Genomic DNA, 136731 nt, shown 5'->3' with positions numbered 1-136731 from the left:
ATTCTTCTGCACCTAGTGGGGAGCAGGTGGAGCTGCACCTTGCTCCGCCCATTTGGACACTAGTTCTGCACATATGAGTGTGCCGTGCAGCGATCCTGCAATCCTTCGTGACTAACAAGGACTTTCTGTGAAAACAGATTTATCTTTTCTTCTCTGCCTTTAAGGTTTCTTGCTGTTGAGAAGTTAAGTGACGAGGAATTCTTATTGCCCCCATTTTACAGGCAAAGAAACTAATGCTGACCCCAACCTTACCGACCACTTGGAGGTCCCTAAAAACACATGACCTTTGTGTTTCTCGGCTGTTAGTGGAATCCTTTCTGTCTGCTCATGAACTCATCTTCAAACGCATTCTAGGCCTTCAGAACTCTTCCGTGAGCGCAAGTCACTGGTATGGGCCACTGTTACTGCCGCTTATCACCTAGATTTTCTTAACTATGCTTTGCTCCCTGAGGCCGTGAGCTCCTGAATCTTCACCTTAGTCTGTAGGAGGAAAAGTTGTTTGAGATGATATTTGAATCCTTCAATTTAGGCCAAATTCAGAACATAGCAGAAGGTTCTGGCTAACATGCAGAACAATATGTCTGGACTCCCACTACTGTTGGTCTGCAAAGTTGAAGGCTACTCTAGGCAAATGTGTCACCTTTAATGTATCTCCTTAGGAGGAGTCTTTCACCTTGTTCATGCTCCTCAGCACCCACACCAAAAGATTCATGAAGCAAATATTAGCTAGTCTCTGCTTTACCTCATTACCCCCGGCCTGAGGACCTTTGAACCATTTTAAATGCTCTACCTGCCAGCCTGGCCATCTATGCACTGCTTGCTCCATCTACCCTTCTGACTCAGCTGAAATACCACCTTCTCAAAGAAGTGTAAGTGACAACCTCATCTAAATTGGGTTTCCTACCCACCCCTCCTCTATCACTTTGCGCATGGTTGTATTTCTATCACAGAACTTCCGTCCATCGTTCGTTTCCTTCGTCTTGTACTTGTTTATCATAGATCCTCTGTAGAAAAGAACATTCTGAGAAGACGGACTTTGGTGTCTTTCTAAAAATCCTCCATTCCTAAAACTGCCTGACCTGTAGATGGTCCTCAACAAATATCTAAAACATTTTAAATAACAAATAGATGTCATGCTTTAACCCTACACTCCACCTTCAGCCATACAGAATTTTAGTCCCTGTGTCCATGCTCTTACTTCGTGTTTTTGTACACTCTGTACCCTTCTAACTCTCAGATATTCTTCAAGACTTCATTCTGTTACTTGTTACTCTGCAACTCTAAACCCCACTCTTAGTTGAGTTGGCTGCTCTTCAGTGCTCCCAATCACCTGTAACCTCTCTGTCGTAATCATCTCGCTCTATTCATTTGACTGTCTCACTCAAAAGACATGTCCCTTGATGGCAGAGACTGTTGCTCATAACATGGACAGTACCTTGTTCAGTTACTGTTTGGGGGTGACAAGGTCTGTCTGTGCCTCTTTGTGTTCTCTTTCCTTCTCTCTTTTCTCCATGTTGTACTCGTCTTTCCATTTCTGCACCCCTTTTAATCCTTTCCTGAGGTTGTTATCCATGCCTAGTGATTCTCATGGACTTCTGAAATCCCAGTTCATAGGACTGAAGATTGTGCCAATCTTTGAAATAATATGAGTATTGCATTCTGATGACACTTCATTTGCATAATTATTGATAATAGTGCCAGGTACAATGCTAAGTGTTTTGCAGACTTTATCACATTTAATCCTGACTTCAAGAAGTGGATACCATTAACTCCTGGCCGGGCACAGTGGCTCTCACCTGTAATCTTAGCACTTTTGGAGGCCAAGGCACGTGGATCACCTGAGGTCAAGAGTTGGAGACTAGCCTGGCCAACATGGTGAAACCCCATCTCTTCTAAAAATATAAAATTAGCCGGGTGTGGTGGCACACACCTGTAGTCCCAGCTACTCAGGAGGCTGAGACAGGAGAATCACTTGAACCTGGGAGGTAGAGGCTGCAGTGAACTGAGATGGCACCACTGTCAGCCTGGGCAAGACATAGTGAGACTCTATCTCCAAAAAAAAAAAAAAAAAAAAAAAAGAAGTGGATACTGTTATCCTCATTGGCATAAAAGAAGTCCTGACTTTGGGAGTCCAAGGCAGGTGGATCACGCGGCCAGGAGTTCAAGGCCAGCCTGGCCAACATGGTGAAACCCCTGTCTCTACTAAAAATACAAAAACTAGCTGGGCATGGTGGCAGGTGCCTGTAATCCCAGCTACTTGAGAGGCTGAGGCAGGAGAATCAGTTGAACCCAGGAGACAGGGGTTGCAGTGAGCCTTGATCACACCGTTGCACTCCAACCTGGGTGACAAAGTGAGACTCCATCTTAAAAAAAAAAGTCCTCACTTACTCAAGGCCACACTGCTTGTAAGCGAAGCTGGGATACGAACCTTCAGTGATTCTAGGACCAAACCCTGACCCAATAGAATCACCTAGGTGGGGATTTATTAATTGCCCCACCCCACCCCCAATATAGCCATGAACTTTGTATAAACCACACAGGTAATGCCTTTTCTCTTTAAAGCCACAAGTAATAGCAGTAAATCTTAAGACAAAATGGTTAAGAGGGGAAAAAAAACTATAAATGAGGAAGTACTAAATGAAGGGAAGTGCACAGGTTTTGGATGATGGACCAGATTCAGGGTCTGATAAAAGTAAGATCAATCTACTTTATCTACTTTATAACTTAATAACCCACTAAAAAGCCTTTTTTTAATTACAAGGGCCATACTAATCTCTGTATCTTGCCAGTTTTAGTATATGTGCTGCCAAAGCGAGCACTAAAAAGTGTTTGTTTTTTTTTAACTAGATTGCACTAGAAAGAACCACATGGGGTTTATTCTTCCCTCTTTCAAGAAACCTAATGAAATTGGGCTGAGATTCCAAGGAACTCCTAGAAAAGAGTTATCAGTGCCAGAATGAAGGATCCTAGAGGGCAGAGCCCACTGTTCTACTCTATTTATAGTGGTAAGAGGTAAGGCCTGCGCCTGCATGGGCTTTAAGTATTCACTCCCATGATAGTCCCAGCGTGGTCCAGTCTGAGAGGAAACAGAGGCAATGGGCACCATGACACTTCACTTAATACTGGTGTATTAGTCCGTTTTCATGCTGCTGATAAAGACATACCTGAGATTGGGCAATTTACAAAAGAAAGAGCTTTAATGGACTTACAGTTCCACATGGCTAGGGAAGCCTCACAATCATGGCAGAAGACAAGGAGAAGCAAGTCACATCTTACATGAATGGCAGCAGGCAAAGAGAGAGAGCTTGTGCAGGGAAACTCCCATTTTTAAAGCCATCAGATCTCGTGAGACTTACTATCACAAGGACAGCACAGGAAATACCCACCCCCATAATTCAATTATCTCCCACCAGGTCCCTCCCACAATATGTGGGAATTATGGGAGCTACAAGATGAGATTTGGGTGGGGACAGAGAGCAAACCATATCAGCTGGGATGTAGGCACCACCAGGAAGATACATAGCCATCATTGTTTGCCTGCCCAGGCTTCAGTGAAGCAGGTAAAACTCTTGCTTTCCACTTCCTCATTTCCATTTCCTCTCCTTTCTCACTCTTATTTTCTTCAAAGTTTGTACATTTTGAAGATGATTTCCCCTGGAAGACTGTACAGAACTACAAACTAGATGTTGGAATGGATTTGAGGATCCTGCCAGAGACTGAAGATGCTGGCTCAGATGTATCTCAGAATAGAGTTTGGCTCACCCTACTTTCATTCAACAGCTTCACTCATTTAGACATAGCAACCCAACTTCACACCCTCCTCTCTCACACCATTAGGATGACCCTGCCTTGCTCCATCCCCTTTTCACAAGGGCAGGTTTATCGTCTACTAGCAATCTTGACTAAGGCCTTGGAAGAGGATTGGACCTTATTCACAGTGGTCTAGTGATCAAAACAAGTCATTGTTAATACATCAGTGTACCTTGCTATGCATGTAACACTGGAAAACAGCATAGTGCAGTCCATTTACCAAAACCAAATCTTACTGCTAGTTGACCAACACCATGTGGTCCTGAGAAAAATGTGTATAGAACAATCCCTTATTGCTGTATAAAACCATTCCTTGCTTAAGGATCACCTGCCTTTTGATATCTTTACACCAGTGATTGTCAACTTGGAGTGATTTTTGCCTCTCTCCTCATGGGGATATTTGACAATGTCTGGACACATTTTTTATTGTCACAATTGGGAGAATGCTACTGGCATCTAATAGGTCAGGGCCAAGGATACTGCTATACATCCTTCAGTGCACAGACAGCCACATACACAAAGAATTTTCCCAACCAAAGTGTCAATAGTGCTGACATTGAGAAACTGCCTTAAAGAATCTTCAGGTGGAATTACTTGGGAGGTTCTGTTAGCAGTAGCGAATCCATACAGGTCTGCAGCAACCTCACTTCTTGCCTCCTCAGAAGAAAGAATTCAACCAAGGAGGCATTAGGCAATAGGAAAGACAAATGCAAGTTTTAGAACAGGAATAAAAGTTTGTTTAAAAGGGAGAAAGAACAAATGGAAGGAAAGTCCACTTGGAAGAGGGCCAACCAGGTGACTTGAAAGACAAGTGAGTGGTTTGACCTTTTGACTTAGGGTTTTATATGTTGACAAACTTCCAGGGCTTGCATTTTTTTCTCCCCTAATTCTTCCTTTGGGGTGGGCTGTCTGCATGTGCAGTTGCCTGCTAGCACTTGCGAGGGGAGCATGCATGGTGTGTTTACTGGAGTTGTACACATGCTCACTTGAGGCGTTCTTCCCTTACCAGTTGAATGTCCCTAGGAGGCCATATACCAGTTCAGCTCTTCCATTTTGTCTCTTAATGCATGTGCTTGAGCCCACTCATGCAACTCCTGAGATCTTATTGGGAAGGTGTTGATTACCAGTTTCAGGTTTTGTTCTATCTGTTGGGAGACTGCCTTTCCCTGGCACTGGCGGCAACCAATTATTATTTTAGAGAGGCAGTTAACAGCTGCCTGACCACCACCTGTTGGTCACCTGACATTCCTTGTAGGGGTTTAGGCAAGCGCTCTCCTGCCCTGCCCATGACCAAGATTCCAAGACCCCAATTCTTTGGGAAAAATGGATGATCAGTCTTCCATAAATCCCTCCTGCTGATGGTGGGGCAGTGGTGGTTGTTCTGTGGGTCTTGGCCTGTTGCTAGCTGTCAGGGAAGGAGGGTGGCTCCGTGGGTTGATGAAAGCAGTATCCAGCCAGGTCCAAGGGAGGCAGGGGCAGAATTTTATCTCCATCATGTATCCTTGATGGACTTCTAGGGGTCCCCTGTAAGAGGGTGACTCTTGAATATTGAGAGGATGGTATCCCTCTCTGAGGATTATCTGGAGCTTGATGGCCTGAAGAATAAAATAGACAAATTGGGTTATTAGATTTAGTAGAATGTTAAAATGAAATAAGGAAGTGAAGACAGCTCCAAAAAATCCCAAGCCTGCCGGCATACTCATGTAACTGATAGCCATAGTCATCCTTGCCAGGACTTGGGTTTATTGGGTTGCTAGCCAATTCCAGTATGTGCCCAGAATTAGAATATTATCCAGATTTGTACATTACCTATCCCTTTTGTTTCTTCTGAGCTGCAGCCAGAGATCACTAGCTGGTTCACAGGAATGAGGGTTAGTCTAAATTGCAGCGAAAAACTCAAAAACAGCTGATGAGACTAGAATCTAAGATCAGGTATACCATAGTTCTTGAAACATAATTTTCCAGACATGGTGGCTCATGCCTGTAATCCCAGCACTTTGGGAGGCCAAGGTGGGCAGATCACTTGAGTTCAGGAGTTTGAGACCAGTCTGGCCAACATGGTGAAACCCTGTCTCTACTAAAAATACAAAAATTAGCTGAGTGTGGTGGTGGGAGCCTGTAATCTCAGCTACTCAGAAGGCCATGGCAGGAGAATCGCTTGAACCCAAGTGGTGGAGGTTGCAGTGAGTCGAGATCATGCTTCTGCACTCCAGCCTGGGCAATAGAGTGAGAGACTCCATCTCAAAAAAAAAAAGAAAAAAGAAAAGAAATAAGAAATAAATAGAATTTTTCTCTCCAGTCCTCATTTTTATTAAAAACAAATCATGACAGGACAGATTTGTTTGCAAAATAAACTTTAGTCTTATTATACTTGGCCTAATTATTTGCATAAAGCACAGCAAGAATAATTATTTCCCATATAGGCTCCTTTTTAAATTGGCTTTGATGGAACTTTGTTCCATAAGGAATCTCAGATAAGACGTTTTTAAAGCCTTAAGCCCAGCCATGGGTTGGTGCCATCAAATACCCGTATGAATTGAATAAATTCCTTTCCTCTTGAGGTCCCCAGATAACCTGGGGCTCCTGGGCCTGTCAGAAACTGGTATTCTTTACTTACCACAGGTCAGGAACCCTGTACAGGGACTGTGTAGATAAGGTGTGTTTTCCTAGGGGGGCTTTTATTGGCTCTGTAAGTCAAATTTGATTCCTTGAAGGAAAGCACACCATTACAGTTAAAGCCTTGGTAAAATAACCAGTGGCTTCAATTTTGTCCTTGCAAAAGAAAACAGGTTCTTATTGCACTTATACAAATTACTATCTTACCATAAGTTAAGAATACTCACAAATAGTTTCCAAATTCTGGGGAATCTGGAAGATAGAAATAGGCTGCAAATTTTGTTGACAAAATTTGTTTGCTCATTTGTTAAAAATTGTAAATAGCTCAAAAGAAAAGCTTTCTAGGCTTTGAAAAACAAAGGATTAGCCATGTTTTAAGCAAAAAGTAGTAAGAGGATTGTTTTATTCTTTTATTAGTTCAGTCCATGTAGTTAACTCCTATTCTGCTTGATATTCACGAACATTTTAGCTCTCCATGAGAGTCCTGAAAGTTTTTTCCTCTATTCTAATGTCACAATATCCAAAGTTATCAGAAACCTGCATTTAAGAGCACCTGTTAGATTCCCATAGCTGATTATAAACTGTCTTCTAAAACAATCCTTTAACCCTCTAGTAGGCAAAAAAAATCCATATTCCCATGAGTTCTTATAACTTTTTCCCAAAAGCACATTCTACCTTCCTTACACACCTTGCATGTAAAACTATTTTTCCAGTAGCCTCAAGTACATGTTACACTGTTAAGTCTTAGCAATTTTTACTTTTGGTGAAAAACCTGGTAAGTAAGTGATTTTAATTATGTACTAGGTTTGGAGCCTAGGACAACAGACAGAAGTCCAGAAAAGGTTTGACTGTTTTCAGCATAGCTAGGGGACATGGCTAACTCTGTATGTTCCCAGGCCTTACCTAGCTTTAAAGCAGGGAATTTGTACAGCTAAGAGCCATAGTGGCAGTTTGTGAAGCATTTAGAAGGCATAGTAACCTTTAAAATTGTATAGCATTTCTTTCATAAATTCCCTTTCACAAATCTTTTTTAACAACTTACGCAGACCACCTACAACATGCTTGGACTTTTTTACTTGTCCTGGACATCCCTCTTTTTAAACCACCAGTCATTTTACTTTAGGATGAGAATTTACCATACAAGATTTTTTTTTGTCCTACAAAATCTCTTCTTTATATCCTTCCTTACCAGAAATACCACTTTACCTTTATAACCTTTGAATTAGACAAAAATCATTTTCCTTCTGTTAGAAAGTTAAGGTTTGTACTGCATGTTGCTATGTGAGTCCTGTGGAGGGGGAGCAGATAAGGGGGTTATCTACATACTGCAGAAGTTATCCCCTGCTCAAGAGTTTGCTCAGTTAGATTTTCAGTAGAACTTCTCTGAATAAATGTGGGCTATTTCTAAACCCCTGAGGTAGGACTGTACAGGTTAAAGTTATTGGTTAAAGAATTAGGTAATTTTGCGGGGAGAGATAGGGTTATCAGAGAGAAAGATGAATTCAGAGGCTGGGTAAATATTGAGTGAGCACCCATTTTGGAAAGTATATTTTTGCCCCAAAGAGGTGAGAGGACATTGCCAGGGACTGGTGGGAGAATAGTAATTGGTCACTTAACTAATATAAAAGGGTGTGAATCTTTTCTTTTAGAGGGGGGTGCCATTTGCCCCCATTGCCTGACAGGATTTGGAAGAGAGTTTCTCAGAGAAAGATATTAGCACAGAGTAGGCAGCTCTTGAACCCAAAAGGGAAATTTATAATTTTACTTGCCACCTGCAGAGTTGCCCTCAGCTTTGTCCTGTTGACAATGATGTGTGATTTGGAAGGCAACTAGAGCAGAAAGCACCTTCAGCTCAAGGTTATCAGGGGTTGGGATTCTGTCCCAAGGGCCCTTTGGCCTGTCAGGGCAGTCTCATTTCCAGTAGCCAAGCTTGTGGCAGAGAAGCAAGCCATTAGAGGCTTTTTCCCATTTATCCCATTAGGGCACTTTGCCTTCCAGTGGCCTGGCTTCCCACACCAATGACAGTTACCTAGAGGAGTGCCCTTAGGGCAACCTGGAGGGGGTGGGTGGGCTTGCAGAGCAGCCCGTACTTGAGCCCACCTCCTTTCTCTGTGTTTCTCCTTTTTCTTAGCCTTGTCCTCCTTATTCTGCTCTCAGTTATAAAAGACTGAGGAGGCTAATCTGAGGACCTCCTACACAGGAGTACTGAGTTCTAAGGCTGACTTTTGCAATTTCCTCCTAGTTCATTCTTAAGCCAAATAGTATTACAAAGGAAAACTAGTTTTTTTGTTTTAAGGTTTGGGGGAATCAAACTTTTCCCAGTTTTAGGGGGTGCCTCCGAGGGGCATGATCTTTAATTTGGAGATGCTATTACCCACCTGCAAAGGGCAAACAGAGGAGAAAAAGGGGGGGGAAGTTTTTCCTTCACTTTCCTATTATTCTGAATGAGGCATCCCCCATTGTCCTTAGGGTTCCAGAATAAACCGGTCTTAGCATGTACCCTTGGTCCATCTCATCACAATTACCCACTTGAAAACAGAGGAGATACTGGAGTGAAGAGTGGGCCCTCTGTTCATCCCTGAGGTTATGGAATGAACTGGTCTTACTGTGTACCCCTAACCTTGCCTTCATCTCTGTTCTAATGGTAATCTGTTAGACTAGGGCCAAACTTCATCTCTGTCCAATGGGTCTCTTGCACCTGCCGCCTTGGGCCAGCCGGTATCCTTGTCTCCATGACCCTATAGTGACCTCACTTCAGCATTTTAGGCAACAAAATGATTATCTCTTTTCTTATATTCCCATTTCCATGTTCTTTAAGTAGATGAGAAGCCTGTTTTTCAGCTAACTGCCCCAAGGGGCTAGACTTCCCTCCCTGCAAATATGACCTTGAAGATCTTGATGTATGTTAAGAAGGGCATGGAAGTGATTAGAGAAATGGAAGCTACTAGAGAAAGTGGGAGGAAGCAAGAGGAATACTCATGGAAAGCCTTCATATCCTCACAAAAACAGCAGCCCTTGGATTCAAGAGGGCAACATTTATTTGCCCTCTTGACGTAAAGGAGTAAACTCCAGAGGACTTGGGGCTTGGGGTAAGAACTCACAAATGGCAAAGGAAGAATTTGTCCTCCTCCCAATGGGTACTTACTGAAAAAAAAAAAAAAAAAAAAAAAAGCAACTAGGTGGGATCCTTAAAGGGCCAGAGTGAGGTCCTATGCAGGCAGACAAAGTGCTTCAAAAGCCACTGGAAAACTTGGCCGTGGGGTGTAACACGAACAAAAAGCATATAGTAAGTTATAAGGAGCTGGCAGAGCTACAGTTCTAATTAGTGTCTGTCCCGACAATGTGCCAGCAGACAGGGGAAAGGCTGGAAGTCATCTGAGCTGGTAGGATAAAAACAAGTATAAATCTCAGGGGCTATCTGCAAGGGAGCCTGTGTCTTTTCTGCCATGAAAATTCAGCAAGAGCCATAGACACATGAATAACAGGGAGTGTGTGCTTAAGAAGTCATGTGGCATGTGAAGTGAAAGCAAAGAGCCAGACATGCCCCCAAGGCAGACATTCTGGCTGGGTGTTCAAGGCCATTTCAGAACACACAGAAAATAGGAGAATAGGCAGTGCAGGTTCTTGGGGAAAAGCTGATTTTAGTTGAAAAAGCGGAGGAAAACCCAGACATTGCAGTTTTAGACTTTAGCCCTACCACTTTCATGAGCCTCCTGCCCAGGAAGGCCATTAGTTCTACTCAGTGTGGACCCCAAGGTCCTTCCCACTCCCGTGAGCTACCCATCAGGGTGAGCTGAGAGATCAGCTGGGGGGAGTAGAGCCACTGTAGCTGAGAGGAATTGTTTGTGGGGTTGGTTAGTAAGCAGGAGAGCAAAGAGGAGGAGGAAACCATGTACAGGGGTTGAATGCCTCCAGCTGAAGCAGGCAAGGCTTATAGGTCTCTTACTACTAGGGAAATTATCTGAGTCATAGAGTACCAAAGTATGTTAGTGGTGGCGAATTCATACAGATCTGCAGCAACCTCAGTTCTTGCCTCCTCAGAAGGAAGAATTTGACTGAGGAGACGGAAGGCAGGAGAGATCAAGGCAAGTTTTGGAACAGGAATGAAAGTTTGTTTAAAAGCTTTAGAGAAGTTACAAAAGGAAGGAAAGTCCACTTGGAAGAGGGCCAAGTGGGTGACTTGAAATATCAGTGCGTGGTTTGACATTTTGACTTAGGGTTTTATATGTTTGCATGCTTCCAGGGTCTTGCGTTTGTTCTCCCCTGATTCTTCCCTTGGGGTGGGCTGTCTGCATGTATGGTGGCCTGCTAGCGCTTGGGAGGGGAGCATGCACAGTGTGTTTACTGGAGTTGTAGGCATGCTCACTTGAGTAATTCTTCCCTTACCAGTCAGATGTCCCTAGGAGGTCATATACCAGTTCAACTCCACCATTTTGCCTCAATGTGCATGCTTGAGCCCAGTCGCCCAACTCCTGATATCTTATCACGAAGCTGCTGATCACCAGTTTCAGGTTTTTTCTATCTGTTGGGAGACTGCCTTTCCCTGGCATGGGCTGCAACCAATTATTTTAGAGAAATAGCAACCACCTGACCATCACCTGATGAGCCCCTGACATTTTTGGTGGGGGTTGTGGGGAGCCCTCTCTTGCCCCGCTCATGCCTGACTAGCTACCCACTATAACACCTCATCTATCTTGTGCAGCTTGTTTCACCTGTTTCATCCATTCCCAGAACTCCCACCTGATCACCTTCTCCAGACCTATCTTACCCCCAAGGAACTCCTTAGCTCCCGGTACCCCCACCCACATTGGTTGTTCCTTGTTTGCCAAGGCACTCTCTGGAGCTCACCTCTTTGTCAGTGTTGTCATTTAGTTCCATCCATTTGTTTTCTCTGGAGGGAGCTGGGGGAAACTTCAGATCCTTATGGGCGGAAGAGAAAAAAGATGAAGGAAACCAAGCTTTGCCAGTTTGGTGAGGTAGGGGTGAGGAGAAGACATTCACAAAAAGATCATTCCTTTCCACACTGGCAGAGGAATCAGCTCTAGCCCTGATGCCTGCACTGTTGCCAAAGGGCCCTATCTCTGTTCAGTCTTGAGCATCAGCCTAACTTGCCAGTTACCAAGCCCTGAAAAGAGGGAATGGATGTGCATCCCACCTCAAGGAGGAGGTGAGAGGAAGAAAACAGACTATTCTGCCACTTGAGTATATACATTCTCTAGAAAAGTCAGAGGGGCACTTTCTAAGACTGGATCACACATCCATGGACCTTGATGAGTCTGAGAAAATGACACACCAAGATAAAGGTCGCAGAAGCAAAAGTTTTCTCTGACCTTCTCCTGCCCTCCAATCTCTGGCTGCGCATTCTCCCCCAGGATAGTCACAGAAACTAGAATCCCTCTTCCCCACGGCAGGTCATAGAAACTAGAACCCCTTTCCCCGAAAGCAAGCCATAACGCCTAAAAATATTACTCCAACTTTCCCCCACCTTTCTGTGTGAAAAATTGGCCATAAAGAAATTACCTGACCTACCATGTTGGGGATAACCATTCCAGAGAGGTTCCTGCCGCATACCCAGAAGGAAGGAATGCTCCACAGAGAGGCCAAGAGTCATCTAAGCAGACAGGCCTTGCTGGGTTTCCCCACTCAGTCTGTTAGCATTAGATCATAACCTTTATATACAATCATATTTCTACATGGCTATCCATAGTTCTTGAACCTAAGCGTAAAAATGGGCAGTTTTCTCTGTATTTTTGAGTCTTCATTCTGAAAGCTCCCATGTCGTGTAAAATGATAATCAAATACATTTGTACTCCTTTTCTCCCATTAATCTGCCTTGTGTCTGTTGATTTTCAGTGACCCTTCACAGGGTGAAAGGGAAGCTTTCTCTGGCCCCTTAAAACCTTCACAAGGCTGGCTCCCTTACCTCATTCAGGTTTAGCTGCAGAGGTCTTCCCTTTACTAATAAAGTACCACTGCCCCAATCCTCAGCCTTCCCATCTCCACCTCACTCCCATCAAATTATCCTATTGTGCTCTGTCATCATCTTGTTATCAAGAAAGAAAAATAGCTGAGAGCTGTCTGAGGAATGTGAGGTATGTAAAATGTATCAGGCCCAGAGAGTATGGGACTTCAGTCTTCCCATCTTCTGCTGCACCCATTCCCAGAGGCAATTGTTTAAAGGCATTTTGTTTTTTCTTTCCTTTCCTGTAGTTTCATAATGTAGCCCTCACCCATTATCTTCATATTCCTGGAATTTGTCATACAAAGAACAACATATAGGCAATCACCAATCAACATTATTTCTGTAAACCAATGAGAATCCTTGACAAACAACTTTGTATCAGTCCACCCCTTATCCCTCCTTTAGGTCTATAAAAACCTGCCTGTTAACAAAGGCCGGATGGAGCTCACATCCAAGGTTACTTGGGTCTGAGTCTTCTGGGCAGCTGTCCTCCTCATGGCTCAAGTAAGCTATTTAAAATGACATTTTGTGCCTCCCCTTCTTGCTTTAAATCAACATTATGTTTTTATTTATTTACTTATTTATTTATTTTTGACACATGGTCTCACTCTGTTGCCAAGGCTGGAGTGTAGTGGCACAATCATGGCTCATTGCAGCCTCTACCTCCCGGGCTCAAGTGATCTTCCACCTCAGCCTCCCTAGTAGTTGGCATTACAGGTGCATACCACCATGCCTGGCTAATTTTTGTATTTTCTTTGTAGAGATGGAGCTTTACCATGTTGCCCAGGCTGGCCTCAAACTTCTGAACTCAAGCGATCCACCCACCTCAGCCTCCCAAAATGCTGGGACTACAGGTGTGAGCCACCATGCTTGGCTGACATTATGTAATCTTTTGTTTGTTTGTTTATTGCCTATACTTCCCCATTCTAAAATATAAGCAGAAAACTCACCTTCCTCATTCACTGCTGGATCCCAGCATTTGCAGAATGAATGAACACGGGATACCAGCCCTTAACACCTCCTTTCTTTCATCATCCAACTCCCCACCTTCAGCCTCGTGCTACCTCAGTCAGCTTGGAATTCCTCACTCTTATTAGCTCACAAGCAGTTTCACATTTAATAGTCCTACCAAGAAACTATGATTTTTAAAAATGGACTGAGATAACTCCATCCAACATGTTTCTCCTTCTGCATTTCTGGAACAGTTTGCCATTTATAAAGCACACCATTGGCTCTACTGAGTGCTCTATATAGTGTTTCAACTGTTCTTGCTGTTCTTTTACAGCAACTGTTTTCTTGCTGGTCTCCCCAACATCATGCCCAGTGAGAGCTTATAGGGAAGGAGATGCTAAGGCCACTGGGCCTAGGGCAACATCACACAAAGGCAGGTTCAAGTTAGAGAGGAACAGACCTGAGGTCAGCCATCTTTGTTCTCTTCATTAGAAAAGCAGGGCAAGTCTTGATCGCCATTTAGGTATGGACTGACATAAAGTACTATTCATGGAAAAGGAAGATTCAGGAAATGAAAATTGTTTTTATTACTTCAGGGAGGATAAAAGCAAAACAAATTGCTAACTCTCTCAGGATGTTTTTCTTATGTTGTTTAGAAAGTTCAGGCTCTCTCAGCCTTCAATTTTTATGTCAACTTCCCACCATGACTTTGTACATGTTTTTAATGTCCAAACATTTGTTAGAGATAAGGCTAAGTGCCTAAGCATTTAATGCTGTTAAGGAAAAAAATTGCTCATGTCACTTGTGAAGAATGGTAAGGCAGACTTATTCAAGAGGAGCCATGGTGATAGGTATAGGGACCACTGCAAAGGGGTCTTGCAGTGGGAGAGGGAGATTGGACTCAATTCCAACTCCAAAAAGGACAAGCACGGATTTATAATCAAGGAGCAGGGCCCGAGCATAGTGGCTCATGCTTGTAATCCCAGCACTTTGGAAGGCCAAAACAGGAGGATCATTCCATTTAACCCATATTTACAGAGGATAAAGCATAGGATGAGATGTACCCCTAAGTCCCAACCCTGAGCTATAGGGGATCCTGCTTTCCCCAGTCAGAAGAATTCATCACTAACTCTTTCCCTGTGACATAATTCTGCAAATTCTGCAGGACTCCAGATGGGGTTCCCACAGCCCATTCTGCTGAATATTACCCAGGAATAAAAATGTATAAAGTAGACTTTAAAAAACTTAAAAGACTAATAGAAGTGTAACAATGACTATTCACTGCAAGAAAGAAAAAAACTCCTTGAACCCAGGAGTTCAAGACTAGCCTGGGCAACACAGTGAGATGCTGTCTCTACAAAAAAATAAAAAATTAGCCTGGCATGATGGTGCATACCTGTAGTCCCAGCTTCTCAGGGGGCTGAGGTGAGAGGATCACTTGAGCCCAGGAGGTTGAGGCTGCAGTGAGCTGTGATCAAGCCACTGCACTCCAGCCTAGGTGACAGTGAGACCTTGTCTCAAAAAAAAAAAAAAAAAAAAATAGCAGGGTGGGAGCCAGTGGATAGAAAATTACTAAGGGGAAACATCAAGGATAAGGGTTTCTGGCTAAATTGACTTGATAGGATTATTGCTGAAGGCAGTCTAGGGTGATAAGATATTGAGAGTGGTCAGATACCAAGGGTACATATTTTTGCTAAGCTGACTTGGAAAGTTTCTTGCTCAAGCTGGATTCTATAAGGACAGAGGAAAAAGCCCAAGGTCAAACCTAGTCAAAAAGGACTCCAGGAGCCTCAGTAAAGTTTTGGTCAAAGGATAGAGCCTTTGTAAATGCTATTGCCTCAGGAGAGTCTGTTTTTAACTTTTGGAAAATATCAGGGAGAATAAAGAAGCCAGGTGGTCGAGGAACTTTTTATTAACCATCTCAGTCAATTATTATAATATGTTTAGTTAGAGCACAGAACATGGTGGAGGTACTTCAGGGTGGTTTAGGTTGTTAAAGGAATAACAAACTAAGTCTGAGAAAGAGGGAGGACCCAGATGTTTTTATTTTCAGCACAGCTACTGACTGGCTTTGTGACCTTAGTGAAAGCCCTTCATCTCTCTAAACCTCACCTTCCTCCTATTAAATGAGAGTTGAACTCATATAAACATAGAGTTCAAGGGTGATGGGAAGTGGGGTACGGGGGAATGAGAGTTGAAGTAAATTATCTCTACGGTCTCTTCCAACATTAACATTTTACACAACCGTTTCTGATAGATCATTCCATTTAACCCATATTTGCAGAGGATAAAGCATAGGATGAGATGTAAAGGCAGAGTGTACCCCTAAGTCCCAACCCTGAGCTATAGGGGATCCTGCTTTCCCCAGTCAGAAGAATTCATCACTAACTCTTTCCCTGTGACATAATTCTGCAAATTCTGCAGGACTCCAGATGGGGTTCCCACCACCTATTCTGCTGAATATTACCCAGGAATAAAAACGTATAAAGTAGACTTTAAAAAACTTAAAAGACTAATACAAGTGTAACGATGACTATTCACTGCAAGAAAGAAAAAAAAATGAAATAGTATAGGAGATCCCACCATCATTCCTTTTAATGCTCTCAGCCAGCCTCAATTCCCATGAGACTCACTGTTTGAACACTTTCAGGCCCCAAATGTGAGTCTAGTGTTCAACCTGATCCCTAATGCATGAGCCAACAACTTCAGTTGGTGCTGGCAGTGTGTTAGTATCTGGAAGAAAAACTGGCTGCTGTGGACCTAAGGAGAGACTCAACAGGGCTCTCCAGCATGCTACTTTCAGGGGAATTTTCAATATTAATTTTCCTGATAGTTGAATTTCATTATCTGCACTGAAATTAGAACCTAAACTCTGGTTAAAATGAGGCTCTACTATTAGCCAGGCATGGTGGCATATGTCTGTAGTCCCAGCTACTCAAGAGGCTGAGGCAGGAGAATTGCTTGAACCCGAGAGGCAGAGGTTGCAGTGAGCTGAGATCTTGCCACTGCACTCCAGCCTGGGCAATAGAGCGAGACTCCAGCTCAAAAAAAAAAAAAGAGGCTGTACTATATGTCCTTTATTGCTCCTGCTGCCATCTTCAATAGCAGTTTGATTCCAGTTATTTTTTGCCACTGTAAAAGTTGTCAGAATCAAAATAGAGTCATTTGTGTTAAAAAAAAACCTGAGAAATGGAGCCAAGGAAGCCATGAAAGGAGGCTCTCACATACAAATGCCAGATGACAAGAACTCTCACAAAATAACTGAAAAAATCACAACCTTGCAAAAGGGCCATTGCAACCTTACACACAAAAAACTACTTCTGTGAGGACATTTGCCCAGCAATTGTCTGTCCCACCTCATTGTTGTTATTGATCCTTGTAGCCAAGGATAATTATCTCAAGACAATTCTGTAATCCTCATTTTTCTTCTAAAAACTATCTGTTCTTCTAAATATGCTCAACTGCATAGGCTGGCTCATGTGATATGCTCTAGAAAACAAATGATACAGCCACCAGCAGGGGAAGGGCCCCAGGTGTGCTGGCCCTTGGAAGCTGAACACAAGTTTCTGCCCATTATAAAGTCCATTGTTCCCTCTCCTTAAGGAAATCTCCCCTTCCTTGTTCCCATAGAGAACAACGTCTTCTCTCTCTCTCTCTTTTCCTCCTCAATCTACACAGCCTAAGCAGAAGGTTTTCATTCAGTTGCCTCATCTATTCATTCAACAAACACTTGTGGAGCACTTACTACATGCTGAGTGCAGCCCCAGCTTCCAGGAGTACAGCAGGGGCCCACAGAGACAAATGCAGCGATTTTAAAGCTCACATTCAGTCCCGTACCTCAGTTGCCATGGCCTGGGCACCTTCCAGTGGAAATGATTCTGTTCCCTCACTACCTCAATGGTGGATAATGCTGTTGAAAGAGAATTTCTTTAAGGAAAAATATGACTCTCATATAGATAAAAAGTAAACACATTAATACTTTATTGAACTCATTGATAAGGAATCTGGTGAGGTGTTTCAACTAGTTTAAAGAAGTTCTAAAAAATCACAAATTATATGGAGTAAAGAAATGTTGAAATGAATGTGCCAATGGGGGAAACAGAGCAAGCTTGCTCCCTGTATTAGTCTGTTTCCACACTGCTATGAAAATACTACCTGAGACTAGGCAACTTATAAAGAAAAGAGATTTAATTGACTCACTGTTCCACATGGCTGGGGAGGCCTCAGGAAATTTACATTCACATGGAAGGCAAAGGAGAAGCAAGTACCTTCATCACAAGGTGGCAGGAGAGAGAAAGACCAAGGAAGTGCCACACTTTAAAATCATCAGCTCTCTTGAGAACTCACTCACTATCACGAGAACAGCATGGGGGAAACCTCCCCCGTGATCCAATCACCTCCCATCAGGTCCCTCCCTTGACATGTGGAGATTACAAGTTGAGATGAGATTTGGGTGGGGACAGAGAGCCAAACCATATCACTCCACAATAAGACAAGGAATTCAACTGAACCTCTGCCATACAAAGCAGATTTTGCATGTCTTTAGATAAAAATTATTTCATATTGCTGCTATTTGTTCATAATTTATAAAACTGAAAAATAGCTTTCATGGAATCAGATAACCTGGAAGGCTGTCCGGCACAGTTCAGATAAGGCAAAGTTTTCCACTGAAGTACGAAATTTTCCCTACAATGCCAACTTCAAGATTCCCATGTACCTATCTCTCCAAAGCTGCGGGAAGCTATTAGAGGATTTCACAAACTCAGCAGTACAGACATTTTGAGCAAAATAATCCTTTTTTTAATTAAAAAGATTTTTTTTTTTGAGACAAGGTCTCACTGTGTTGCCCAGACTGGCCTCAAACTCCTGGGTGGAAGGGATCCTCCTGCCTCAGCTGGTATTTTACAGTAAAGAAATGAAAGCTGATTTACGATGTTGTTCTAGTTAAAGTCTATCCCAGACTACATCAATTCCTTGGAAATATCTGTATTTCTTTGAAGATGATAGATTTAGGTAACGAACAAGCAAAAACTGTTTGCAGTCAATGAATGTACAAATTCCAAGCCAGGGTTCTAGGAATAGTCCTCTCTTTCACTATATTCCATTAATCACGTTCTACCTACATGATCTACCTCCTTTATAACCCTCAGACCCAGCCCTTGTATTTATGTCCAACTCCAGCTGCTCAGTGCAAGCATTTATCAATTCGTTTTTCTTTTTTCTTTTCTTTTCCTTTTTCTTTTTTTTTGAGGTGAAGTCTCACTCTGTTGCCCAGGCTGGAGTGCAGTGGCACAATCTCGGCTCACTGCAACCTCTGCCTCCTGGGTTCAAGCGATTCTCCTGCCCCAGCCTCCCAAGTAGCTGGGATTACAGACACGCACCACCCCCACGCCTGGCTAATTTTTGTATTTTTAGTAGAGACAGGGTTTCACCATGTTGGCCAGGCTGGTCTTGAACTCATGACCTCAAGGGATCCACCCACCTCGGCCTCCCAAAGTGCTGGGATTACAGGCATGAGCCACTGCGCCCAGCCATCAATTCTAGATTATTACAACAGTTTCATAATTTTTCTCCTTTCCTCCAATTTCAATGCCCTTCTTCAGCCATCAGAGTGATTTTTTTAAAAAAAATCTGATCATGTTATCCTTGTTTAAATCTTACAATGCATCTCACTGTTTTAAGGTTAAAGTCCAAGCTTCTTAACAAGGCATGCAGGGGCTTTTCCATGAGCTGACCTCTTTTTCCCTCAGCATCATCCTCCTCCACCAGCCCCCTTTTACCACCTGAACTCCAATTATAGCCAGCCACTCAAAGTTTCTGTAGTGTACCATGTTTTATTATGTCTTCATGCCTTTGCAAGAACCAGTGCCTCCGCACAGAATGTCCTCACTATAACCCCTCATCCTCCCAGTCTTCATCTTCATCTGGCTAAGCCATCTTCTAAGACAGACAAATATTTATGTATGTATGTATGTATGCAATTGCTGCGCCAGGGTACGAGGTGGAAAAAGAAAAAATTGCTATGCCTAGTTTTGCCCACTAGAGGGCAAGCTCCTTGCGTGCAGAGCCTGCATCTATTATTTTTTAGGTCTGTATCCTCAGGGCTTTACACTGGCACCTGGATGGATGAATGCATGGATGGATAGATGATGAATAGATAAAATCATCATGTCAAAAATCCCAGTACAGCGTGGTGGCTCACGCCTGTAATCCCAGCACTTTGGGAGGCTAAGGCAGGCGGATCGCTTGAGACCGTAAGCTCAAGACCAGCCTGGCCAACATGGTGAAACCCCGTCTCCACTAAAAATTTTTAAATTAATACGAAAATTACCCAGCTGTGGTGGTACATACCTGTAATCCCAGCTGCTCAGGAGGCTGGGGCATGAGAATCGCTTGAACACAGGAGGCAAAGGTTGCAATGAGCCGAGATCATGCCAGTGCACTCCAGCCTGGGCAACAGATTGAGACTCCATCTCAAAAAATAATAATAAATAAATAAAATAAAATCCAAGTACAACCCAGAAATTGTATAATTGCTTACAGCTTATTAAGATACGATTTAATTGTTTTATAGTATAATGGTATAAAAGTGCATGGTATAATAGATAATGGAAAATAAGAATTGAGTTAGAAGAACCAATTTTTAGTCATCTGTTGGTCACAAACTGGTAGAGGTTGCCTACATTTCTTGGCTCATGGCTCTTTCTTTGCATCACTCCAGCATCTTGGTTCCATGGTCACATCTTCTACTCACTCTGATCTCCTGGTTCCCTCTCACAAGGGTCCTTATGATGACACCCAGCCCACATGGATAATCCAGGATCACTTCCCCATCTCAAGAACCTTAAAGTTAATCACACCAGCAAAGGCCCTTTTGCCATATAAGGTAACATTCCCGGGTTCCAGATATTAGGATGTAGACATTATTCAGCTTGCCATTGATAAGTATAGGCAAAACTAAACAAAACAAAAGGTTGGGTGAGGTAGCTCATGCCTATAATTCCAGTGCTTTGGGAAGCTGAGGTGGGCGGATCACTTGAGGTCAGGAGGTCAAGATTAAGGCTGCAGTGAGCAGTGACTGCACCACTGCACTCCAGCCTGGGCGACAGGGCGAAACTCTGTCGCAAAAGTAAATAAATAAATACAAATTTAAAAAAACCACTTAGACCTCACACTTTATACAAAAATTAACTCAAAATGGATCACAGATTTATTTATTTATGAGACAGGGTCTTGCTCTGTTGCCCAGGCTGGGGTGCAGTGGTGTAATCTTGGCTCATGGCAACCTCGACCTCCTGGGCTCAGGGGATCCTACCACCTCAGCCTTCCAGGTAGCTGGGACTACAGGCGCATAGTACAGGCACTAATTTTTGTATTTTTTGTCGAGAGGGGGTTTTGCCATGTTGCCCAGGGTGGTCTCTAACTCTTGAATTTAAGCGATCCACCCACCTCGGCTTCCTGAAGTGCTGAGATTACGGATGTAAGCCGCAGCTCCCAGCCCCAGTTCTGTATCTTGATCACAGTGATGGTTATGTGGATTTACCCGTGTGATAAAATACCATAGAATTATACATATATCCTGTGCCAATATCAATGTCAGGTTTTGGTATTACACTCTAGTTATATAAGATGTAACCATTTTTGCAACTTCCTGTGAATGTATAATTATCTCAACATAACAAGTTTAAAACATACAGGTATATTGCATGTAAACTATATTGCAATAAAATTATTTCTTATAAAGTGATCTGTTAAATATGTGACAAAATGCAGTATAACAGCCTGAGATCATACTTTGGGGCCAGAAAGAACTGAGGTCGAATCAACTGTGCCCTTTATTTTCTTGTTTAATCTCAGAGAAACACCTTAAGCTCTCTGAGTATCCATGTTGGCATCTGTAAAATTTATATAATATTATCCATGTTACAAGGTTGTGGGAGAAATCTATGTAGACGTCTAGTTCACATGAATATTTTGCAGATTTTAGTTCTCTTTTCCCTTTCCCTCACCCCATTGTGAGATTTCTCATGTACAATAATTCACGAACAATTTTAAAATATTATTTGTGAAGTTTATTTATTTTAGTGGTTAAAAATACAGTCAAAACCTAAGGCGCCTCCAGCTCTTATAATTCTATGCCCAATTAATTCACCCAACACAAGAATTGTGCTTTACCAGGGAGCAATGTTATGAGTTACCATCAGGTGGCAGACCATCCTCCCTATTGACCGATCAATTTGGTCAACAGAGGTAATGGTAACCACCTATACTTAGATTATGAAGTCTTTCTGTTTCCTGCTGTGAGGAATTTCTGGAACAGCCCAGTTTCTTCAGATTTTCTGGCCCTGAAGCTCTAAAAGTGATCTGATAATATACTCAGCTAAACTCGGCTCAACAGTTTATCAAATCTTTATCAAGCTCAGACAACAGGTGCTGTACAAAGGATTTGGAGTCAAAACCATATTAAATGTTCAGTATGTGTGGCATATTTGCTTTTAGGGTGTGTGTGTGTGTGTGTGTGTGTGTGTGTGTGTGTCTTGCAAGGTATTCTTCTATCAAATCCTCCTATATAATGTCATCCAAGGTATTGCAAAAAGTATTTGTTTTTCTTTGGTATCCAACTTCTATGACTTAGAGAAAGCTAAAGAGAATTAAATTGAATGGTCAAAGGTGATTCAATTGGATTTTTCACTGTTGAACTTCCTCAAGAGATCTCAGATCATAGGGTAACCAACTTGTCCTAGTTTTCCTGAGACTTTCCCAGTTTTTTATTTGAAAACCCCATATCCTATAAAACCCTGGGAATCTGGGGCAGTTGGTCACTCTACCGAAAGATAGCCTCTCTTTTTCTCCTAGTCCAAGGAGTATCAGAATGAGAAATGGGAGTGGATTTCAGAATGATCTTGTCCTGTCCTTTCACTAAGCCCGTCTTGTCATGGGGCCTGCCAATCAGGACACCATGTCTAACCATCAGGCAGACCTAACGCTGTCCTTTGAACCTTGGGACAGCATCCAGAGCAAATATGAGTCAGTAAAGCCTGGAAAACTCTGGTGATAAGGTGGAGAATACATTGGGGTGGGGGGGCTTTAGTCTGGGTGATCAGAAGGCTACTCTGAGGAAGTGACATTTGAGCTGAGCCCTGATAGAAGGGAAGGAGACAGATATCCAAAGTTCTGTAGGGGAAGGCATTGCAAACAGAAGAAGTAGCAAGTGCCAAGGCCATGCAATGGGAAGAAATGTAAGATGTGGTGGAACCAAAAAAATGCTTAGTGTGGCTAGAGCAGAGCAAGAAGGGGAAGAAGGGTAGAAGGTGAATTTGTCAGGGCAGGCAGCAACTGGTCCATGGAAGGTCTCGTGGGTCTTGGTAAGGAGTTTGGATTTTGTTCTTAGTAAAGAGAAGCCACTGGAGATCTTAAGAGGGGGAAGGACATGATCAAGCTTATGTTGTAAAAAGATCCCATAGGGCTAAGGTGGGGACAGGTAAACCATTCAAGAGGCACCCACTGTTGGAATCAAACTCATGGTATCAGACTGGTGAGAACCCCTGTGCCATCATCTGAGAGGACATGCTGCTGTAGGGGAGAGAAGGTAACAGCTTTTCCTCACCCATCACAAGGTTCATGACTGATCCTCCCATGACAAAAGACAGATTAACAAGAGAAAAGCATGCAAGTGTATTTCATGTAAGTTTTGTATGAGAGCCTTCAGAAATGAAGATGCAAAGAAATGAAGACAACTGTATTTTTATGAACAGCCATGCAGAAGTATGATTAGAGGACCAAAGTGTATGAGCTGATAGTCACAAACTGAGGGAAAACTTAGCAAGCTTGGTTTGTTCAGATTCTTCTTGGCTCTCCTGTGTAACATTCCTTTTCTCCGAGTGTAGGATGGGCACCTCTCACATGGGGATGTTAGGACCTGCTTCAGGAGAAGCTCAGCTTAGTTTCCTGATCTGCTTCAGAGGATAAGAGGTGAGGGGAAAGTAAGAGTGGCCTTCCTGCTTTTGCTGTTTTCTCAAATGCCAAGGTGCCACATTTTGTAGTAGCGTGTCCTGAACCTCATAAGTGTCAACAAGGAAAGAGGGCTGCCACTAAGAACAGCTCCCCAACCAGAATCTCACCCCAGTTTCCCACACCCTGCTTTAGAGCCAAGAAGCAGCTCAGTCACCCAGCATTAGGCCTCACCAAGAGCAAGGGATGACTCCCCAGAGACAGCCACGAAGCTCCTTGGACACTACTGTCTATATGTCTTTACCCTGAAAGCATGCAGAAAAGGGAGAGATGAGAGAGTGAGGAGATGTGGTCAAAAAATGAGAGAAACTGTAAAAGCATGAGCACTCTTTAGTGCTCTTCATCCTGAAATGGCCTGCAATACACACTCACTGCCTCATCCCACTAGTTTTCCTCTTCCATCCATCTGACGCTGGAGCTGAGTAGAAGACTATTGGAAGTGTCTTGCAGGATCTCAGAATTCATCTACTATCATTCTTGAAATGAATAGGAATGTGAATGTGAGATCAGCCAGCCTCCCCTAGCAGCAGCATGGGCACATCCTGACATGCCAGGCTATTGGGGTGTCAAGTTTTAAAGAAGAGTAAAAATGGTGACACTGCCTGCCCCAGGTAGGGGGCATTAGTGAGAATTCTGGTGGCAAAGGCAAAATCTCTGAGAGAGAGAGGTAGATAGATAAATAGAGAGAGATCTTCAGCGGGTCCTCAATAGATCATACCACCTGCTCTTCTGGGTACCCCATTTTACCCTTGGATTGGACATAGGCATTGATTCAGGAATGAAACTTGTGGATGAGAGGAAAGAGGAGATGAGCTGGTCAGCTCATATTAATAAAAACACTCAACTATACACATTGTTGGTCTTCAATACATCACCCCTCCAAGGCCAAGAAGTTTGTGAACCACACAGCTCTGCTTTCTGCTATGAAGAGTGCTGAGTTAAGCTAGGTTAAGAGCTGCCACCAAATAAATGATTAGAATGAGTTACAGCGATTGAGAAAAAGTGATTCACCTGCGCCAAGAGGCTCTCCTGGGTGATGTCTGGTAGGAGTGCTGGGAGTGTGGGAATTCAGGGACAGTGAGGCCGAGGAGGGAATGAGCCCTCAGCATGGGGTCCAGCGAGTGTTAAGGTACATAGCCTGAACCTTAACAATGGATTTGCTGCAGAGGCTGGGCCAAGGTTCCAAGGTAAGCAAGACTCATGGCCAACTGCATCTGTGGCTAGTATGTTTGATCTGGCAGGGACCAGGGTGGGAACAGACACAGGCATCCCATGAGCATGACTCATACCTCTGCTATTGACAGCACCTGAGAATGAGGGCCCCTGAGAGGAGCAGCAGCTGGGGAGGACAGGAGAGCTGCCACCCAACCGCCTTTGGAGAACCTAGATCTGGACTGGACTAATCACAAGGTATTGTTGGACAGAGTCATTCTTTCCTCCATCCTCACTGGGGTAAGGTTATCTTACCTGTGATACTTAGGTCTATGAAGATAAGACTTCAGGCCAGGCACCGTGGCTCATGCCTGTAATACCAGCACTTTGGGAGGCCGAGGTGGGCAGATCACTTGAGGCCAGGAGTTTGAGACCAGTCTGGCCAAAGTAGTGAACCCTGTCTCTACTAAAAATACAAAAATTAGCAGGGCATGGTGGCACACACCTGTAATCCCAGCTACTTGAGTAGCTGAGGCATGAGAATCATTTGAACCTGGGAAGTGGAGGTTATAAAGTTTGTATAAAAGATAGTGGATAAATTATTGAAACTTCCTTTTGATTTACAGGCCACTGTCACTTCCAACATGGTCCCAATTGATAACACCCCATCATGATATTTCTACCATTAAACTTTATCACCAATATATTTATATGTCTCCCTTCCCACTCTCCTGTGAGCTTTTTGAGGGCAAAAGGATGGTGTCAAACATCTCTGGAACCTAGCATTCTGCTTGGAACATAATAAATACCAAATGATTGTTGTATAAGTCAATGACTGTATCCTAGCCCAGGACTTTCTGTTTTTTTAACTTTATGCTGCTACCATGGACTGCTTCCAAGTGAGAATTTATTTTCTTCTCTCATAATCCTGAGTCAGAGACTCGATGGAGCCTTCTTAATAAAAACAAAACCCAAGTCCTCCAAAGTGGACACTAGACCAAGGATCTCCATGTGAGGTTGGGGCATGTGGGCCATGAGGTTGCACCTTTGCTCAGACCCTTTGGTCTGGTTCCTCTGCTTGCCCAGCTGTGAACAAGCTGTCCTTCCTACACCTTATAGCACAGCTGAAACATGCAAACCTAACTTCAAGAAGGACTGGACAATCATACCCAATACTTTGTTATGAGGACGCTTTATTCATTTACATAAAAAAAAAACTTATCAATATCTATTTGTTAGTAATTGGTTTGTTGTTGTTGTCGTTGTCTCACTCTGTCACCCAGGCTGGAGTGCACTGGCGTGATCTCGGCTCACTGCAACCTCCACCTCCTGGGTTCAAGCAATTCTCCTGCCTCAGCCTCCTGAGTAGCTGGGATTACAGGTATGCACCACCATGCTCAGCTAATTTTTGTATTTTTAGTAGACATGGGGTTTCACCATATTGGTCAGGCTGATCTCAGACTCCTGACCTCAAGTTATCCACCCACCTTGGCCTCCCAAAGTGCTGGGATTACAGGTGTGAGCCACTGCACCCGGCCTAGTAATTGTTCTTCTAGTATTTGTTGACTAATAAAACTCATAATGAAAAGTTAATAAATTCCCCAATGATTTAAAACATATTTGCATTTTATTAATCATGCTATTTCTATATTCATTAGATAGATTGTCATATGTATGTGTGAGATATACTGTTTATTTGGCCCAAAAGCTTGGTGATCCTGTGGGTTTTCCAAAGCCTTGTTCCTCTCCAAACCTTATATCCTGATAACTCTGTGGTCCCTTGAATCCCAACCTGAGGGACCACAGAGTTATAAAAAAGAAGGTAGCTTGCCTAAAAGATAAGGCTTGACTCCAAACTCAGGAGACACCATTTACATGAGATTCCAGGAAAATAAAACCACTCAGGAAGCTTCCCTTCTTCACCTCTCAACTCTTCCTTCCTCAGTATCAGCCCTGGGTCTCCCCACCCTTCCAGAAAGGTGTTCTTTCAGGATCCCCCAAAGACATATTTAATAACTTCAGTAGTTCTTAGGGGTTGGATGCCAGCCCCAAGGTCTTAGTAAAAGACTTATTTTGTCTAATATAAAGTAAAAGTAAGAAAAATAAAAGATGAGGACTTTCTCATATAGAGTTCCACACTCTTTAAAAAACTCTAGCCACAGTGGCTCACACCTGTAATCCCAGCACTTTGGGAGGCCAAGCCAGGCGGATCATCTGAGGTCAGGAGTTCGAGAACAGCCTGACCAACATAGAGAAACCCCATCTCTACTAAAAATACAAAATTAGCTGAGCATGGTGGTGCATGCCTGTAATCCTAGCTACTCAGGAGGCTGAGGCAGGAGAATCACTTGAACCCGGCAGGTGGTTTGCTGTGAGCTGAGATCATGCCATTGCACTCCAACCTGGGCAACAAGAGCGAAACTCCATCTCAAAACAAACAAACAAACAAAAAACCCCTAGGTATTATCATGCATGTCCATAAGAATTCCTCTACTTTTCTCCTTGTAAGCTACTTCTATTTTGACCTCAGTTTTACCTTTATTCCAGATGTTACTTTTGACTTATTCAATGTTACTGGTTTGCTATCTCTTATTATGACACCTGGTGTATTGGTCAAGAAGCTTCAGAAAACAGAATCCACTCTAACTAGCTGTATTAGTCCTGTATTAACTAGCTGTATAAATGAATATTTGAGACTGGGTAATTTATAAAGAAAAGAAGTTTATTTGGCTCACAGTGCTGCAGGCCATACGAGCATGGTGCCAGCATCTACTCAGCTTCTGCTGAGGCCTCAGGAAGCTTACAATCATGGTGGAAAACAAAAGGGGAGCCAGCACATCACGTGGCAAAAGGGAGCAAGAGAGTAGGGAGGTGCCAGGCTCTTTTAAACAACCAGCTCTCATGTGAACTAATAGAATGAGAACTCACTCATCACCGAAGGGATGAGGGATCCATCCACATGACCCAAACAACTCCCACTAGGCCCACCTCCAACACTGGGAGATTACATTTCAACATGAGATTTGGAGGAAACACACATCCAAACCATATCACTAGCTTATGCAGAAAGTATTTAATTCAGGGTATTTAAAAGCTTACAGCATTGTTGGAAGGTTTAAAGACATAGAGTCTAGATGGAGTATTCAGAAACAACTCCCAAATTTGAATTAATCAAATAGGGGGCCACGGGCTCTGCTCCATTGGGAAGCTGTCACACAGCCCTCTTCCCATTCCGGCCAGTGCTAGCACTTCTAATTTTGCCGCCTTTCCCACTTAACTCAGTTCTGAATTCAAATGTCACATACGTGCTTAGGATTCGTGGAATGAGAATGAGATTCAGAGCCCTACATGCGAGGGGAAATGTTTTTAGGCTTCTTGCCTCTACAATACAGGCAAGCACACAGGAAGAGGCCGAAACAGAAGTCGGGGAGCCAAAGCACAGAATCTCCTGCATGTAGACACCCTTCATCTTGATTTTACCCCCGATGGGAGGTCTTGGAATCCTACCCAGATTTTCTGGGACTTTGCTAATCCAGTGTGATCTGTGGACCGATAAGTTAAGCGCCTCCTGGGAGCTTTTAGAAATGCAGACACCCGGGCCCCATCCCTACTTCATTAGAATCTGCATTTTAGTGAGATCTTCAGGTGATTTTTATGATATTAAAGCTTGAGAAGTAACAGTTTGGTTTTCAAACTTGACTTCACATTGGAATCACTGGGGAAGTTTAAAAACTACCAATGCCTGTTTCCCATCTTCAGAGCATCTAATTGTATTGGTCTGGGGTAGTCTGAGCATCAGCTTTTTAAAATATGATATGCTCAAAGTTAAAGAACTACTAGCCTAAGAAAACAGAAACCCTTGCTTTGGGCTTTGCACGCTCACCACGGTGCTGAGTGTTCACTATGCTTGCACTTCACTGTCTCATGGAGTTGGAATGCCAGGACCCTGTCAGCCTGCTAAAGGTCTCAAGCAATCACAGAGTTATGTTACTCTTCGCAGAATTTTCTATTTAGTTTAAGAGACTATGGAAATCAGAAAGGTGCTGAAAACTGAAATTTCCAAATTACCATGAAAAATAAATTCCAAGACGAAGGAGTTGCAAACAGGACTACACCCTTTTCTTAAAGCCTCCTCCTTGGATATTTAACACAACACCTAGCACATTACCATTTAAATGCCACAAAAGACTGGGCACAGTGGCTCACGCCTATAATCCCAGCACTGTGGGAGGTCGAGACGGGAGGATCACTTGAGGCCAAGAGTTTGAGACCAGCCTGGCCGATATGGTGAAACCTCGTATTTCACTAAAAATACAAAAATTAGTTGGGTGTGGTGGCAGGCACCTGTAGTCCCACCTACTTGGGAAGCTGAGGTAGGAGAATCATTTGAACCCTGGAGGTGGAGGTTGCAGTGAGCTGGGATCGTGCCACTGCACTCCAGCCTGGGTGACAGAGCAAGACTCCATCTCAAAAAAATAAAATAGAATAAATGGCACAGAAGTGATTTTGGATACTGACAATGTACTATGTTTCTTAATTGGTACAAATGCTTCCACACTGGTCAGATTCATAAGAGTGTTTACTGTACAATTACAAGTTGGATTAGAACAAACTTTCATTGTGATGAGACTATTGGGCTCCATGTCATGGGGCACAGTAAATGTGTGGTCCATTGCATTCTACAGCAGTTCAACTCTTGGTTTAGTTCCAAGACAGACCCGTATTATAACAAAAATTTTTAACAAAATGACATCCAAGAAACATTCATTGAATTGAACATGTGGTGTTATGTGTTTTACAGGATCTTCATCTATACAATGTCTTTTCTAGTGTAGATGCTCAGAAATATTTGCTGGCTTTGGATATGACTGGTTTTTCATTCAAAGCTGGTAAGATTGCATCTACAAAACTGAAAGGTGCAGCTACATAGGTGACGAATATTATCCATTTCCCAAAGTGTACAGACATGTCCCCTCTGCCTCTCTGGCATTTACATCACCGTGGCCTCCCACAGTTCATAATGACGTCATTTTTGATCAGACAGTAGAATTAAGTGGCTCACTGCTCTAATCTTCTTTATACAGTGTTTAATAGGCAGAATTAGAAAGGTTAACATTTCACAATGGACTAAGATGCCTGAGCTAGTTTATCCTGTAAAGTGAACAAGTAGTATCAAAATTAGTTTGGGTGTCGGTCACCAAGCACCGTTTAGTGACAAGGGCCTGGAAAGTTTAGGATTTCAGAATGGGAAGAGGAGAAAGAAATAAAATTTGGAGACTATTTGGTAGATCAAATTATGAGATACCAAATGACAGTCTTTATGAACCTGAGGTTGAGAGCCTAAAGGTAGGTCTAACCAAATCACTATGGCTGAAAATATTCTCTGCCCCTATATGGACCCAGAGTTTGATACAAGTTTCCCCTCGCCTTTTGTCCCACCTGCCTTTCCCAGCATACATTAACACCCCCAAGTCTTCCATGAGTCCTTTCATTCACTCTTTAGAGTCTGGAGTGATTAGATGGTGTGGTTGCCTCTGTGCTATTGACTGGCAGCCAGTAACTTATTCTCCAGTTCCATGTTGGCTTTCTATTGAGATTTTAAGAATTAAAACTTGTATTGTGTCAAGCATGAAGAAACACTTTGGAAAAAAGGACTTTACAGACAAAACTACAAAATGTCATGACAACTAAGGTTGGTTTAATGGGTTCAAGAGAAGGGATCTGTCTACTTTACATATCACCTTGGCTGTGCCTGAGTTAAGTGTTTAGTTAGGGCCTTACCTCCATGGAAGTCAGATGACAGAGAAGGGCAAGCAGCCTGAGAAGAAAGTCACTCCGAGTGACCCAGAGCCTGGCAGATTCGGTCCAACTCTATAGTACATCTGAGGAGGTATGAGGGTTAATTTTATATGTCCACTCAGCTAGGCCACTGTACCCAGCTTTTTGTCAAGCACCAGTCTATGTGTTACTGTGAAGGTACATATATTTTAGATGAGATTAACATTAGAAGTTGAGTAAATGAGATTACCCTCCATTACGGGGTGGGCCTCATCCAATCCGTTGAAGGCCTTAAGGGAAAACACTGAGGCCCCCCTAGGAAGATGGAATTCTGCCCCCACACTGCCTTTGGACTTGACACTGCAACATCAACCCTTCCTTAAATTTCCAGCCTGCCCTCCAGATTTCAGTCTTACCAGCCCCAACAATTATGTGTGACAATCCCTTAAAACCTATCCCTCTCTCTGACACACACACTCTCCCCCACCTGCATACACACATACATGCACATTCTGTTCCATTTCTCTGGAGAACCTAATTCCAGAGGAGATCCTCCTCCAGGTCCATATCTCCTCCATCACTCACATCTGGCATGCTAATGTGTTGCTGTGCTTTAAAAGTTTCATTTCAGAGAGAAGATTCTCTCTTCTACTCTCCCAACCTCAAAGAGTCTTAGTTGGGATTTATGTCTATCCTCCTTGCTGAGCTGCTTATAGCTCCACAGCTCATTCAAGTTCATGATGTGTGTGGCCTTTTGACTTAAACAATTCTGGCCAGGTGTGGTGGCTCACACCTGTAATCCCAGCACTTTGGGAGGCCGAGCGGTGGATCACCTGAGGTCAGGAGTTCAAGACCAGCCTGACCAATATGATGAAACCCCATCTCTACTAAAAATACAAAAATTAGCCAGGCATGGTGGCATGCGCCTGTAATCCCAGCTACTCAGGAGGCTGAGACAGGAGAATCGCTTGAACCCAGGATGTGGAAGTCGCAGTGAGCCAAGATCATGCCATTGCACTCCAGCTTGGGCAATAAGAGCAAAACTCTACCTCAAAAAAAAAAAAAAAATCCTGAGGAATGTGAGAGGCCAGAACTGTGTATAGAAACTGCCCTTCTTTCTGCCCTCTTTTTGGAACAAAGAATTTTTCCTATCAAATGGCAGTTCTCCCTACCCCCAACCCCAAAGAGAGAGGTAGCAAGGGAAGAAGGTGGAGGAGGCTCCACTTCACAGCCTCTCTCTGACCTCACTTTTCCAGCTTCTGCCAGTTCTCCCGGAATAAACTGGTAAATAAAGTCATCTGATCCTCTGAACCCCACCCATGAGCAGCAGGCCACAGCCGCAGCTGCCTTAGGCATTTCAGAAACACACATCAGAGTCACTACTGGCCTCTCTCAAGGGTCAGGTGACTGTCACCCTACTGAAAACACAATTTCCAAGCCAATCAAGAAGAGCTTATTATAAGCACACGTTTCCTGCTTTTGGGATTCAGGAGCTGCAAGGAAGCTGCTTTCAAAGTGAAAGAAAGATTTCAGGAAGCTGCAGGTGGCTGGGAAAGGATAGAATAGAAACATCTTACCTCAAGTACAGCAGCAAGAGGGGAAGCCCTTGTTCCTGTAGATAGATGCGAGGGGCAAACTTAGCAAGCCAACCACCATCCACTGCAGCTGGGCCCTTTATTGATCATCTCACTCAGAATTTGGTTGGTAGAGGAAGGCATTAAAGCGTGGGATAGTACTGGCCTTTACTGAACTCCTTTTTTTCCTGGAAATCCTTTAGCTCAGCACTAGGAGAAGAGTGGAGGCCCCATATTCTCAATTGCAGAACAAGTCCAGGCAAAAACTCTTCATTCCAGTCATTCATTTCTCATTTGTCATTTATATTGTGAAATATTTAAGGAGTACCTACCATATGCCAGATGGTGCATAACGACTGAGGACACAGCAGCGACTCAGAGAGCCTGGAACTCCCAAGTCATCAAGTCTCTTACTTTCCTGAATGGAATGTGGGCCATACCCTGGCAGGGTGCAGCCCTGACTTACTGGGCTTTAGAACTGGCAATATTAACCAGTCACCATGCTGCCAACAAAGAATGGATATGCAGGTCTTAGGAATGCAAATAGTTGGAAATGTAGAGCCATGTGACCTTTGTGTCAGAAAGGACGGTCAAGATTATCTCTCAACTCCTCCATTTTCTGATTCCCAGTCCCATATTCCTTCTATTATACTCATGAACATGACGTGACTGGCTCATGAGCAATAACATATCCACTTTGAATGATTTTTCTAGCTCTATATCAGCACTGATTTAAACTATTTTTACCAACTGCATTACTTTTTGAGTCCACTAAATGGAAATTCTGTAACTGTAGACTAGTGAAGGGAGGTTAAACATTCCTATAAACATTCAAAGCTAAGGATTGAACACATGTTCTTGATAACATTAGTGCTCTGGCCTTATTAAAATAAATGTAGATGTCATAGGAAGAGAAGAGATAGGGAGGAAACGGATAAAGAAGTTGAGCTTTCTAAAAAAGCCAAGATCTTGCCACAGTGACTCAGGATGATTGCAAATAAAGCAAGATTGGAATTTTAAAATGCTGTCTCCTTGCCTTCGTATAACCACTCTGCCAAAGATTTTCGATCTTTCTGAAAACTGATGACTAATAATAACAGCCATCCATTCTCCAGATCTCGGCAACCAAGCTTTGGAATGCAAAAACAAGAAATTATGCAAAGTGCCCAAAGTGGCATCAAAATAACAATGAAAGGCACATTATATTTTCTATTTTTACATTTTGGCTCTTAAGAGAATAAAGGACCTTAGGAAAATATAAGTATATTTCATATAATATATATAAAATAAATAAAAATATAATAAAATATAAAATATTATATTTTCCTGTATATATTATAAAAATATACAGGAGGCACCCAGAAAAGTCATCTTGAAGTTGCTATTTAGCTAGAATTTATTTTATTGTGTATTTAAAGATATCCAAGAAGAATATTCTGTGGCTTTCTGGATAAATTACTCTAATATTTAGTAACTTCCTTAATGCTCACCTAATGTTTCTCTAATATATCTGGTTTTATGATCAGAAGTGGTACTATGCTATATTTTCACAATTCAGCACCACAATGCAATAATTACCAATAAGCAACATGAGCCTCTCAAATAGTGAGTTGGTGATGCAGGTGAATTGGGAAGGACAAAAAAACAAAACAAAGCAAAAAACACAGTCCTCTGTAACTAGGCCAAGGGATGGAATCTTCTTTGGCAGGAGCAGGTAGCAGAGCTCTTGCTTTGAGGTATTGTGAGTTACTGCACATCCTCCTGTCCAGAAACCTTTCATGTTGTTCTGTTTTATTAGTTTCAAGAATATTTTTTAATGTCTGAGGAGTTTTATCTCTGTTGAACAGAAAAGGCCGGCCAGTCAAATGTCCTCTATTTCTCTAACATAGCCTTTGCTTCTCAGGCTTCACCAAGCAAAAAAAGTCAAGGGCCCAGGTTACCCTCCAAGGCCCACCTAGTCTTTCTGGAACTCCAGCTGCATAGCTGCCCGTGCTAAGGCCCCGCCCCAGAGTTCTTCCTCTTCTCAGTAGTAAACATCTGTTGTTTCTGTCTGCCTAGCATCCACCTCCCTGTTTAGCTGATAACGGAACCCCAATTTCCCTTAGGAACACTCCCCTCCCTACCCACTCTGTGTAGTCATGAGGGGACTATTGACCAAGGGCCCTGCCCTCCCCTAGCTAGAAATAGACTCACAATCCAAGCTAGGTCAACAGTCCATCTCTCCAGGAAAGAAAATTGAGGTGATTCACTCTTGAGAGATTTATCTTCCTGTATTCCAAAGCTGCTCTGGTTCCTGTACTTTTGGAGGCTTTGTTGTTTAGCTTTTTCTTTAATTTTGTGAGCTATCCCATATCCTTCCATCAACAATATATCTTTAAAAATTTTCTTTAAAATGGTTAGAGTTGGTTTCTGTGGCTTGCCACAGAAGAGTCTGGATTGACATATTCCTCAAAGCCTTAGGGACAATTATCCTAAGATAGAACAAAGTACGACCAGCCACAGAATCAGAACACCATGGAAAGACAGCCTTGTTGTCCCCTGGCTGGGCAATTCACCTCCTCCAGTTTCTCAAAGGCCTGGAGCCCCTGGCAGGATAGTGCTGCTGACTCACATTCACATTCAGTCCACTCCAGACCAATGCTTCTGGAGAGCTCTGACTCCCTCGGGTCTCTTGTGACAACAACAATCTCCCTCTACGCCACAGCTTGTCCCAGCTCGTTTTGCCTCAAGTAGGATGCCATCTAGGAATCACCATATTTTCTACCTGGTCAGGAATGGCTGACACTGTAGGCCTTTTAGATTAATGTTTATTTTAGCAATTTGGGCCAAGCCTCCAGGAGCTCAGCTGAAAATCAGTTCCAACCGGAGTCGCACATGAAATGAGAGTAAGGTTCTAAAGACAGAACTAAGGCAAACCCACATAGGACTGAAGGACTGAAACCACCCTATGCAATGGAATGCTCTATGGCAGTGAAAAAAAATGAGGAGGCTTTCTGTGAGCTGGAACTGAAAGATTTCCAAGATACATTATCTTTTTAAAATTTTTTTATTGTGGAAAATTCCAAACATGTACAAAAGAACACAAAATAGCACAATGAAGCCCCATAGACACACCTCCCAGCTTCAACCGCCATTAACTCATGGCCAATCTTTTTCCATCTATACCCTTACCCACATCCAACCCTTCTCTTCAGATTATTTTGAAGCAAATCTCTAACATCATATATATGTAATATATATGATGCGTTTTGATATATATGATGCAAAGACTATACTTTCAGGGATCATTTCTATAGTGTGTTGATATATATGATGCAAATATATATATATATATATATTTTTTTTTTTTTTTTTTTTTTTTTTTTTTGAGAGAGAGAGGGTCTCATTCTGTTGCCCAGGCTGGAGGGCAGTGGTGCAGTTATGACTCACTGCAGCCTTGGCCGCCTGGACTCGACTGATCCTCCCAACTCAGCCTCCCGAGTAGCTGGGACCACAGGCGCAGGCCACCATGCTTGGCTAATTTTTGTATTTTTTGTAGAGACAGGGTTTTGCCATGTTGCCAAGGCTGTTCTCAAATTCCTGATCTCAAGCAATATGCCCACTTTGGCCTCCCAAAGTACTGGGATTACAGGCATGAGCCACAACACCTGCCCCTCAGCTATATTATTTTACCCACAACAATTTCAATATACATATCTCTTAAACACAATCATAATACTATTATCACAATTGAAAATTAATTACAATTCCTTGGTATCATTAATATTGAGTTCAAATTTCCATGATTTCATTTGTTTGACTCAAATTCCAACTAAGGTGCTGTGTCCAGGGTCCCCAACATCACCCCTAGGTTCAGGTGGTCATTAAAAGCACTCACAGGACCTATACTCATGACTATGATTTATTATAAGGAAAGGGTACAAAACAAAATCAGCAAACAGAAAAGGTGCATGGGGCAAAGCCCAGAGTAAACTAGACTTAAGCTTCCAAGAGTCCTCTCCCAGAGGAGTCACAGTGGATTCACTTAATTCCTTTAGCATCAAATCATGACAAGCATGTGAAGTGTTGTCTACCAGGGAAGCTCATTAGTGATTCAGTGTCCAGAAGGAAAGCAGGTATTCACCATTAACCATATTTGCACAACGGTTTAGGCACAATGAGCCCCTCTTTTCATGTAGGGGTTGGTAGGAAACTTCATGAACTCCAAGTTTCCATATGCCAGCCAACGGCTAATCTTACAAGGGGACCTTTCTAAGAATAGCAGTCTCAGGCCTGCTGTGTCAAATTTTTTCTTCACAGGTACATACACTGCAACAGGTTAGTATCTCTTAAATCTCTTTTAATCTATGGGATTCTTCTCCATTGCTTTTTTCCTCCTTGTAATTATTTGTTTCTCATAGTCTGGATTTTGTTTACGCATTTTTGTAGAGTCATTTAAAATATTCCTCTGTTCTCTATCTTTCCCGTGAACTGGTAGTTGTATCTACAGATGTAATCCAACGTGGGTTCTCTGTTTTTCCTTTTTGGGGGGTAGTAAGATGACTTCATAAGTGGTGTTGTGTACTTCAAGAGGTCTACTGCATCAGGCTGCCTCTCTGTTGTGATGCCACTGGCTCAGCCCTTTGTCCATTAATTCATGAGGGTCCAGAGCAGTGATATTCTGTCATTCCTTCTTCATTAGCTGGAGTATTTCTATAAAGAGAAACTCACCGCATCATACTTGATGACTCAGTACTATAGTTTGTATAGAAATGCTTGATTCACCCTCTTATTTTCCGGTTTTGAAACTAATGATGTCCTCTAGACCCCTCCAAAGATGACATATTTTTGAATATCATTACGAAATTAAGGACTTAAACATATTTGATGGGTGCCAGACACAGTGGCTCACGCCTGTAATCCCAACACTTTGGGAGGCCCATGCCAGCAGATCTCTTGAGCTCAGGAGTTCAAGACCAACCTGGGCAACATGGTGAAACCTCATCTCTACAAAAAATACAAAAATTAGCCAAGCATGGTGGCATGTGCCTATAGTCCTATCTACTCAGGAGGCTGAGGCACGAGTATCGCTTGAACTGAACCCAGGAAGTGGAGGCTGCAGTGAACCAAGATCACCCCATTGCACTCCAGCCTGGGCAACAGAGTGAGACTGTCTCAAAACAAACAAACAAAGAATTAAAAACTAAACATAATTGATGGTTTTCAATCTGTCAATGTCCATGTTATGCTATTGCTGCCCATGATGAGCCTCTACAGTTTGAAACCTGAAACCGTTACATATGATTCTACTGGTCTTTGAGAGCTTTCTTCCTTTCATAGGAGACAAGTTATTCCCCAATCATCTTGTGTATTTCCTGTCCAAATCTGGAATGAGCAGTTTCTCCAAGAATTCTGGTTCCTTTAAGTGAAAACTGGTATTTAATGTTTACAATCTGGGTGCTAAGATGCCTAAATATTCTTACATTTAAAAAAAAAAAGGTGCAAAATAGAACACGGTATGTTAATATTTGTGCAAAAAGGCGGAAAAAATAAAAAATATTTTCATTAGCTGGACTTGTATAAAGAAGTTCTGGGGGCTGGGCGTGGTGGCTCATGCCTGTAATCCAAGCACTTTGGGAGGCCAAGGCAGGCGGATGACTTAAGGTCACGAGTTCAAGACCAGCTGGGCCAACATGGTGACATCCTGTCTTTACTAAAAATACAAAAATTAGCTGGTTGTGGGGGCGCACACTTGTAATCCCAGCTACTCGAGGAGCTGAGACAGGAGAATCGCTGGAACCTGGGAGGCGGAGGTTGCAGTGAGCCAATATCATGCCACTGCATTCCAGCCTGGACAACAGAGTGAGATGCTATCTCCCCACCACCCCCCAAAAAAGAAGTTCTGGGAGATGTCACAAGACCCTAATAAAAGTAGTATCTATATGGAGGTAGGAGGAAGGAGTAATAAATGGATTTAAAAATCACCTTTGAAAAATCCCTCAAATACCACAAAAACAGTATAGAGATATATAAGCTCTTAATAAGTCAAACATGGTCAGTGTTGAAACAGATTGCTTTTTCCTCGGATGAACACCAGATGAAGTTATAGGCTTAAGTTTGGGGGTCATTTTGAGTGACAAATATGTATCTTTAAACACTAGAATCACACTCAGCACAGTATGAAGTCACACTAGGAACAGTGAGTTAGAAACCAAGACCAGCTGCAGAGATTCCCAACTCTAGCTGCATATCAGAATTACCTGGGAAGCTTTTACAATCCTGGTGCTCAGGCCATAACTCTAACTAACTGATTATATCAGAATTTCTGGCAGTGGGTTCTAGGCATCTGCATTTTTTTTTAAAGCCCACCTTGTCATCCCAGTGCGGTCAAGGCTGAATCCCACCACACTAAAGGTAAAATTGATGTTAATTCTTCTTTCTCAAGCTCATCAGGGGCAACCCTGAGTGAAATGTTGAGTAGAATAACCTGTACATTAATAAAGATATAGAAACCTGCATTATTTACACACATTTCTTTTTTTAAAAAAATCTATTTTATTTACTTACTTTTTTTTTTTTTTTTTTTTGAGATGGAGTCTTGCTGTGTCACCCAGACTGGAGTGCAGTGGCACAATCTCAGCTCACTGCAACCTCTGCCTCCAGGTTTCAAATGATTCTCCTGCCTCACCCTCCCAAGTAGCTGGGATCACAGGTGTGTGCCACCACACCCAGCTAATTTTTTTGTTTTGTTTTGTTTTGTTTGAGACGGAGTCTCGCTCTGTCGCCCAGGCTGGAGTGCAGTGGTGCAATCTTGGCTCACTGCAAGCTCCGCCTCCCGGGTTCACGCCATTCTCCTGCCTCAGCCTCTCCGAGTAGCTGGGACTACAGGCGCCAGTCACTATGCCTGGCTATCCAGCTTTTTTTTTTTTTTTGTATTTTTAATAGAGACGGGGTTTCACCATGTTAGCCAGGATGGTCTTGATCTCCTAACCTTGTGATCCGCCCGCCTCGGCCTCCCAAAGTGCAGGGATTACAGGCATGAGCCACTATGCCTAGCCTATTTACTTACTTTTTGAGACAGAGTCTCACTGTCATTCAGGCTGGAGTGCAGTAGTGCAATCTCAGCTCATTGCCACCTCCACTTCCTGGGCTCAAGTGCTCCTCCCACCTCAGCCTCCTGAGCAGCTGGAACTACAGGTGCACACCACTATGCCCAGCTAATTTTTTGTATTATTCGTAGAGATGGAGTTTTGCCATTTTGCCCAGGCTGGTCTTGAACTCCTGGACTCAAGTGATCCACCCGCCTAAGCCTCCCAAGGTGCTGGGACTACAGGCGTGAGCCACTTGCCCATTAAACGGTTATTTCTCTTAGATCTCATTTCTCCACCCTTCCCACTTTTGCTTTTCCCCTCCTCCACCCTTCCTCTCTGCCAAATATATCTAGTTGAATTGTTTTAAGTTCAGCACTTGTGTGATGCTCTGTCCTCTGTCTATCCATCTGTCTTCTGAAGCATTCATGCCTTCATAGCCTTCCTGCCTCCTAGTCTTGAGGTCTAGTTTCAGTCCTGATCCCTGCCAACCCTCTTTACATTTCATTTCAGAGAAATATACCTCTCACCTAAGTAGACCTGCCTGAAGACCTGCCTTGACCTACAGCATTCCTGAGATGACTGTGCCAATCAAGTCCTTTTGGAGCCCTGGTTTTCTCATATTCGTGGTTTTGGGTATTCAGGGCTTATTAAGGCATGTAAGTTAACTGAAGAGAAGAAGCTTTCTTTGTGTTCTCTGAGAATAGGTCTTATGGGCTTAGTTGTTGACCAAGTTGGGTGTCAAAGTCAGAAAACTTAAAGGAGATGAGAAGATCAAAGCTCCTGCCCAAGGCCCCTTTTGGGCCCTTAGGGACCCAATTTTGAAGGACATAGCACCTGCCCTAAGGAAATCACAGCCTAAGAAGAAGGCAGGTATTTAAGCAGGTGAATAAAATACCTTATGGTAAGTGCTCTGCTAGTGGTGAGCATGCATTTGACAGAAACTAAGAGAAGAGAACAAAGCTACCATGGAAAGGTGGGGAGAGAGTCAAGGAAGACTTCTCATGGGAGGTGCCAGAAATACTGGGGTTTTTTTTTAATTTATTTATTTGAGATGGAGTCTCGCTCTGTCACCCAGGCTGGAGTGCAATAGCGTGATCTTGGCTCACTGCAACATCTGCCTCCCCGGTACAAGCGATTCTTGTGCCTCAGCCTCCCAAGTAGCTGGGGATACAGGCATGTGCCACCACGCCTGGCTAATTTTTGTATTTTTAGTACAGATGGGGTTTCACCATGTTGGTTAGGCTGGTCTCGAACCCCTAACCTCAAATGATCCTCCCACCTCGGCCTCCCAAAGTGCTGGGATTACAAGCATGAGCTATCTTGCCCAGCCCATTTTTAACTTCAAAATACACAGGTAATGTATATTCATTGTAGAAAATCAGAGTGAATTAAAAAGAGACACTGAAGATGAACATAAACACATTTTTTAAATGTTCTAAAGGCTAGGCATGGTGGCTCACATCTGTAATCCCAGCACTTTGGAAAGTGGAGGCAGGAGGATGGCTTGAGCCCAGGGGTCTGAGACCAACCTGGGCAACACAGTAAGACCCCATCTCTATTTTTTTAAATGTTCTGACTTGTGCCAAGTTGGAGGGAGTTATGAGACTAAACATGTAATCGCTCCCTTGTACACGATCCTCTTCTGGAACATCACGCTTGGTAATGAGTGCCTAAAGATGCCGCCAGAGCAGTGTGCTGTATTAATAATTCCTCAAACTTGGAAGAGACCAAGATGTACTTTAGTAGGTGAATAGATAAACTATGGTATATCTGAATAATGGAATATTACCCAGCATTAAGAGGAAATGAGCCAGGCACAGTGGATCACACCTGTAATCCTAGCACTTTAGGAGGCCAAAGCAGGCACATCGTTTGAGCCCAGGAGTTTGAGACCAGCCTGAGCAACAAGGCAAAACCCCATCTCTAATAAAAATACAAAAAATTAACAAGGAATGATGGCACATGTCTGAAGTCCCAGCTACAGGAGGCTGAGGTGGGAGAATCACCTGAGCCCAGGAAGCTGAGGCTTCATTGGGCAATGATTGCACCACTGTGCTCTAGCCTGGGCAACAGGAGTGAGATCCTGTCTCGGAAAAAAAAAGAGAAAGGAAATTAGCTATCAAGCCATGAAGAGACATGGAGCAAACTTTAATGTATACTATTAAGTGAAAGAACCCAGTCTGAAAAGGCCACATAGTATCTAATTCCAACTGTAGGGCATGCTGGGAAAGACAAAGCCATGGAGACACTAAAAAGATCAGTGGATCCCAGGGATTAGGGGAAAGGGAGGGATGAATAGGAGAGTGAAACTATTCTGTATGATAGATACTATAATGGTGGATACATGTCATTATACATTTGTCCAGACCCATAAAATGTATACCAAGGGTGAACTCATGTAAACTATGGGCTTTGGATAATAATGATGTGTCAATGTGGGTTCAACAATTGTAACAAATATACCACTCTGGTGTGGGATGTTGATAGTGGAGGTGGCTGGAGAAAAGAAGTATGTGGAAAATCTTTGCACTTTCAACTCTGTTTTACTATAAACCTAAAGCTGCTCTAAAAATAAAGTCTATTTTAAAAATTTTAAAGAGTCATTTAGAACATCAACTTTGGGCCAGGTGCAGTGGCTCACACCTGTATTCCCAGCACTTTGGGAGGCCGAGGTGGGAAAATCAGCTTGAGTCCAGGAGTTGAAGACCAGCCTGGGCAACATAGCAAGACCTCGTCTCTACTATAGATAAAAAAAAATTAGCTAAGCATGGTGGTGCACACCTGTAGTCCCAGCTACTCAAGAGGCCGAGGCGGGAGGATGGCTTGAGCCCAGGAATTCAACGCTACAGAGAACTATGATTGGGCCACTGCACTGCAGCCTAGGAGACAGAGTGAGACTCTGTTACCTAAAAAGAAAAAAAAAAAAAAAACAAAACTTTGACAGATATTATTATGATTGTATCAGTTTTCTTTCTTTTCCTTTCTTTTTTTTCTTTTTCTTTTTTTTTTTTTTTGGAGACAGGTTCTCCCTCTGTCACCCAGGCTGGAGTGCAGTGGTGTGGTCTCAGCTCACTGCAACCTCCACCTCCCGGATTCAAGCCATTCTCCTGCCTCACCCTCCCGAGTAGCTGGGATTACAGGCGTGTGCCACCATGCTCGGGTAGATTTTGTATTTTTGGTAAAGATGGAGTTTCACTATGTTGGCCAGGCTGGTCTTGAACTCCTGACCTCAGGTGATCCATCCACCTCAGCCTGCCAAAGTGCTGAGATTACAGGCATGAGCCACCATGTCTGGCTTGCATCAGCTTTCTTTTTACTATTGTTTACATGTACATCTTTTTGCAAATACACCTTACAATTAAGATATGTCTTGTCTTTTATCCAGTCTGACAAGTTTTGACTTTTAAGAGGAGTACTTACTCCATATATGTTTAATGTAATTACTGATATATTAGGGTTTTAAATCTACATATGGCTGGGTGCATTGGCTCACATCTGTGATCCCAAAACTTTGGGAGGCCATGGCAGGTGGATTGCTTGAGCCCAGGAGTTCGAGAACAGCCTGGGCAACATGGTGAAACCACGTCTCTAGTAAAAATACAAAAATTAGCTGGGCATGTTGATGCATGCCTGTAGTTACAGCTACTTGGGGTGGGGGAGTGCTGAGGCAGGAGGATCACCTGAGCATTGGGAAGTTGAGGCTACAGTGAACTGTGATCATGCCACTGCACTCCAGCCTGGGTGACACAGTGAGACCCTATCTCAAACAACAACAGCAGCAAAACTACAGCTAACTATTCTTTTTGTCTTATCCCACCTGCTCTTTTGTCCTTTTTTTCTCCTTTCTTGCCTGCTTTGACAAAATTACATTTTTTTTATTATTCCATTGTTCCACTATACTAACTTGGTAGTTATACAATCTTTATAATTTTTTTCTTTAATTTTATTTATTAAAAATATAGAGACAGGGGTCTCACTATGTGGTTCAGGCTGGTCTTCAACTTGGGGACTCAAGTGATCCTCCCACCTCCACCTCCCAAAGTGCTGGGATTACAGGAGTGAGCCACTGTATCTAGTCAATCTTTATAATTCTTTAAGTGATTACCCTAGAATTACAACATGCATTCCTATTCCTGACTGTTTACAGTATAATATAAATTAGTACTTTACTTTGCCAGACAACACAAAGATCTTCGCTACTTTAACTACTGCCACCTTTTGTGTTGTAATTATATATATATTTCTTTTTTCTTTTTTTTTTTTTGAGACACAGTCTCACTCTGTCCCCCGCAGGCTGAAGTGCAATGGTGAGATCTCAGCTCACTGCAACCTCCACTTCCCAAGTTGAAGCTATCCTCTCATCTCAGTCTCCCAAAGTAGCTAGGACTACAACCACATGCCAGCATGCCCAACTAATTTTCATATTTTTAGTAGAGATGGGGTTTTGCCGTGTTGGCCAAACTGATCTCGATCTCCAGTGATCGAGTGAACCACTCACTTTGGCGTCCCAAAGTGCTGGGATTACAGGCATGTAGTTATATATTTTAAGATTACATATATTCAATATTATGCATATTTAGAATTCCCAAAGACATTAGTACTCTACAAAACAATAAGTTTTCCTTACATTTACTTCTAAATTTTTTTTAATTTAACATTTATTTTAGGTTCAGGGGTATATGTGCAGGTTTGTTCTATAGCTAAACCTGTGTTTAGGAATCACCACACTGTCTTCCACATGGTTGAACTAATTTACACTCCCACCAACAGTGTATAAGCATTCCTTTTCTCCCAAACCTCGCCAGCATCTGTTATTTTTTGATTTTTTAATAGTAGCCAAGCTGACTGGTGTGAGATGGTATCTCATTGTGGCTTTGATTTGCATTTCTCTAATGATCAGTGATGTTGAGCTTTTTTTCATATGCTTGTTGGCCACATGTATGTCCTTTCTAAAAAAGTGTCTGTTCATGTCCTTTGCCCACTTTTTAATGGGGTTGTTTGTATTTTTCTTATAAATTTGCTTAAGTTCCTTATAGATTCTGATGAACAACTTTAGCAAAGTCTCAGAATACAAAATCAATGTACGAAAATCACTAACATTTTGACCTTTGTCAGATGCATAGTTTGCAAAAGTTTTCTCCCATTCTATAGGTTGTCTGTTTACTCTGTTGACAGTTTCCTTTGCTGTGCAGAAGCTCTTTAGTTTAATTAGATCCAATTTATCGATTTCTGCTTTTGTTGCAATTGCTGTTGGTGTCTTCCTCATGAAATCTTTGCCTGTTCCTATGTACGGAATGGGTTTTCTATTTATTTCTGGGTTCTCTATTCTGTTCCATTTGTCTCTGTGTCTGTTTTTGTACTAGTACCATGCTGTTTTGGTTACTGTAGTATATAGCTCGAAGTCACGTATTGTGATGCCTCCAGCTTTGTTCCTTTTGCTTAGGATTGCTTTGGTTATTTGGGCTATTTTTTGGTTCAATATGAATTTTTAAATAGTTTTTTTCTAGTTCTGCGAAAAATGTCACTGGTAGTTTGATAGGAACAGCATTGAATCTATATATTGTTTTGGGCAGTATGGCCATTTTAACAATATTGGTTCTTCCTATCCATGAGCATGGAATGTTTTTCCAATTGTTGTGTCATCTCTGATTTCTTTGAGCAAGGTTTTGTAGCTCTCCTTGTAGAGATCTTTCACCTTCCCGGTTAGCTGTATTATTATGTATTTTATTTTTTTGGTGGGGATTGTGAATGGGATTGCATTCCTGATTTGACTCTTGGCTCGACTGTTGTTGGTGTACAGAAATGTTAGTGATTTTTGTACATTGATTTTGTATTCTGAGACTTTGCTAAAGTTGTTCATCAGCTTAAGAATGTTTTGGGCCGGGCGCAGTGGCTCATGCTTGTAATCCCAGCGCTTTCAGAGGCCAAGGTGGGTGGATCACGAGGTCAGGAGATCGAGACCATCCTGGCTAACATGGTAAAACACCATCTCTACTAAAAATACAAAAAATTATCCGGGTGTGTTGGTGAGCGCCTGTAGCCCCAGCTACTCAGGAGGCTGGGGCAGGAGAATGGCGTGAACCTGGGAGGTGGAGCTTGCAGTGAGCCGAGATTGTGCCACTGCACTCCAGCCTGGGCAACAGAGTGAGACTCCATCTATAAAAAAAAAAAAAAGGTTTTGAGTTTAGACTATATGGTTTTCCAGATGTAGAATCATGTCATCTGCAAACAGGGATAGTTTGACTTCCTCTTTTCCTATTTGGATGCCCTTTATTTCTTTCTCTTGCCTGATTGTCCTGGCCAGAACTACCAATACTATGTTGAATAGGAGTGGTGGGAGAGGGCATCCTTGTCTTGTGCCAGTTTTCAAGGGGAATGCTTCCAGCTTTTTTGCCCATTCAGTATCATGTTGTCTGTGGGTTTGTCATAGATGGCTCTTATTATTTTGAGGTACGTTCCCTCAATACCTAGTTTATTGAGATTTTTTAATATGAAGGATGATTGAATTTTATCAAAAGCCTTTACAGCATCTATTGAGATAATCATGTGGTTTTTGTCTTTAGTTCTGTTTATGTGATAAATCACATATATTTATTTGCATATGTTGAACTAACCTTGCATCCCAGGAATAAAGCCTACTTGATCATGGTGGATAAGCTTTTTGATGTGCTGCTGGATTCAGTTTGCCAGTATTTTGTTGAGAATTTTTGCATTGATGTTCACCAAGCATATTGACCTGAAGTTTTCTTTTTTTGTTGTGTCTCTGCCAGGTTTTGGTATGAGGATGATCTTAGCCTCATAGAATGAGTTAGGGAGGAGTTCCTCCTCCTCAATTTCTTGGAATAGTTTAAGCAGGGATGGTACCAGCTCCTTTTGTACATCTGGTAGAATTCAGCTGTGAATCTATCTTGTCCTTGGCTTTTCTGTTGTTGTTGTTGTTGTTGTTAGGCTATTTCTGACTCAGTTTCAGAGCTTGTTATTGGTCTGTTTGGGGATTCAATTTCTTCCTGGTTCAGTCTTGGGAGGGTGTATGTTCATAGGAATTTATCCTTTCTTCTTGTTTTTCTATTTTATGTGCATACAGGTGCATAATACTCTCTGATGGTTGTTTGTATTTCTGTGGGGTCAGTGGTAATATCCCCCTTGTCGTTTCTGATTCTGTTTATTTGAATCTTCTGTCTTTTCTTCTGCATTAGTCTTGCTAGTGGTCTATCTATGTTATAAATCTTTTCAAAAACCAGCTCCTGGATTCACTGATCTTTTGAATTTTTTTTTTTTTTTTTGTCTCAATTTCCTTTAGTTCAGCTATGGTTTTATTTCCTGTCTTCTGCTAGCTTTGGAATTTGTTTGCTCTTGATTCTCTAGTTCTTTTAGTTGTGATGTGAGGTTGTTGACTTGAGAGCTTTCTAACTTTTTGATGTGGACATTTAATGCTATAAATTTTCCTTTTAACCCTGACTTAGCTGTGTCCCAGAGATTCTGGTATGTTGTATTTTAGTTCTCATTAGTTTCAAAGAACTTCTGAGTTTTGCCTTAATTTCATTACTTGCCCAAATGTCATTCAGGAGCAGGGTATTCAATTTCCATGTAATTGTATAGTTTTGAGTAAATTTCTTAATCTTGATTTCTAATTTGATTGCACTATGGTCTGAGAGATTGTTATGATTTCAATTATTTTGCATTTGCTGAGGAGTGTTTTACTCCTGATTGTGTGATCAATTTTAGAAGATGTGCCATGTGGCAAAGAGAAAGATGTATATTCTCTTATTTCTCAGTGAAGACTCCTGTAGATATTTATCAGGTTCATTTGATCCCATGCATAGTTCATGTCCTGAATATCTTTGTTAATTTTCTGCCTTGATCTAATATTGTCAGTGGGGTGTTAAAGTGTCTTTGAAGATCTCTAAGAACTTGCTTTATGAGTCTGGGTGCTCCTGTGTTGGGTGCATATATATTTAAGATAGTTAGATCTTCTTGTTGAATTGAACCCTTTACCATTATATAATGCCCTTCTTTGTCTTTTTCAGTCTTTGTTGGTTTAAAATCTGTTTTGTCTGAAACTAGGATTGCAACCTCTGCTTTTTTCTGTTTTCCATTTGCTCGGTAAATTTTTCTCCATCCCTTTATTTTAAGCCTATGTGTGTTGTTGCATGTGAGACGGGTCTCTTGAAGACAGCATCTCAAAGGGTCTTGTTTCTTACTTTTTTTTTTTTTTTTTTTTTGAGACAGAGTCTCTCTCTGTCACCCAGGCTAGAGTGCAGTGGCATGATCTTGGCTCACTGCCAGCTCCACCTCCTGGGTTCATGCCATTCTCCTGCCTTAGCCTCCCAAGTAGCTGGGACTACAGACACCCGCCACCATGCCTGGCTAGTTTTTTGTATTTTTAGTAGAGACGGGGTTTCACCATGTTAGCCAGGATGGTCTCGACCTCCTGACCTCATGATCCGCCTGCCTCAGCCTCCCAAAGTTTTGTGGGTTTTTTTTTTTGATACAGAGTCTCACTCTGTGGCCCAAGCTGGAGTGCAGTGGCACAATCTCAGCTCACTGCAACCTCTACCTCCTGGGTTCAAGCCATTCTCCTGCCTCAGCCTCCCGAGTAGCTGGGACTATAGGTGCATGCCACTATGCCCAGCCAACTTTTGTATTTTTAGTAGAGACAGGTTTCACCATGTTGGCCAGGCTGGTCTCAAACTCCTGACCTCAAGTGATCTGCCTGCCTCAGCCTCCCAAATTGCTGGGATTACAGGTGTCGGCCACCGTGCCCCGCCAGGTTTGGTTCTTTATTCACCTTGCCACTCTGTGTCTTTTTTTATTATTCTGAGACAGAGTCTTGCTTTGCCACCCAGGCTGGAGTACAGTGGCGTGATCGTGGTTCACTGTGACCTCCACTTCTTGGCTTCAAGCAATTCTCATGCCTCAGCCTCCCAAGTAGCTGGGATTACAGGTGTGCACCAGCACACCCAGCTAATTTTTGTAATTTTAGTAGACACGGAGTTTCACCATGTTGGCCCCGCTGGTCTCACACTCCTGGCCTTAAGCAATCTGCCTGCCTTGGCCTCCCAAAGTTCTGGGATTATAGGGTGATCCACTGCACCTGACCTCTGTGTCTTTTAATTGGGGCATTTAGCACATTTACATTGAAAGTTAGTATGGATATGTGTGAACTTGATCCTGTCATCATGATGTAAGTGGGTTATTTTGCAGACTTCTTTATGTGGTTGCTTTATAGTGTCACTGGTCTGTGTACTTCAGTGTGTTTTTGTAGTGGTCAGTAATGGTCTTTCCTTTCCACATGTAGTGCTTTCTTCAGGCAAGTCTCATGGTAACAAATTCTGTCAGCATTTGCTTGTCTGAAAAGGATTTTATTTCTCCTTCACTTATGAAGCGTAGTTGGGTCAGATATGAGATTCTGAGTTGGAATTTCTTTTCTTCAAGAATGTAATATTGGCCTCCAATCTCTTCTGGCTTGTAGGGTTTTTGCTGAGAGGATCACTGTTAGTCTGATAGGATTCCCTTTGTAGGTGACCTGACCTTTCTCTCTAGCTGCCTTTAAAATTTTTTCTTTCATTTTGACCTTAGAGAATCTGATGATCAAGTGTCTTGGGGATGATCTTCTTATGAATTGTCTTACTGGGGTTCTCTGGATTTTTTTAATTGGAATGCTGGCCTCTCTAGCAAGGTTGGGGAAGTTCTCATGGATGACATTCTGAAATATGTTTTCCAAGTTGGTTCCATTCTCCCCATCTCTTTCAGGTACACCAATGAGTCACAGATTTAGTCTATTTACATAATCCCATATTTTTTTGGAGGTTTTGTTCATTTCTTTTTATTCTTTTTTCTCCATTCTTATCTGACTGTCATATTTCAGAAAGCCAGTCATCAAACTCTGAGATGCTTTCCTCCACTTGGTCTATTCTTGCTATGAATACTTGTGATTGCTTTATTAAATTCTCATAGTGTGTTTTTAATTTGTATTAGGTCGATTACGTTCTTTTCTATACTGGCTCTTTTCTCCGTCAGCTCCTGCATTGTTTTATCATGATTTTTAGCTTCCTTGTATCGGGTTTCAACATACTCCTGTAGCTCAATGACCTTCATTCCTATCCATAATTTGACATTTCAGCCATCTCAGCCTGGCTCAGAACCCTTGCTAAAGAGACAATGTGGTTGTTTGGAGGAAAGAAAGCACTCTGGCTTTTTGAGTTGTCAGGGTTTTTGCACTGGTTCTTCCTCTTCTTTGTGGGCTTATCTATCTTCAATCTTTGAGTCTGCTGACCTTTAAATTTTTTTTCTTTTATCCTACTTGATGACCTTGAGGGTTTGATTGTTGTATAAGGTAGATTCAGCTGACTAGCTTCGTTTTTGTTTTTGTTTTTGTTTTTGTTTTGACGGAGTCTTGCTGTGTCAGCCAGGCTGGAGTGCAGTGGTGTGATCTTGGCTCACTGCAACCTCCACCTCCTGGGTTCGAGCAGTTCTCCTGCCTCAGCATCCCAAGTAGCTGGGATTACAAGCGCGCCCCGCCACCACGCCCAGCTAACTGGTTTTTTTTTTGTTTTTTGTTTTTTTTTTGTATTTTTTAGTAGAGACAGGTTTCACCATGTGGGCCAGGCTGGTTTCGAATTCCTCTCCTCAAGTGATCCGCCCGCCTCGGCCTCCCAAAGTGTTGGGATTACAGGCGTGAGCCACCGCACTCGGCCTGGCTTCATTTTCAGAAGATTTTAGAGGGTCAACGCTCAGCTCCCAGCTCCTGGACTGTGTGCTCTAACTCTGGGGGACTTGTATTGGGCCCTGGCTTTGTTCTCTGACTCCTTGGGGTTAAGAATTCACTGTGCTAAGGGGCCATGGTGGGCCCCGGACCACTGGTCACTACACTGCAATAGGTGGTGTCAGCCAAAGTGTTTCGTAGTGGGGTGACAGTGAGATTTGACCTCATAGTGGCAGCTGTGTCAGAGTGCTAGCAGGTGCCAGGTTGCCTGCCCCTCTGCGGGTGTTCACCACAGTGGCAGATGCAATGCAGCTGGGGCAGGAGGGCAGGGTAGGGGGATGGTTGTGCTGGTGACTGTGTGGGCAGTCACACTGGAGGTGGTGTTCGCTGGGGGTGGGACGCTGGTGGGCACAGGTCTGGGTGCCTTCTCTATGCTCCACAATTAGGAGTGGTTGCTCAGGGCTGGGGAGGACCCGCTGTTCTCTATGCAATGCTAGTGTAAGGGTGGTGCACTGACAGAGGTGGGGCTGGCTGGCTTTGTGCCCACCAAGGCTCCGTCTGCAATGATGGTTGGTGACGGCAGGGGCGGGGGTTGAGAGACTGCACTCCCCCATGCTGGTGGGGCAAGGAAAGCAAAATCTGCCTGTGCAGTCATGCACTAGCAAAGCTATGTTGGGAGACTTGGTGGGCCCACCGGAAGCTACAGCATTGGGAGGGAGCGTGTGGGCTGGTGTGTGGCCATATGGTTGTATACTTTCCACTGGTCAAGCATGGTCCACAAGTGCAGAAGGTATGATACCCCCCAGGGCACCCTAGACTGCCCTGCAAGCAGGTGTGAACAGGCTGGGGCCCCGGGAGAGGCCAGCATACCAAGGAGTGCTCAGGTCGGACTGGCTCCATCTGATTGGCAAGACCACCCTGCAGAGTTCAGTTTCTACAGCTCCCTTAGAACTAACGTCTCCTATGGGAGCAAGGAGAGCCTAGGGGGATGGCCGTCCCTAACTGTGCTCCACTACAGACGCTCCCACATCAAACCCTCTGGGCTCCACATCAGCTGGTGTGCTGCCCCTGCCGCTTCTCTAAGCAGCTCTCCCTGCCAACTCAAGTGTCAGTGGTGGTCAAGGTGTCTTCTCCTGCCAGGGTTCCAGAGGCTCATGGCAAGAACAGGTTCCTCCTTGCCAGTTCAACTCACTCATTTCCCCAGAGCCACTGAGCGCCAGGAACAAGTCCCGGTGTGCAATAGCCCTATCCAGGGTTCCCAGCTTCCTCCCACTTCAGCCCAGCTTCTGTGTCTTCCCTCCGTCCACTCTCAGTGCCTTCCCTCTGAAGATCTGTTAGGAGCATGCCAGTTGTCTCAATCCCTTGGTGGGAGCTGTTCTACCTGGTTGTGTCTAGTGGACCATCTTCCCTCCCCCACTTTACTCCTAAATTGACTCTTTCCCATAATAATCTTCAGTTCTCCTCCCCTTTATTTTCAAATTTCCATCTTGGGCCATTTTCCCTCCATTTAAAAAGCTCCCTTTAGTATTTATTTTACTGTTAAGTCGATTGGAAACAAGTTCCTTTGGTTTATTTTTTAATGTCTTTTTCTTGCTTTCATTTTTGAAAGACATTTTCACTGAGTATAGTATTATAAGTTGTCAGTTTATTTTTTTCTGCACTTTACAATGTCACTCCTTTGTCTAGTAGAAAGACATCTGTCAATCCTTCTATTGCTCCTTTGAAGGCAATGTGTTTTTCCCCGGAGCTTCTTTTAAGAATGTCTCTTTGATCTTTGTTTGTCAGCAGTTTCGCTAGATGGATCAACATATGGTTTCGTTTTGTATTTAAATTGCCTGGTGTTCAAAGAAATTTTTGAATCTGTGGTTTTTTTAAACCAATTTTTGTAAATTGTTAGTATTTCTTTAAATACTTCTTCTGCCATCTCTCTTTCTTGAAGACTCCAATTACACACATGTAAACCTTTTCACAATGTTCCCTGTATCTTTTAGGTTTTTTCCCTACATTTTCCATTATATTTTTTCTTTGTGGTTCAGTTGGAATATTTTTTTTCCTGAGACGTTTTCCAGTTCACTAATTCTCTCAGCAGTTGTTAAACCCATGTACTAAATTCTTAATTTTAATTAATTAATTTTTTCTTTTAATTAAATAATAGCTTTTGGGAACTAAATCCACATACCATGAAATCTTTTACAGTGTATAATTCAGTAGTTTTTTAGTATAGTCCTAGAGTCATACAACCATCACCACTATCTAATTTCAGAACATTTTCATCATCCCAAAAAGAAACTCCAGGCACATTAGCAGTCATCCCCTATTCTCTCCTCTCCCAGACCCTGGCAACCATTAAACACTACTTTCTGTCTGTATGGATTTGCCTATTCTGGACATTTCATATAAATGGAATCATACAATAGGTAGCCTTTTATGACTGGCTTCTTTCACTTGGCATTTGTTACCAAGGCTCAATCATGTTGCAGCATGTGTTGGTACTTCATTCCTTTTCATGGCAGAACAGTATTCCCATGTATAGATATATCATATTTTGCTATCCGTTTATAAGTTGATGGACATTTTGGTTGTTTCTACTTTTTGGCTATTATGAATAATGTTGCTATGAACATTGCTGTACAAGTTTTTGTGTAGATATATGTTTTCAATTCTCGTGGGTATGTACCAAGGAGTGGAATTTCTGGGTCATATAGTAACTATGTTTAACATTTTGATAAACTGCCAAACTGTTTTTCAATGTTTCAGCACAATTTTGCACCCCCAGCAAGGTACAAGGGTTTAAATTTTCCACATCTTGTCCAAACTTTGTTACTGCCTTTTTTATTTTAGGCATATTGGTGGGCGTGAAGTGGTGTTTCATTGTGGTTTTGGTTTGCGTTTCCCCAATGATTAATGATGTTGAGCATTTTTATGTGCTTATGAATCATTTGTATGTCAATTAATTTATCTTTAAGTTCTAAAAGTTTCTAATAGATTCTAATAGATTCCAGGTCTTTGATGAAATTCTCCATTTTATCATCTTTTTTAAGGATGATTATCCTTTTTTAAGGATGATTACAAAATAACCACAATTATTTTATAGCCTGTGTCTGATAACACCAATATCTCAATCTTCTGTAAGTCTAATCTGTTTCTGTTTTTTACTTTTATTTTCTGTCACTTAGTTCTATTTATTGACATGACCTAGAGATTTTTACTCAGATGCTAGACATTGTATATTAAAACTTATAGAAGCTCTGTGTGATGTTTTCCTTCTTCAAAGACAATTTAAATTTTCTTCTGGCAGACAAGAGTGGGGGCAGATCACCCTAATCCAATTAGGTAATGTGGTACTTTGAGGCTGGGTTTTAGGTTTTTTGAGGCTAGTTTATTTCTACTTTGCCCTTACTCCTATCTGCAGTCTGTCAGAAGTCTCAGCTGAAAGTGTGGAGGTATTTTTCAAAGCTTCAACTCTTTGCTAGGACTGACCTCCAATTTTTGACTCCTCAGCACAATGAGACTTTCACTTTTTAGCTTCTTACCTGTCTCTCACTACGTAGTTTTTGTTTGTTTTTTGTTTTTTAATCTCTCTTATTTGAATGACTTAGGAACCAGCAACTGCCTTAATGTGGGGAGGAAAAAAACGATCAGTCTCACTTTTCAGCAATTCTCTTTTCTATGGGATCTTAAACCTTTTAATGCTGATTTTCTTGCTAGCCCTGAACTCCACATTTTGTCTCTGTGGCCTTATAAGATTCCTAAAAGCTCTCTAAGCTGCACCTTCCTGCATGGCCCTAGACCCTGCACTTTTTGCCTATAATTCATTAAATGTCTCCAGAGAGAAAATGGTAGGGAGTATTACCCTGATCTAATTGCTTTTTGTTTCTTTCTCATTCTTAGCCCCTCAGGTCTTGGATGCTGTGGTTGCTTTCTGATACCTTCAAATATTTTTTTTTAATCTAACTTAACAGTCAATCTCAGTGAGATATGTGGTCTAAAACCAGCGACCATGTCAGTACTGGTAGCTGATGCCCAACAGATGATAATTTAATGAAACTACAGCACTACTCTGAAAACAAATACAATAGTGACAGCTAAGACAGGTTGTTTTCAATCTGGCCCATTGACAAAACTACATTCTTTGTGAGGACTAAATTCTCCCATGACTTTTCTTTATTTGAACCACTGTGTAACACTTGCTTTTAGAGGATACCAGTCATTTGGCGTTTATTTGGTAGCAATGAATCATTTACATACAAATATGCATCTTACTTTTTCTCAGTTGCCTGTAACAATTAAGAAAGCATTACTTGGTGCTGGTTTGATAGACACAAATGCAAGTGTTGGCCCTGAAATGCCAAAAGGGTTTAGCCAGACTATCCTATAATTACATTATATTAAAAAAAATCCAAATAAAAACATAAGAAATTTGAAACTTATTCTACATTTGTTGACCATTAGGAATATGCTGATGTCTACCATGTGAAATAATTTTATCTATTGTTAGTGATACAAAGTGATACTCCACATTTGTGCTTACTATTGCCACCTGGTTGTTTAGATTGTTCTGATTATAAAATTGTGTAAACATTCTCTACAGAGAAAAGAGGCAGAACATTATAGAAAATGGAAATGAAGTGACTAAAGACAGCCCTTGGTGTAAGTGCCCACTGAGAACACTGGAAGAAACTGACTTCAGGGTCCACCTGGTACAAATGGCCACTGAGAGTCCCTGGTGTAAGTAACTAAGGCAGTGCCTGGTCCAAGATGCCACCTAAAACACTGTGAGACTTATAGAGGAGAAGCAGATTGTTTCAGAGCACATGGCAAGTTACTTGGCAGTTCCAGGGTCAGTGCCATGCTCTACATTGCCTCTATTTCTTCCTGAATTCGAAGAATTACAAACAACTGGAAAAATAAAATTACTCCCTCTCTTCCCCCTAGACAGAAAATGAAAGTAATGAAGACTTTGGGTAAGAATTTTACAGCGGCATTCTCAAAGCTTTGCAAGGGGCTTTGTGCATTTAAGAGAATTTGCTATTTAGAGGTCCAGAGATCTGGCTCCTGGAGTTTGGTTATGAAGAAGGAAGAGGCAAGTTTGAAGAAAAGGCACTGATATTTCTCAGTACAATGTGAAGTCCTGAAATCATTATGAAATAGAATTCTTTGCAATTTATAAAGCAGTTAGGAAAATCCTCTTATTTGCACTTAAGAGTTCACATGTACACATGCTCATGTATGTAAGTGTGCACAGGCACATGTGTTAGCATTTGTTTCTGCATTTATGCATACATGCTTGCAAATCCCCCTTTTGGAGCACTCACCAAAAGGAACAGAATGGATCATCCATATTGGCCCAGGACTGGACCAGATTATATAAATTCAAGGGTTTATAATTATCAGTTACTGTCCTTGTGAAGCACCAAGGCATTTCTCTAGAGTTAGTTATTCAGACAGGAAAGAAATACTCATGACGGGTATGGCTGACTGAATGTATGGTCACAATGCTTCTCTCCCCTGTGGCAGCATACACATCCACACTCTAGCTGTGACCTCATGGTATGTGGAGTGTGCTTTCCAATCCTTGCACTTTGAACTTTGCCATGTGACATACTTTGGCTACAGTTCGCAGACATAGGAAGGCAGAGACTTGAAATACGTATGTGTGGCAGGCCTTGCCCTCTTGTATTTCTATTATTGCCATGAGAAGAACATGCCCCAGGTAGACCATTCTTCCAAGGAGGATGAGAGACCAGTGGAGTAGACCTGGGTCCAGCTTAGTTTGGAGCCAAGCCCCAAATGACATGCAGACTTATGAAGATGAATACATTACTATTGTTAAACAAATAGTATTACAAACTATTGTTAAAGTTTTAGGGTAGCTTATTATAAAGAATTATTGTGACAATAGCTGACAAATACAATGGGGGAGGCAGTGAGTCCTGGGCTGAGACCAATTTCTGTGGGTAAGAAGGTGAAAAGAAGTGAAAGTAAGTGTATCCAAGACAGAAGAATAGAGGACAGAAAGCCGGGTTAGGAACAGAAGTATGCATGCCATGGGACCCCTGAGGGCAGCATTACTCACAGTCAAGTTGAAAACATCTGAGATGAGTTTGCTATGGCCAGGAAGAATTTTCTAGTACATCATAAAGGAGAAATTAAAGGCTTCTGAATTGGCGGGAGATTGCTGGGAGTGATAATGGACTCTCAAGTAGCACTTCAATGTAAAGAATCGCTGATATAAACTATGCACATGTAAATAAATTATAGGCATATAGAAAAATTATGAATTTCACAAAATCCACAATTTATCAAACATATTAAGTCCAAAGTGCCATGTTCCTCCCATTTTAGTATACGTAAGAGTCTCCTAGGGTGTTTGTTAAAACTGCAGATTCCTGGACCCCATTCCCTGAACTTTTGATTAAGTCAGTCCAGGGCCACACTTTAAGAAACATTGATAAGCTGCTTCCTTGCTGCAGTTACAACCCCTTGTCTTTCATGTAGGAATTTGGGTATTTCAGGCCCATTTTACACAGGATCCAGCTATAATTGTCCTTTTAAAGGTTGAAATAGCCACCAGAAGACCAGGCTTGTTGCTATGTGCTCTGCATTTTTTAAGCAGAACCTCCTGAATTCCTCTTTCCATCCTTGTTATTCAAACAACTTCTAGTGCTTAAAGTGCACCCCAAAACTCCTTATTGATATGTCATATGTCACATCAAAGCAAGCTACATTTAATTTTTTGTGTTTGTCTTGTCACTTCACTGGTTAAAATCTTTGAAATTTCAGTTTTTAAACAAATAAAATCTGTTTTCACATCCTTCTGCATTTTTTGGGACAAAGTGGAGGAGAAAAAGTCTGTATTGCTTTTTGTTTAAGTCAGGTCTATTAATATATGATTTACATACAGTAAAATACACCCTTCTTAGGTATGCAGTTCTATGAGTTTGACAAACTTATATACTGACATCATCACCACCACCAATAAGATTTAGGATCTTTCCATCACCCTAAGAAAGGTTCTTTGTGTCCTTCGTTAGTCAATCTCATCTCCTTTGTCACTATGGTTTATCTTTTGCAGATGTCATATACATGGAATCATAAAGTATATAATCTTCTGTATCTGGCTTCTTTTACTTGGTTCAACACTTTTGAAATGCATCCTTGTTATTCACATCATCAGTAGGTTGTCCCTTTTTACTGCTGAGTAGTATTCCAGCATATGAATGCACCATAATTTGTTTACCCATTAACTAGTGGATAGACATTATGACATTTCCAGTTTGGGGCAATTATGTAAAAAAGCTTCTATAAACATTTGCCTACAGGCCTTTTTACAAATATACATTTTTATCTCTTAGGTAAAAACTTAGGAGTGGGATTGTTGAGTCGTATGGTGTATTAGTCCATTTTCACACTCCTGCAAAGGTACTACCTGAGGGCAGGGCACAGTGGCTCACATCTGTAATCCCAGCACTTTGGGAGGCCAAGGCGGGTGCATCACTTGAGGTCAGGAGTTCAAGACTAGCCTGGCCAACATGGCGAAACCCCATCTCTACTACAAATACAAAAATTAGCTGGGTATGGTGGCACACATCTATAATCCCAGCTACTTGGGAGGCTGAGGCAAGAGAATCACTTGAACCTGGGAGGTGGAGGTTGCAGTTAGCCGAGATCATGCCACTGCACTCCACCCTGGGAGATAAAGTGAGACTCTGTCTCAAAAAAATAAAAATAAAAAAATACTACCTGAGATAGGTAATTGATAAAGGAAAGAGATTTAATTGACTCACAGTCCCACATTGCTGGGGAGGCCTTGGGAGACTTACAATCATGATGGAAGTGAAATGAGAAGCAAACACCTTCTTCACAAGGTGGCAGGAGAGAGAAAGCACAAGGAAGTGCCACACATTCAAATCATCATCTTGTGAGAACTCACTATCACAAGAACAGCATGGCGGGGATCACCTCCATGATTTAATCACCTCCCAACAGGTCCTTCCCTCAATATGTGGGGATTACAATTTGAGATGAGATTTGGGTGGGGACACAGAGCCAAACCATGTCATATGGTAAGTGTACATTTAACTGTAATAGAAATTGCCAAGCTGTTTCCAAGATAGTTGTACCATTTTACCTTCAGATCAGCAGTGTATGAGGAATTGTTCATATATTCTTGCCAGCACCTGATATTGTATTTTTAAAAATAGCTATTCTAATATATATGGAGTAGTATCTCATTATGTGCAATCAGTTATATCTGTTCCTGAACCTAGCATGAACAACTGTGAAGCAATTGTGGAGCAATTGTTCATGCTAGGTTTAGGAACAGATATAACTGATTACTCTTATAGTACTTGTGGTAGAGTCTCCTAGGGTGTTTGTTAAAACTGCAGATTCAGGCCGGGCGCAGTGGCTCACGCCTGTAATCCCAGCACTCTGGGAGGCTGAGGTGGGTGGATCACCTAAGGTTGGGAGTTCGAGACCAGCCTGACCAACATGGAGAAACCCTGTCTCTACTAAAAATACAAAATTAGCCGGGTATGGTGGTGCCTTCCTGTAATCCCAGCTACTCAGGAGGCTGAGGCAGGGGAATAGCTTGAACCCAGGAGGTGGAAGTTGCAGTGAGCCAAGATTGCACCATTGCACTCCAGCCTGGGCAACAAGAGCAGAACTCCATCTCAAAAAAAAAAAAAGGAAAATCTGCAGATTCCTGGACCCCATCCCTTGAACTTCTGATGAGGTCAGTCCAGGGCCACACTTTAAGAAACATTGAATTGATAAGTTAATTCCTTGCTACCGTTATGTTTTAGTTCCATGCCCTTTGTCACATGACTTTGCAGTGTCTTTCACTAGAGGCAGGGCATGTTGTCCTGCCTCTTTGATGTTAGGCGTAGTCATATGCCTTGCTTTACTCCATCCTGCTCCAACAAGTGCTCCAGTTCTGATACTAGTTTTAAGAGGCCATGGAAGTTTCCACTCATCTTAATTGTGTTTCTTCCATTGCCATAAGAAAATCGTGCTCTAGCTAGATCAGGCAACTCCAGGTGAAGGGTGTCAGAGTACACATTTTTGCTGTTTTAAGCCACTGAATTTTGGGATGGTTGCTTACACAGCATTGTTATGCCAATAGCTAACTGGTACAACACAACAAATTTCACTGTGTGGCAAACTCTTCAAGAGTGCCTACCCATAAACACTGCTGTCTTTATAAACACTTTTAATAGACATTTTACAAAAGATGATATATAATGTCCAACAAGCACATTAAAAGATGTTCAAAATCATTAGTTGTCAGGGATATGCAAACCAAAGCTACAATGAAATGCCATCACATACCTACTAGAATAGCTAGAATTAAAAAGACAATTACCAAATGTTGGTGAGGATATAGAACAACTTGAACTCTCGTGCACCACTGGTGGGGATATAAAATGGTACATCACTTTGTGAAAATGCTTGGCAGATTCTTATAAAGTTAAACATCTATCTACTATATGAGCTAGTTATTCCACATCTAGGTATTTACCCAAGAGAAATAAAAACCTGCATCTACAAAAAGACCTCTACGTACATAAATGTTCTCATAGTAGCTTTATGTGTAATGGCCAAAAATTGAAAATATACCAAATGTACTCCAACAAGTGAATGGATAAAGAAACGTGGAACATATAAAGCAGAATACTACTCAGCAGTAAAAAGGAACTAAGTATTGCTACATTCAACAACGTGAATAAATTTAAAAACATTATATGAAGTGAAAAAAGTGAGACACAAAAGTACATACTGTATGACTGCATTTATTAAAGATGCTAGAATATGCAGACTAATCCATTGTGATGGAAAACAGATCAGTGGTTACCTAGTGGCCTCGGGTAGGAGGGATTGACCACAAAGGGACACAAGGAATCTCTTGGTGTGATGGGAATGTTCTGTATCTTGACTGTAGTATATACATCTGTCAAAACTCATCCAAATGCATATTTCCAATAGGTTCAGTTTATTGTACATGTATTATACTTCAAGAAAACTGATTACACATTCTTCCTTTCATCCTCACTAGCAGAATCCTCATTTTGTTTAGCAGCAGCATGGTCTGGCCTGGGAAATGTCAGTGAAAATTCCTTGGTGGTGCTTCCTGGAGAGCTCTTTGATAGGGGCAAATTCAGGTGGTTACATGCCTTTTGTCATTCCTCTTTGTCCTACCTATAATAAAGAAATGATACTGGAGTTGCCATCCCAAAACAGTGAGACGACAGGCAAAAGGAACAAAGTCACCCATGAAGCATGGAGAAATAGAAGGAGCATAAGTTTAAATAAAACATCACTGTAGAGCTGTGGTGTCAGTAAGAAAAATAAACCCACTTCTTGCTTCAGCCACTATATGGCAAGGTTTTTGTTATTCACAATCAAATATCATTTCAACAGATGCAGTCTCTCTCTGTTAAGGGATTGAACTTACTGTTTCTAAATCTCAGACCTATTTTGCTGATTTTCTGGGCCACACTCAGTTGTAGAATCTTGGTTGTTTTGGGCAACCCTGGCTCAGGGTACCTGAGCACCAGCTTCTTTTCCTGGCCCAGCCTCACTGGCCAGCTCTCATGCCCGGTCCCCACTTTCTTACATTTCCCTGAGGCACCTAGGTTCCAGAGTTCCCACAAAGTCACTGTGAAGCTCCATGCTGTCCTAAAGCAGGTAGACTCTCTTTTCTCTCCTTAATTTATTTTCCCAGTCAGCACACTTCGACTCAGGCTTTTTTTTCCAAAATGGAAAATTTGTGTTTTGTTCCCAAGTATAAAGCTTGACTCTCCTTACTGGCATTTTCCACCACTGTGCTCTTCTGCCTGTGCCTTTTCCATCATAGCACTTATCTTAGTTTTAATAATATATGTGTGATTGTTAATGTCTGTCTCCCTAACTAGATAGGGAGTTAACTTTCAGAAGGGCGGGAACCACATCTATTTTGTTCGTATCTTTATTCTCATTATTTGCAGGTGGTCATGTGGAATCCCTGAATGTTAAATGAATAAATGAATAAATAAAACTTCCACAGTATTTACAGGTGGCAAGTAGACTCCTAATTCATTAGCTCAGATTAATAGCCTTGTTCATGCCATGATCATTTTTTGAAAAAATTACAAAACCATGAAGACCAGGCCCACTAAAATATATACACTAATTTCAAACAGGTAGTTAACAATCATTTTTCATCTTATGTTAATTTTCTGACACCTTCCTCATACCAACTAGTATAATCCCTTTTAGGTGGGAGACTTTATCTCCTATTTTGTTGAGTAGATAATGGTCAATTCGTTTGAGTTCGCTCATCTATTTTCTCTACTTTTCAAAATAACTTACTCTCTAGGAGTACCTCCTATGCTCTACTTTCAACATGGAAGGCAGAGCTGCCCCTTTTCCTCCAGATACTCTGGAATCTTGCTCTCGTAATCAACCCCTCTGTCTACAGCAACTGCAGTCTCTTCCTTTCCAGTTGTCTCTTTCCTTCTGTCCTCAGGTATTGATTCATTCATTCATTCATTCATTCAACATTTATTAAATGCTTGCTAAACACTTTGCACTGTTTCATGTCCTTGAATACATCAATGAGCAAATCTTCACAGAATTTACATGCAAGTGGAGGGAAACAGAGCAGACAATAAACAAAACAAATATGTAAATTACAGTATTTACATATTTGTAATGTATGTATCGGCTAAGCAGAAATAAAGCAGGAGAGAAGTAAAGGAAGGAAGGTGGTGGAGGTTTTAATTTTAAATAAGGTAGTGAGGAGGGACTTCACTGGGATTAGCAAAGCCTCAAATAAAGTGAGGGAACACATCTTGTGAGTACCTGGGTATTATGTGCTAAATTGTGTACCTCCAAAATTTATATGTTGAAGTCCCAACCTTTAGTGCTTCAGAATATAACTATACTGTATTTGGAGATAAGATCTTTAAAGCAGTGATTAAGTTAAAATGAGGCCGTTAAAGGTAGCCCCATACTCCAATCTGACTGGTGTTAGAAGAATAGGAAGAGACACCAGAGGGAAGAGGAAGTAAGAGGGCTACCATAGGCAAGCCAAGGAGAGAGGAGAGAGGCCTCAGAATCCGACTTGATCTTGGACTTCTAGCCTCCAGAACTTCGAGAAAATAAACTAGTTTTGTTCAGGCCACCTGGTCTGTGGTATTTGTTAGGGCAACTCTAGCAAACTCATATACCTGGGAAGTTTCCTAGGCAGGCAAAACAACAAAAGAAAACCCCCAAGGTAAGACTTGATTGGCCAATGGAGTGAGCAAAGACATTATGAAATGAGATCAGAAAAGCCGTAGGAACCAGATGTTGTAGCACCCTGTAGTCTATTGTAAGGACTTGGCTTTTATCCTGAGTGAACTGGGGGACCCTTTGAGGGTGATGACCAGCACTATGGAGAAGCAAGAAGACCGGTGAAAGGTGTTCTAAACAGGAAAAACTTGAGTTGCTTGATCAAATACAGCTGATAAAACAAAGATTATCCTTTGAATACAGCACTGGTGGCCTCAGCGAGAGCAGTTTTAGTGGTGTGAATGCCTGACTGTAATGTACTTGGGAATGGGAGAAGAGGAATTGAAGATAAGGAATTTTGAATCCACTTAAGTTTTGCCATACAGAGGAGCAAAGACATGTGGTAGAAGCTGGAAGGGGAAGAGGGGCTTCTTGTTTGTTTTGGGCTGGGGAGAGATTAGAGCATGTTTTTAGCAGATGAAGGCTAATCTAGGTATACCTATATTGCCAACACCTTAACAAATCTTCACCGGTTTTGGACCAGGTGCGGTGGCTAATGCCCGTAAATCGCAGCACTTTGGGAGGCTGAGGCGGGAGGATGGCTTGAGGCCAGGAGTTTGAGACCAACCTGGGCAACAAAGAAGCCCCATCTTTACAAAACAAAATTAAAAATTGGCCTGGAATGGTGGCACGCATCTGTAGTCCCAGCTACTCCGGAAGCTGAAGCAGGAAGATTGCTTGAACGCAGGAATTCAAGGTTACAGTGAACTATGGTTAAGCCACTGCACTCCAGCCTGGGCAAAAGAGCAAGACCCTCTCTCTAAAAAAAATTTTTTTTAAATGTTCACTGGTTTTGATGCGAGTAATAGCCTCCCGGCCAGTCTCCTCATCATTGATGCTGTCACTGCTGAAGATGCATTTTCTTGTCACTTCATTCATCTGCTCAAAAATCTTCAGGAAGTCTTGACTTGCAGTATTAAAAGTTCAAATGCCTTGGCTGAACATTCCGGTCTTCTCCACTGTGCCCTTTTGCAATTTCATCACTGTCTTTGGTGAGGTACAAAGCGTGCCAGGTCAGAGTCAGAAGAAGTCATGATTCTGTGACCAACCAGCTACGTGATCTTAGGCAAACTACGTCAGTGCACCGGGCCGGGGCTCCTTCCGGTTCCTAAGGAGGCAGGAGGCGTGTCGGGCAGACTGGATTGTCGCAGGTCACTGCCATCTCTAACAAGCGGACTTCTGAACACCGTTGTGGCCACAAGTAGGACCACCTCCTGCATCCTCCTTACCCTTCTACTTCTAGGGACCACACGACTTCTGTGGCCACTTCTTCCTGCTTCGCTTTTGCCTTCCTAAGTAGACTAGGCTTTAGAAGAGCTACAATGCCAGCTCCTTTATGGTGGACCTCCTCCAGGTCACAAGGGACTTGCCTCCCACTCTTCACTTGGGACCGTCCTCTTCACAGTCAGAATCCGCCACGTAGTAAGTGCCGCTTCCAACCAATCAAGAGGCACTTAGCGCAGACCTTTGAGGGACATCCACTTCCACCAATGATCTCCAAGTCTTCTCCAGCGCCTCGCTTTGTGGGGCGAGGCCAACCACCGCGATGGCCAATCTGTTGTAGGAAAGGTATTCCGGGAACTGATGAGCGCACCAATCAAGTAAAAAGACTTCGGGGAGGGGCATTTCTCATTGGTAATTGCATCCGGAAGAGGGACGGGCCTCGAACGACGAAATTACGATTTGATTGGTAGGTGCGATGTTGACAACCAGGGAAAGTCCACCTTCCCCAAAAAGGCCAGCCTGGGAACATGGAGTGGCAGCGGCCGCAGCCAATGAGAGACCAGACGCGCGGAAAGTTTGCTCAATGGGCGACGTCCGAGATAGGCTGTCACTCAGGTGGCAGCGGCTGAGGCCGGGCTGAGACGTGGCCAGGGGAACACGGCTGGCTGTCCAGGCCATCGGGGCGGCGGTAGGGTCCCTAGCACGTCCTTGCCCTGTTAGGAGCTCCGAGCGGCGGGAGAGGCAGGCGTCAGTGGCTGCGCCTCCATGCCTGCGCGCGGGGCGGGCCGCTGATGGAGCGCGCCATCAGCCCGGGGCTGCTGGTACGGGCGCTGCTGCTGCTGCTGCTGCTGCTGCTGAGGCTCTCGACAAGGACGGTGGCCGCGGGGCGCGCCCGTGGCCTCCCAGCGCCGACGGCGGAGGCGGCGTTCGGCCTCGGGGCGGCCGCTGCTCCCACCTCAGCGACGCGAGTACCGGCGGCGGGCGCCGTGGCTGCGGCCGAAGTGACTGTGGAGGACGCTGAGGCGCTGCCGGCAGCCGCGGGCGAGCAGGAGCCGCGGGGTCCGGAACCAGACGATGAGGCAGAGTTGCGACCGCGCGGCAGGTAAGGGGCTGCCGACCCGGGGGGAGGCAAATTGTTTACGCGCGCGAGCCGCGGAGGATGCGGTGTCTGGGGGCGGAGATCCGGGACCCGGGCGGGCGTCTTCCCTCGGCTGCGGAGGGCAGCTGGCGACCTGGGGATGAGCGCGGGGCCATGACGCCCTCCCATCCCCTGGCCAGCGACCTGCCTGGGCTCGGTTCCCGAGCGCCTGGTCTTGGCCGACGGGTCAGAGCAGCATCCTCGCAGGTGCAGGAGAATGGAATTCCAGGGTTGCATTTCCCCTCTTTCATTGTTTTCGGGCATTGATTCTCTTCCAAGGAACCTTTCCTTCTTTTTCCTTACGCACATCACCTGCTGTCTGTGCTGGCGTGACAGCTGTTTTGAGAAAGGACTTTAGCAAAAGACGTCTGTATTTTCCTTCAAACACAACTCTGTAGTGCCCCCGGACAAGGATTGAGATCAGTGTCTAATTGAGATCTGCGGAACACCTGCATCCGAATCGCCTGGGGATGCTGGTGAAATCTACAGTTTTCTAGGCCCCACCCCAGTTTTACTGAATCAGACATTCCCTGGGTAAGAGCCTGGCATCTGCGTGTTTAACAAGCACTCCGGATAATTCTTGCACGCTAAAGTTTAAGAGCTATAGTCAGATTCTTGAATATTGGTTCTTGAACCTAATAGCCATGGTTAGGTTCTTGAATAAGGAGTTTACTGTATAAACATTTAATATAGGGTTTTCTTTGAGTTTCTTAGCATTCAAAAAATGTTACTTCAAGGTGATTGTTTTAAAGCACTTTTCAAAGTCTAGACACAATGTAAGGCATGTTAACAGTACATTTTGGGGACAGCCAATCTTATCACACCCGTGGAGAAAGTGATGTCCCATTTTATAAATGGAGTGTTAAAGGGAGCATTAAGTAAATTAAACCAGGGAAGGCTGGGCTCTGGATTGGAACATATTTTAGACTTATAGTCATTACTAGATCATAACAAGTTAGATTTAATTTTAAATTAATATTAGAACTTTGATCTATATATCTGGAGACTACTATAAATAGGATAAGTACTAAAATTCTCTAGGCACCATTTGAATATATAAACACTTGTAAAAATATACATATAACAAAGTTTTCTTAGGTTTGCTAATGAGTCAGTTTTCCTGGAAGAGTGTTTTTGTTTATCGTAAAGAAATTTCTGAAGCTCCTGCTCAAAATGAATTACATGAGGTAGAGTTGAGACGTTTTGTTTTTCTTAGAATTCAAATCCACTTCAATAGGTAATTACTGGTTAACAAGAGCCCAAGGATGCCCTGGGTGACAGAGGTTAGGCAGGTAGTTCCTGCCTTCCAGGAGAGTGTGCAGTCTAACAGTACAGATGAAACGAGAAGACCTATAACAACATTACAGACCAAAAACAGTGCCAGTGTCACTGATGTCCGAAGGTTTTTGTGGTGTTCTACTAGGTGAGGTATGGGAGTGAGGGTAGGTAACAAGATAAGAGAAGGTTGTGGCAGAATGGGTTGGTTCCTGAAAAATGGGTAAAATTATAATGGACAGTCACTGGACTTGGGGAAACATCAAGAGGCACAGAGGCTGGAGATTATGTTTGGAAAACATTTTGTCTCTGTATATGTATATTTGTGTGTGTGTGTGTGTGTGTGTACCTAAGAGATATAGACATGCACGTATGTATGCTAGGCAGGGAGAAGTAGATGAGGTTAGAAAAAATAGGTTAGAGCCGACTGTGTATATGTATATAGCCTGATGCTAATAGCATCATCCTCACTTGGGAGTATGTTAAAACTCCGGAGTCGGGCACCACCCCACACTCCCTGAATGAGAGTATCTGCATTTTAACAAGATCACTGTGTGATTCACATGCACGTTAAAGTTTGAGAAATGTTGGGTAGAGTATCCTGAGTGCCAGGCTTGATCAAAATTACACCTAAGGAATGTTTCTCTAGCAATGGTGTGTACTGAAAACTTGAGGTAAGAATACCAAAAGGAGAGTGTTATAGCAGTTCAGATGAGAGGTTTAGTGTAAAGTGGTATAGGACAGAGGGGACAGAGTTGAGATATTTGATGCAAAATCTAGGTTCCTGGCAGGTGAATTCATTCTTCCTTTCTTGGTACCCTTGTCCAGAGATTGAAACTGCGTGGCCAGAAGCTGAGAAGAGAGGTTTAGGGGAGCAGGGAAGAAAAGGTAAGGGGTTTGGTGTTGGACATGTGACTCGGAGGTGCAGGCAGGACATCCAGAGGGAGACATTAGGTAGGTGGGTGGAAATGAGTGACTAGAGCCAGTGAGAGGGCAGCGTAAATATGAAGAGTTGAAGCTGTGGGAAAGGGAAAGCTCATGAGAAAACCTCAGGAAATGCCTTTTATTTTAGGGAGGAAGATGAGCCAGCAAAGGAGACAGAAATACAGCTGGCTAGGTTGGAGGTATAGGAGGAGGACTGGGAAGAAAGAGATTTGGTGATGAGCACACTTAAAGAATTTAAATGAAGCAGCAGAGACAATCTCAAATTGCAAGAGGTTAAAGATTCAAGCCTTTCTGCCCCACTCCCTCCTTTCCTCACTGATGAGGTAATTTTTAGGAGAAGGAACCTCCGAACTTATTTATATACTGAAAAGAGGGAGCCTGTGTAGACAGAATGAAAATGAAAGGGGCTGGGCGCATTGGCTCAGCCTGTTATCCCAGCACTTTGGGAGGCCAAGGCAGGTGGATCACCTGAGGTCAGGAGTTTGAGACCGGCTTGGCCAACGTGATGAAACCCCATCTCTACTAAAAATACAAAAAATTAGCCAGGCATGGTGGCAGGTGCCTGTAATCCCAGCTACTTGGGAGGCTGAGGCAGGAGAATCACTTGAATCTGGGAAGCGGAGGTGCAGTGAGCTGAGATCATGACACTGCACTCCAGCCTGGGCAACAAGAGCAAAACTCCGTCTCAAAAAAAAAAAAGGAAAAAGAAAAAGGAAAATGAACAGATGAGGAGTTGAAGGTAGTTAGAGAAGATCCACTTAGCAAACAGGGGGATCATTTCTTTCTCATAAATTGCAGTGAAAACAGGAATTTTGGCTTGAAGAGCATACATGATGACCAAACAGAATTGGCTAGGAAGAGGTAGGGCCCAGTTTTGGGGTCTGCCTTGTAGTGTGGACTTAAGATAGTGTGGAATGTTTGAGAAACCTTGAATAAGTTGATAGTCAACAGGAGATAAATACAGTTTATAAAAGTTTTTTTCTAAATGCTCTTAAGAAAAGATAAGGCCGGGCGCGGTGGCTCACGCTTGTAATCCCAGCACTTTGGGAGGCCGAGGCGGACGGATCACGAGGTCAGGAGATCGAGACCACGGTGAAACCCCGTCTCTACTAAAAATACAAAAAAAATTAGCCGGGCGTGGTGGCGGGCGCCTGTAGTCCCAGCTACTCGGAGAGGCTGAGGCAGGAGAATGGCGTGAACCCGGGAGGTGGAGCTTGCAGTGAGCCGAGATTGCGCCACTGCACTCCAGCCTGGGTGACAGAGCGAGACTCCGTCTCAAAAAAAAAAAAAAGATAAAAACCCAGAGAATATTCATTAGTTCAGTAATAATAGACCAGTAATTCTGTTTGTTTCAAGGAGTATTAGGGGAACAGATTTGAATTAACCAAGCATTTATTATGAACAGCTGTGAAGAACTGCAGTACTGGCAAAACTTTTAAAAAGAGGGAGGTGCGGAATTATCTTTATTTTTGCATGTTGTCTTTTGATACTCAAGAAGCAATCCGAGATTCACCAGTTCATTGATTTTTTTTCTCTTGATGGAATTTTCAAGTTTCATTATAAGTGCTTACTCTGCATATCAAGCATGTGAATGAGTGAATAAGCTATTTATTTTCTTTAAAAGTTAGCTAAAATAAACTTGTTTTTCTGGTACCAATCTCGTTGTCCATGTTCTTTTGTTAAACATTACATTAGTTGATATTTAAGTGGGATGGTCACTGCAGAAAGTTGGGAAGAAAGTCTCATCACCTCACTGTTAGATTTTATGTATGTTTACATAATTTTGTGAGTTACCAGTCTTCTGACTTCAACACAAATAGCAAATTGCAAAGTGTTACTTAGAGTTCTTGGGATGGGTTGGGAAGTCATTCTGACAATCTCAGAAGTTCTAAAGAACTAGTTTTATCTTAACTGTCACTAATTTGCAAAGTACATGTTCCTTTTTCCTCTGGCTCTAATTCCTCTCTAACAAAAGTATTTCTAATTTGACATTAATCTCTGGTGCTTCTTCAATTTGTGCATCTGTAAACTGATTTTTTTTTTTATTAAATGAGATAACATGAAAATATTTGCAAATATAAGATGGTATAATTTTTCTTTTTTTTTCTCTGTCCTTTTACAAAGTGATCTGATGTGAAACAAAGGTACAGAAATCTGGTCTTCCTCAGACTTTCAGATTTATAATCTTTTTTTATTTGTTTTTTTAACTACTAGGACCCTTGAATAGTAGCATATTAGAATACCATGTTGAAAGGAAGCTCAGTCATATAGTCCTATTCCTATTCACTCACCCAACTCCAGACTTTTAAAGTTAACTAACAGTCACCTTTAAAGAAGAATTTACACAGAACTTTCAAAGCAAGTAATAAGCCAAGATAAATATACTATATTACTATATTACTATCCTTTGTGTCTACAATTGTCTTTAGCTTAATTGATGCCAGGACTGTGCTTAGACTATGTGGACAGGGATGGGAGATTGCTTTTTATCTGATCTCAGTTCCCTGCGCTCATAGGCATCTTCCAGATTGCAGAGAGGACCTGTCTTTATTAGTTGCTGTGAGCTGTAGCTTCAGCGTGTCTCTTTACTCCCTAAACATTGCCTGATAACTCCATTTGCTTTTCTCCTTTTTTGTAAGAGGGGAACTTCTTACACATTTTTATTACAAATTGTTTTAAAATACAAAGGAGAAAACTTGTAAGTTGCAGAGCTAAATGTGAGGGGAGGAGATAAATTTGTGTGTGTGTTTAATTCCATTCTATTTGTAAATGACCATTTTGATTAAAAATGTTTCATTGGGCCAGGCGTGGTGGCTCACGCCTGTAATCACAGCACTTTGGGAGGCCGAGGCAGGCAGATCACCTGAGGTCAGGAGTTCGAGACCAGCCTGGCCAACATGGTGAAACCCTGTCTCTACTAAAAATACAAAAATTAGCCAGGCATGGTGGCACATGCCTGTAGTCCCAGCTACTCAGGAGGCTGAGGCAGGAGAGTCAGTTGAACCCGGGATGCAGAGTTTGCTGTGAGCCGAGATCATGCGACCGCACTCCAGCCTGGGTGACAGAGTGAGACTCTGCCTCAAAAAAAAAAAAAAAATTATAGAATAAAGTAGAAAAGGTACTTTCAAAAATGTTTTAATGTAACAGGAAAAGGATATCTTATGCTCATGTTAAAGCTGTACCACTGAAAACTTAGATTGTATGTCTTTAAGGTCTAGCTGATATGCCAAAGTTATAAAGTATAGTTGGTAATTTTTGATATATTTGTTATGATTTGGGGCATGGCTAGTCTTGTCATATGTTTAAGTAAAGGAGGTTTGACTTGAAGATTTACTTAGTAGGTGAGGACCAGGAAGTATAGTCCAATCAGTACTAGTTTGTTTCTAAACAAGAACATATGCCTCCTTTAGTGAGAGCACAAGTTTGGGCAAAGGATTCTCGGCTACACCAAAAAAACAGGTTCAACCAAATCACATTTATAGTTTGTGAAGTATCGCCCTCCCCCCAACCCCCAGAAAGGATATTTGAAATTTTAAAATAAGCAGTTGTTAATGTAGAAACTATTTAATCCATACAATATTCTCCTATCACCTGCTTGTCTTCTTTCACATCGGAAACTTCCACAGGAAATAAAGTTCCTTTAAAATGATTTTATGAAGAAATTTAGCATACACTTATCAGAATTTGATAAACTTAACTGTAAATAGGCAGGTGTTCTGGGTAACTTAAGTCAGCACAGTTTTTCTTTTTTTATTGTGTATTCACTGTGGCATAAAGTCATTTCTCCTGGACTGAGGACATAATCAGAGCAATTACAGGATGAACGATATCTATGAGATTTCTGAGAGGAATAAAAAGCTGCACATTGTAGTAATATAGTAGTTGCCACTTATGCAAACTTACAGTTAACAGAATAACGAGTTAAAAACCTGAATTTCTGCTCCTGTTCAAAATTTTGTATTTGGTACATAACCTTAGGGAAATCACATCTTTTCCCATCTTCTCAGCCTTTTTGGTGGTGATTGTTTTATGTAGATAATATGTTTGTCCTACCAAGGTTTATTCATTCAACAAACATTTATTTAGTTTTACTGGGGCCCAGGTACTGTTAGGCCCTGAGAGTAAATAAATGTCTTTTCTGTAGGAAGCTCCAAGCCTGACAGATCATTGTGTTAAAGAATTAACTATCCTCGAATAGATAATAAGTGACATAAAAGTAGTGTGAGAGTGAAAAGAATGGAAGTGGCAAGTTATTGAGTCCCGGAATGAGAAAAATATCAAGGACAGTGTAGGCAACAGAATAGTGTGAGCAAGGGCACAGAGCAGGGAGCTTGTACAGTGAGCACAGAGCAGTGGTTCCTAAGCCAGGGCTCCAGGACACTTACAGATCTGCAAAGATAAAAACGGGGATCCATGAGACTGCCAGTATTTTAAAATAACCTAATGGAAATTAAATATTTAATAGAAGGTACATTAAAAAGTCAAGTTCCTTTGCCTTGAACTAGAATTATATAAAACCTTATATAGTAATTACAGTTATTTCAAGAAATGTTGAATATCTTGATTGGTTCTTAAGTATTTCCTCTAAAGATGGGAGAATTTATTATACAGTGTTCATTTGGCAGGTGGAATAATTTAAGATATGGGGAAAAATATAGACAAGAGAACTTTTGAAAAGTTCACCCCATGGAAAGGGGGGAGCGTGGAGCTGGGAAGGAGAGGGGAGAGGGGGTTGGGCTGGTAGAAGAGGCAGAAAAATGAGATTAGGAAAGTACACTGAAACCAAATTGTGAAAGGCTTTATGTGCCACACCAAGCAGTGTGACCTTTTTTCTTCAGTGGGCACAGGGAACCTTGGAAGTTTATCAGATCTCTATTACAGAAACAAAACTGTGGGAAGAAGAGAGGGGAAAGAAACCTGAGGCAGGAAAATGTGTTAGCATTTTAAGGTGTTCTGATGAGAAATGAGAAGCTTTTAGAGCAAGAGCTGTGGTAATGAAGAAGGAAAAGATTTTTTTTTTTTGAGACAGAGTCTCGCTCTGTCGTGCAGGCTGGAGTGCAGTGGTGCAATCTCAGCTTACTGCAACCTCCGCCTCCCAGGTTTCAAGCAATTCTCCTGTCTCAGCCTCCCAAGTAGCTGGGATTACAGGTTCATGCCACCACACCCAGCTTACTTTTGTATTTTTAGTAGAGATAGGGTTTCACCATGTTAGCCGGGCTGGTCTTGAACTCCTGATCTCAGGTGATCCACCCGCCTTGGCCTCCCAAAGTGCTGGGATTACAGGCGTGAGTCACTGCGCCCGGCCGGAAAAGATTTAAGAGAAGCTTCAGAAATAGAATTAAGAGTACATGGCTGTTGTTTAAATGTAGAGGGTGAGGGAGCACAAAGAGTTGATGTCTGATTTAAATGTTAGGTAATAGGATGGATGGCTACGCTTTTAAGTGGCAGGAATAGATTGTGGGAAAGAAGTTTCCTGAGCCTATTATGGTGATAACAAGTAGATCCTGCTGAAGATGCAGAACTAGGATAGGGTAGAAATGGTGAACTATAAATCCTGTACAGGTTTGGGGGCTGTCATACTACAGATGGAGGTGAAGCTGTAGACATTGACCATCTAGGTAGAACATGTAGTACAAACAGGAAAATGCCTGCTCTATAGATGGAAAACTATAAGGATGATAGGTGAGGCCGGGCACAGTGGCTCATGCCTATAATCCCAGCACTTTGGGAGGCTGAAGCGGGCAGATCACCTGAGGTCAGGAGCTCGAGACCAGCCTAGCCAACGTGGTGAACCCCCACCTCTACTAAAAATACAAAAATTAGCTGGGCATGGTGGTGGGCGCCTGTAATCCCAGCTACTTGGGAGGCTGAGGCAGGAGAATCGCTTGAACCTGGGAGGCGGAGGTTGCCATTGAGCAGAGATCGAACCATTGGGCGACAGAGCAAGACTCCATCCCCCCCAAAAAAAGAAAGATGAGGACCCAGGAGGGACTGGTCCTGTAGAAACCAGGAAAGAAGAATGTCCAGAATGAGGAGCTGGCCACAACGGTGGCTTTTGTGAGGACAGGCCTGATGAGGGGAGTGAATCTGGCAGTTAGGAAACCATTGAAAATCTTTCTTGAGAGTGGCTTCCAAGGATTGGATCACGGGTGAGAGATCAGGGCTTGCTGAGGAATCATCCAAATAAATGCCTTTGTAAGCTACAGCAAAATGTAAGTGAGAGACAGAAGTCTCCAAAGTGTTTACTGACAGAGATGTTCAATATGCCTTCTTCCTCCACGTCATAAATTTAATTTTTCTCTGTGGAAATGGCTAAGGTAAAACAGTGTTTGCATAACTGGTCTTCTGAGACTCACCTGGGGTGCTTGTTAGGCTACATTCTCCCAGTCTCCCTCTTAGGATGAGACGTGGGAACCTTTAATGATTTTTAACAAGCACTCCAGATTAGTTTTATGATCAGGTACACTTGGGTTGCACTGAGATAGGTGAAATAACCATATTTTGCCTATGAAAAAATAACTCGAATGAAGCCATGAGGAGAATAAGAGCAGAGCCATGGGGATGTACACCCAGGTCTGACTTAGGTTTTGATTCTTTCCACTGGAAAAGCTGTCTCTGCAGTTCCTTCAATTCTTGAATAAGTTAAGAGTTTTTCATCTTGATCTTGGAACCCTCAAAATAGGGCAAGTGGGTCTTGGGGAGATAAATAACCTTATATTCTTCCTATTTTGGGAGGTGTTCATTTTTCACTTTTTATCTCTGTTTATGTTTCTTCTTTCTGGAGACAGCATTTCACTCTAACACTTAGGCTGGACTGCAGTGGTGCAATCACAGTTCACTGCAGTCTCGACCTCCTGGGCACAAGCTATCCTCCCACCTCAGCCTCTGAGTAGCTGGGACTACAGGCATCCGCCACCATACCCGGCTAATTTTTAAAGTATTTTTGTACATTTGGAGTCTCAGTGTGTTGCACAGGCTGGTCTGAAACTCCTGGCCCTCCAAGCAGTTCTCCTGTGTCAGTCTCCCTGAGTGTTGGGTTTACAAAGGAAAGCCACTGCACCTGGCTGTGTTTGTTCTAAATGCCGTATCTTTTTTTAAGTTCAACTTTTATTTCAGCTACAGGAAGTACATGTGCTGATTTGTTACATAGTATATTACACCCAGGTAGTGAGCATAGTACCCAATGGTAGTTTTTCTTTCTTTTCTTTTTTTTTTTTTTGAGATGGAGTCTCGCTGTGTTGCCAGGCTGGAGTGCAGTGGCATGATCTTGGCTCACTGCAACCTCTACCTCCTGGGTTCAAGCGATTCCCCTGCCTTAGCCTCCTGAGTAGGTGGGACTACAGGCATGCACCACCATGCCTAGCTAATTTTTTTTTGTATTTTAGTAGAGATGGGGGGTTTCACCATGTTGGCCAGGATGGTTTCGATCTCCTGACCTCGTGATCTGCCCGCCTTGGCCTTCTAAAGTGCTAGGATTACAGGCGTGAGCCACCGCACCTGGCCCCAATGGTAGTTTTTCAACTCACCCCCTGCCAGTAGTCTGCAGTGTCTATTGCTCCCGTGTTTATGTCCATGTATGCTCGATATTTAGCTTCCACTTATAAGTGAGAACATGCAGTATTTGATTTTCTGTTCCTGTGTTAATTCGCTTAGGATTGTGGCTTCCAGCTCCCTCCATGTTGCTGTAAAGGACATGATTTCATCTTTTTATGGCTGCATAGTATTCTATAGTATATATGTACCACATTTTCTTTATCCAGTTTACTGCTGATGGACACTAGACTGATTCCATGTCTTTGCTGTCTGTGAATAGTGCACTAAATGCTGTATCTCATTGCTATCCTCTGGTCATCTCTGCATTCAGCCTGAGGACTATGTTTTTCAGCAGTATCTGTCTACTTGATGTTTTTCTTGATCTACATTATGCCAATGAGCACCTCTCTTTTAGACTGTGATTAGGTATAGTAGCAAATCTTTATCGCTCTGGTGGTGCTTCTTAATTCCAACCACAGCATAAGGGGTGCCTCCATTCCAGAGACATGCTTGTGGGGAAGAGCCCATAATGAATACTATAGCTGGCTTGTAATGCAAAAGAGTCTTGGTCAACTTGCGGCTTTACTTTGAATTTATATACATTGTGCATCAAGTGATACAGAAGAGATAAAGTTGCATCTTGTATTCCTGACCAGGAATATAACTATACATGCTTACAATGTGCATGGTCTTTAAAGCTGATAAATACACCTAATGAATTCCTAGAACAACTGTACAAGTCATCCTTTAAACAACTATTTAGGCCGGGCACGGTGGCTCACACCTGTAATCCCAGCACTTTGGGAGGCTGTGGTGGGCGGATCACCTCAGGTCAGGAGTTCAAGACCAGCCTGGCCAACATGGTGAAACCCCGTCTCTACTAAAAATATAAAAATTAGCCGGGCATGGTGGCGGGCACCTGTAATCCCAGCTACTTGGGAGGCTGAGGCTGGAGACTTGCTTACACCCAGGAGATGGAGGTTGCAGTGAGCCGAGATTGCGCCATTGCACTCCAGCCTGGGCGACAAGAGCGCAACTCTGTCTCAAATAAATAAATAAATAAATAAAAACAAATAAATAATTTATGGAAAGGCTGCTCTGTAGCTGGAGGTGTATGTTCCAGGCAGAAGGAACAGTAGATGCAAAGGCCCTAGGCAAAAATTTTGCATGATGTATTTGAAGAGTTGGGGGGGTCTGTCTATGGATATGCGAACTCTGAAAAGCCTGTTACACAATCTAAATCAGGTAGGTGGTTAGATATGTATGTCTGCAGTTCAGGGGAGAGGCCTGAAACCAGATATAAATTTGGGAGTTGCCAGGATATAGATGGTATTTAAAGCTATGAGACTGGATGAGATCACCAAAAAAATTACATGTAGGTAGAGACTATTTTAAGAGATAGGAAAGATAAGAAGGAACCAGAAAATGAAACTGAGAGAGAATAGCATAGAACTGAGTCCAAAAAAAAAAAAGAGCATGGTGTCCTGGAAGCCATATAGAGTGTGTTTCATGGAGGGCAAAAATGGCTGGTCAGGTGCTGCTGGGTGGTCAAGTGAAGCAAGACCTGACCATGGAATTTATCAGTGTGAAGGTCATTCTTGACTCTGACAAGAACCATTTTAGTGAGGTGGTAGGGGTGAGAACTTGATTAGAAATGGTTCAACATAGAAGGAGAGGAAGAGATTTGGAGACAGTATATAACAACTCTTTCAAGGAGTTTTGTTGCAGAGGGGCAAGAAATAGATTGGATGCTCGAGGAGGAGAAGGATTCATTTTGTTTGATCTGGTTTGGTTTTTAAGTTGGGGAAAATAGTAGCAGGTTTGAATGCTGCTATAACAAAATACTGTAGACTGGATGGTTTATAGACAACAGACATTTATTTCTCATAGTTCTAGAGGCTGGGAAGTTTCGGTATCTGGAACTGAAACTGGGAAGTTTCAATGTCTTCAGATACTGGAAGATTCAGTATCTGGTGAAGACTGATTCTTCACAGAAGCACTGCCACATGGTGGAAGGGGTGAGGGCATCTCTGGGGCTGCTTTTATAAAGGCATTAATATCATAAGTGAGGACCCCACCTTCATGAACTAATCACCTCCCAAAGCCCCACCTCCTGGTATGATCACCTTGGGGATTAGGTTTCAACTTATGAATTTTTTGGGGGGACACAAAAGTTCAGTTTATAGCAAATGCTGATGGGAATATTCTAGTAGAGAGGGAATGACTGATGGTGTGGGAGTGACAGGAGACATTTGCAGGAGCAAGACCTCACGAATGTGTACGGGGGAGCTCTGTTGCTTAAGTGGAGGTGTTGGCGGTAGGTGGGAGTGTGGACGGTTCACTTGCACTAACAGGAGGGAAGGTGGAACTCACGGTCCAGGTACTGTTGAATAGATAGAGGTGGCAGGGAAACAAGCTGATTTCTCCTGTTTTTCCCTATGAAATAGGAAGCACAGTCACCAAGATGTGTGAGCTTGAAAGAGCTGGCATCAGAAGTTTGAGGAGTGGGGAGACATGAAGGGTTAACATGGTTCAGCGGCATAATGGATAGACTAGGGAAGGGTGTTATGATTGTTGAGCATTGTTAGTAGCCTTTTTGAGGTTGGTGGTCATTAATTAAAGTGAGGATGGTCAACATGGTATGTTTATCTTCAGATACATTCAACTGCACAGATGTAGGAGTGAGAAAGGGGAGAAGATTGACTTTAACCAGTTCTTCCAGAGTGTGACATGTGAGAAGCAGGGTAGGGAGTTGAGGTGTGTGCAAAGTAGTGCTTAAGATGAAGGACTGTGGGATTTTAACTGGTTAAGAAAGAAGTGAGGGCATGGTGGTAGTGAAGGTCGTAGTATCAGCGGCTTGTAGGTTCTCATAGGGTCAGAAGTTTCTTCGAGTCAGGGAAGTAGAGGAAGTGAGCTGAAAAGAGAGGGGGTGGTGGTTAGGGGGTTGCGGTGATTTGTAATAACAAGGTCTAGAGTCTGACCACAGGAGCAGCTGAAGCAAGGTAGACAGATATTGAAAACCCAAAGAATTGAGGGAGAAGTATGTTAAATATGTTAGGTAATGACAGTAAACCAGCAGCTGAAATCCTCCAGGATGGGGCTAGTTACCTAAGGGTCAATTAGATGTCTACTAGGAGGGGTAAGGGACAAAACAGTCTGATCCTGAGGATTTTCAGAGAGGAGAGGAAAAAAGTGGTCTGGAAATGGCAATGAGATACATGGAGTCCACTTGCCCCATTCTGAGCAAGGGTTATGGGAGAAAAAAATTCTCTGTGCTTCTGTAGGGAAGCGATGTCCTCAGGGAAAGCCCGGTTTCTATGAGAGCAAGAAGATAAGTGAATGATCAGGGAAGACAGTGTTTCAGGGGAAAGGCTTTCAGGAGGTATGTAGGTAGAAGAGGACATACCAGGGGACATTGTGTTCCTTATGGGAATTAGAGTGTGGAATGAGGGGTGACCTATGGGTCAGGGGCTTTTCATAAGTTACATAAACAGATAAAGGGCATATTGAAATTGTCTTGGTCCAAAGACAGTGGTGGCAAGAGTAGTAGAAGGCCCGCTCTTCCTTTCTACGAATAGAGGCCTGGACATGGGCTGGTTTTCTTTTGAGTGTGTGGGATAAGTGCCCAATATCTTAGATATCTGTTTAATTTTAAAAATATTTTAAATATTTACAGGTCATTAGTAATTATCAGCACTTTAGATGGGAGAATTGCTGCCTTGGATCCTGAAAATCATGGTAAAAAGCAGTGGGATTTGGATGTGGGATCTGGTTCCTTGGTGTCATCCAGCCTTAGCAAACCAGAGGTAAGAATTTTCTGTTAACTGTTGACTGGAAAACTTAATTCTAATGAGTAGTTGCTAATATTAAGAAGTTTGGGGCCCTATTGCCCAGGTTTGAGGCTTGTCTGCCTCTTACAGGTTGTGTCCCTTTAGGGCAATTACTTAACTTTTCTATTCCTCAGTTCCCCTCTCGTGAAATGAGATGAATAATAACATCTTCTTAGGATTACTTGGGGCATTAAGTGAGTTAATCCTGTAAGTGAGCAGCTGAGGATACTATCTGCCATATCAGCAAAGCACATTATCTGAGCTATAAATGATTGTTTATTATCATCACAAGGTCTCTAGGAATAATAAGATAAATGTAAATAAAAACTTTATTGAATTTTACTAGTTAGAAATCTGTGCTGCAAAATCCCATAAATTATTGTTCCCTAAGCAGAATTCATCTGAAATTTTTTTGTAATGTAATTCCAGGCAAATTTGATTATTTGCAGAAAAAGTGTACTTAATAATTTGGAGCTCTAGAGTAGTAGAGGGGAAAGAGCATAGATTCAAAGAGATCTCGCTTCCAAAATTACTCTGGCACATGACTTCAAGTCCCTCAGAGCTTTAATTGTTCTCATCAATAAAGTGAGGACACAGCCTGCCCTCATGGGGTACAGATAGGGGAGATTAAATAAGAGAAGCTGATTTTCCTCACCTTTAGCTTCAATTCTGATGGATTAAGTCTCTCTCCTTTTCTGGAGCTTTAGTCTGTTGTTTAAATTATTTAAAAATAAGTCCACCTTTTGAGTGGTGACTACTAACATTGAAGCAGTCACCTCTGTTTTCCAGAATGCCCGTGGCCTTCTTTTATATTGAGTTGTTCCTGTAGGACACTCCCTAGGGTAATCTTTTTTCTCTTTTGTCATCAGTCTTTTTCTTTAAAAAGCTTCCTAGCTGATATTAAGTATGGAAAAGACAAAATCGTACATGAGGGGTTTGAGAATGACCTGAATATTGGTGATCAAACTTTCCAGTGGGAAACTGTTACCAGTGACCCATCTATAACAACAGACTTTCCCGTGCTTTCCAGTAAACCCAGCCCGAATCTTTTCTGGTGCACCCGAACTGATACTTAAGGAAACAGCACTGCCAAATTTCCACATTTGCTGTGTGCTAAACCCTGAGTAGACTTTATAAGTGGCTACTATTTCTCAGTATACTGAAAATATATTTTGAGAATAGAGAACTTCTATTGTATTATGAATTATTAATGCAAATAGCAATTTGATTGTAAATTACATTAGGTTTATAATTGAGTATGGTATTCAAGTGAACTACTACTTAAGATAAACTTGTTTATTTTTCTTCTGCGGGGATTATGCTTGGGTACGCATTAAACTAGACATAAGAGATGATCAGCAAAATGAGAAGATTGTAAGCTGCTTACATCTGAGGTAATATCACAGTGTGTTGTAGTGGTTCAAAGCATGTGTCTGTCTGCAAACTGAAATATACGTAGGTACAAAAAGATAAGTTGCATGGTATGGCAAAGTAGAATGCAAATAGTTGTAATAACCTGAGTGCTAGTAAGTGTGTTTGAATTATAAGCAGCTAGTTGTATTTGAAGGTTTTCTTACAGATAGCAGTTATATTAGCTGTTTTTAAAACTACTGTTCAACATTCTTACTGTCTTTAGTTCACACCATTTTCTGTGGTTTATTAGGTCTCCCTTGTTTTCAGTGTCCTCTCTCGCGCCCATCCACCCCCAATCCTAGATCTTTTGGATAAAATGCTTTGGAAATGTTGAATCGTAGGCCGGGCGTGGTGACTCATGCCTGTAATCCCAGCACTTTGGGAGGCCGAGGCAGGCGGATCACAAGGTCAGGAGTTTGAGACCAGCCTGGCCAACATAGTAAAACCCTATCTAAATACAAAAAATTAGCAAGGTGTGGTGGCAGGCCCCTGTAATCCTAGCTACTCGGGAGGCTGAGGCAGGAGAATCACTTGAACCTGGGAGGCGGAGGTTGCAGCGAGCCAAGATCGTGCCACTGCGCACCAGCCCAGGCGACAGTGCAAGACTCCCATCTCAAACAACAATAACAACAACAAAAGAAATGTTGAATCGAAAGCCTATTTAGAAAGCTCACTGGTCGCTTTTCATGCAGGAAAAAAATCCTGATACCTCTTTGCATTATCTAGATTTTAATTTTCTACTTCATAGAAAAAAAAAAAAGAAAATCTGAAGGCATTGAAACAGCTGTGATAACATGATAGATTAACTAGATTTTACTTCTGCCCCAAATTCTTGGGACCATTTCTTGAGAGTGGATGTTTAATATGTAGAGATACTGATGATATAATGTTGTTCCCAGCATTGTAACATATACTCAATGCTCCTTACACAGTGTAGTCCTCATAGTAACCCTTCTGAGGTCGATATGTTGGTCCCATTTTGTAAAGAGGAAATTGCAGCTCAAATAAATTTGCTTGAGGTTGCTGACCGGCAATATATATGATGAGGTTAGAACTGAGCCCAAGATTGCCTGACTGTACTCCATTCTGCCTGCTCTGAAGCCCTTTTACCACCTTGTATATACCTCCCTTTCTTTAAAAACTCAGGCTGTTTATAGACTACAGTGGTTCTCAGACTGTTTGGTCTCAGGACCTGTTTATACTCTAAAAAATTATTGAGGGCTCTAAAGAGCTTTTTTTCAGGCTGGAGTGCACTGGTGTGATCATATCTCTGCAGCCTTGAATCCTGGGCTCAAGCAATCCTCCTGCCTCAGCCTCCTGAGTAGCTGGGACTACAGACATGCACCACCATGCCCAGCTAATTTTTTTTTTTATGGAGACAGAGTCTCGATATTGCCTAGGCTGGTCTCGAACCCCTGGGCTCAAGTGATCTTCCCACCTTGGCCTCTCAAAGTGCTGGGATTACAGGCATAAGCCACCACAACCAGCCAAAACAAATGTTTAAAAAACATGTATTTTATTAAAGAAATAACAATAAATGCACTTCACAATAACATAACATTTTTATGAATAATAACTATATTCTTTAATACAAAAAATTTAATGAGAAAAGTGGCATTTTACATTTTTGCAAGTCGCTTAAACTTCTGGTTTAATAGAAGACAGTTGTATCCACGTCTGCCTTAAATATATTGCATTGTTGTTTTGATTTAACTACATAAAGAAGAAAATCCAGCCACATACAAATGTAGTTGGAAAAGGGAGGAATATTCTAGTAGCCTTTTCAAATAATTGAGGCCATTCTTTTTTAATACTCTGCCAAAACAAGTGGAAGTGTTTTAAAGGTTAGCTGCAGTGTGGAATCAGAAACCATATCAATGAACTGAACACTAACATCCATTGGTCTGTCTTGCCTTTTACTCATGCATGATTTTATAACTTAGAAAATATTGACTGAGTTACATAGATCTTTTAAATGTTGGCATATTTCCTTATAGAATATTAAAAAAAAACAAATTTGTTGCTGTTACCACTGATCTCATCAGAAAAGTCTGTAAGTACTGGGAAGCTGTGAAGCTCAAATTGGCAGATGCAAGTTTTTTTGTTTTGGTTTGGTTTTTGTCTTTTAGAGACAGGGTCTCGCTCTGTTGCCCAGGCTGGAGTGCAGTGGCGTGATCATAGCTCACAGTAGCCTCCAACTCCTGGGCTCAACCAGTCCTTCCACCTCAGCCTCCTAAGTAGCTAAGACTATAGGTGCTTGCCACCAAGCTCAGCTACTTTTTTTTTTTTTTTTGTAGAGAGGGAGTTTTCTTATTTTGCCCAGGCTGATCTCGAACTGCTAGGCCCAAGCTATCCTCCTGCCTCAGCCTCCCAAAGTGCTGGAATTACAGGCATGAGCCACTATGCCTGGCCCAAGTTTTCCAGTATTCTAGAATTCGCTTAAAAGCGTAAATTTTATCACAAATACTGTCAGATGTGTTCTTTGAAGTAAAAAGTTCACTTTGTTCATTTTTTTAGAAAATGTCTACCAAATACCCAGTTGACTTTTGAGTAAAATTGGAGCTCAATGAACAAAGCTGCTAGTTCAGCTCACAACTCAGTTCCAGAAGTGCTTTTCCTCAAGACATGCTTTAGCATGTGGAGAAAGGCTTGTTACATACTTCCTAATTAGTCATGCAGAATAATAAAAAGATGTGTTACTCAGGGTCAAGATTTAATGAAATCAGTCATTTTTATTGCTTCATCAAGAACATTTGTAAGTGCAACTGTCTCTGTTTTTTTTCCTTTAGTTCAGGTGCATGACAGTGAAGAATACCATTGTATTCTTAGTTTGGTTCCTGAATTGTGCCAAGGCACTGGCAGTTTTATAGCAACCCAGTGAAAAGGCAAATCACACCTTGTTTGAAAACTGTGTGCTATTTGGCACCCCGAAAGAGTCCACAAACCATACTTTGAAAATTACTTAACTGGTATATGATAGAAATATATTTGTGAAATTATGAACATATTAGCAAGGAGAGAAGACTGTATTGTGAGCGTGAGTCATCTGTTATTCAGCAAGGTGTGTGCTGCTCAGCATCTAGAAGTTATGTTCAAAAGTTGAACATTTGTCCAGTTCAGATTTAGAAAAAAATAAAGTTGGACAAAACACCACAAAAGGATCATCAAGACCGGGCGCAGTGGCTCACACCTGTAATCCCAGCACTTTCGGAAGCCAAGGCAAGTGGATAGCTTGAGGTCAAGAGTTCTAGACCAGCCTGGGCAACATGGCGAAACCCCATCTCTACAAAAAATACCAAAAAAAAAAAAAAAAATACAAAAATTAGCCGGGTGTGGTGACATGCACCTGTAGTTCCAGCTACTCGGGAGGCTGAGGTGGGAGGATCACTTGGGCCTGGGAGACGGAGGTTGCGGTGAGTCAGATCACACCACTGCACTCCAGCCTGGGTGACAGAGTGAGACCCTGTCACAAAAAAAAAAAAAAAAAAAAAGAAATCAAAAACTGCCATTTGAAATGCTATGAACTGGATGTATAGAGTAATACTACCTTCAGAATGCATCTGGTGCAGTGTTTTCTTAAGGTCCTTAACCTTCATAATAGTTAACTTTGTGAGAAGTAGTTAACTTCTCTCAGAAACCCAGTGTGTTTGGTTGTAAAGGCTGGTGTAGGGAAGGGGGCCAGTTGTAGCAGGCAGAAAGAGCTGGCATGGATATATAACAGGTGTCACCTCCCAGGTAACAATAAATAGGTTCATGGCTTCCTGTGGGGACTCCTGCATTAGAATGTCAAGCTTTCATCAAGAATGGTATGAAAGTTGGGCACAGTGGCACATGCCTCCTGAGTAGTCTCAGCTACTCAGGACGCTGGGCCCAGCTGAGCCCAGGAGTTTGAGGCCAGCCTGGGCCACATAGCACAACCCTGTCTTATGACGAGGAAACAGATTAAACTCAGAAGACCAGAGAAGATGTATTCTCTGCAAGTATCAGAGTTACTTATTAATCTGAGAAGCTGAAGGATAAAGGATTTGATAGACTGTATAATAATTTTTAAGTTATTGATAAAGGAATTGATTATGGATCACATGTACTTTTGCTGGAATAATAAAGCCATACAGGAACTTTTTAGACTGTGTGGTATTGTGGAGGAGGGACTAGGATTCAGGAGCTTCAGTTTTAGTCTTAATTCTTCCATTAACTTACTGTGTGAACTGGCTAAATTATTTAATCAGTAGAGCTTTAATTTCCTTCTCTGTAAAGTTATAGAATTGTACTACATTTCTAAAGATAATCTAACTTCATGCATCAGGTACAGTCACATACATGAAACACCCAAATAAATTATCTGGAGAAATTTTTGAACTTTCCCTTTTACTACATTTAAGGATTCTTCTGAAAATAAAGAACAAATTCACTAGGAATTACCATTAGGTACATACTTGCCTCCTGGCTTGCTCTGATGTTCTTAACCTTTTCTGATCCAAAAGGCTTATAAAATAGTGTATTTTGTTGCTTTAGTGGGGTTTTGATTATGTCAATGGAAAAAATAAGCTCCTGGAAGATAAGGGAAATTGACAGTTCCACTAAGAACCGATGTTTTAAATTATATTTAGAATGAATTGTATGAATTGTGTACCTTGGGACACAAATCTCATTTGCCACTATCTCCTGAAAAGAGTGTGGATACATAACCAAGCTAAAACCGTTAAGGTGCATGTTTGTGTGTCTTAGAATAAATAATGCACCTAAAGTTCACTCTATTAGCTTTAACAGATGTGCTTAGGTTCTAAGTGTAATATTTTTGCCAGTTAATAGTAGCTAAGAGTTTCGTTTTTAATTTTCAGAAGGACCACCTGATGCGAAATCTGATTTGCTTTCCTCTAGTAATTTATATTCAGATTCAAAGTTGAAAAAAGCACTAAGGAAATTTGTCTGTGATTCCTCACTGATTGTCTTAAAATTTTGTTTTGTAACACATGAGCATCGTTTTTTCTTTAGGATCTCTGGGCTACATTTGGATCACTTCACCAAATCTAAGTAGATTGAACTATCTACTTCTTTATGTCTTGGAACTCAAATATGAAGACCTTCCTTATTGTTATTCAGAATGCATATTGTAATTGTGTATATATAACTAATTTGTACTTAGATGAATACCTTTATCTTTATTTAGAGACACTGTATTTGTTTTCTGTTTTGGTTTTCTGTTAAATATGCCCTTTTTTTCCTCTTAAGAAGAACTAACAACTCTATCGTCTAAACTTAGATAAGGTTTGGGGTTTTGCTTTATTTTAGGCATGTTTCTCCCCAAGGGACACTGCCTTTCTGTTTCAGACAGGTGCAGAAACAGACAGCTCTGATGCTGGTGCTCTTCAGCCTCCTCCCCCTCCCCGTATCAGACTGCATGCATTCCACTAATATAAGGGCTTTGAAAAGTGGGACTGCCTTTGAAAAGGGTACAGCTTTACTGGTTAGTGATTTGTTTAGAAAGAGTCTATTAGTAGACCCTTTTAAGTATTTATTAAAAGAGGATCTGTAATCTCTTTTAAAGCTTCTCTTACTTTTACTGAAAGCTGTCCAGGTTGTTTTGCAGTTTTTCATTTGCACACAAACTAGCACATTTTGAGACTGTGTCATCTAAGATGGCATTTTATTTTGAAGCATAGCTGTCAATCATGTAGCAAACCAATATTTAAATAATTGCCTGGGTTAATTGCTTTTCTTTTAATTATAGAAATGAAACAGTGCTTTAATTTAATTTTGTTATATTAATCCCTTAGCATGACCGAAAGCAGTGCTGTGAACTAAGCTAATTTATCCCAGCATTGCATGTCACCAAAGGAGAAACTGATTTGGCGCTGTTTTATTTTTAATTTTTTTTAGGAAATTGACTCTTCATGTATATTGTTTATGTCATGAATATATATTAATCTAGGTGAAGGCAGAGATAGTTATTAAAATCAGTGTTCTTTTATCATGACTGTGAGAAGTATGCTTAAAAAGCTAGTCTGGTAGTTTTCCTTGAGACATTTTGTTTTGTAGGTTGATTAAATTAGTGAAAAAAAGAATTAAACAATTGTTATCAACTTGATATTTCTCTGCTCTTCAGTACTAATTTACATTTTTTAAGATAAATACCAAATCATTGCAGAGGTTTTTCTTAACATTTAAGCATATAGCATATCACTTGGGATGCATTCTGACTAATACCCGGACCTGCTGAACGATCTCAGTACCCCTCCCGTTAGGGCATCATCATCTAATGGTGATGCCCCTTCCCTTGTCTTTCAGGTGTGATTCCTGGAGACCCTTTATTTTTATCAAACAGTCTCCCTTTTACTTTCCCCAATGTTTCCAGGGAAGTAAAAATATATATTTCCATAATACAACAATGTTGAAGCATCTTTTTTTTAAGTCACGAATAGTCAATTCTGACATCTAGTAGTGTAGTCAGTTGCTCATTTTGGTTAATTAAGATTTACTGTGTATGTTCCATTCAAGTGTATCATTTTTGAAGAATTAAAATATACAAACATATACTTGTTAATTTTTATTTAGCATCGATTGTCTTTATTGATTAATAAAGCACCTTCAATCCATTAGAGTTTTTATGTTACAATCAAAGAATTTTAGGCCTGATAGAGCTTTCTGATAAATCAAAAACTGCAGCAGTTTGATATATTTAATTCTACATTGAATTAATCTTTATTTGGTTTTGAGGCCTTGTTTTTAAACAGATGTGAATCCATGTTTGGGAAAGAAATAACTGACCTTGCATAATTAAGCTTTCTGTCTGCTCCCCCCTTTAATTTACTTCTGGAGCAGGTATTCTCTAGAATTCAAAAAGGTTTTGTTATTTTTGAAATTTTGTATTCATGAATAATAGTTCTCTCCTGAAGTTTCCAACAGAGAATAAAATAAAGCTCACAATGAATTATAGGTAGTCACATGAGCTAGACTGAGTTTATATTTTTGCTTTTAACTTTTTTCTTTCATAAATATACATGTATATATACACATAAACACATACAAATTACCTTAGAAGTTCAAAGTAAGCAGCCGTGGATCATAATCTGTTGTTTGAGTAGCACTTTATAGTTTGTAAAGTGATATCTATTCTTAGTCATTTACATAGCCCTGTGAAGTAAATATTCTTATTAACCCTAATTTTTTGGGTGATAAAATTGAGGATCAAAAAGGTTCAGAGATTTGTCTGATACAGTAAAGGTGAAACTCAACACGAGATCTTTGTACTTAGGTCCTTCCCTCTTTCCAACATTTAATGCTTTTTAAAATACCTTAATGCTTACCAATTTATTTGTATTTTCTCTACTAATAATTCTTCATGTGCTTTATGGAGATTAACTACTCAAAGACATCTTGCTTAGAGCATACTTAGCATGTAGCTCAGCACATTTTGAGCACCTAAACTGCTTCTAGGACAACCCTAGTGGGATAGTCACAGGCACCAAAACTTAACACATCCAAAACTGAATTCAGCATTGCGGGATTGCAGGAGGGAGGCGTGCAGAATTGTGCACTGCCCAGGACAGATGTGATTCCTGCCTTTCTAGAACTTTCAAGGTACTGTGTGGAGCCAGCTAGGGAGGCAAATATGAAATAATTATAGTACAAATAATGCAGTTGAGTGTGGTAACTGGCACAAGGCAGGATAGAGCACAAAGACTCTAACAAGCATAAGTGCTTACCTAGCCTGATGGTCAAAGAAGGCCTCTCTTGTATGATCAGGAGTTACTGAGGCAAGAGATGGATAGAGAGTAGGGGGAGGTTTGTGCTGGGAGAGGAAATAGCCTATCTCAAGGCCTTAAGGCGAGAGTTACCATGGCATGTTCAGGGAATTGAGAGAAGTTGAGGATGGCAACAGGAATGAGGGTTGGGAGAGAGTAGCCGAAATGAGCCCATTGAGGTAGGCCAGGACCAGGTTATGCAGGGTCTAGTAAGCTATATTAGACATTTCAGATTTTATCCTGAGCCATGAGAAACCATTGAAGGTTTAAGTGGAAGAGATCACTCTGACTATAGAAAATGGACTGGAACAACAGCAGAAATTGGGAGACTATTTCTAGTCTCCCACACTAGTTAAGAGACTGCATGGTAGTCATCCAGATGGGGATGATAGACTGGATGGAGACAGTAGAAATGAGTGAAGTAAAGTGATGGATTCAAAAGACATTTAACGAGGAAGATAAAATTACAAGACCAAAGGAGGATTTAGTAGTAAATTAAGAACAGGTATAGAAAGGAAGAACATGCATTCTTTAGATATGAGTTCGGAGAGACCATGAGAGCTCTCCAAGCAGAGATGCTAAAGAAGGCATTTGACTTGATGGGTCTTGTGCTGACAGAGGAAAAGTCTGGGCTGAAGTTAAAATTAGAATTGCTTGTGTCATGGGAACTGAGAAGATCAATCACCTTGAAAGAAAGCAGGGTGAGAAGACCTATGACCAAAGCTTTAAAATCCAACATTTTAAAATTGAGAGAGACTGACAAGTCAGAGACAATTGAGAGAAAAAGTGTTTCAATGATAGATTTGTTTTAGTATTTTAGGGATTATCCTGCTTTCCTTCAGATTTTCGCATCTGCTACTTGGTGTGAAGACTTTATGAATATGTATAAATGTAAATACTTCCATAATTAGAGATAACTGACTTATAATGCAAATGCCTCTTCAAACAACTCCTTGATCCGTTAGTCTTATTGAAAGTTTTGGAGCAAAACAGAACATCATAAAACCCTTTCCACTGTCAACTGGGGAACTTGGAAAGCAGTGGGAAAAAGCAGGAAGCCTGTGGATGCCCAAAGTGATAAAAGCATTAGTCAGTGGTTGGAGACCAAAAAGGCATCCCTTTTAAGTTAGTTGTGGAGAGCGATTTTGAGAATCAAGTGAAATAAGGAAACGTGAGACATTTTGTAAAACAGCGAAGTGTTTGTTTTTATCCGAGGTCACATAGTAAATGAGTAGTAGAGTCAGCGACCCAGGGGATAGGGCTGGATGAGATGCAGTCAGTTTGTCTAGTTGGTATGGATACATCTTGATTTTGTATCTTGGATGTGTGCTGTTTCCCCATCACCTTGGTTAGCAAAACAACTAGTATGGCTAGGAAAGTAATTGTTCTAGGCAAAGGAGACTTCCAGATAATAAAAAAGTCAACAATTTAGCATTTTTAATGGCATATTTTTCCTTTTCTTTTCTTTTTTTTTTTTTTTAAGTTCCAGGATATAGCAGAATGTGCAGGTTTGTTACATAGGTATACATGTGTCATGGTGGTTTGCTGTACCTATCAACCCATCATCTAGGTTTTAAACCCGACATGCATTAGGTGTTTGTTCTAATGTTCTTCTTCCTCTTGTTCCCCACCCCCGACAGGCCCCAGTATGTGTTGTTCCCCTCCCTGTGTCCATGTGATCTCATTGTTCAACTCCCACTTACAAGTGAGAACATTAATGGTGTATTCATGTATTTCACATCTTCCCAATCTTAATGAGTTGTATCTTTTTATTTATTCCTTGGGATCATCTTTGTAAGCATGTTATTGTATTATCCTAGAAATGCTCCCTGGGGTTCTTAGGTGGGGCAGGGATGTGTGCCCCTTTAATAAATATTCTAGGATAATTGGTGTTTTACACTCTCTTTCTTCATGGCCTATGTTCATTCTTCCTTATCGCTACACTGGATGAGTCTGCATCTTGCCATACTCTTTTTCTTACCCCCTCTTCTCCTTTTTAAACCTTATTGCTTTTTAGCTTATACACAGAACTTGGCTTTTGTTAACTATCAGGGCCAGTGTGTTCCTTTTCCCTCTTTCCTGGTTAGGGAACACACTGGTTTCACCAAGTCTCCTGAACCCTTTTCAATTTTCAATTTTATAGTGGGTGAGTTACTTCTGGATACAATTTTTGGGATTTGAGAGTGTTTAATGCCTGAGTCACTAATCAAGAAAATGCTAGTGTGTGCAAGTCTGGCTTCCAAAACCGAATGAGGAAAAGTTCTTTATAGAAAAATCCTAACTAGGCCGGGAGTAGTGGCTCACGCCTGTAATCCCAGCACTTTGAGAGGCTGAGGCAGGCAGATCATGAGGTCAGGAGATTGAGACCACCCTGGCTAACACGGTGAAACCCCGTCTCTACTAAAAATACAAAAAATTAGCCGGGCATGGTGGTGGGTGCTTGTAGTCCCACCTACTCGGGAGGCTGAGGCAGGAGAATCACTTGAACCCGGGAGGCGGAGGTTGCGGTGAGTGGAGATCGTGCCGCTACACTCCAGCTTGGGCGACAGAGCAAGACTCCATCTCAAAAAAAGCAAAGCAAAAAAAAAAAAAAAAAAATCTTAACTAATAAATGCAGAAAGAATGATAAAATTAGAAATTGCTATTCTAGTTCTTTTATTGAAATAGTAGGCCATCAAGCAATTTTAAAATGGTAAAAAGTTGATGGGACACTTTAAATGGAGGGATCAAGCTGACTCCCCCAAACTCAAGTGATTGATAGTAACATCATTAAAAGTGGGGCATGCAAACACTACATGCCTCTTAATATGGTATAGTATAGGGGCCAGCAAACTTTTCCTGTAAAGAGCCAGATGGTACTTATCTTAGGCCTTGAGGACCATGTGGCCTTTAGTTGCAGCTAGAAAGCAGTCATAGACAGATACATAAATGAATGAATGTGTGGCTGTGTTCCAATAAAACTTTACTTACAAAACAGGCATTAGGCTGGATTTGGCTCATGGGCTGTAGTTTGTAGACCCCTAATGTAATAGGAAGTGCATAGCACCAGATACGAAGGCTTCTTGTCAAAACAATTGAACCTGCATCAGATCAAAGCTCCAAGTCTAATCATACTTTTCACGAAATATAGGAATAAAGGAACAAGTTAAATGACATGTAGAATCCTGGCTGTGGGACATTCTATAGGACAGATAATCTGGTTTCTCAAGTAAATCAGTGCATAACAAAGGGGTTGAAAGAATCTCCTTTGTGGAGGGAAAAGAATCAGATGTAATATGTAGACTTGGAATTCCTCATCATAAAGTAGATCTTTGAGATAATAGGAGAAATTTTAAAATTTGATGGTTTTACTCCAGTAAACAAGTATATAGTAGGTGAGTGGAGATAGATGAAACAGTTGGCAAAATGTTGATAATTGTTGAAACTGGATGATAGATACATGGGGATTTATTAATCTCTTTACATTCTATGTGCTTGAAATTTTTTATAACAAGTGAAAATAAAGTTGAATGTACCCCAAAAAGTGTGTGAGTCAGTCGGGGAGAGGGGTTGGCTGCATAGAAAAATAGGGAAGAATCAAATGGGAAACATTTTTTCTTAGAGGAATTTTTGTTTTTTATTGTTGGTAGTGCTCATTTTAGTAGTAGTACTTCCTTTATTTTCTCATGAAATTCCTTCCTCCACTTTAAAATTAAAGTTCTTATTTTCACATTTTAATTTCAGATAGAAGTCCCTGATTGCAAGTGCCACTGGTATTCATTGTAGCACTTAGATTTTGTTAAGAAACAGAAACGGAATTACTTTACTAAACTGCTTTATGATTACACAGATAGACTCTGGGAGTTTGCTAGCACCTTTTATTTTAAATTATGAACGGGGAAAAAAATAAAATAAATACAAAAATTTAGACTTTTTAAAATGACTTAAGGGAGAAGCAAGTCACACAATGAGTTTGAGATGCAGAGCAGCGAATCAGAACAAATAGCTGCTTACATGAACAAATCAGTGGGATGTAAAAATGCATCACCGTAACCTACATTTTTTTCTACCGAGAGATTTGCAGCTGACTATCGGGTGACTCATTCCTATGCTTAGGGGGTGAGGTAATGCTATTGTGAAGGGTGATGTCATCTCTGTACCTGAACTGCATGCATATATTGCTTCTGCGGCTCTCAAGGAAAAGCTCCATCTGCTTTCACATATGCAGCCTGAAAGACTTGACAAGATTGGCACAAAGGTCAGCAGCCATGTGTATGACTCATAAGCAACCAATTAGTGAAGAGCAGCTATTTAAAAGTGAACTTTTAAAATCATAATCCAGAAATATGACATGATGATTCATTATTGAATCATAATGCCTTGTTGTTGTTTTGTGTTTTGCACTTATTGAGTTAATGCTGTTGAGCATTTAACTTTTAAAATAAGGTAGTTTTCTCAGTATGGTCAATCAAATCTTGGTTCTTTAAACTATATTTTTAATTGAAGATAAGGTTGGTTGGTCAGTCTGTTGGTTGATTGGTTAGTTTTACTTTTGGAGGTGCAGAGACCATCCTTAGTGCAAAAATGGATTTTATTTCATATTAGTTTGGCACTTGATTTTTGCACTTAGGAGACATTGTATTCCCTAAGGACCTGCTACTGCTTTAGAGGAAAAGAGGTTTTTAATGGAAGAGGAAATAAGTCAAAATAAATGCTGTTTACTGCAGACACACTTACTCCTCTTCCTCTTTTAGTCATGCACACCTGCTTTCTCTGTTTGTACTTTAACCTAATACTACTGTTGAGATGACCAATTAAAATATCTATTTTTAACTTTATTATTTGAATCTAGTGTTCTGGTAAATAAAATATAGAATATTTAACATAATATGGAGGCAGATGATGGTAATTACTTGATTTTCTATCTGATATGTAACTCAAAATAGAAGATCATATTGGCTAAATACTACTTATTGTTATTGTAGGGTATGTGCATACTCTGACCTAAATTTGTTCTAATGGCAACTTCAAGTTGGACATTCTACAAAAGATAAAGGTTTTAATTTTTGAGAATAAAATTTGTTATCTATTATCAGGAAATAGAAGGAAACAAAGAATAAAATAGTTATGCCAAGACTCTAAGGTAATATTAGGTGAGGTATATACCAATGTCACTTGAGAACTTACTGAAAATCAAATGTTTTTTCAGTAAGGAGCAATAGGAATCTTTAAATGTCTAGAATTATGGTAAACCTTCATTTAATAGTATGGTCTTGAGTTTGATTATAGAGCTCCTGCAAGACTCTTGAGTACCTTTCTTTTGTTTGTAAACTCTTGTTTGGAAATAATTTCAAACTACAGACAGTTGTACAATAAAAGTGGTACCAGAAAAGAAAAAGAAAAAAACTTATGTGCTCAGATTTTACCTACCCCAACCTGGTTGCCTGCTTTATATGCTTGCCTGTGTCCTCTTGCCCACTCTCACTCTTCTCCCCCATTCCCTTGTACACACTTGTTTTTCTTGAAATATTTGAGGATAAGTTAAATATGCATCATGGCCCTTTACTCTTAAATATATCAGTGTATATTTCCCAATAGAGATATTCTGTTATGTAATTACAAAAGTTAGAAGCATTATCAATTTATATTAATACAGTGCCTTACCATCCATATTCAAGTTTTGTCAATTGACCTAATAATATCCTTTATAGCATCCTCTACCCCTAGTACAGCATCTAGTCTAGGGTCAGATATTGCATTTATTTGTCACATTAGCCTCTTTTAATCTAGTTTTTTTTTCCACAGCCTTTCTTTATCTGACATTGACATTTTTGAAGAATATGGTTTCTCTGTTATTTTATTTTTAAAATGGAATTTTCCTTACTTTGTGCTTGCCTGATGTTTCTTTGTGCTGAGATTCAGGTTGTGCATTCTTGGCTGGAATACTACATAGGTGATGCAGTCTCTCTCAGGGCATCTAACTCTCATTGATGATTTTTACTTTTGGTTATCCAATCAAGGTATTATCTCCACTATATAATATATAACTTTTGCTTTTAATTTCTTGGAACTAATAAGTACTCTGTAAGGAGACACCCTAGACCATGTAGATATTCTGTTCTTCATTAAAGTTTCCACCTCAGTTTTGCACCATTGCTGATACTGGTATGAGCCAGTCTTTACTGTGATGGTGGCAAAATGCCAATTTTTCCAACTCCAGCCCTCCCTTTTCCCTCATATATTATTTATTTTATCTATTTGCTATTGGTATGAACATGTGAATTCCTATTTTTAAAAATTCAGTACTTAATTATTTTGGTGCTTAATTGTCCCAGATTTGGCCAGTGCCCTCACCCTTTTCAAGCACATCCTTGTTTTTTGAAAGGGTAAGATGGTAAAGGCTCATCTTGCATCTACACTGCCCCAGCCCTGGAATCTGCCATTTCTCTGAGGAGTCCTGGTTCCTTTTGGTGGAGAATGGAATTAGATAACAATGGAATTAGATAACAAAATTTGGGCATTGGGTATGAGTGCACTACTTTTACAGCCACTGTATAAACATAAATATAAAATTAGCTGACCTGGTAAGTATTTCCTGGAGGTACAGTGAACAATTTTTGAGAATATCACAGTGTCTCGGATTATAGTTACAACAAAAGGAAAGTTAAGGAATGGGAAGATTTTTGTCAGCAAAATTACATTGCCAAAATTTTCTTAGATTTCAAAGCAAAAACATACGTGATGCTAGGTTGAAGGCCAGATAGGATTTCTGTGGACAAAGTTGGTACAGAAGGGTGTTCCAGAAAGAAGAAAGGACATTGACAATGACATAACTGAACAATATCAGTAACATTAAATGTTGTGTTTAAATAACCATGCCTGATTTCCACCCATTTGGGGAGAAGTAAAAGACAGGGATGAAAGGTTTATTTAAGGTCAGATTTAGAGGACTTTGAATGTCCTGTAAAGGATTTTGGATCTTTAGGATTTGGGGTCTTTATTAAGAAGATAATAACTGTTGAAGATTTTTGAATAGTGTTATAACAAGCTTAACTCTGACTCAAAGAGATTAATCTGGAAGATACATAGAAGATTAAGGAAATTTCCAGTTAAGAACTGTAAAGAGGCTATTATGGTAGTTCAGGCAGAAGATAATAAGGATTTGAACTGGAAAATGAAAGAAAGAAGTGAATTAGAATAGTGGTTTTTAATCTGTCTTCCAAAACCCCAGGTTTGGGGCAAAGTAGATGTGTGAGTTGAACACCAAATGAGAACTCTCAGTTACTGTATGCGAGTTTTCAAGTAAGTATCCCTTTAAAGAAAGCAGTCTGCTGCTTAAAAAACAAAGAACTATGTAGAAAAATTTGGTAACTCTTACTTCTCTCGTATTCCTGTTCCCTAAAGTTTTGAGCCTGGATAATCAGGAAAATAGTTCTGTCATTAATTGATGCAGATCAAATTATGCATTTTTTAAATGCCAAAGATCAATGTCACAAAGACATGTACTAAAACTCTTACTGAAGAGATAAGATATTCTTGGCCAGAAATCTTGGAATTATCCTGGACTCCTTTCTTTTGCTCATGCCATAAAGAGAATCCACCATGAAATCCTGTTGGCTTCACCTTTCAATTATATCCCAAACTTGACTACCTTAAACAGCTGACTGCTTATCAACTAATCTCTTACCTTCCACCTGCTCTCTCTGCCTCCACTCTTGCCCCTCAGCCTGTTCACTTTCCTTGTAGTTTTTCAAACGTGATGGGTGCACTTCCATCTAAGAGCCTTTGCAAAGCCTGGCCTGGCCTGGTTAACTCTCTCATGCTTAAGACTTTGCCCAAATGTTACTTTCTCAGTGAGGTCTACCCTGAGCTCTTTATTGATAATCCCCTCTCCACCCCATGCGTATTTACCATTCTCCCTTTATCTTGTTCCATTTTTTTTTTTTTACGGCATTCATCACCTAACATACCATATAATTTACTTATTTATTAAGTTGTTTGTCTCGTGACACCAGAGTTTAAGCTTCACAAAGGCAGTGATTTGTTTGTTTTGCTCACTGATCTATCCCAACCATCAAAATGTGCCAAGCCATAGGTAGGCCCTTAATAAGCATTGTTAAAAGAAGGAAGGGCAACTGAGAACACAAAACTAGTAAGCTTACTTACCAGGCTTCTAGCTCATTGCAGATTTGAGAAACCAAATAAAAGAAGGGATGGGACACTACTTGAATCAATATCTCTAAACCTGTGTTCCTTGGAGCTGAGTCTATGACAGTAATTGGCCTTGATAAAAAATAGCCCTAGAAAATACTGCATACATTATCTATTTACACATTAAATATTCATATTACGCATACTACACATAATCATATTACACATTAACATACTAATGGCTATAAGAGCTCCTATAGTAACCTCTTCTTGAACTCACTTGATCATAAAACTCTCTTTTGATAACTCACCTACCATTATGGGACCCTTTTGGCCCATGGTAAACTGAGTTTGAGAAAAACCTTACTAGAGTACTATGTGTAGGACCTGGGAGTGATTGGTAGTTCTTTTAAATTACTTTTGGTTGATGGACTGCGCTGCTTCATGTGCTACTCAGAAGGAGGCTGGAGTACATCAGGATCAAGACTCCAGCTCTTAATTACTATTATTCTTTTAAAGGTATGATGCTTCTATTTTTCTGGGATAAATAAGAAAAAATAATAATTAATGTTATGGCCCTTTAAAAAAGTTAGCTTCTGTTTTAGGTATTTGGGAATAAGATGATCATTCCTTCCCTGGATGGAGACCTCTTCCAGTGGGACCGAGACCGTGAGAGCATGGAAACGGTTCCTTTCACAGTTGAATCACTTCTTGAGTCTTCTTATAAATTTGGAGATGATGTTGTTTTGGTTGGAGGAAAATCTCTCACTACATATGGACTCAGTGCATATAGTGGAAAGGTAAGTGAAAATGCTGAATTTACTTTGGGGAAATCAGAATAAATTAGGGTAGAAAAAGTAATTTATTAAACTACACTTATTACTAGTTGAGGTTTATTGTAATTTTCCGCTGAGGTTGTCATTTGTTTTAATAAGAGAACTGTGAGGTAGGAAGGGGAAACTAATAACAGAATAAATGGCAGAGCCAGGAATAGCAGGAGGAAGAGAATTCATAAATATGGTCTACTGTGTCTCAGGTGTTTTTTTTTTTTTTTTTGGAGACAGAGTCTCACTCTGTTGCCCAGGCTGATCTCAGCTCATGGCAATCCCCATCCCCCACCTCATTCCACACCCCCTCAGGTTCAAGTGGGTTCAAGAGATTCTCGTGCCTCAGCCTCCTGTGTAGCTAAGATTACAGGCACATGCCACCATGCTTGGCTAATTTTTGTATTCTTGTAGAGACAGGGTTTTACCATGTTGGCCAGGCTGGTCTCCAGCTTCTGGCCTTAAGGGATCTGCCCACCTCAGCCTCCCAAAGTGCTGGGATTATAAGCAGGGGCCACCGTGCCCAGCCTCAGGTGCTTTTTTTTTATACATTATTTTGCAATCTTCACAGTCTTCCTAAGTGTAACTTTCTTTTTTTTTTTTTTTTTTTTACATTTTGAGAGATGAAGAACCTTCTAAAGATTAATAATAGTCCTAATGATAAGAATAATTGATACTACTCATTTATAGGGTTTGATCCTATAATAAGATGATCCAAGAGGAAAGTTTATACTCATTTTACAGATGAAGAAACTGAGACTTTAAAAGGTTCAGAAACTTCCAGGGTCACATTTAACTTAGATCTATCTGACAACAAAGTCATGCTGTTAATGTAGATGTTCTTCAACATTAGCTCTTAGGATATAATCATAATATAATCTGCTTCTAAGATTGGGTCTTATAAATCCATTATCAAGAGTAACTAATTAAAAACATCCTTTCAACCAGGCAAGCTGGCTCACACTTGTAATCCTACCACTTTGGGAGGCCAAGGTGGGTGGATCACTTGAGGCCAGGAGTTCGAGACCAGCCTGGCCAACATGGTGAAACCCCATCTCTACTAAAAATAAAAAAATTAGCAGGGGATGGTGGCCCATGCACGCCTGTAGCCCGTAGTCCCAGCTACTCAGGAGGCTGAGGTACGAGAATCACTTGAACCTGGGAGGTGGAGGTTGCAGTGAGCTGAGATCACACCACTGTACTCCAGCCTGTGCAACAGAGTGAGACATCATTAAAAATAATAATAATAACAAAAATAAATAAATAATAGACTCCATTAAAAAAATAACAAAAACAAATAAATAATTAGCCAGGCACGGTGGCAGGTGCCTGTGGTCCCAACTACAGGCAGGTCCCACTGAGGCAGGAGAATGGCGTGAACCCGGGAGGCGGAGCTTGCAGTGAGCCATGATCGTGCCACTGCACTCCAGCCTGGGCGACAGAGCGAGACTCTAGTCTCAAAGAAAATAAATAAAATAAAATATAAATAATAAAAGCATCCTTTCTAAAAAGGTAAAAAATAAAAATCTTTGTAACCCTTTAACACCTTGACGAGTAAACGGTTTATATACAGACTTGGACTAAAATAAGGAAGAATAGAAACGTGGTCTTTTTACTCTTGAATTTTTGAACTTTAACAATTCCTTATCTAAGTGTTAGGCCCATAGCACTTTCTTGCTCTTGCAGATGCTTTTCTGCCTTCTCCACCCACCTGCATCTGCATTGTATTGAGGAGGCCATGCCATCCTATCTGGCCGTTTTTTGAGCAAAGCACTTCAATCTCTGTTTACTTCGGTAGTCTCATCTGTAAACAACAGGATTGAACCCGATCATCTGGTTTTCTGATTTGATGTGCTGCTACATAATTCTGGTATTGTAGAAGGTATGCTTCTTTTCGTGAGGATTTTAGTTTGGATCATATTAAGTCTTCCTTTTTTCTTTTAGTGAAAATTTGAGGGAGTTACTTTTGAATACAAAAAGCTCTCAGAAAAGTTTCAAATTTTTAAAAACCAAATACTTTTGTTATACAGAAACTCTAAGGTTGTTTTTTTTTAACTCACCTGAAATTTTATTAATGATATTGTAGAAAAGCTATCACAAGTAGCTATCCATTTCTTCTTGTATATTCCATGGAAATCTCCAAAGTAAGGCTAAAATTATGTAAATCCTTAAAATCATTCCCTGAAATAAATATTCATTGGTACTGTCATTGTTCTAAATAACTCATTTTAGGAGTCAGTAGTCTAACTGATGCTTCTTATTACTTGAGTACTTCATACACGTTTCCTTAGTTTCCTTTCACTTTTTAAAAATTACAGATTCCTTTAATATCTCTGATCTCTTATGAGTTGTCTCCTTTTACTAATTTTGTATCTAATTTTGTCTTTTCAGGTGAGGTATATCTGTTCAGCTCTGGGTTGTCGCCAATGGGATAGTGATGAAATGGAACAAGAGGAAGACATCCTGCTTCTACAGCGCACCCAAAAAACTGTTAGAGCTGTCGGACCTCGCAGTGGCAATGAGAAGTGTGTATTCAGATAGTGTTGCTGTTGGTATTATTTAGAAATACACCTAATACCAAAATTTATCAAATTTCTGTTTGTGGAGATTTTGACTATTTTGTTGCCTTAAAAGCATATATATATATATTTTGGGTTTTTTTTTTTTTTTTTTGATACGGAGTCTTGCTCTGTCGCCCAGGCTTGAGTACAGTGGCGCAATATTGGCTCACCGCAACCTCCACCTCCTGGGTTCAAGCGATTCTCCTGCCTCTGCCTCCCGAGTACCTGGGATTACAGGCACGTGCCACCACACCCAACTAATTTTTGTATTTTTAGTAGAGACAGGGTTTCACCATGTTGGCCAGGCTGGTGTCGAACTCCTAACGTCAGGTGATCCAATGCGGGTCCTAAAATAAAAATGGTTTCATGGTTATTAACAAATTCTGAACTGAATTTCTCACCATATGCTTCAGGATATGATAACCACAGGGGTTCTCATATGATGACTATTTATTAGTTTAGGCTCAGGTCAATGTTTTGTTTTGTTTTTTTTTTTTTTGAGACCGAGTTTCACTCTTGTTGCCCAGGCTGGAGTGCAATGGCATGATCTTAGCTCACCACAACAGCCGCCTCCCGGGTTCAAGCGATTCTCCTGCCTCAGCCTCCTGAGTAGCTGGGGTGACAGGCATGTGCCACCATGCCCGGCTAATTTTGTATTTTTAGTAGAGTTGGGGTTTCTCCACGTTGGTCAGGCTGGTCTCGAATTCCCAACCTCAGGTGATCCACCCACCTCAGAATCCCAAAGTGCTGGGATTACAGGCATGAGCCACGGCGCCCGGCCTAGTGATATTTTTTATAGCAATCTCATCATTCAAAGTTCTTTGAATACAGAAAGATGTTAAGACAAAATTGATGTGTTTCTTTGAGCTTGAACCTATTTGACTCTCTAATTATGTCTAGTAGGTAGTTTCATAGTTTGATTATCTCAATTTTAAAATAATAATCATTTTACTCAATTTTCTTGAAGTATTAAAACATTTATTTAGCCTAATACCTTTCTGTTTCCTTCTTTAAATAATGAACCCCTTATGTAATTTTTATATTTAAATATGTGATTAAAAAATGTGCTACCTAGATTAGATATGCTGATTCTACATCAAATGCTTGATTTTTTTAAACCTAATATTTAAGTTTTAAATTGCCTGTGTAGTAAAAATAACTTTAGATTCCATCTTTATCTTTTGAAAATGAACCAGACTTTCGGGTTTTGTCTGATCTAATGCAGTGTAATTCAGTTTCCTTTCCTGAAAACTGTTTTCTCAAACTCAGTTAAGAATGCATTTATTCTTTCTACTTTGGACTATGAATAGGGCTTTGCATTTACAGACAACTTGACCTTCTTTATCCTGACTGGATTTTGTTTTTTAAGTGTTTGAGTGCTTACTGGGAGCTCAGCCACCATAGCAGCAGATGTCCAACTTAAGAGAATTTTGAGTTACCAGAATAGGAAGGATCTGGGTTTCTAAGATCCATGATTCTTTAAAATATAATTATTTCCATAAATGTCAGAATTCTTAACTATGCCATTTTATATCTAAGTGAAAAGACACTATACTGTCAGTAGTTGAGTGATTTTTCTATTTACTAATTATAGAGGAAACATTATTACTGCCACTTTATGGATAAGACTGCTGAAACTTACTTAGGAAAGGGTAAATGACTTGCCACATCTTGTTCAGTGGAGATGCAAGATTGGGGCTGAGGTATCCTGGATCACATTGCCTTTTTGAGGCCATGTTTTAGTATGAATTTAAGACTAGTGCATTCATCTTGACTTTTACACTGGTTTGTTAGGGCATGTTAATTTTGCTGCACTTAAATGAAATGTATCCTGCCTTTAATTAAGAGGTAAGGCAGACTGTGTGCTACCTCATTTTAAGGTGACATTGATGTGTTTGGGGAAAATCACTCTGATGTAGAAGTACAAACATTTGTAAATTTTTGAGAGAAAATCTGTCCCTTAGCTGTTGTAAGGGACACATCAGTCAGTCCACAACCCTCAAAACCATTGTGTCTGAAGGGTCAGGACAAAGTTCTTGTGGGCCCTCTTGTGGCATAAATCAGTAGAGCACTCTTTTCCAGAAGGTTATGTTGAGTTGTTCTTTTTCTCATCACATAATTTAAATATTTGCTTCTTCAATCTAGAAGAGTTGTATATTATTTTGTCCCTTTCTTTAAACGTAAATTTCTAAAACATACCTTTGTAAATTTAAGGTGGAATTTCAGTGTTGGCCACTTTGAACTTCGGTATATTCCAGACATGGAAACGAGAGCCGGATTTATTGAAAGCACCTTTAAGCCCAATGAGAACACAGAAGAGTCTAAAATTATTTCAGATGTGGAAGAACAGGAAGCTGCCATAATGGACATAGTGATAAAGGTTTCGGTTGCTGACTGGAAAGTTATGGCATTCAGTAAGAAGGGAGGACATCTGGAATGGGAGTACCAGGTACCTAACACCACTGAGGATTTATAAATACGGTTCTTCCTCTCCCAGTCTGACCAAACTTATTGATTGGGTGGAACAAAATTACTACTACTTGGGGCTCTCAGCTTGTTCTCTGTGCTTTTAGAAATTTGTCATTTTAAATGGCATTTTATGGGTTGGAACTATGTAACTACTGCTTGGATTATTTAAGACCTTTTTTCCATTTTTGTTTAGTTTTGTACTCCAATTGCATCTGCCTGGTTACTTAAGGATGGGAAAGTCATTCCCATCAGTCTTTTTGATGATACAAGTTATACATCTAATGATGATATTTTAGAAGATGAAGAAGACATTGTAGAAGCTGCCAGAGGAGCCACAGAAAACAGTGTTTACTTGGGTAAGTAAATGTATCTTATCTAACGATAGTACATATTGACATCTAGATTGTCTTCTTACACTGTTCCTTCCTACTTCAGGAGTGCCTGTAGTAGTTTTAAATCCTAATACCATCTCTGATTTAGGTTGCCCTTGAGATTTATACTTGATTTCCATTCCTGCTACTTTTCCATTTGTCCAATTCTGAAATTTTTTTGTTGTTGTTGTTGGAGATGGAGTTTCACTCTTGTCGCCCAGGCTAGAGTGCGATGGCATGATCTCTGCTCACTGCAACCTCCGCCTCCTGGGTTCAAGCAATTCTCCTGCCTCAGCCTCCTGAGTAGCTGGGATTACAGGCACCTGCCACCATGCCCAGCTAATTTTTGTATTTTTAGTAGAGTTGGAATTTCACCACGTTGGCCAGAAAATAGTGCACCTGACCTCAGGTGATCCGCCCACCTCGGCCTCCCGAAGTGCTGGGATTACAGGCGTGAGCCACCGCACCCAGCCCAATTCTGAAATTTTTAATTACTGTCGTATATTCTTTTTCTCTGAGATCTATATTAGAAAGGCTTAGAAATATTCTCATTATGTAACATGATTTCAAATTACTCATTAGCCAAGAATGGTGGCATGCACCTGTAATCCTAGCTACTCCAGAGGCTGAGATGGGAGGATTGCTTGACCCCAGGAGTTAGAGGCTACCCCAAATTATAATCATGTCACTGCACTCCTGCCTGGGTGACAGGACAACACTCTGTTTATATATATAATTATTTATATGTAATTACATATATGTATTACATATATATAATTATATGTAGTTACATATAAAATAGTTAGGTATATATCCTCAAAGTCTATAATTTTCTGTATTTGTATTTGCATCCATATTAGTTTGTGCCCCTCCCCTCTTTAAGATTAGATTTATTTCTTTTTTATCAGTGCATCTGTACAACTGATCTAAAAAATAAAATTCTGGTGTGCTTCTGGGCAATTGAAAGCCTTTAATATTATAAATTTTGAAAACTCTTTAATTATTTGAACTAGTCTGGATCATCAAATGCTCATAAAATTCACTAAGCTCTGACAATGTGCCATCCACCTGTCGGTTTAAATGAAAAGCAAGAATTTGAAGGAATAACATGTCATGTGTGTTATGATAGTATTTAACTGAATTGTTAGCAATATTTCTAGAATTATAGGTGTTTAGGTATACTTTCTTGAGAAAGTTACTTAGTCTAAGCTATTTGTTTTGTGAGAGTACAGTGACTTCCTATCTTTGAATTTTTCTACTGGAACAGTTTTCCTGTATTACTGAAAATGTGCTATTATTCAGTGAGAAATATCATATGGACCTTTTGTGTAACTTTCCCTCCCTGTTTTTGTTGAATAACCATTGAGTTTATCTTTGAGTGCTTCAAGCATGTTTCTTCTTTGACAAGAGTTTTGTGGAAAATGTAGAAATAACTGGAATTAATGTAATTTTATTTAATTAAAAAACCATTTTTAAAAAATCAATGCATAATTGACGATGTTCTGGTTGATTCAGGAATGTATAGAGGCCAGCTGTATCTGCAGTCATCAGTCAGAATTTCAGAAAAGTTTCCTTCAAGTCCCAAGGCTTTGGAATCTGTCAATAATGAAAACGCAATTATTCCTTTGCCAAAAATCAAATGGAAACCCTTAATTCGTAAGTGAATTGTAAACTTTTCTAAATACTGTTAGTGTTCAGAGACCTAATCCTGACTGTCTTTGCCCTAGTTTTGAATACTGCAGAGATAAGAACTGTTATATACTTTATATTTTATTGATGAACCATGATGGTATTTCAGATGTTAATAATGAATTTTTATTTTCATTTAGAGCATTATTTCTTGGAAGCAGCAGTTGCTTCTATAAAAATGTTAATCAAATATTTCTCTATACAACTTAGAAAAACTCTTAATCATTCGCTGACCATGCCAAAGTAACATTTAGCTCTTAACATATTTACATTAAGACTATTTAGGCAAAAGTTATCTGGTTAGCACATCATATTCTTTGAGACATGAATGAATAGAAATCAAATACTGTGCACCTACTTTCATTATCTTTCTATACCTTGTACGTGTTTTTTACTACATATGTCATGTCATATTTTAATTGTTTGTTTAAACGACTCAGATTCTCTATAAAACTGTGTGCTTTTTCAAAGGCAAGAGCCCTGGGCCATTTGTTTAGCTTATATGTTTGAACTGAATTATGGTTGAATATCAGTTTATTCAATTAATAAGCACGTGCATTTTTATTCAAGTCATAACAGTTAAGACTTAAGAAATATTATTATTAAGAAAATAATAATTTTCTTTTAGATTCTCCTTCCAGAACTCCTGTCTTGGTAGGATCTGATGAATTTGACAAATGTCTCAGTAATGATAAGTTTTCTCATGAAGAATATAGTAATGGTGCACTTTCAATCTTGCAGTATCCATATGGTAAGTGAAAATACTGAGTTTTATTTATTTTATTTTGTAATTTGAAATTAATTAATAGAATTCAAATGAAGAAAAGTCGGTTATAGACAATAAAACATCTTGGGAGACAATTTCATGAATGATTACTAAGCATACAAGCTCCAAAGTTAGGTTGCCAGGGTTCAGATCCCATTTTTGCCACATGCTAGGTTGGGCACATCTAACTCCCCTGCATCTCAATTTCTTTATCTGTAAAATTAGAATAATAATCCTAATATCTATGTATTGAGGTGTTGTGAGGTCTAAATGAGATAATGCATGCAAAGTCTCAGTTTAACATCATACATGGCATTGGGGCCGGGCGCGGTGGCTCATGCCTGTAATCCCAGCACTTTGGGAGGCCGAGGCGGGCGGATCACGAGGTCAGGAGGTCGAGACCATCCTGGCTAACATGATGAAACCCCATGTCTACTAAAAATACAAGAAATTAGCCGGGCATGGTGGCGGGCGCCTGTAGTCCCAGCTGCTCAGGAGGCTGAGGCAGGAGAATGGCGTGAACCGGCGGGGCGGAGCCTGCAGTGAGCTGAGATCTAGCCGAGATTGCGCCACTGCACTCCAGCCTGGGTAACAGCGAGACTCCATCTCCAAAAAAAAAAAAAAAATCATACATGGCACATAGTGTCAGTAAACATTGGTTCTCGTTATTAGCTCTTATTTAGCAGCCTATATTATGTAGGCTGTATAGTTGCCTGTATAATGAAGAAAATGTGTTTTTCATAAAACTACATGAAAATGACGCACAATGAGGTTATTTTATTTCTTACTCAGACAAGAGAAATTAGTGCAAAATTCAAGAATAGGTGAAATTTGAGGCCGGGCGCAGTGGCTCAGGCCTGTAATCCCAGCACTTTGGGAGGCCGAGGCTGGTGAATCACAAGGTTAGGAGATCAAGACCATCCTGGCCCACACGATGAAACCCTGTCTCTACTAAAAATACAACAAATTAGCCGGGCATGGTGGTGGGCGCCTGTAGTCCCAGCTACTCGGGAGGCTAAGGCAAGAGAATGGTGTGAACCTGGGAGACGGAGCTTGCAGTGAGCCGAGATCGTGCCACTGCACTCCAGCCTGGGTGACAGAGCGAGACTCCGTCTCAAAAAAAAAAAAAAAAAAGAATAGGTGAAATTTGGCATGAAATACATTTTCTATTTAGTAAGCAGCAGTGTTTTGAAGTTAGGATATATTCAGATATGAAAGCCTTTTAAACAGTTGTGTAATTAAGAAGTCCTCAAATCTGTATCAGGAAAACACATAGACTCCTCATCAGTTACCTTAGATGTTAGCACTGGAAGTTATTATGTAAGTTAAATTGATTACAAAAAAAGTGGCTCTGAACTAGAAACAGCGGCCTTTATCTTATTTTTTTTTTTGAGACGGAGTCTCGCTCTGTCACCCAGGCTGGAGTGTAGTGGCACAATCTTGGCTCACTACAACCTCCGCCTCCTGGGTTCAAGTGATTCTTCTGCCTCAGCCTCCTGAGTAGCTGGGACTACAGGCGCACGCCACCATGCCCAGCTAATTTTTGTATTTTTAGTAGAGATGGAGTTTCACCATATTGGCCAGGCTGGTCTCGAACTCCTGACCTCGTTATCTACCCTCCTCGGCCTCCCAAAGTACCTGGATTACAGGTGTGAGCCACCACGCCCAGCCCCTTTATCTTGATACTGATCAAAAGACAAGGTAGGCTGGGTGTGGTGGCTCATGCCTGTAATCTCAGCACTTTGGGAGTCCAAGGCGGGCGGATCACTTGAGGTCAGGAGTTCAAGACCAGCCTGGCCAACATGGTGAAACCCCCGTCTCTACTAAAAATACAAAAATTAGCCAGGCATTGTGGTACACGTCTGTAGTCCCAGCTACTCAGGAGGCTGAGGCAGGAGGATCACCTGAGTCCAGGAGACAGAGGTTGCAGTGAGGCAAGATCACTGCACTCCTGGGCAACAGAACAAGACCCTGTCTCAAAAAAAAAAAAAAAAAGACAAAAGAGAATTGTGTAATCTGACCACATAGTACAAAATAGAAGACAAAAAAAAAAAGACAGGCTATTTTTCTGGGGCAAACTCATTTTGATAGCCTAAACTGAACCAAACAGCATAGATGTTTTCCTTTCATTTCGTGAAGAATGATTGGTGGTAAAATTTGGTATTTTATTGATAACCAAGCAAAAGGAAGGCTAAAAATACCCTGAAGAAAGACTGAGTATTAATTCTTGTATTTAAAGAATTGAATTATTAATGAGGTTATGAATGGAGTAGCCCTTAAGATTTTTTTCTAGTCTTATTACTTAATATAAAGAAAATTTAACATGCTTATAGGGTAAAGGAAAATGTCTATATTTATGGGAGAAAAATGAGACAAATTAAGATGTTTAAAATATGTTAAAGAAGAGAGACAAAACTTAAAAGGAATTAGTGTGATAAGTCATAGGAAAATAGATAAATTTTAATAAAGATGGGCCTGTTTTCGATTACCTTTAAAAAAAACATTTTAATGTTTCTATTTGAAGATAATGGTTATTATCTACCATACTACAAGAGGGAAAGGAACAAACGAAGCACACAGATTACAGTCAGATTCCTCGACAACCCAAATTACAACAAGAATATCCGCAAAAAGGATCCTGTTCTTCTCTTACACTGGTGGAAAGAAATAGTTGCAACGATTTTGTTTTGTATCATAGCAACAACGTTTATTGTGCGCAGGCTTTTCCATCCTCATCCTCACAGGGTAAGAATCATGGTTGCTTACTGTCTAGTTTCCGCTTCCCCACCTCTCATTTGCTTCTCAACCCATTGCAGTCTGGCTTCCATCCCTACTGCTCCACTGAAGCTACTCTTGCCAAAGTTGTCAGTGATCTTCCTTATGTTAAATGTAATGGACATTTTTCAGTCCATATCTAACTGAACCTCTTTGTATTTGACACTGTTGAACATCTCCCTTTGAACTTTCTTGCCTGACTTCCTTGACACCATGCTCTCCTGGTCTCCTTGGGTGTGATGTGGATGCTTCAGGACCTGATCTTTCTTATCCTCTCAGTATTGTTGGTATTCCTCAGGCCTCCTTCTTTTCACTGTTCATCCCACAAACTCTCCTTGGATGGTCTTCCCTACTTTCCCAGCTCCAATCTTCTTATATACTAATGGTTCCCAAATCTGCTTCTCTAGAACAGCTATCTAGTAAGTGCTACACAGGCACTTCAAATGAGCCATATCTCAGACTGTCCTCATTTCCACTCCCATTCCCCTCCCCAGCCTGTTCTAGCATTTTTCTCTCTCAAAGAAATGTACTGCCATATGCAGTCACCAAAGCCATGAATCATTTTTCTCTCCTTTATCAGTCACCAAGTTCTGTCAAGTCCTTCCTCCTAGATATCTTCACATTTTTCTTCCTCTCTGTGTGTCAGTTTTCATTTCCCCAGCACAAATACCATCATCACACCTCTCCTGAATCACTGAAATAGCCTCTAACTGGCCTCTGTGCCCCTAGTCCTCAGGCTATCTCCAGGCCATTCTCCACACCCTAACTCTAGCTGCATTTCTGGGCTTAAAAACCTCTAATACCTGACCCTCCTCCCCATTGTTGTTAGGCTCAAGTCCAACCTTCTTAGAACATGCAAGGTTCTGAATGATTCATACCCTGCCTGCACATGACCCATCCTTCACTGGTACCCTAATCCCTTCCTCCCCTCCGCCATGCTCAGCCACTAGGCTGAGCTGCTTTCAGTCCTTCCTGTAGACCATGCTCTCGCTTAGCCTGGTAGCGCTCATTCCTCTAACCTTGCCTTGGAACCTTGTTCCCTACATCCTCTCCCTTCCCTCTCAAATAATTAACTCCTGGGTAATATATTTTAGTTTGAAATTAGTTGACACGTCCCCTGGGAAGTCTTCTTTAACCTCCTATTTCTGAGTTAGATTTCCTGCCTATGTCTACACTCTGTACTTCTCTTACTAGAGTATTTACTAAAATATTTAATAGGTAATTCCTAATTTCTCTCTCTACCTCTAAACTGTACATTCTTTTTTTTTTTTTTTTTTTTAGAGACAGGGGTCTCACTCGTCTCACTCTGTCACCCAAGCTGGAATGCAGTGGCACAATCTCAGCTCACTGCAACCTCCACCGCCTGGGTTCAAGCAATTCTTGTTCTTCAGCCTCCCGAGTAGCTGGGACTATTGGCGTATACCACCACACCCAGCTGATTTTTGTATTTTTTATAGAGATGGGGTTTCATTATGTTGGTCAGGCTGGTCTGGAACTCCTGGCCTCAAGTGATCTGCCCACCTCAGCTTTCCAAAGTGTTGGGATTACAGGCATGAGCCACCACACCTGGCCTAGACTGTACATTCTTAAGGACAAGGACCAGTCTACGCTGTTTACCACCATCTCCTCAGCCCCTTACACAGTGCTTGGCACATAATTGGAGCTCAGTAAAGATTTGTTGAAAGAATCAGTGACTGAACAGGTGACCCACAGTGCCCCGATTTGACCATAATAATTATTAACATCCTCTAAAACATCTTTTAGGAGATGTTGGTAAAGAGATATTGCCTAATTTAATTTCCTGTTATTAAAAGCATTTTAATGCAATCTATGAAATTGGTTAGGAAGGAAATCACTCTAGTCTTTTTGTTGTTATTGTTATTGGGTTTTTTGTTTGTTTGCTTTTTTTTCCTACCTCATTTTGTCAAAAGAAATTACTGTAGTCTTGCCCAGGAGTTTGCGTTTATGCTTACATGTGTGCATTGTCTTTCTATCTAGTAATGTATCATGCTGTACAAATGACATACCCACATTATAAAGAAAGAAAATCCCCTCAAAGCCTGGAGGGATAGCAACGGGAAGATAAACTTTTTTTCTTTTATAATAAAGCAAAATGCTGCATTTTGTTTTCATAATGCTTTTATTTTTCTTGATGCTACTTATGTATTTTTCAGTGTTGTTTATTTTATAACCTAAAATTGTTAGCTAACTTCAGTTCAGCTTTGTACTGGTAGTGATTTTGTTTTTCACCTTATCAGCAAAGGAAGGAGTCTGAAACTCAGTGTCAAACTGAAAATAAATATGATTCTGTAAGTGGTGAAGCCAATGACAGTAGCTGGAATGACATAAAAAACTCTGGATATATATCACGGTAAGAGTCTTATAAAATACAACTATTTGAATCAAAGAAGAAATGACCTAAGATCTTGTTTAACTTTTTTTTTAATGTGTGGATATCTAGAAAAATAAAACATAGACTTAACCCTCAATAAATAAATAAATTCAAGCAACTTAAATTTAAGTTCAAGTAACTTTAATTTATACCACTTAAAGTGTTATATACCCTAAGAAAGATAAAAATAGAATGTTATAGGAATTTAGAATTTCAGCTACCAAATTAAGTTCTTATTCAAGTAACTTAGTTATTTAGGGTCTACTATGTACTAGGATTAGCATTTATAGTACCAGATAATAATTATGTTTATAAGAGTGTGATATGAGTCTCCACATGTTTCTGCATCCTCATTTATTTTCATTATTGTTCTATCTGTAATAGGAAGTAGAAATATAGGGAAAAAAACACTAATAGAACAGATGGTTTTTAAAAGCAGAAGGGGGAGATGGATTAGCTAAAAGTAGGCAGTTTAAATAAAAATGAAGCTATTAGCAATCTCTCAAGTATAAAATGTCACCTTTGATGCATTGTGATAACTGGAAATGGTGTATGGTTTATTTTTCATATTACATGGATTATACCTACTTTTCTCTTTATCTTAATAGCATACTTCTTACCACTTTAGTGATATGGGGACAAGGAAAAGACGTGGAACTATACTGCTTAATATCTAGGGTAATGATTTTATGGCAGAAAAGATTGAAAATAATAGATAAATATGTCTATTGGTGCCCTCCAAGGAAACAGAAATGACAAGATGTGCATATATACCTTATACATAGGCATATATCTTTATATATCTACTTCTATATAGATATAGATGCACAAGCATATTCACAACAAATTAAGGAAATACTGTGACAATTACAGTTCTCATTTTTGACACCTGTCATGTGGTCACAGCTGGTAGTTATAAGTGTCTTCTTCCTCTATCCATCCCATACTCCCTTTCCCATCAGAGAACACCTCAGCCGGTTGTAATTCTTTATCTGGTAGGGTGACCCAAATCCACAGTCCTGAAGGGCCTGGGAGATTGGTAGTTCTGCCTGGATTGGATTGTTGTAGTTTTCCATTGACCTTAATCACAAGGCATGATTATACAAAGAGATCCCTAAGGGATCTCATGTATTTCAGACCTACTCTTTCTTACACCTCCACTGTGAAACAGCAATCCAATTTCCCCATAGTAGTCAGGATTAGTCATCCAGCCAGCACAGTAGCTGTCTTCTTTGTTGATTGGAAGGCATGAGGAGTTCAAAGTTGCTGTTGTATCTCCTGGTGGAAGTGTTCCTCTCTCTTAGACAAAGACCTCTAGGCCTGCCGAACATAAGGTCACAGGAACAGGAAGCAAAAATGTTGCCAGTGGATCACTAGGCGGTAATGGTGGGTGATGCCACTCCCATTTCCATCCCTTGATCCCTGGACCTGTAAATACTGGCTATGGGAGAAACCATGCTATAATATATTAGACACTGATTCAGAGCATATCCAGCTTTCTGGAGAACCCTGGCCCAGCCCTGCAAGTTACCTACCTGGCAGTGTAATGGAGTCTTAAAAGGCCATTCTACCTTTCTATCAAACCAGCTGCTTCAGGATGGTGGGGAACAGGTAAAAACAGTCAATTTCATAAACAAAGCAAAATTTACTAGGTGATTAACAAATGCTAAAGGCTACTTTAATACCCTTGCTAATAAAAATACTAATATATCAGTGACTGTCAACACCAGCAGGCAGTGAGAGAAAGAATAAAGGATCCAACAACTCCCACGAGGTAGTCTACTACTGAAGTCATTCATTGTTCATTAATCATTTATTCTGAACAGCTGTGTGCAGGACAATATTTCAGGCTTTGGGAGAAGTAAAAAGACTGCTCCTATCCTGGAGAAGCTTAAAGTCTATGGGAAAGATACTACTGGGTAAAACAAGCATATAAGAAGAAAGCCATGAACCAAATCACTATATCTGTTTGTGATGATCTAGAAGGACGTCATAAATGAAGTCACATTTGAACTGAATTTTAAATTGTGAGAGTTCGGCAAGTAGAGATGAGGTTTGGGGAGTAGAATAAATGCGGTATCATGAATAAAGATGTATTTGTCAGGCTTTTGTCAAGAAAATTAGAATAATATACTCAAAATTGAATTAGACTTAAGTCAGTTTTTCTTTAACTTTATTCAATATGAAGAACGGAGCTCTTGGGTCTTTTTTTTTTTTTTTTAATATGGGAGTTCTATAATAATACCTAATGTTTTTTAGTGGCGACAATGTCCTAGGCACTGTTAAGAACATGAACTCTGCATTCAGTCATGAGTTCAAATCTCAGCTCTGTCATTTATCAGCTGACAACTTAGGCAAGATGATACTTATATTTCTAGGGTCTGTAATCACATATAAGATGTTACTCTTTTTAGAAGATAATCCATTTTTATATAGGTGTTTTCCTTAATATGGGAAGATAATTCAGCTGGCCCTCCAGGAGTAGGATATGAACTTTGTGGGCTTTTGCATTTGGGGAGACTGATTTGTACTGAGGTACCTTGACTGGCTATTTTTAGGAATACAGATTATTACTCTTCATTTTCTATGAAAGGAATTGGCCCATGGAACGTTGAAATCTATTGCTTCTCCTTAACTCCATGCCTTAACCAGCTGAGGCAACTACTAATTAATGAGTATGTAAGTCATAAAGTGAGTCATAAAGTAAATAATGAGTATGTAAGTCATAAACTTACCCTTATAAGGGATATCAGACATCATCTAATTTATTCATTAATTCATGCATTTATTCAACAGACATTTGTTAGACTTTCAGTTAGTCAGGTAGTACCCACCCACTGGAAATACAAAGAGAAACAAGAATGATTTTCTGCATTCATGGCCCCCATAATACAGTGGCGGTGGGAGAAGGGAGCTGCTTACAAATAATTGCAAAAAATTAAGATTAAGTTTAAATACTTCAAAGTATTATGTGCAGAGTGTTATGGGAATGTCGAGACGGGTCTAAGAAAGCCTTACAGAGGTGGTGAGATGAGCAGAATGAAAGAAGAATAGGGTTCATTAAGTGCAAAGAGGAAGGCCATCCCAGTGGAGCAGACAGCAGAAGCAAAATCTTGAATTGTGAGAGAGCATGGTGCAAATTGGCTGGATTATACAGTGCAGGTCAGTGAAGTCAGCACTAAAGGGAGAAACAGGCTGCTTAGTGGAGGCCCCTGTGAGTGACAGATGGTGAGTTGGCTTCTGTCTGACTTGGTACCTCCAGTTATAAGTACACTGACTCGTGGGGCAACCCAACCCATGTCAGCTTTGGTTCCTAGGAAGGTTTATGGCTAAAATAGTACCTGGGTATAATAGGATTGATTAAAATTTTCCCATAAAATTTACAGGTAATTAGCTAAGATAAAAACACATTTTCTGTAATTGAGTACAAAATGTCACAGAATATAAAAGATATGAGAATTAGGAATATGATATTTTGGTAGATGATAGGAAGTATTGGACAGCACACACCACTAGTGCAATAGCTGTAAGAACAAGTGATTAACAAGTGATTCCCAATTAAACACATCTTTTTTTAAATTTTTTTCTAGGAAACATAAGAATGTGTTTGCTTCATTTATATAAACAGAAGGACTAAAAATGCTGTTAATCAAATTCAAAATATACTATTTATTAAGATGAGTTCTATGAGTTTATGTTTTTATGTGTCATAAGATTGAACTGATTTTCACCTTACCACAAAATTTAAAACTATTGCAAACCTTTATAAATTTTACCTCTTTTTAAAGATACCTAACTGATTTTGAGCCAATTCAATGCCTGGGACGTGGTGGCTTTGGAGTTGTTTTTGAAGCTAAAAACAAAGTAGATGACTGCAATTATGCTATCAAGAGGATCCGTCTCCCCAATAGGTAATGGGTGGTACCTTCAGTAAACTTGAAATCAGCACAGTGTGATCTAATCTCATGGGTAAAATATCCTTCTTACTGTACTCTGTAAACACCATAGAAAACACAGTTTCAGACCTTTCAAATCTTAGGTTCTAAGTGCTGCCAATTAACCAGCTGTCTAAAAGTTCTTATCTCTATAGGTTGCTTTCTATCTACTTTTAAAATATGCCCTTGTTTTTTATTATTAACTCAGGACTTTCGTTTAGTGGCTTATAATAACTGTAGACTTCAATAAATTGCAGCATTTTAAAATATTCTATATTTTTGTGTAAATAAGGAAAAGTACTAGAACAAAAACATTTGAATTATATTGTCTCTACCCGGTAATAACTATTAACACTTTAGAGTATTTCCTTTTGGTTTTGTTTTCTGGTCGTATATTTACCTAACTGGTAGCCAGTTGCCAGTACTGTACAGTTTTGTCTGTTGCTTTCTTCATCATGTCCTCTATATTTTTCATGTCATTAAGAATATGTTATTAGAATCCTAAAATATATTAAAAGTATTTTATGGCTTGGTAATAGTCCATTTAATACACGTGCCATATTTTGTTTAACCATTTGTTATTGTTAAACAATTTGGTTTCTAATTTGTTACAGTTAGAAATAACTTTACCATAAAAAAAAACTTTGCGGTATTCATCTTTTTATGTACCTTTTGACAATGTCTATTTCCTTAAGATAGATTCCTAGAAGTGTGATTTCTGGCTCAGAACAGTGTAATGCTTAAGATGATAGGGTTCCAGCAATACCTTTTATTCTAGCTATGTAGAAGGCTCAAATTGCTGGGGTTTTTTTTGAGACAGGGTCTCACTCTGTCACCCAGGCTGGAGTGCAATGGCACAATCTCGGCTGTCTGCAACCTCCGCCTCCCTGGTTCAAGTGATTCTCATGCCTCAGCCTCCTGAGTAGCTGGGATTACAGACACGCACCACCACACCCAGCTAATTTTGTATTTTTAGTAAAGATGGGGTTTCACTATGTTGGCCAGGCTGGTCTCAAACTCCTGACCTCAGGTGATCCACCTGCCTTGGCCTCCCAAAGTGCTGGGATTATAGGCATGCACCACCACACCCGGCTAATTTTTGTATTTTTAGTAGAGACAGTGTTTCACCATGTTGGCCAGGCTGGTCTCAAACTCCTGACCTCAAATGATCCACCCGTCTTGCCCCCTCCCAAAGTGCAAGGCGTGAGCCACTGTGCCTGGCCTCTTGTTGATTCTTGATTAAATGCACACTAATTGTTGTGCTGTCGTCATATCTGGTAGTCACAGTTTTTTCAAATTCCTGTCTGGTAGGTACAGGAATTGGATGGTTTGGGTACTAGGGAACTAATTTTTTTCTTTCGGTAAATAACTCTACATTTACTTTTGGTAAATAACTTTTGAGTAGTTTAAATATTCATATGTGCCAAGCACTACATAAGTGATAAAAACTAAGCAAGGTTTCTGCCCTCAAGAAGCCTGTACCTTTTTGGTGCTTCTGTATGTACACTCAAGTAAATACAATGCAAGAAAGATTTTGACCTTTGCCTTATCTTAGTAAATATTAATAGCCTCTCATGAAGAAGAGCGGACGTGGCCAAAAGGCAGTCAAGGAAGTCAGGCTTCATAGAAATGGCAGCATTTGCTCTGGGTGCTCAAGAGTAGCCTTTCCCTCCGTAGGAGACAGGTGGGGAGGGATGGCCAAGTGCATGAAATGGCCTGAGCAAAGGCTCTCACAAACACTTGGAGGTGGTATGGAGAATGGTGAGAGTTCTGGAATAGATGGAACAAAGGGTAAGAACAGGGGAGGATGGAAGAGAGGAAGAAAAAGATAGGTTGGCCAGGTACAGTGGCTCATGCTTGTAATCCCAGCACTTTGGGAGTCCTAGGTGGGTGGATCAGTTGAGGCCAGGAGTTCGAGACCAGCCTGACCAACATGACAAAATCTCATCTCTACTAAAAGGCAGGTGGAGGTTACAGTGAGCTGAGATCACATCACTGTACTCCAGCGTGGGTGACAGAGTGAGACTCTGTCTCAGGAAAAAAAAAAGATAGCTTGTAGCACCTTAAATGCCAAGCAAAGAAGGTGGGATTTTAAAACTTTATTTGTATGTGCAGTAGATGTGCTTGTAGCATTTATTTCCAGAAGAGAAAAACAAACAAACAAAACTGAAATACTTGTATTTTTTAAAATATAGGACTTGTGTAGCCTTTTAGAAGTATACTGTAGGCTGGCCGGGAACAGTGGCTCACACTTGTAATCCCAGCACTTTGGGAGGCCAAGGCAGGTGGATCACCTGAGGTTAGGAGTTCGAGACCAGCCTGACCAACATGGCGAAACCCTGTCTCTACCAAAAACACAAAGTTAGTTGGGTGTGGTGGTGCGCATCTGTAATCCCAGCTACTCGGGAGGCTGAGGCATGAGAATCACTTGAACCAGGGAGGCGGAGGTTGCAGAGAGCTGAGATTGTGCCGCTGCACTCCAGCCTGGGTGACAGAGCGAGACCCTGTCTCAAAAAAAAAAAAAAAAGAAGTAGTATAACCTAGGCTAACTCATCTGTTTCTAATTTTAGTTTCAGGAAAAGATCCTATTTTATTATTTTTCTGTTTTCACCATTAGATATGAATACTTCTTCAGATATGAACAGCCTACAGTGTTGTCTTACTTTCTCTCTTTTTCAAGCTAATTTTATTTCTTTAATTTTCCTTTTTTATTGATATATAATACATCTACATATTTTAGGGGTATAAGTCATATAATTTGTAAAGATCAAATCAGTGTAATTGGAATATCCATCACCTTAAATATTTTCTCTCTTTCAGGGAATTGGCTCGGGAAAAGGTAATGCGAGAAGTTAAAGCCTTAGCCAAGCTTGAACACCCAGGCATTGTTAGATATTTCAATGCCTGGCTCGAAGCACCACCAGAGAAGTGGCAAGAAAAGATGGATGAAATTTGGCTGAAAGACGAAAGGTAACTAACTTTGTTAAACATACACTTAAGCTAGTTTTTTGCTTGTGTGAATACAATATCAGTTTTATAACTTTAGGGATTTTTTTTTTTTAAAGGAACAGCAGAGTTCTGTTGTTTCATGTTTTGAAAAGTTCTCTAGCCACTTGTGAAATTTTGATGTAGATTTTGAGAACATACAGGAGTGGCTCATGCCTGTAATCCCAGCACTTTGGGAGGCCGAGATGGGAAGATGGCTTGAGCCCAGGAGTTCAAGACCAACCTGAGCAACATAGTGAGACCCTGTCTCTTAGAAAAAATAAGAGAGAACATACATTTTAAAAAATTATTAGTTGATAGGACTGTATACATCGTGATTGATTGAGGGATTTATAGTGACTTTTCTCAGTATAAGGTATCTGCTTCTCTCTCCATTTTTAAAAAATGTTTGTTATTTAGTTCTTCTATTAGTAGTTATCTATTTACAACTCCTTTTTAAGTAGCTTTGAACTATTTGCAGTTAAAAATACATAAACTTAGCCTGAATATATTGCCCATATTAACTATGATGTGCTATAGGAAGGAAGGCCCTTTAAAAACTATTAAAGAAGAAGAAAAAGGAAGCATGTGTAGATAGACTGCCACCAAACAACTGCAGTGAAACTCCTACCTATAGGTATCTAAGCAACATTAGATCCACGTGAGGTACCTTGTTAAAGTGGTGCTTATTATAGACTCAACCAATAACTAAGCCATAGAAGGTCCAAGTGAAGTTGCCCCGTATCTCAAGGCCTTGTGAGGCGCTGCCCTAATTTAGATTAGGGCTTCAGAATCACAGCCACCAAGGAATCCTGTCCTCACTTTGCATAAAAGGCTTTGGCTGCTCTGGCAGCCCCAGACAGTCCCAGGTAACTGTTTCATGTATAAAATTAGGCTTTAAAATTAAGTTTTTTAGAAGGAATGAATGGATTGTGATGTTCTCTATCTCACATTGCATGTTTTTATTTAGTTTGTATGTTGTTTTGTTGTTTGTCATTTGGTAAGTGGCCTTATTATAGTTGAAGCTTTTTAAACAGAGGGTACAGTTCAGGTACTTTAATCAATATATATTCACTCTTACCCCTTTGTATTTCTCCCACTTTTAGCACAGACTGGCCATTCAGCTCTCCTAGCCCAATGGATGCACCATCAGTTAAAATACGTAGAATGGATCCTTTCTCTACAAAAGAACATATTGAAATCATAGCTCCTTCACCACAAAGAAGCAGGTCTTTTTCAGTAGGGATTTCTTGTGACCAGACAAGTTCATCTGAGAGCCAGTTCTCACCACTGGAATTCTCAGGAATGGACCATGAGGACATCAGTGAGTCAGTGGATGCAGCATACAACCTCCAGGACAGTTGCCTTACAGACTGTGATGTGGAAGATGGTACTATGGATGGCAATGATGAGGGGCACTCCTTTGAACTTTGTCCTTCTGAAGCTTCTCCTTATGTAAGGTCAAGGGAGAGAACCTCCTCTTCAATAGTATTTGAAGATTCTGGCTGTGATAATGCTTCCAGTAAAGAAGAGCCGAAAACTAATCGATTGCATATTGGCAACCATTGTGCTAATAAACTAACTGCTTTCAAGCCCACCAGTAGCAAATCTTCTTCTGAAGCTACATTGTCTGTTTCTCCTCCAAGACCAACCACTTTAAGTTTAGATCTCACTAAAAACACCACAGAAAAACTCCAGCCCAGTTCACCAAAGGTGTATCTTTACATTCAAATGCAGCTGTGCAGAAAAGAAAACCTCAAAGACTGGATGAATGGACGATGTACCATAGAGGAGAGAGAGAGAAGCATGTGTCTGCACATCTTCCTGCAGATCGCAGAGGCAGTGGAGTTTCTTCACAGTAAAGGACTGATGCACAGGGACCTCAAGGTCTGTATTTGTGGAGCATCACCCTTGGGTTTCAATCTGACGTTTTGTGATTCAGAGCAGTACTTGCAGTACTCTGAAGGATCCTTAAGAGTTAGGGAGAGTAAAAGCATCTGAGAGCAAAGGTCTGAGAAAGTAGCCTTGAAGTGGCCTGCTGCAAGAATAAGAAGTCTTCTGTCTGAAAACTTTAGGCAAACCATGCATTCATTGTCTTTGGTAATGTGTTTGTGTTCATTTTACTGTGAAAGGTATTCTCAGTAGTCCAGGTGAGGGAAAAAAAAGAAAAAAAGAATCTTTAGGCAAAATCCACCATGAGAAGATATGGCCTGTTTTTTTTTTTTTTTTTTTGGTTTTGTTTTTTTGATTTTGTTTTTTTTCTATGGTTTTGAGTAACCCTGACACCAATACCTCCAGGGCTCTGAAGCAGCATGGTGAAAGGGATCTGAATGGAAGGAGAGACATGGGTTCCTTCATTAGCCAGCTTGAATCGGGGCAAATCTCCACACTTCCTTCTTTTTCTGAACTGTTTAGACTTTGGGGGAAGGCATAAGAAGCTGAATGGGGAAAGGTAGCAAATAGTTAACCAGATGATTGTTTATAGCGCTAAAACCTTGGATTCTATTTTCAATATATTCAGTAGTGAATTTTGTAGTAATATAATATGCAAAATTACTTAAGAGTCTTACTAAAACATGACATTTCTTTAGTAGTGTTTCTAAAATAAGTACATGGAACTTTTATTTAACTAATTTCCCACATTCCATATACTCTTAGCCATCACCAGTAGATGTGGAGTGAATGTATAAATACTTTTCTGATGAAAGTAGCTTAAAGTCTTGATAGATGTGGATCCATTTTAAGTCTTTTCGGTTTTATGTAACCATAGACTTGTTTCAAGCACAAAAGTAGCTATTTGGACACAAGTTATTTTCTTCTAAAATCAGCAGTAGGTTTTCAAATTCTTGGGTATATTTTAAGAGTTTTAGGGTAACAAGAATAGGAATTAGAAATAATTCTTATTTTTTAATATAATTATTTAGTCATATAAATCATTATGCTTCAGTGATTTTGACATGGGCCCAAACTGATTGCCAAGAATTGTTCTGCACTGAATTGAAAAGTTCAGAGATGAAGTATTTGGTTGGATTGGAGAAGACGGTTTACAGGAGACCACACACCCCTAATTTGAGAGAATACTAGCATTTAGGTTTGAATATAGTAAACACTTACCACTAGGTGGGAAACAACTAGCTGAAATACACATCCTTCTTGTACTTAACACTTGCTGTACACACAAATGCCAACTTGAAAGACAATGAATCATGTTTTCACTAGTAATGAATATTCTTCTGCTAATTTTATAATGTAAATGAGATATTGGTAAATATCCATTTAATGCTACAATGTTGTCTAAAGATTTTTCTGTAATTGTCTATGCACCAGAAAAATTGCAAGAAGAAAGTTAATATTCCTGTTAGTTTTTCTAGAAATCAGAAAGGTTTATTCCTTTCTAAATAGAAGACAATTCCTTTTAAAGATTTCTAGTGTGCCCCCCAACCAAAAAAAAAAAAAAAAAAAAATGCCAAGATTTTTGTTCCTGGGTGAAAAAGCTGTACATTTTGCTACGTTCTGACCTAAATCTTTGAGCTCAATGTTAAACCTTCTAGGCCCTCTCCCCCTGTTATATTTTGGTCACATTTTTGTCTTCAGGACTTTGGCTCCTGCCTCTTCAGACTAACTTCTAGTCTTCTATTTTCTCCACTCTGAGCTTTTCTCAGTTCCTCTTGATATACACTGTTCTGACAGAAACCTGGTCCTTCCTCATTATTCTCATCACACCTGGATTATTTTTTCTGTGGTTTCTATGGGGTATGAACCATATCTGTTTCTTTTACCTGTTATAGTCTCAGTACAATGCCTGAATGTTCTAGATGGTCATACCATTTATTTTGAATTTTATTTTCTTTGCACTCAAAAGTGTTTATACTGGCTTAACTAGAAAAGGAAATCTGTTGGCCCACGTGGCTAAATTGTTGAGAATTCAGGTAAAGTTTTAGCTGAGATCAAGTGATTCAAGTGATTTAGCCAGAACCTGGTTTCTCTCCTCCCCATTTCTTGTTTCTATTTAAGTCTTTTGGAGTTGGTGGGGTAGAGGGTGGAGAGAAAAGTATTGCTTTTTCCCACTATTTATCAGAAGTTTTTATTCTACTTAAACCAAGGACACCTACCCATCCCCCAACAAGCCCGATCCCTAGCCAGGCAATGGGATTCTGTGGATTGGCTTAAGCAACTTGTAGAGCATGGATGCCTTCCACACTAACCATGGGGTTTTGCTGCACAGTCAGCAAGAAGGAAGTTCCCAAAGTAAAGTCAAGATACTTCTGGTGGAAGCACAGGGAGATAGATACTGGAGAGCCAAAAAGCTTGTCTATTATAGGGTTCAGTAAATAACAACTGCCATCAGATGTTGGGAGTTGGGAAGAAAGATGACATTTAATGCAGGATAGTCTATTATTGCTTCTGGTACAAAGTTATTTATTGGAGAGCTACAGATTATTACCATAGATCTTATACACAATAACTTCATGCTTCCAAGTCAAAATCGTTTAATGGTATTTTGGAGTTTGGGAATGCAATGTTATTTTCTGGCAGTATTTGAAACATGATGAAATTCAATTTCATGAGCTAAATGGCTTCCTTTTTCTTCATTTCAAGGGCTATGAATGGTGGTCATATTACCCGCAGAGTAGAGTAGACTCTGAGGGAAAGATGATGTATTTCATGTAGGGCACCTTGGGTTTCAGGAGCCCATGAGACCTCTGGTTAGATGTATTCAATAAACAGTGTCATATGAGTTCAGAACTCAGGGCAGAGATCTGGGAGTAGATGTAGTCTTGAGAACATAGAGGTTTTACAAGAGGCAGCATAGAGTAGTAGTGAAGAGCTCTTATCCCTTCTGATAATCTATATGGCCCTCTCAGACGCAAACCAAAAGATCAGTCTGTTTCATTCATTCACCAAATAGTAATTAGCTACCATAGAGCAAGAACTGGACTGAAATCTGGGCATGTGGCAGTGGATCACAAGGTTCTTTCCTCATAGAGCCAGACTGCTCAGGTTTGAATCCCTGCTCCACCACTTGCTAGCTGTGTAACCTTGGGCAATTTGTTTAACTTCTGGGCCTCACTTTCTATGTCTGTAAAATGGGGTTAGTACTCATCTAATGGGGTTGTAGTACACGAGTTAGTAGTAGTAGTAAACTGCTTTGAACAGTGCCTAGTAAATAGAACATTGCAGGTTCTATTTACAAGCTAGTTATTATTAGTTATAATTATTAAGGCTTTAAGTCATAAGTGTAGACTTGCCTGGGAAGAATATACAGAATAATAAGATTGAGGATTAAGTACCATGATCCCTAGGGAATGTGCATATCAAAGGGTTTAAGTAGATGTTCAATAAATACTAGCACTATTTGCTACCCTTCCCTTTTCTTGACTAGCAGTACTTCTCTGGCACAAAAAAATTGTCACTATTTTCCCATTAGCCCATTTTAAAAAGAAATATGCTTGAAAATATCTAGTTTATTGTATATTTTCTTTGTAGTCATTTAAATAATTCTCTTTACTTTTTCTCCTCCATGCACACCCACTGTACTTTTGTCTGTTGTATTCTTTCCAGCCATCCAACATATTCTTTACAATGGATGATGTGGTCAAGGTTGGAGACTTTGGGTTAGTGACTGCAATGGACCAGGATGAGGAAGAGCAGACGGTTCTGACCCCAATGCCAGCATACGCCAGACACACAGGACAAGTAGGGACCAAACTGTATATGAGCCCAGAGCAGGTGAGTTTTTCAGACTTTTACTTATTAGCACAGCAGCAGATGTACCTGATGAATCTCTTTCCATATTTTCACTAAAATACCCAGTAATCTAAAACCCAGGAAGTCTGGAAATTATGAAACCTGGCGGTAGTGTTCCAGTAGTGGAATAGTGACACAGCTAAGATGTAGTTTCCATAACCTGAATTAGGACTGGATTAAGAAAAATACAATGCATAAAATGCACTCACCCCCTGAACAAGCACCTGACAGCAACCAGGAATTTGGAAAGAGACTTTGAATGCCACCCTCCCAAACTTAACTCCAGTTTGCCTTGTGTAGACTATGTTGGAACTGTTTTCAGAGCCAGTTAGACCCAGAGGTACTATACTGAGCTGTCCTTTGTGGTCATTCATAGGCAACTTCCAGCATGTACCATAGTAGGAAATAGATGCACACAGGCCGCCAGGTGTTGCCTTGTGGGCTGCTTGGCCTTCACAGGAAAAGCACTGTAATCAGGGCAGGGACTGGAAGAGCAGGGGGAGCAGGGCATCCTGGAAGCATCAGGCGAGCATGCTCAGCCACCACCAGGCAAATGATCTTCACAAGCTTCTCTATGCTTAGAGCAGAGGGTCTCAGATGTCTTGGGCTCAGTACCTATTTACACTTGTAGAAATAACTGAGAACCCAAAAGGTTTTATTAACAAAATTTTATCTATCAATATTTGTTATATTAGAAGTTAAAAGAGAAATTTATAAAACTTTATTAACTCAATTAAATAACAGAACTAAACCTATCACATCTTGAGATATTTTTATGAAAAATAAGTATTTTCTAAAACAAAAAAAATTAGAGGCACCAATTCCCCCGCAAAAAAAAAAAAAATTAGAGTGACATTTGTTTACATTTTTGCCAGTCTCTTTAAAGCTGACTTATAAAACTGCTACATTCTTCTATCTGCTTTTGTGTTCAGTCTGTTGCAGTATGTTATTTTGGCTGAAGTACATGAAGAAATCTGGCCTCACACAGATATGTAGTTGGAAAAAAGAGCAATATTTCATTGCAAGTAATTGTAGATATTTTTCTTTGATAGTATATCAAAACTTAGTATTAGTTTCTTAAAAGTCATTTACACTGTGAAATCTAAAACCATTCATGAATATTTTGTACTCTGGTATTTTTAACATCCCTTGGTCCATTTTGTACTTTGAATGGATCTTTTTACCCATGCTTGACTTTATATTGTGCATTAGTCATTTGGAAACTATCGGTTCCCTAAGTTTGGCAACTATTCCAAAAGTCATCACAGTTCATTATGTAATATAAAAAGTCACTTTGGTTAATACAACCACCAATCTCACCAGAAAAGGCTTTACGTACATATTAGGAGGCTATCAAATTCCCACTGGGAGATTCAAATCTTCCAAAATTTTAATTTTCACTTAAAAGCTCAACTTTTATCGTTGGCAACAAATACTGTTAGTTTTCTTTGAAATGCCATTCTCACATTGTTCATCTTTTTTTTCTCTTTTAAAAAAACAATGTATCTTTTTTTTTTGAGATGGGGTCTTGCTGTGTTACCCAGACTGGTTTTGAACTTCTGGCCGCAAGCAATCCTTGAACCTCAGCCTCCCAAAGTGCTGGGATCACAGGCGAAAGCCACCATGCCCGGTCTCATTGTTCATCTTTAAGAAACTGTCCCTCGGCCAGTCGCAGTGGCTCATACCTATAATCCCAGCACTTTGAGAGGCCGAGGCAGGCAGATTACCTGAGGCCAGGAGTTCAAGACCAGCATGGCCAACATGGTGAAACCCCGTCTCTAGTAAAAATACAGAAATTAGCTGGGCATGGTAACGCACACCTATAGTCCCAGCTACTCAGGAGGCTGAGGGATGAGAATTGCTTGAACTCGGGAGGCAGAGGTTGCAGTAAGCTGAGATTGCACCACTGCAATTCAGCCTGGGTGACAGAGCAAGACTCCATCTCAAAAAAAAAAAAAAGAAAAAAGAAAAAGAAACTATCTGTCAGGTATCCAAGTCTCAATAACTGTAGGTTGTCTACCAATTATTCTTTCAAATCAAATGGTGTTGTATGAAAAGAGCAGCTAGTGCATATTTTAACTCAAATAATGGCACAAGTGCTAATGATACTCACAAGCTAATCTATGCTTACATCAGCAGGTCTCAACTTCTTAAAATTAGTTTGTTTTTTAAATTGACTCATAATTGTACATATTTATGGGGTACATACTGTCATTTTAATATATACACTATTTAGTGATTGGATCAGGGTAATTAGCATATCCAAGGTATCACACTTGGAGACAACTATTGTACTTTGGTATGGAGCATAAAGGTTTTTATGAATATTTTCCATTTTGTCAGATCATTAAAAAGGTGTATATTTAAAGGTTGAGATTTAATAAATTAATCATTTTTACTGCTAGGACATTTTAAGTGAAATGTTTTTTGGTTTTGCCTGTGAGCACATGGTGCTGAAGAATGTAATTGCTACTGGTACCACTTGGCACTGCTCACTTGATTCATGCTTAGGTTCTGTCGGTGCAAATGTCAATACAGGGAAAAATTATATCTTAGTATTATTATGAAAATAGTCTTGACCTTGCATACCTCTTTAAAGGGTGTTAGGGTCCCCAGGAATCCATGGACCATACTTCAAGAACCACTGGATTTGATTATCTTTGAAAGATTATATCAGAGACCAGTAACAGGAACTGCCTTTGAGGAGGTCAACTTTGTTTTACTGTCATAGAGCATCCTTTTGAAGTGTTTGCATTGTTTACATTAGTCAAGTGTTTCTTTTTTACAATGCGAATTTTTATTTTGTATTTCATCTTTGAAGGAGGTTGCAGTGAGCCAAGATCCTGCTACTGCACTCCAGCCTGGGCAACAGAGTGAGACTCTGTCTCAAAAAAAAGAAAAAAGAAATCAAGCATTTTTACATATTAAGAGTCAAAAAAGTATCTTAAATGAAAAAAACAAAATGCAGAAATGTGTAGACCTTTTGTGTAAAGGAGGAAAAGATAGATATACATTTGCTTATGTTTACGTAAAAAAACTCTGGATTGATGTGTAAGAAACAAATGGCTATGGGGGCAGTGGCAGAGGGGAAGTGACTGGTGGGGCTAGGCCAGTGAGGGACAGAGTGAGAGGGAAATTTTACTGTTCTTTTTGAGCCATGGGAATGTGTTACCTATTAAAAGTTAATTTGAGATGAGAAACATATAAAAATTGTCAATAGACATCAAACCCAATGAACGATATGTGCCAATGGTTCTTGTGAATATTGATACCAAAATGAGAATAAAATCCAAAATGTATTCCTAGTAAAAGACAGACAATTTTAAGTATGCTTATCATTATAAGCTGAGTTTGTGATTCCTATATTAAATTAACAAAGATCAGGGAATGGACGACGGTAAGAACATGGAAAATAAAGATGGGAGTAGGGATTTGTACTTGGTGTAGCTAAATTTGGCAAATAGAATAATAAAACAATATTTCTACCTCTATATTACTACAGACAACAAATACAAACTGCAGCAAAGGGAAAGGATGTGGAAATACAAGTGATGCTAAAGCCAAATATTAGTTATGACAACAAATAAATAGATGTGTTTAAATATCCCCACGAAAGGGAAACTGCAGATTGGATTATAATGTAAAAAAAAAAAAAAGGTTAGAAAGGGAAGCTAGGTAAAAAATATACTAGGCTTTATATATAGTTGCTATTTGAACATTGATGAATAAATTATAATTATATATACTTTCATTTTGAACTTCTAGGCCACAAAGAAATATCACAGATATTGTAAATGCCTTTTTATGATTATAGTACATTAAAAGAAGGGTATAGTGGTTTATAAATTGACTTTTATAATTTTGTCTGTTTTTATTTTTGCTTTTGCTTCTGTTTTGCTGGCTGGAAATTTTATTATTTTATTTTTTTGAGACAGGGTCTTACTTTGCCACCCAGGCTGGAGTATAGTCTTGTGATCTTGGCTCACTGTAGCGTCTGCCTCCTGGGCTCAAGTGATCCTCCCACCTCAGCCTTCCAAGTAGCTGGGATTACAGGTCCACACCACCATGCTGAGATAATTTTTTTGTTTTTTGTGGAGACGAGGTCTCACTATGTTGCCTAGGCTGGTCTTGAACTCTTGGGATCAAGCAATCCTCCTGCCTTGGCCTCCAAAAGTGCTGGGATTACAGGCGTGACAGCCACTGTGCCTGGCCAACTGGAAATTTTAAAACCCTCCTAAATAACTATCAGGTCAATAGATGATGGGTTGATAAGTGCAGCAAACCACCATGGCACACGTTTACCTATGTAACAAACCTGCACAGCCTACACATGTAACCTGGAACTTAAAAAAAACAAAGATTTTTAAAAAATAACTATCAGGTCAATAATGAAGTAAAAATACTCATACAAAGTATTAAGAAAATGATGAAAGAAGTTGGGCACCGTGGCTTGAGCCTATAATCTCAGCTACTCAGGAGGGTGAGGTGAGAGCATCACCATGGTTGTTTCTAATAGTTTAAAATAAAGATAATCCTCTCTAGCATAGATACCTACTTAAGGGGGGAAAATCACAAATAAATTTAGAAATTAGAAGAGATACAGAAGAGATTTTTATTTATAAGAGACTTTCATATATAGTCAATTGGTTGCAACCAAAAGTATCCAAACTGGCTTATGTAGAAAAATAAATAAAATAAATCTATTGGCCCTGGTAATTGAATCATCCTGCTGAAATTATCTGGCCAAGGCCTGGTGAAAGGAAAAATTAAAACTATGAAATATCAAGATACTATAAATACATATTTCTATCTGTAGGAAAAAAGACTAGAAGAGCCATAAAATATCAACAGTCATTGCTTCTGAGTAGTGGGAGTTTGAATGAATTTTAATCTATTTTGGACTTTTCTGTATGTTCCAATTTTTCTACACAGTCATATAACAGAATTGATATTAAAAACAGTTTTGGTTGGGCATGGTGGCTCATGCCTGTAATCCCAGCACTTTGGGACGGGTGGATTGCTTGAGCTTCAGAGTTCAAGACCAGCCTGGGCAACATGGCGAAACCCCATCTCTACAAAAAATACAAAAATTAGCTGGGCATGGTGGTGTATGCCTGTGGTCCCAGCTACTTGAGAGACTGAAGTAGAAAGGATCGCTTGAGGCTGGGAGGTGGAGGTTGCAGTGAGCCAAGGTCATGCCACTGTGCTCCAGCCTGGGTGACAGAGTGAAACCCCTTTAAAAAAAAAAAAAAAAAAAGGTTTTTTTGGCCAGGCATGGTGGCTGACACCTGTAATCCCAGCACTTTGGGAAGCCAAAGCGGGCAGACCATCTGAGGTCAGGAGTTCGAGACCAGCCTGGCCAACGTGGTGAAACTCCATCTCTACTGAAAATATAAAAATTAGCTGGGCATGATGGCAGGCACCTGTAATCCCAGCTACTCGGGAGGCTGAGGCAGGAGAATTGCTTGAACCCAGGAGGGGGAGGTTGCAGTGAGCCGAGATCTTCCCATTGCACTCCAGCCTGGGCAACAAGAACAAAACTCCGTCTCAAAAAAAAAAAAAAAAGTTTTTAATTGTGTTTTTAAAAATTTATTATTATTTAAGGGGCTGGAAATAATATTTTTACACTTTAAATATTGTGAAAACAAAAGGAATTCTATCTGGATGCTTATTAATGAAGGCTCATGACTTGGGAAGCCCCTTCCACCCAGCCCTATTTAAAAGAGATGCTTCTCCCTTCACTCCCTGCCAGGGTCCATCCCATTACACTAGTTTCTTTTTACAGCATTTTTTAACTCTTTGAGATTCTTTTTTCTTTCCCTGTAAAATATAAACTATCGGTATAGGGACTTAGCTTGTCTCTCTTTCTACTCTTAACACCTGAAACAACACCTAGAATGTGGCATAGTTTCATTAAGTGTTTGGCGGATGAGTGAAGGTGAGTGCTAGTGAAGAGATGAACACCAGGTAGTCCTGGCCACCCCATACACACTTCTGTGCTGACTGTAGTGTGGCTTGTGGCTGCTGTGTGTGTGTGTCTTGGAAATGGGTTGCCATTTGAGAAAGGAAGAGGTTGATGACAACTGAAGCTATATTTGGTATTGTTGAAAATACTAGAAAAGTAGGATAGCTGTAGAAATTTTATGGCAATGTATAGTGGTTAAAATTTGGTAGTTAAAAATGGACAGTCTTAATTATCTTCTTAATCCTCTTTAAATGTAGAAACTGTCACTTTATAAAGTGCTCCTTACAAAGTCGCTCAAAATAGTTTGGCTGTATGAATTGTACAATCTTACCCAAGCCTTAGAAGCAATACTTAAACATTGTTTTAAAATTATTTATTATTAGAACTCTCTTAATTTTCTCATCCTTGAAATAAATGAGCAGGACCCATGGTTACTTTATTCTTGGTTGTAATTACAAAGAAACACAGGTTAAGTTATAGATTTGCACAGCGATTAAACAATTCAAAGGATATATTCTACCTCCTAATTCCTTATTTTTTAGATATTTTGTAAATATAACTTTTCATGCATTCATGAGGGTACATTTCTTTTTTTAAATATATTTAATGATGTTAGAAACAATAGATAAATTTAATAACACATTATATATCAATCTGTCCTCTAGGGAATACAGAAAGTATAGGGACATATAACAAAAAAGTAAAAATCACTTACCGAAAATATCTCTAAGACATTAACAGCAGTTATTTCATTTTCTGTCTCTCTCTGTGTGTATATCTATATATATGTATTTACACCTTACTTTAGAAAATAAAATTGGAATTCTACTCTAACAAACATTTTGGATACAATATTAAAATATAAGCATTTCCCATATTATTAAATATTCTTAGAAAATATTTCCAGCTGCATAGTATTCAACATTCATTTGGGACATTTTAATTACTTGTAAATTTTGCTATTAGGAATATCACTTGGGTAACTATCCCCGTACCCAAATGTCTGTACACATTTCCATCTGCCCTAGGGTGGGTAAAATTAGATGGGATCATTAAGCAGGAGTAAACATTCATTTCCAGGTTGCTTCTTATAAATTTGTGTTTATTTATATTCTCCAAATAGTGTGTGAGGGTGTCCTTTTCAGTTCCCCTATAAGATTTGTTTTTGCACATTTTTTTTTTTTTAACACTGCCAAAACCCCAGGGATAAGAAGTGAGACAGGGTTCAGATTGCTACAGTCTTTTGGAAGGAAAGAGGATGATGCCACTGATGTGGTCACTGAAGCTTTCCATCTGCTCTTCTATAAGCACAGAGGCAGGTAGGCTGTGCAGAAGGCCAGGGAGACAGATGCCAAGTACAGTTTAGAGGGGAAGTTGTGAAGGGATCATAAACCTTGGCAACTGCCCTGTGGCCACCTCTACTTCCCAGTTAAGAAATACTGGTATGGAGCATTTCCAAAGTTCCCTTCTTTGGCTATTTCTCAAATGTCAAGTTATATCCCTAAAGAAATTTTCACAAATAAAGGGTTTCTTCTGAGTCACCAAAAGGTCAATTTTAATTTAAATAATGCTTTCTTTAATCGAGTAGTTCTGTTGTGATTCATTTGTTCATTTTAACAACTAAGTATTTATTGAGGGCCTTCTCTATACTTAGCCCCAGTGCTGGACGATAGCAACACAAAAGAAGCATTTCCCTTCCTCCAGGACTTGATAATCTACTTGTGAAGAAAAAGAAATATACACATGAAAAATACAACCAAGAATGCAAAGTATCCATAATTAAGTGCCCTAATGAAGGCTAACTACAGTTGATTAGTGGTTTGGAGTAACGAAGATTTTCTCATAAAAATGGGTTAGGACTAAGATGATTAGAAATGAGAGATTTGCTTTAGATAGCGTTCCCTTTGAAAAACCTCACCTCAGGGGTAGTCAAGCAGATTTTGCTGGCTCCCACAAACTTTTTTAGCATGGCAAGTCTCCAGGTTTCTGAGGGGCCTGTTTTACTGATGCATATCTCAGAGCTATACCTGGGCTTTCCTTCTGTAATGCTGAGTAGTTTAATTACTCTTGGTGTAGTAGTGAAGAAAAGAGACTTGGGAGATTAACTCTTTGCTAACATTTTTACACATGTACTTGCATTTAAACCAAGAAGTGACTAAGTAAACTTTGGGATTCAATAATGCTGTAATATCAACTGTACTGTCTCTATGTTAATTTTTAAATTTTCTTTATATGGGATTTCAGATTCATGGAAACAGCTATTCTCATAAAGTGGACATCTTTTCTTTAGGCCTGATTCTATTTGAATTGCTGTACCCATTCAGCACTCAGATGGAGAGAGTCAGGGTAAGTACCCTCCCTACTCAAAAAAAAAGGTTCAAACAGAAAATAATCTAACATTTTTTCAAAGACTTGATTGTTCTTAATACCAGCAGACTGGTTAACTAAAAGTGAAAGAGGTGTTGTGAGTAATACAGGGAGGGAGTTCTAGACTATTTGCTTCCATTTAAAGTTCAGTCTTCAAAAACTTGTTTGGTTGGATTGTTTGTTCTTAGTTTTTGCTTAAATTCATCATAATTTAACAATGTTTTGCACTAAGTAAGTTTGTAATATGTAAAAATCTAGGGGAACCACAAGGTAATGGGGGCCACACACTCATATATTTAAAAGCTGGCAGATTATGCACAATTAGGTTTTTTTCTTCTCAAAATAAACCATGACCACAGCCTTTAAAGCAGATAGTACTGAAAGTCTTTTTTTTTCAAGACAAGGTCTTGCTCTGTCACTCAGGCTGGAGTGCAGTGGTGTGATCACAGCTCACTGCAGCCTCAACCTCTTGGGCTCAAGCCATCTTCCCATCTCAGTCTCCCCAGTAGCTGGGACCACAGGCACATGCCACCATGCCTGGCTAATTTTATTTTATTCATTTTGTAAAAATGGACTCTGCCTATGTTGCCCAGGCTGGTCTCAAACTCCTGGGCTCAAGTGATCCTCCTGCCTTGGCCTCCCAAAGTGCTGGGATTATAGGGATGACTGAAAGTCATTTTAAAGTAGCCCTCTGGGCTGGGCGCGGTGGCTCACGCCTGTAATCCCAGCACTTTGGGAGGCTGAGGCAGGCGGATCACAAGGTCAGGAGATCAAGACCATCCTGGCTAACACGGTGAAACCCCATCTCTACTAAAAATACAAAAAATTAGCCAAGTGTGGTGGCGGATGCCTGTAGTCCTAGCTACTCGGGAGGCTGAGGCAGGAGAATGGCATGAACCAGGGAGGCGGAGCTTGCAGTGAGCCAAGATTGCGCCACTGCACTCCAGCAGCCTGGGCAACAGAGCGAGACTCCGTCTCAAAAAAAAAAAAAAAAAAAAAAGTAGCCCTCTGGGCCTGGCATGGTGGCTCACACCTCTAATCCCAACACTTTGGGAGGCTCAAGCAGGAAGATCACTTGAGGCCAGGAGTTCAAGACCAGCCTGGGCAACATAGTAAGACCCCCATCTCTACAAAAAATTTAAAAATTAGCAAGGCATGGTAGCACATGCCTTGGGAGGCTAAGGCAGGAAGATCACTTGAGCCCAGGAGTTCGAGGTGGTTACATTACAGTAAGCTATCATTGTGCCACTGCACTCCAGCCTGGGCGACACAGCAAGACCTTGTCTCTGAAGGTGAATAAAGTGGGCCTCTGTCACATTCTTCTCTATCTTTCATAAGTAGCTACCCTCACCTCTTCTAGTTGTTGTCCCTGGTACTTACCTCCATATTTTCAAAGTTTAGGCTCTTGTCACTATTTCTTATTTTATCAGTTTTAGATCTTACTTATTGATCTCTGGCCATGGTAGAAGAGGATGTAGTTCTCACATAGAGCGAAATGACTCATACCCTCTCACTGAAAGAACCTACCAAATGTTCTGTATAACAAATGAAAAAAAAAAAAAAAAAGAAAAAAACAGTCAAAATAAATTTCAGAACACCAGAAATAAAGGCCCTAAAAGCTTCCAGAAAGGAAAATAAAACAGGTCTAAGCTAAGTAAAGGATCAAGAATCAGATAGCATCAAAATTATATAGTTATAAATGCCTCAGAGAACACTATCAGGAAAGTGAAAAGACAAGGTGGACGCAGTAGCACATGCCTGTAGTCCCAGCTATGTGGGAAGCTTGAGGCAAGAGGAGTTCCTTGAGACCAGGAGTTCACGGCTACAGTAAGCTATGATTATTCCTGCAAATAGCCTGGGCAACATGAGACCCTATCTCTAAATTAATTAATTAAATAAAATAGAAAGTGAAAAGGCAGCTCACAGAATGGGAGAAAATATTTGTAAATCCTATATCTGAAAAGTGTCTAGAATTCAGAATATATAAAGAACTATTACAACTCAACAAAAAGACAACTCATTTTAAAAAGGGGCAAAGCAATAGACCTTTCTCCAAAGAGGATAAACAAATGGCCAATAAGCATGTGAAAAGATGCCCAACATCGTTAGGCACTAGGGAAGTGCAAACCAAAACCACAATGAGATACCACTCAGCACAATATCGGGTATCTGTAATAAAAAAAAAAAAAGAAAAGAAAAGAAAAGAAAATAGCAAGTGTTGGCTAGGATTTGGAGAAATTAGAACCCTCATACCTTGCTGGTGGAATGTAAAATGGTGCAGTTGCTTTGGAAAACAGTCTAGGAGTTCCTTAAACAGTTAAACATAGGATTACCATAGGATCCAGTAATTCTGCTCCTAGGTATATACTCAAGGGAAATGAAAACATAGACAAAAACTTGTATACAACTGTTTATATGAGGATTATTTCTAATATCCAAAAGTAGAAACCACCCAAATGCTCATCAACTGATGAATGGGAAAACAAAGTGTGGTATTTTATACGATGGAAAGTATTCAACCATTACAAGGAAGGAAATACTAATATGTGCCGCAACGTAGATGAATCTTGAAAACATGCTGAGTGAAAAAAGCCAGACACAAAAGTCTACTTTTGTATGATTCAGTTTTTATGAAATATTCAGAATAGGCAACTCCATAGAAACAAAGATTTCCAGTATTTTCTTTGTGCTTTAATATGGCCCTTTCTCTCTCTCTCTCCCTCCCCTCCTTCCTCCACACATACATATATACACATATATGTAAATGTATACACACACACACACATACACACATATATAGTCATCTTGGTATCCACAGGGGATTGGTTCCAGAACTCCCTGTGGATACCAAATCTGCAGATGCTCAAGTCCCTTATATAAAATGGTGTAATATTTGTATAGAACCTACATATATTCTCCTGTGTATTTTAAATCTTCTGTAAATTACAGTACCTAACATAATGTAAATTCTATGTAAATAAGTATTATAGTGTATTGCTGAGGGAATAATGACAAGAAAAAAAATCTGTATCTGTCCAGTACAGATGCAACCACCTATTTTTAAATTTTTAAAATATTTTCATTCTGTGGTTGGTTGAATCCTTGGATGTGGAATCTGTGGATGTGGAAGACCAACTGTATATACGTATATATTTCTCCTATATTTTGAGGATATTTGATGGAGTGTACATCTGTGCTCAGGAAACATATATGTAGTTATTAAATCAGGAAAAGCTATTGATAAATTTTCCATTTGATAAATGTACAACCTCTTAGTCATTTTGTTAGAGTATCAAAAAATATTTTCACTTCGTATGTCAAAATAAACTTAATAAGTAATACTTTTTTTCTTTTTAGACCTTAACTGATGTAAGAAATCTCAAATTTCCACCGTTATTTACTCAGAAATATCCTTGTGAGGTATGTGTAATTCTCATCTTTTATCTTCTTTAGAATCATCTTTAGAACGTAAGCGGTCATTAGCAGTTGACTCAGTTTCCCTGTTTTACAGATGAGGAAGCCAAAGGTCTAGAGAGGAAAGAGACCTGCTCCTAAGAGCTCAGAATTTGTTAAAACCAAACACTGGAGCTGGGGCCTGGCTCCTTCAGCCTAATGTCCAGTGTTCCACACTGTAGCACCTGTGAAATTTATATATTGATAAATCTTGAATTTCCTTAAGTAATTAAGTTGAAGTGAGTTAGTATGTGTTCATTTTCAAATCGGAAAAAGTCAAAATTTATCTTTCAGTATTATAATGAAGGGTTGCATTAAAAAATGGACTTTATAACAATATATTAATACCTACATATACTTAAATTTGTTTTACTAAAAATTGTCATCATGTATTTTGTAAACTTGATGAATCTATGCCCAGGGTGGCTCATAAGAGTGCATGTTATGTTCAGAGATATGTTTAAAAACCAAGAAAAGGTGTTGGTTGCTGATCTCTGCCATAATTTTTTCTCATTAAAATTTTTATTGAGATAATTGTAGATTTACATGCAATTGTAAGATGATTTTTGAAAATCATATTATATCTGTGTTTCAAGGGTGTGATTAAATAATCCTTTATAATGTGTTAGAAAATCAAATTACCCAAAAATCGTCCATGTTTTTTTGGAATGAGGGTTGGCAAACTAGTGCCCACAGGTCAAATCCAGCCTGCCACCTATTTTTATAATAAAGTTTTATTGGAACACTGCCATGCCCATTAATTTACAATTGTCTCTGGCTGCTTTTGTGCATCGATGGCAGAGCTGAGTAGTTGTATCAGAGACTTGAAAACTCGAATAGGCTCAAAAACTTAAAATATATACAGAAAAATTTTGCCAGCACTGATTTTAAAAACTGTACAGTGATCAAACCTGGCCGTTTTATCACAAAACAATTTTTATATTTCAGTATGTGATGGTTCAAGACATGCTCTCTCCATCCCCCATGGAACGACCTGAAGCTACAAACATCATTGAAAATGCTGTATTTGAGGACTTGGACTTTCCAGGAAAAACAGTGCTGAGACAGAGGTCTCGCTCCTTGAGTTCATCGGGAACAAAACATTCAAGACAGTCCAACAACTCCCATAGCCCTTTGCCAAGCAATTAGCCTTAAGTTGTGCTAGCAACCCTAATAGGTGACACAGATAATAGCCTACTTCTTAGAACATGCCTGTCCAAAATTGCAGACTTGAAAAGTTTGTTCTTTGCTCAATTTTCTTGTGGACTACTTTTTTTATATCAAATTTAAGCTGGATTTGGGGGCATAACCTAATGAGCCAACTCTTGAGTTTTGCTGTACGTAAGGAAAGGGCTATCTTTGTTCTTTGTTAGTCTCTTGAAACTGGCTGCTGGCCAAGCTTTATAGCCCTCACCATTTGCCTAAGGAGGTAGCAGCAATCCCTAAAATATATATAATGAGAACTAAAATGGATATATTTTTATAATACAGAAGAAGGAAAGTCCCCCATGTGGTAACTGTATTGTTCTAGAAATATGCTTTCTAGAGATATGATGATTTTGAAACTGATTTCTAGAAAAAGCTGACTCCATTTTTGTCCCTGGTGGGTAAATTAGGAATCTGCACTATTTTGGAGGACAAGTAGCACAAACTGTATAACGGTTTATGTCTGTAGTTTTACAGTCCTATTTGTAGCATTCAGTAGCTTTATTCCTTAGATGGTTCTAGGGTGGGTTTACAGCTTTTTGTACTTTTACCTCCAATAAAGGGAAAATGAAGCTTTTTGTGTAAATTGGTTGAAAGGTCTAGTTTTGGGAGGAAAAAAGCCGTAGTAAGAAATGGATCATATATATTACAACTAACTTCTTCAACTATGGACTTTTTAAGCCTAATGAAATCTTAAGTGTCTTATATGTAATCCTGTAGGTTGGTACTTCCCCCAAACTGATTATAGGTAACAGTTTAATCATCTAACTTGCTAACATGTTTTTATTTTTCACTGTAAATATGTTTATGTTTTATTTATAAAAATTCTGAAATCAATCCATTTGGGTTGGTGGTGTACAGAACACACTTAAGTGTGTTAACTATTGTGACTTCTTTCAAGTCTAAATGATTTAATAAAACTTTTTTTAAATTAAGTATGGTTGACTCTTATTTTGAGGAGTTAGTCCCAAAATGGTAGATTTTCTAATTTACAAAATGGAATCATAGATCTAGAGTCATAAACCTATCCTCAAGAAAACTTATTCCTAACCCATTTCAGACAGGTATCTTTTTCATCATCATTTCCCAAAGACTTGGCAGGCCCTTTCCGAATTCACAAGATCCATCATTGACAGACATTTGCTCAGCGCTGACCCTGTGCCAAGGACTGGAAATATAGAGAGGACTTTCCACTAAAGGGAGAGCTCTCAGAGAAAAGGGCTGTGGTGATGCTAGTTGTATTGATACTGAGGTGTATCTGACATATATCACATGGAGGCATGTGGGCGCGCTGGGCTGATAGCGCATGAACCAGCTAGACACAACCTAGAAAGGTCAAAATGCATAGCATCTCCATCTTACAAACAAATAATGTCTGCCACACAAGGTTATGAGCAACTTGTAAGCTGGAAAAACACTTCCCGGATCTTTGTGGCTCACTCGCAGCAGTGCTGCTCAAACCACTTCCTTCCCCAGCTTCTGCTTGGTTCCTGGCCAGCTCACCCCCGTCGTCTTCATCTCTTGGTCAGCCTGCTTTAGTTGCTATTCCTTTTCCCCCTTCCTCTTTACCCCAGCCAGGGGTGAAGCTTTGTTGACTTCTGGCAGCACACCCCACTCAGTCCCCCAAAGATTCTTTGACCCCCAGGACTTCCCTAGGAGCTAGCCGTGGCAGACACTACTATTACCATTCTACTTACGGTCAAATCCAGGTCCAGAAAGGTGCTGTGATTTGTCCAAGGCCACAAAGACAGCAAGAGCAGGACCGGGATCAAAACCTAGGTGTTTAGATTGCTAATCAGCGTTTTGTCTACCCGCTTGCACCAAGCTGTCTAGGGATTGGTAAATTCTTACATGATGTAGTCAGGTTTTCTTTCATTTTAACCTGGGTTTGCCTTTGCTGACCACCAGCAGGAAAGCAGGCACGGGGCTGGGGAAGTTAAGAGCCTGGGCCAGCAACACTTAAGTCCATAGCAGTAGTCAGAATGGAGACCCCTGTGCTCTCACGCACAGCCCTTTCTACTGAGTCCAAACCCCACTGCCCCCTTTAA

The 136731-nt window shown here is 40.5% G+C and overlaps 1 protein-coding gene and 1 long non-coding RNA gene across 2 annotated transcripts; one reads left to right on the top strand and one right to left on the bottom strand.

Annotated features, from left to right (window-relative positions):
- The first annotated feature begins 59538 nt into the window (after positions 1 to 59538).
- Positions 59539 to 135618, top strand: EIF2AK3 (eukaryotic translation initiation factor 2 alpha kinase 3). Its single transcript, XM_055240977.2, has 17 exons — positions 59539 to 64270; positions 77736 to 77865; positions 95783 to 95977; positions 98393 to 98526; positions 100777 to 101011; positions 101225 to 101387; positions 102918 to 103058; positions 103720 to 103842; positions 106382 to 106602; positions 108891 to 109003; positions 112813 to 112935; positions 115780 to 115929; positions 117051 to 117831; positions 121507 to 121674; positions 129902 to 130003; positions 133382 to 133444; positions 134426 to 135618. The coding sequence occupies exons 1-17, from the start codon at positions 63960 to 63962 to the stop codon at positions 134624 to 134626; spliced, it is 3354 nt and encodes a 1117-aa protein (XP_055096952.1). The 5' UTR covers positions 59539 to 63959; the 3' UTR covers positions 134627 to 135618.
- Positions 102837 to 110708, bottom strand: LOC129461708 (uncharacterized). Its single transcript, XR_010115618.1, has 2 exons — positions 110560 to 110708; positions 102837 to 102998 (listed from the first exon to the last, which is right to left on the bottom strand). It is a non-coding gene; the product is annotated as an uncharacterized lncRNA (long non-coding RNA).
- Positions 135619 to 136731: the final 1113 nt, after the last annotated feature.

This window comes from Symphalangus syndactylus, chromosome 14 (genome assembly GCF_028878055.3).
Source record: "Symphalangus syndactylus isolate Jambi chromosome 14, NHGRI_mSymSyn1-v2.1_pri, whole genome shotgun sequence".
In the NCBI taxonomy this organism is placed as follows: Eukaryota; Metazoa; Chordata; class Mammalia; order Primates; family Hylobatidae; genus Symphalangus; species Symphalangus syndactylus.
The sequence above is the reverse complement of the archived record's forward strand: the minus strand, read 5'-3'. Positions and strand labels throughout refer to the sequence as shown.

What these genes read in the sequence shown, in the direction of transcription:
- EIF2AK3 (XM_055240977.2), top strand. Translation starts at nt 63,960, where the DNA reads ATGGAGCGCGCCATCAGCCCGGGGCTGCTGGTACGGGCGCTGCTGCTG. An exon ending in AATCTTGCAGTATCCATATG is followed by an intron (nt 103,843 to 106,381) that starts GTAAGTGAAAAT and finishes TTCTATTTGAAG; the next exon opens with ATAATGGTTATTATCTACCA. An exon ending in CTCAGAAATATCCTTGTGAG is followed by an intron (nt 133,445 to 134,425) that starts GTATGTGTAATT and finishes TTTATATTTCAG; the next exon opens with TATGTGATGGTTCAAGACAT.